General features: G+C 39.4%; 13 protein-coding genes and 2 pseudogenes across 18 annotated transcripts; 11 read left to right on the top strand and 4 right to left on the bottom strand.

Annotated features, from left to right (window-relative positions):
* Positions 1-22928: 22928 nt before the first annotated feature.
* Positions 22929-25422, top strand: LOC131316279 (probable aldo-keto reductase 3; annotated as a pseudogene).
* On the top strand, positions 22974-63261 carry LOC131316274 (probable aldo-keto reductase 3; annotated as a pseudogene).
* On the bottom strand, positions 25749-29568 carry LOC131316262 (putative late blight resistance protein homolog R1B-8). Of its 2 annotated transcripts, none has more exons than XM_058345573.1 (3): positions 29002-29568; positions 27749-28329; positions 25749-27563 (listed from the first exon to the last, which is right to left on the bottom strand). In XM_058345573.1, exons 1-3 carry the CDS (start codon positions 29441-29443, stop codon positions 25860-25862), a joined length of 2727 nt encoding a protein of 908 aa, XP_058201556.1. In that variant the 5' UTR covers positions 29444-29568; the 3' UTR covers positions 25749-25859. The 2 variants fall into 2 exon arrangements, with proteins under 2 accessions (XP_058201556.1, XP_058201557.1); XM_058345574.1 differs by having other exon boundaries at positions 29090-29207.
* On the top strand, positions 32139-42052 carry LOC131316269 (probable aldo-keto reductase 2). Its single transcript, XM_058345583.1, has 5 exons — positions 32139-32394; positions 39102-39299; positions 40263-40435; positions 40522-40624; positions 41444-42052. The coding sequence occupies exons 1-5, from the start codon at positions 32182-32184 to the stop codon at positions 41780-41782; spliced, it is 1026 nt and encodes a 341-aa protein (XP_058201566.1). The 5' UTR covers positions 32139-32181; the 3' UTR covers positions 41783-42052.
* On the bottom strand, positions 43691-47880 carry LOC131317127 (putative late blight resistance protein homolog R1B-17). The gene is made up of 4 exons (XM_058346698.1): positions 47785-47880; positions 45700-46003; positions 44393-45357; positions 43691-44275 (listed from the first exon to the last, which is right to left on the bottom strand). The coding sequence occupies exons 1-4, from the start codon at positions 47878-47880 to the stop codon at positions 43691-43693; spliced, it is 1950 nt and encodes a 649-aa protein (XP_058202681.1).
* On the top strand, positions 59509-60176 carry LOC131317126 (auxin-induced protein PCNT115-like). Its single transcript, XM_058346696.1, has 2 exons — positions 59509-59572; positions 59863-60176. Exons 1-2 carry the CDS (start codon positions 59509-59511, stop codon positions 60174-60176), a joined length of 378 nt encoding a protein of 125 aa, XP_058202679.1.
* A 2699-nt stretch (positions 63262-65960) lies between the features above and the next one.
* On the top strand, positions 65961-68305 carry LOC131315935 (probable aldo-keto reductase 3). Its single transcript, XM_058345184.1, has 5 exons — positions 65961-66299; positions 66758-66958; positions 67113-67285; positions 67547-67649; positions 67761-68305. The coding sequence occupies exons 1-5, from the start codon at positions 66087-66089 to the stop codon at positions 68091-68093; spliced, it is 1023 nt and encodes a 340-aa protein (XP_058201167.1). The 5' UTR covers positions 65961-66086; the 3' UTR covers positions 68094-68305.
* A 355-nt stretch (positions 68306-68660) lies between these two features.
* LOC131315934 (protein TRIGALACTOSYLDIACYLGLYCEROL 1, chloroplastic) lies at positions 68661-74547 on the bottom strand. Of its 3 annotated transcripts, none has more exons than XM_058345182.1 (4): positions 74364-74533; positions 73847-74220; positions 69970-70215; positions 68661-69883 (listed from the first exon to the last, which is right to left on the bottom strand). In XM_058345182.1, the coding sequence occupies exons 3-4, from the start codon at positions 70014-70016 to the stop codon at positions 68797-68799; spliced, it is 1134 nt and encodes a 377-aa protein (XP_058201165.1). In that variant the 5' UTR covers positions 70017-70215; positions 73847-74220; positions 74364-74533; the 3' UTR covers positions 68661-68796. The 3 variants fall into 3 exon arrangements, with proteins under 3 accessions (XP_058201165.1, XP_058201164.1, XP_058201166.1); XM_058345181.1 differs by having other exon boundaries at positions 73847-73960; XM_058345183.1 differs by lacking the exon at positions 73847-74220 and having other exon boundaries at positions 74364-74547.
* Positions 74548-77571: 3024 nt separating this feature from the next.
* LOC131316343 (oil body-associated protein 1A-like) lies at positions 77572-80228 on the top strand. Its single transcript, XM_058345671.1, has 3 exons — positions 77572-77948; positions 78792-79195; positions 79979-80228. The coding sequence occupies exons 1-3, from the start codon at positions 77812-77814 to the stop codon at positions 80155-80157; spliced, it is 720 nt and encodes a 239-aa protein (XP_058201654.1). The 5' UTR covers positions 77572-77811; the 3' UTR covers positions 80158-80228.
* Positions 80229-86028: 5800 nt separating this feature from the next.
* LOC131316152 (ras-related protein RABA5e-like) lies at positions 86029-91462 on the top strand. Its single transcript, XM_058345430.1, has 2 exons — positions 86029-86519; positions 90813-91462. The coding sequence occupies exons 1-2, from the start codon at positions 86189-86191 to the stop codon at positions 91124-91126; spliced, it is 645 nt and encodes a 214-aa protein (XP_058201413.1). The 5' UTR covers positions 86029-86188; the 3' UTR covers positions 91127-91462.
* Positions 91463-93563: 2101 nt separating this feature from the next.
* LOC131316439 (kinesin-like protein KIN-12B) lies at positions 93564-102824 on the bottom strand. Of its 2 annotated transcripts, XM_058345798.1 has the most exons (16): positions 102344-102824; positions 101083-101220; positions 100897-100980; positions 100654-100779; positions 100493-100552; positions 100349-100402; positions 100171-100263; positions 99732-99827; positions 99334-99479; positions 98343-98492; positions 98136-98265; positions 96985-98028; positions 96794-96892; positions 96523-96675; positions 95605-96408; positions 93564-94053 (listed from the first exon to the last, which is right to left on the bottom strand). In XM_058345798.1, exons 1-16 carry the CDS (start codon positions 102686-102688, stop codon positions 93757-93759), a joined length of 3819 nt encoding a protein of 1272 aa, XP_058201781.1. In that variant the 5' UTR covers positions 102689-102824; the 3' UTR covers positions 93564-93756. The 2 variants fall into 2 exon arrangements, with proteins under 2 accessions (XP_058201781.1, XP_058201783.1); XM_058345800.1 differs by lacking the exon at positions 100171-100263 and having other exon boundaries at positions 102344-102815.
* A 2128-nt stretch (positions 102825-104952) lies between these two features.
* Positions 104953-106127, top strand: LOC131316280 (NAC domain-containing protein 96-like). Its single transcript, XM_058345600.1, has 3 exons — positions 104953-105189; positions 105266-105543; positions 105977-106127. Exons 1-3 carry the CDS (start codon positions 105027-105029, stop codon positions 106088-106090), a joined length of 555 nt encoding a protein of 184 aa, XP_058201583.1. The 5' UTR covers positions 104953-105026; the 3' UTR covers positions 106091-106127.
* Positions 106128-113813: 7686 nt separating this feature from the next.
* On the top strand, positions 113814-115660 carry LOC131316476 (NAC domain-containing protein 54-like). Its single transcript, XM_058345858.1, has 3 exons — positions 113814-113973; positions 114475-114758; positions 115278-115660. Exons 1-3 carry the CDS (start codon positions 113814-113816, stop codon positions 115383-115385), a joined length of 552 nt encoding a protein of 183 aa, XP_058201841.1. The 3' UTR covers positions 115386-115660.
* A 3788-nt stretch (positions 115661-119448) lies between these two features.
* Positions 119449-121377, top strand: LOC131316475 (NAC domain-containing protein 96-like). Of its 2 annotated transcripts, none has more exons than XM_058345856.1 (4): positions 119449-119512; positions 119716-119884; positions 120380-120660; positions 121015-121377. In XM_058345856.1, exons 1-4 carry the CDS (start codon positions 119459-119461, stop codon positions 121105-121107), a joined length of 597 nt encoding a protein of 198 aa, XP_058201839.1. In that variant the 5' UTR covers positions 119449-119458; the 3' UTR covers positions 121108-121377. The 2 variants fall into 2 exon arrangements, with proteins under 2 accessions (XP_058201839.1, XP_058201840.1); XM_058345857.1 differs by having other exon boundaries at positions 119507-119626.
* Positions 121378-129637: 8260 nt separating this feature from the next.
* Positions 129638-140284, top strand: LOC131315570 (protein transport protein SEC23 E-like). The gene is made up of 12 exons (XM_058344709.1): positions 129638-130508; positions 131233-131406; positions 132854-133015; positions 133669-133811; positions 135478-135553; positions 135697-135869; positions 136464-136545; positions 137663-137740; positions 138017-138178; positions 138287-138550; positions 138739-138843; positions 139639-140284. The coding sequence occupies exons 1-12, from the start codon at positions 129753-129755 to the stop codon at positions 139786-139788; spliced, it is 2325 nt and encodes a 774-aa protein (XP_058200692.1). The 5' UTR covers positions 129638-129752; the 3' UTR covers positions 139789-140284.
* Positions 140285-141242: the final 958 nt, after the last annotated feature.

Genomic DNA, 141242 nt, shown 5'->3' with positions numbered 1-141242 from the left:
TTGGCCATTAGGAAAGGTAACTCTACCTATTCGGGCTGGGACAGTGGTACTACGAACTGACTTCCTGGTGGTGGATGTACCATCCTCCTATAACGTGATTATAGGGAGAACATGGTTAACGCCCACCATGTCAATACAGTGGAAATCCAGATCAGCCGACCATTGAGGATATCGGAAAGGACCCAACCGAGAGGGTAGTCGAGGGTTTAAAGAAAACACAGATCAACGAGATTGATCCAGAAAGGTATTTTTTAATTGGGGAATCGCTGCCAGCAGAGGAAGAGATTGAATTGATAAGTTTCTTAAAGACTTACGTCGACGTATATGCCTGGACACCAGAAAAAATGCCTGGGGTGAGTGCAGACGTTATTTGCCATCATTTGAATGTAGATCCACAACATAAGCCGACCATTCAAAAGAAACGAAGGGCAGCCATACAGCATGTTGACGCAGTAATTGAAGAAGTAGACCGTTTGTTGGAAGCCAGGGCAATAAGGGAAGTTTACTATCCAGAATGGCTATCCAATACTGTTGTCGTCAAAAAGAAGAATGGAAAATGACGTGTTTGTGTAGACTTCACAGATTTAAACAAATCATGCCCAAAGGACAGTTTCCCTCTTCTGAGGATAGACCAACTAGTTGATGCAACTGCAGGATATGAACGAATGAGTTTTCTCGATGCATATCGAGGATATCATCAAATTGCCATGTTCGGCCCAGATCAAGAAAAGACTTCTTTTATTACACCACGAGGGTTGTACTGTTACAATGTCATGCCCTTTCGATTGAAGAATGCAGGGGCAACATATCAGAGATTGGCAACCATCATGTTCAGAAAATTACTCGGCAAAACTATGGAGGTTTACATAGACGACATGGTGGTGAAAAGTAAAACTGGGCAAGGCCATATAGCAGATTTGAAAGAGGCTTTTGAAATCTTGAGGAAATACAAACTGAAACTCAACGCCTCGAAGTGTGCGTTTGGAGTCGATTCTGGAAAATTTTTGGGCCACCTTGTAACCATAAGAGGGATTGAGGCGAACCCCGACCAGATAAAGGCCCTACAGAATCTGCAGAGTCCTCGGACAGACGTCCAACGGTTGACTGGGATGGCAGCAGCTCTTAATCGATTTATTAGCCGGTCAAGTGACAAATGCAGACCTTTCTTTCAGCTGTTAAAGAAAAGGGAAGAATTCAAATGGGTAGCAGAGTGCGAACAAGCCTTCCAGGATCGAAAGGGATATTTAGCTTCTCCTCCCCTTCTTTCGACTCCGGAACCAGGTGAGTCCCTAGTTTTGTACTTAGCCGTTTCTGAGCATGCTGTGAGTGCAGTTCTCTTAAGAAGTAAGGGACCGGAGCAAATCCCTGTTTATTATGTGAGCAAAACGTTATTGGATGCTGAAACAAGGAATTTGCCCCTCGAGAAATTAATCCTGGCATTGAGGACAGCAACCAGAAAATTGCCACATTATTTCCAGAGCCATGAAGTTATTGTTTATACTGACTTTCCATTGAAGTCGCTGCTACGAAAGGCAAACTTCTCGGGAAGGATCTCAACTTGGTCCGTTGAGCTTAGCCAATATGATATTAAGTATCAGCCGCGCACAGCAATCAAAGGCCAAGTGTTGGCTGATTTTGTGGCAGAATTCTCACCCACAGTAGCACCTATGCCTCCTACGAGAAAGGAGCAGGAAGCACAAACACCTGTAACAAAGAAACAGGCATCAGTCGAACAAGATCCCCTGGAATGGAAGCTGTTCGTTGATGGGTCAGCTTGCAACACTGGATCAGGAATCGGGGTTGTGCTTTTACCCCCTGAAGGGTCAATGTTGGAACTATCTGTTCGGCTAGGGTTCAATGCGTCAAATAACATGGCAGAGTACGAGGCACTCTTAGCTGGCTTGAGAAGTGCAAGAACCCTAAAAGCAGAATGGGTTAGGGTATATTGTGATTCACAACTTGTAGTCCATCAACTGTTCGGGCAATATGAAACCCGGAGCGAGAAGATGGCGGCCTATGCACAGGCAACCAGAGATCTGCTTGATACCTTCGAAAGGGTGTATATTGAGCAGATAAGTTCTGGAAAGAATGCTCACGCGGATTCTTTAGCATGGTTACCTACAGCTGTGCCAACTGAGTTTAAAAGAAAGATAGCTGTAGAGTATCTGACTGAGCCGAGCATTGGGAGAAGCGTGGAGATGGTCTTGGACGTGAACCAGGGACCAAGTTGGATGGACCCAATTGTGGAGTTTTTACGAGATGAAACACTCCCTTCAGACAAAAAAGAGGCTCATAAAATAAGGGCCAAATCTGCTCGGTTCTGGTTATCCCCAGAGGGAAAATTGTATAGGAAGTCTTTTACAGGACCCTATTTGCTTTGCGTACATCCTGAATTGGTGCAGAAGTTCCTCCATGAAATTCACGAAGGAACATGTGGAAGCCATGCTGGGGGCAGGTCCATAGCCCATCGAGCAATCACCCAAGGTTATTGGTGGCCGTACATGCAAGAAGATGCTAAGGCATACGTTAAAATTTGTGAGAAGTGTCAGAAGTTTTCACCAATGATTCAAATACCAGCTGAGGAGCTGATGCCTCTGACAAGTCCCTGGCCGGTTGCTCAATGGGGAATGGACATAGTGGGTCCACTACACAAAGCAATTGGGAATCGAAAATTCCTGCTAGTTGCAACAGACTATTTCACTAAGTGGATTGAGGCGGAACCATTGGCCAAAATCACTGAACCTATGATAGAAAGGTTCGTGTGGAAGAGCATCATCACTCGCTTTAGGGTCCCTTATTCATTGATTACAGACAATGGATCCCAGTTTCAGAAGAAGTTCAAAGCTTTCTGTGCCCAGTATGGGATAAGGAATTACTACTCGACTCCAGCTTACCCTCAAAGTAATGGACAAGCAGAAGCTTTTAACAAAACAATTCTTGATGGGATTAAGAAGAGGTTGGATAAAGCAAAAGGGAAATGGCCTGATGAATTGCCATTGGTGCTATGGGCATACCGAACAACGCCTAGGAGGTCTACGGGAGAGACCCCCTATTCATTAGCATATGGAACGGAGGCTGTTATTCCATTGGAAATAGGTCTGCCGACCAACAGGACGACTTTGGTTGAAAGTGGAAGAAATGATAGAGCTCTAGAGGTTGAATTAGATCTTGCCGAGGAACGACGAGAGCAGGCCCTGGTGCATTTGGCTTCATACCAAGAGCAGCTAATCAAAAGCTACAACAAACATGTACATCCACGAGAGTTTGGTGTTGGAGACCTTGTGTTACGAAAGGTGCTCGGCAACACTAAAGTGGCCAATGAGGGAAAGTTAGGGGCCAATTGGGAAGGCCCATATCGAGTTACTGAGATCGTGAGCATTGGGGCTTATCGATTGGCAGACCTGGACGGGAACCCGGTACCAAGGCCTTGGAATGTCCACAACTTGAGAAAGTTCTTTATATGAATATGTTTGAGCATATTTTTTCTTTATGCACATCGTGATTGTGTGAGAGTTACGAATAAAACCCTCTTATGTTTTATTAGTTGCAAGGGGTACGAGTAACGCCCCCTTGAGTTTTGAATTTTTCAAACTCCAATGACATGTTCTTCTTTCAATTTTTATTCTGGGTTCTATAATATGAAGTCTGCCACTTCTTTTTCAAACATCCTTCATATTGGGGAGCAGGCAATGGTCCCATACGATTCCATACGATTCTACGTTTTCTTTGCTTTCTTTACATACGAGAAATGTAGCTTGCGTAAAGTACGAATAAACTTAAAACTAAGCACCAGTTTATACGAAATATATAACTGAAATGCTTTAAGTACGAGTACACTTAGGCATATATCCAGGCATACGAGAATATGCACAACAACTGTTCAAGTACGAAAACACTTGAAAGCATACGAATACATGCATAAGTACGAGAAACTTAAACACTTGGAAGCATACGAATACATGCATAAAGTACGAGAAACTTAAATAAGTACGAAATACTCAAAGTATCAAAATAGTATTCAAAGGCCACATATGGCCAAAAACACCTATGTTAAAACCAAATTTGGAACTTATACCATGAAGGGAACAACCAGGTTGACTGTCAAACAAAAGGAGATTGAATTCATTCGTCTTCAGTGAGATCTTGAACAGTTGCAGGAGCTGCTGGTGCAGTCGAGTCTTCTGTGGCATTTTCACCTCCAGGTTGACCACCACTGACTTCCTTTTGGCCAGGGTTGGTCATATCATTACCTGGTTCAACATCAGTAACAGGTTATTCAGATGTGTGCACATCTTGCTCTTCATCTCCCTCCTCAGTAATGCCTTCCTCACGACCAGTAGCTGAGTTTGGTAGTTCAATGTTGGTCCAGAGGGGAGACGACTCAGATATCTCAGCTTTTGCAAGGCAATCTGTCCAGGAGGCCACCCAAATTTGATCTTGTATCCCAGGCATCTGGTTCGTGTAGCTTTCCGTAGCTACTTTGATTCCTTCATTATATCCCCGTTCGAAAGCAGCTTTGGCTTCATTCTGGCACGCCTCTAGTTCTTTCAGGGATTGGTTCAGACTGTCTTCAGCCCCCTTCAGCTGTCCCTTTAGCCCATCAGCTACCCCCAGGGCTTGGTTCCTCTCTCTCTCTCTCGCCTAATAATAGTACGTTGTAGCTTGGTGTTCTCACTGACAAGCTTGGCACGTTGGGGCTCGGACTGGCTGAGCTTCTGAGCCATAGCCACCATCTTTTGCATCACCTGAAACATTCAAACAGATAAACACAGATACCAAAAGATATGGTTTACAAAGGGAAACTTTACCTTGGCATTATGGGACATGAATGAGCTTAGAAGATTGTCAGGAGAGCTCGCCACCTCTTTCTGCATGTCTCCAGGCAGCAGAAAAGCTTGGGACAGAGCAAGAGTAGTGCCTTCAGACTTAACATTGTCCCGAGCAGTAATAGCTCGGTTCCCATGAGTGAAAGAAGGAGCCCATGTAGGAGCTGGAGATGAAGAGACTTGTGGGGGTCTTTCTTGAGATTCCTCCACTCGTTGACGTTTCTCTCGGTGGAGGGCCTCCATTTCTTCTGGAGAAAATCCTGGGGGAGCATCAATTTGAATCTGGGCACGGCGCCCATGACCTTGAGGACCACCCTAGCCCCGAGCAACGTTACGACCCCGACCAGGAATGGTAAAAAGGCTCCCTAGGTCAATTGGTCGGTTCATCTCTGGAGATTCTGGAGGTGAAGGAGTGTAACCACTAGATGAGGAGTTGAATGTAGAACCGGAAGCCTCTTCAGCGAGAAAAATTGGCTCATCAGGAACTGGAGGTGTTTGAGAGCGTCTCTCTCTTTGCTCGGGGAATGGTTTTGAAGGACCAGCTATAACAGGGTTGTCGGCTGCACGGGTACGCCGATCAATGAAACCGCCGTATGAAGCTTTGTAACTAAGTAGTACCTGAGCTGCCCTTGCTCGGCCTGAGAGGTATGTTCCTTCACTGTTGAAAGCAAGTGCACGTCTGATATCTGCTACGTGAACTTAAGGGGTTACGATATTATGGCCTTGATTGATGTTTGAAGCTGAAACATAACACAAAGCACAAATAATTAGAAGCATGAGAAAGCTTTTCTTTTGAAAAGAATGAACATATGAATTAGGAGGAGAGCACTAACGTGGGCTCCCGAATACGTGAGGAGCATGAAAACCAATCACTTGGCTGTCCTCATCTCTGGGTTCGAAGTTGCCCGTAACAATCAGAAAGTCATCGTCATCCCCTCGAGCAGAGTCAGGGAGTTCAAGGACAAGTTTCTTTCGAGAATCCTTACTTTTTAAATAATATGTGAGGGCATCCCCGGTTCTGGAGATACTGTATAAATGGTGAATGTCGTACAAACCTAAAGAGGTCCCTAAAATCTGATTTAGAGCATTTATACCCATAACCACTCGAAAGAAATTGGCTGAAACCTGCATTGGGGAAAACCTATAGTATGATAGGACCTGACGAAGCAGGGGAACTAAGGAAAACCTAACCCCGCCCTCAACGACGGCTACTACTGGAATGTGAAGGGTGTCAAAATCAAAACTTTCACGAATGGCATCCTCAGGAGCCAAAACAGTAGCTACGTTGTCAGTAATCTCATAACGAGATCTGAAACTTGACATGGTCTGAGGAGTATTACAATGCCTCCGAAATCTCCCCATAACCAGATAAGTTTTTCTTTGGTTCTTTGAAATATAGAGAAAGGGGGACGGTGAAACCCTAAAATGATTGTAAGCAATCCACGAGAGAAATGGAGCAAAAGAAGAATGGTGACTTACAAATTGGTAGATGGAATCCCTAAAGCAGAAGGGAGGAGGCCTTGAGATGGTGAACAGAGCTTCAATGGCGGGTAAAAGCTTGAACCTTCTTTTTTGCAGAGGGAGTCTAAAAGAGAGAATGGGGTTTTGAAAATGGGACGAAAACCCAAAAATACCCTAAAAAGTGGGGTGGCGTATGTGAAACGTCACCCCAGACGCCGTTTGAATGTTCCGTTCCTTAAAACACGCCTGTCTGCATTTAATGAAGGCAATACAATGATCGACATGTGTAAAGATTAGGACTAAAAGCCTGTCCCGGCCAAAACGAAGAGATATTTTCGCCTTGGCAAAATGATGAAAATTGCACCAAATTATGAAATAAGGTGCAGGAACAGAATAAATTTGCTCGGTAAAAGAGCTTTACTCGTCATCTAAGTAAAACATAACGAGTAAAGCTGGGGAGCAATTGTAGGGAGGTACCCCCGAACAGGTCCAAGAAGGGTCCGAACACGCTATGAAGGTAAAGTCATCGCACTCTGGACTAGTGACAAGAGAAGTCATTGGTCCAGAAAAGTTGTACGATTCTCGGTTCAGTAAAACATGAGAAGTTATTGGACCAAATAAAAGGAAAATGACATGTGAAGCTACTACTCAAGTAACTTGTTCGGCAATGAGAAAAGCCGAACAGGAGGAGAGCTCCTAAGAAAGAAATGGTCCAAATAATTGATAAAGGACCAGTTACATGTGAAGTGACTGGTCCAGACGTTGAAGCGGTTATGCCATGTGCCGAGCAAGGAGAGAAGTTCTATTAGACGTTGAAGAAGAGGGGTCACTCTGGAAGAGTCCAGAAACAGTGGTATTCCGTTAAAGAGTGAGATCCCGAGAATGTAGGATCTGTAAAAGATACCTAACGGGAATGGAATGTTCGGCTTGTTATGGAAAAGAGTCCTACAAGAATTAAGGTAATGAACTAATAAGGGAACGAGAATCCAAGATATCCTGGTTTTCCTATACGAGGTAGGAAACCTAGGGCAATATGGATACTTGGGCAGCAAGTATCCATGAATCTATAAATATAAGGTAAACCTAGAGGTGAAAGGTACGTAATACATTGCATTCATACGTGACTTCCTATCAATATAGAGGATTTATTTATCAGTATGAGATACTAACAAAGGCATCGTAGGGCCTTTGCCACGAGAGGCAAAGGTGCGCTCACTCCTTGTCTGTTTTGCAGATCAAAGGGTTCTAACGACAAATTAGGGTTCCGGTCAAGAGGTACGAGAGGCCGTAACAATCTAGTGCTGTTCAAAGCACTAATTGAATTTGTCCACCTACAGTAAACTTCCATAGTCTTTCCAAGGAGCTTCTTGAACATGATAGTTGCAAGTCTTTGGTATGTTGCCCCAGCATTCTTTAGCCCAAACGGCACAACACTATAGCAGTACAACCCTCGTGGTGTGATAAATGAAGTCTTCTCTTGATCAGGCCCGTACATAGCAATCTGATGATATCCTCGATATGCATCAAGAAAACTCATTCGCTCGTAACCAACGGTTGCGTCAACCAACTGGTCAATCCTTGGAAGAGGAAAACTATCTTTTGGACACGGCTTGTTTAGGTCCGTGAAGTCTACGCAGACACGCCACTTCCCATTCTTTTTCTTCACCACAACGGTGTTGGATAACCACTCTGGGTAGTAGACTTCACGTATTGCTTTAGCCTCCAGTAAACGATCAACTTCTTCAATTACTGCATCCACATGCTGTATAGTTGCCCTCCGTTTTTTCTGAATGATCGGCTTATGCTGAGGATCAACGTTTAAATGGTGACAGATCACACCTGCATCCACTCCAGGCATTTCCTCTGGTACCCATGCAAATACATCAACATATTCTTTCAAAAATCTTATTGATTCAGCCTTTTCCTCCGCTGGTAATGATTCTCCGATTAAGAAATATCTTTCAGGATCAGTCTCGTTGATCTGAATTTTCTCCAAGCCTTCAACCACCTTTTCAGCCGGACTTCTTCCAACATCCTCGATAATTGGTTGATCTGGTATTTCTAATGTATGAACGTGGTGGGCCTTTGGGGCTCTTTTAATGATGGAGATTAAATATTGTTGGGCCACTTTCTGATTGCCTCTAAGTACCTCAACCCCATTCGATCCTGGGAATTTTACCATCTGGTGATAAGTTGAGGAAACTGCTCTCATCTTATGTAGCCATGTCCTCCCTATAATCGCGTTATAGGAAGAAGGGATATCGACAACTAAGAAATCTGTCCTCAACACCATTGATCCAGCCCGAACAGGTAGTGTTACCTTTCCAAGAGGCCAGACTGCTCCTACACCGAACCCAATCAGAGGTGTTGTAGATTGCTCTAAGTCTGTTTGGGCCAGCCCCAGCTTCTTGAACGCATCGTAGTACAACACCTCTATACAACTCCCTGAGTCCACTAGAATCCTCTCACTGTCATATTACCCTACTCGTAGGGTTATGACCAAAGCATCATTGTGGGGTATTTGGACTTCTTCCAAGTCATCATCTGTGAATGCTATGCTTTCATTGCACACATCATTCTCTCGCCCTCTCTTGTTTCCCAGTCGCATCACATGCTGATCATGCTTGACTTGCCTTTGTAACAGCCTAACCTCATTTCTCGTATAAGGTGTGGCCAACCCATGTATCATATGGATTACTCCTTTAGGATTTTGCTCGTAACCCAGTTCCATAGCTTTCCCTTTCTCCTTTGGATCCTCCTGGATAAATTCCTTGAGATAGCCCCGAGAGACCAGATCATCAAGGTGTCTTTTGTACATCTCGCAATCCTCAGTCATATGGCCCCAATCTTTATAGTAACTGCAGTGCTGATTCGTAGCACGTTTTGCATCCTTGTCTCCACCTAGACTCGGGGGCCATTTAAAATATGGCTTATTCTTTATTCGATAAAGAATCCTATAAATTGGTTCCTTCCAAACCATAGTGATAGAAAAGAAAGATTTGGGGTCAGGAGCTTGCTTATCCTTGTACGGCTCTTTCTTAGCCAGCCCATACTTCCTTCTCTCTCTATAAGTTTTGGGCTCTGGCTTATCCACCTTTTTGACAGGTGCCTTCGGCTGCTCGGCAACAGTCTTGCCATCTTCACGGAGTATGTCATCCTCCATTCTGGCATGTTGCTCTATCCGCTCCATCAATTTAGCCAGTGTGGCTACCGAATGTTTATTCAATGAGTGACGCAGCTTTCCCCGAATAGGCAAAGCAGTCTTGAAGGTGGCAATTGCATACTCCTCACTGCAGCTTGCAATCTCGTTGAAAGTTTCCCAGTACTTTTTTGCATAATCCCTGATCTGCTCGTTTTCCTCTTATTTCATGGTGGAAAGACTTTCAAAAGTCTTTGGGGCTTTTCTGCTTGTCAAGAACCGAGCAGTGAATTCCTCGGCCAACTGCCTCCATCCTCGTATGGATCGTGGGGCCAGTTTATGAAACCAGGCTAAAGCCACCTTGCCAAGACTGGAGGGGAACATCTTGCATAAGATGGCATCATCCCCCTCATGCATAAACATAGCTTGTTGATAATGCTGTATGTGAGCCACGAGATTCGTATTTGTTTCGTAAAGTACGAACGTACCGTGCTTCACTCTGCTCGGCAACCTAGCCTCTTGAAGCCTCTTTGTAAAGGGGGAGGCTGCAATATTACTTAGGGCCTTGCGTGCTGCTTCTCGTGCAGTCACTGTCTCATCCTCGATCTCCTTAGATTTGTGAGCCGTAGCTTTGGCCCAATCAGCATCTGGTCTTTCGTACCTATCTCGATGATGTTTCCTTGTCTCCTCCTCCTCTGGGGTGGAACTTCGGTCTCTGCTCCTCCTTTTTTGTGAAGAAGCCCTTCTCTTCGGTGTTCGGCTTTTACTTCTGCTTCTCCTTTTTCGTGGAGAAGCTTCGTATCGCCCTTTATTAGGACTCCTGCTCCTTCTACCATGTGAATGAGCCTGCTTATGGACTACCAGAGTCTGTCTGTCCTTCTGGGAATTCCTTCGAGAAAGTCCAGAATCTTCTGGGTGCTCTCGTACCCACTGCAATTCCTGTATCTCGTACTCTCATTTTCTAATCAAACGAGCATAATCCTCGATTTCCCTTCTCTTTTTATCGAGGACATCGTTATCATTGTGTATACTTCTTGAATGGGTGACTGACTCTTCTCTTCGATGAGACTTACTCCTTCTCGTGGAGCGAGTAGCAGTTTTGTCTCCTTTTTCTCTGGAGTTATCTTTGTTATGTCTATCAGTAGGCTTTCTCGGAGCACCTGGTGGGGATTTATCTCTTCCCCCACCCAACTGGTCCTTCGGACTAAACGGAGTAACTGGATCTTCTTCCATCATGATTATTTTTCTGAAAAATTGTTCGTTTCCCACAGACGGCGCCAATTGTAGGAGGATGAAAACAATTGATGCTTCGGATCACCTTGGATTGCAACGGCTAATTCGTGCCTTTTCACCGGAACCCTAATTCATCGTCGGAACCCTAGTCTGCAAAATAGATAGGGGGTGAGTGCACCTTTGCCTCTCGTGGCAAAGGCCCTTCGATGGCAAAGTTAGTATCACGTACTAGAGAAACCCTAATTATCAATAGGAAATATCGAATAATGCAATATATTACGTACCTTTTGCCTTTAGGTTTACCTCATATTTATAGATTTGCATATGCTTGTTACCCAAGCATATCCCTGTTGCCATAGGATTCTCATCTCGTATAGGAAACCCAGGATATCAAGGATTCTCGTTTCTTTTATCAGTTTAATAGAAAAGAGTCCTACTCGGATTCTTTTCCATAAAGAGCCGAACATCCCATTCTCGTTGGGTATCTATTCTAGATCCTATATACTCGGGATCTCATTCCTTTACTGAATATCACTGTTTCGGAACCTTCTAGAACATTACTGCCGTCTCACGTATTAGAGTATCCTCATTTCCTGTTCGGCTATCTTACTGCTGAACAGTCCACATGGACTAATGACCTTACATGCATCTGGTCCTTATCATTGTATTTGGACAAATGGCCTCTCATGCCTTTTATCTTTATCAGCCGAGCGGACTGCATGGATCAATGACTTCCCATATCATTGGTCCATATCGCTGTTCACCATACTGCCCGGCGATAAGTCTTGTCATACTTTCCACGTGCTCCCAAACATCACGTGTTCAGCAACTAAATGTATCTGTTCGGGAATACCTCCCTACAAAAAATAAAAGCAAAATTGTTTGTCACAATTTGCTCTAAGTATGCAATCCAAATATTCTTCTTCACAATAGATTCAGTATATTCCCAAAAAGAATCTTCAAATTGATTACCCCAACCAATCTCACCACCTTTAAGGAGCTAATATGGACATCAATCAAGGAGCTAAAATGGACATAAATCAAGGATTTCATAATTGATTCCATATGCAGATTTTACCTTGTTTCCTTAAGTGTAGATTCCACAATGTATATAATTGTTGTATCTGTGTTTCATTTCCAATTAATGTGAATTCATTCATATTTTCTCAATACCAATTTCTAACATGGTATCAGAGCCCAGGGCTTGATTTTTTTTTCCTATTGTCATGGAGAGTCCATCCTTTAAATCATCCTCTAAATCTACGGATTCTGCTCAAGCTCACCAATTGACAGATCTGTATGAAAATCCTTATTTTCTTCATCATTCTGACAGTCCTACGGCTGTTCTTGTTTCTCCACCCCTGAATGGAGACAACTACAATTAATGGTTTCATGCCATGAGAATGGCACTTCAAGCCAAGAATAAAATGGGTTTTGTTGATGGCACAATTCCAAAGCCAGATCCTTCTTTTGACATTTATTTCCAATGGGAACGGGTGAATGATATGATCTGCTCATGGATTTTGCATTCTATTATGCCCGAGCTCTCGTCAAGCATTATCTACTCCGAGTCGGCACTCGATATTTGGAATGATCTTAAAGAACGTTTCTCCCAGCCTAATGGTACCAAGATCTACCAACTCAAAAGATCGCTATATGAATGTAAGCAAGCCTATCTTTTTGTCATAGCCTACTTCACACTTTTGAAATCTATTTGGGATGAGTTAGCATCTTATGACTCACCACCACCATGTACTTGTGGTGCATCTAAAGCTATTTCTTCTTATTACCAACGTGAGCAAGTGATGCAGTTTCTATATGGTTTAGATGAGTCTTATGCTCCTCTACGCGGCCAGTTGCTTCTATATGAACCACTGCCATCCGTTACCAAAACGGACTCGTTTGCATTACAAGAAGAAAAACAACGTGAGTTATCTCACACAACATTCATCAAACCAAAAGCTTCCGCTTTAGCTGCCAATTCCAATAATGTGTCTCGCAACTTCACTAGTTCTCGAGCGTATTCACAGCAGCCATCTCATTCTGCTCCTAAGGGACGACCAAGACCTCATTGTGACCATTGCAACAATGACGGACATACTATTGCCACATGTTATAAGATTCATGGCTATCCTCCTAAGAAGCAAGGGGTCAACAAAAATTTCAATGGTTCGTCGGCACCTCGGGGCATGACTGCTACTACGAACCAAGGATTCACATCTGGAATCACTCCTACAAATGCACCACCGCCCATTTCACAAGATCAATACAACCATCTTTTCTCTCTCATTCAAGGTAGCAACCAAAATCAAGTTCATTTGGCAGGTATGGCCTTCACATCTATTGCGTCAAACTCTTGGATTATCGATACCGGTGCAACCAATCATATGTGCTCCTCTCTTGATCTTTTTACATCTTTGTCTGATCATACATCATCCTCTCATGTTCAGCTTCCAAATGGTGCTTATGCACCAGTCACCCACACGGGTAGTGTCTCATTTAGTCCTTCCTTTTATTTGGACAATGTTTTATATGTTCCTAGTTTCAAGTTCAATTTGTTGTCTGTGTCTCAACTAACAAGGTCCTTGAACTGCATTGTCACCTTTTTCTCTGATCGTTGTGTTTTCCAGGACCTGTCCTCGAGGAAAATGATTGGAGTGGGTAATTGTTATGATGGTCTATACTACCTTCAAGTACCAACTACCGCTCTTGCCGCTTCTCAACCTTCTTTTGACTTGTGGCACTAGCGACTTGGCCATCCATCTATGCCACGCTTATCTTCTATTGCTAGTTTGGATTCTTCTGTTTTTATTTCCAAAGAACATGTGTGTGATGTTTGCCCATTGGCTAAACATACTCGGCCTAGTTTCCCACTTCGGTCAAGTGTTAGTCGATCTCCATTTGAATTAATACACTGTGATATTTGGGGATATTTTTCTGTTCCTAGTAATTCGGGTGCTCGCTATTTTTGACCATAGTTGATGATTTCACTCGTTGCACTTGGCTATATTTGATGAAACATAAGTCTGAGACAAAATCCCACCTTACTTCTTTCTTTGCCTTGATTGCAACTCAGTATCAAAGGTGTATTACAACTGTCCAAACTCATAGCAATAATTCTGTAATTCTTGAGGAATTGCACTCCGTTTTTCCAGTAAAAAATATTTGGAGTGATAATGGTTCTGAGTTTTTGTCAAATGAGTTACAATTATTTTTTCAAACTCATGGTATTATACATCAACGGAGTTGTGTCTCAACCCCCCAACAAAATGGTGTTGTAGAACGCAAGCATCAACATCTTCTTGAAGTTGCGCTTTCAAAGTAATCTTCCATTATCTTTTTGGGGAGAATGTGTTCTTACAGCAACATACCTTATTAACAAAATGCCATCTCCTGTACTTTCTGGGAAATCACCCCATGAAGTTCTTCTCTTCACCCCACCTTCTTATTCTCATCTACGTGTCTTCGGTTGTCTTTGTTTTGCTCATAATCACTCTCCGTCTCGACACAAGTTTGACCGGCGATCTACGCCGGGCATTTTTGTTGGATATCCATATGGGCAAAAAGGCTATCATGTTTACGATATTTAAACCAAAATTATTTTTACTTCACAAGATGTCATTTTCTATGAAACCATTTTTCCATTCCGTGATGCTTCTCTCCATCCTTCCGACCAACCCGTTTTACCGCTTCCTATTTTCGACACTACACTTCCATCTCCATTAACCAATTCCCCTTCTTCACTTGACATTTCCCATGTTCCACATTCTACTTCCTCTCTACCATCCCCAAGCCATCAAGAGTTGGCCCCATCTCCTGGAAATCCCCCACTGGAGACAAGCACCGCTTGTCCTACACGGACTCGTCGAGCTCCTGCATATCTCCAAGACTATCACTGTAGTAGTGCCATCACTACTAGTTACCCAGCTCCATTTTTACCTTGATCATCAGGTACATCTCATCCTTTATCTCATTTTCTTTCCTATCATAAGCTTTCTTCGGCTCATCGTGTTTTCCTAGCTGCCCTTGATTCCTCCATAGAGCCAACTTCTTTTTCTCAAGCTGCCAAATTTCCAGAATGGAGAGATGCTATGGCCTCAGAAATCACAGCCCTTGAACAAAATAACACTTGGACTGTTACTTCTTTGCCGCCTCACAAGAAACCTATTGGATGTAAATGGGTTTACAAAATTAAGTATTGAGCTGATGGCAATGTCGAACGCTACAAGACCTGACTTGTAGCGCAAGGTTTTACCCAAACCGAAGGTCTTGACTACCATGAAACTTTTGCACCCGTGGCAAAACTTGTCACTGTTCGGTGCCTCCTTGCTGTTGCTTCCATCAAACATTGGTATATTCATCAGCTTGACGTCCATAATGCTTTTCTCCATGGTGATCTTGACGAAGAAGTTTATATGACTATCCCACCTGGTTATTGTCGCAAGGGGGAGAATCGTGTTTGCTGCTTGAACAAATCTCTTTATGGTCTCAAGCAAGCAAGTCGAAACTGGTTTGCTAAATTCTCTAGTGCTTCATCTGAATATGGCTTCTCTCAATCCAAGGCTGACTATTCATTATTTTTCAAGACATCTAGTCGCGGCTCCATTTTTGTTCTTGTCTACATTGATTACATCTTAATTACTGGTGATGATTCTCCTGGTATTGAACAATTGAAAAGCTTCCTTGCTCAACGGTTTCACATAAAGGATCTTGGTCCTCTTCGATATTTCCTTGGTATTGAAATTGCTTGTTCTACTCGAGGAATTTTTCTCTGCCAGCGCAAGTATGTGCTTGATATTTTAAATGACATGGGTATGATGGATTGTCGAGCAGCCAATTTTCCGATGGAACAACATTTAAAGCTTAATGATACGGATGGTGATCCTCTTTCTGATCCTTCTCAATATCGTCGTCTTATTGGTCGTCTCATCTACTTGACGATCACAAGGCCTGATATCATCTTTGCCATGCACATCCTAAGCTAGTTCATGCAATCGCCTCGTTCTCCGCATCTTGAGGCTGCCATTCGGCTTCTTCGTTACCTCAAAGGTAGTCCCGGCAAAGGCATTTTGCTATCTTCCACAAGCTCTCTTCAACTTCGCGTCTTCGCCGATTCTGATTGGGCGAGTTGTCCAATGACACGGCGTTCCACAAGTGGTTATTGTGCTCTCCTTGGTTCTAGCCCTATCTCTTGGAAAACAAAGAAACAAAGTACAGTTTCTCGATCCTCTGCCGAGGCAGAGTACCATGCCATGGCTCAAGCGGCTTACGAAATTCAATGGCTTCTCACTTTGTTGCATGATCTTGGTATTCCCCATTCCAAGCCAACAATTTTATATTGTGATAATCAAGCAGCCCTCCACATCTCCGCCAATCCTATTTTTCATGAACGAACGAAGCACATCGAAATTGATTGTCACTTTGTTCGAGAGAAAATTCAATGAGGCCTGATTCGCACAACCTATCTTCCCTCATCAAATTAGCTAGCAGATATCTTCACCAAGCCTTTCGGTTGCGAATCGTTTCACAACCTATTATGCAAGTTGGGCTTAATTGACATTCATGCTCCAACTTGAGGGGGAGTATTGGAGTGTATCTTAGCAGATATCAAGGAGCTAATATGGACATCAATCAAGGAGCTAAAATGGACACAAATCAAGGATTTCATAATTGATTCCATATGCAGATTTTACCTTATTTCCTTAAGTGTAGATTCCACAATGTATATAATTGTTGTATCGGTGTTTCATTTTCAATTAATGTGAATTCATTCATATTTTCTCAATACCATTTTCTAACACTTATCTTAGCATTTATTTAGATATCCACTCGCAAGATCATATCTAATCTTGAGATAACATCATTTAATTGGGTGTTTAGATATCTAAGAGCAAATCTAGATAAAATCAAGACCATATCTATCCATATCTAGCAAAACTAGATAAAATCAGGAGCATATCTATCCATATAGCAAATCTATCCATATCCAAGTGGATTTAGTCAATAATGAAAAGATATGATTTGGATTCTTTCTTGCCTATATATAGCTTGCATAAGTGGTTTTGTAAGCATATAGTAATACTAAGACTTCACCGACTTCACCAAAACACTTAGCCTTTTCATACTCAGTTATCCCTTCAATCTTTGTTCTCTAAAAAACTAGTCGGTGAGTTTTTAATATGTACGTGAGAGTCTTGGGCAAAGTGTAAGGGTGTTCTTTTGTGGAGCTTTGGGTTCTCCTATTTATGCAGAGTAGGTCCAAAACATACGATAAATTATCGAGCTGTTTATATCTTAGAGTGGATAAGTCAGAGATTTTCTACTGCACTGGTTTGTTACCGTAGAGGGCTTGAATCTCCTTAAAGAGAGCGAAATTTCCGTGACTCAACCTGTTAATTTGTCCATTGTAATATTTATTTTTGGCGTGAACCTTTGTAATATCACCAACAATTTTAAGGAGATTCAAGAATGGACCAAATAGCTGAGAAGCCCAATGAAAATATCAGAGATCTCAACAAGCCCTTCAAGTTCAAGGGAGCTCACTTCAAGCGATGAAAAGGCAAGGTGCTCTTTGATCTCAGTCTCCTCAAGGTGGCCTATATCCTAACTGAGAAGGATCCCAACAAAGTCTCCACCGATGAGATGATAGATGATGAAAAATATGCTCATCTTGAACAAGTTGAGCAGTACAATTCAGATGAGTAAAAATGTCGGTATTATCTTTTAAATTGCCATGCAGATCAATTTTATGATTATTATGATGCTACTTACTCCACTGCAAAGAAAATTTGGAAAGCCTTGCAGAGCAAATATGATACTGAGGAGGCAGGTGCAAAGAAATATGCAGCTAGCTATTTTTTCCGCTATCAGATGATAGATGGTAAATCTGTTGTGGAGCAAGTGCAAGATTTTCAAATGATTGTGGCGAAGGTTCGGTCTGAAGGTATCAAAATTGGTGACAATCTTGTGGTGGCAGACATCATTGACAAATTACCACCTTTGTGGAGGGAGTTCCAGAAATCAATGCGCCAGAAGCAAAAGGAGACGTCCCTGGAGACTTTGATTACCCGCATCCAAGTGGAGGAGGAGGCTAAAAGCCAAGATGCACTTATGACTCACGAGGGTCACGGACATTCCACCACTAAGGTAAATTTAGTTTCCGCAAAAAATAACTTACCAGAGGTCAGTTTCCAAAGAATACTTATTTAAAGCCAAATAAGAAAAACTTTAAAAATAAGGGTAAATCTTGCGGTGAAATGCAAATGAGAAAAAATAATTGGAACCTAGGACCCCCTTCACAAGCACAACAAACTGGTGGCTGCTTTGTCTGTGGCAAGAGTGGGCATGTTGCTTGATTTTGCAAGTTTCGAAAAACGCAGAATGGTCCACAGGCTAATGTTGTCGAGGAGCCTTTTGTGGCTATGGTTACAGACATATATATGGTTCAAGGTGTGGAAGGGTGGTGGGTAGACTCAGGTGCCAACAGGCATGTCTGCTATGATAAAAATTGGTTCAAAACTTGTACTCCCTTTACAGAAGAAAATATTGTGATGCTTGGTGACTCTAGTATTACCAAGGTGCTTGGGAGTGGCGAGGTTGATTTGAAATTTACCTCTGGACGTGTGCTGACTCTAAGAGATGTGCTTTACACACTATCCATGAGAAAGAATTTGATGTTCAATTATCTACTCAATAAATCTGGCTTTAAGCAGACTATGGAATCTGATCAGTTTGTAATTACTAAAAAAGGAGTGTTTGTGGGTAAGGGATATGCATGTGATGGAATGTTCAAACTAAACGTTGAGAATAATAAACCAACTACTATTTCTGTTTACATGTTGTCTTTTTTAAATTTCTGGCATGCTAGACTATGTCATATAAACAGTAAATATGTAAGAATCATGAGTAGCTTAGGATTAATTCCCAGACTGAAAAAAGATTTTGAGAAATGTGAAACATGCAGTAAAGCAAAAATCTTAAGGAGGCCTCATAAATGTGTTCAAAGAAATACTGAATTGTTAGAACTAATCCATACGGATTTATGTGAGTTTGAAGGAATTTTAACTCGTGGAGGAAATAGATATTTTATCACTTTTATTGATGACTATTCAAAATATACTTATGTATATTGTGTGAAACATAAAAATGATGCATTTGACAAATTTAAAGAATTCCTCCAAGAAGTTGAAAATCAATTAGGTAGAAAGATTAAAAGAATTAGAAGTGATAGAGGTCATGAGTATGAATCTTTTGGATTTAACTCTTTTGCTCAGTCTTTGAGAATTATCCATGAAATTTCTCCATAGTATTCGCCTGAGTCTAATGGTGTGGCTGAAAGAAAAAATAGAACATTAATTGACTTGACCAATGCCATACTTATTGAAGCAGGTGCTCCCTTAAATCTATGGGGAGAAGCAATTTTAACTGCTTGTCATGTGATAAATAGAGTGCCACACAAAAAGACTAAAATTACACCTTTTGAGTTGTGGAAAGGTCATAAGCCAAATTTGGGATAGTTGAAAGTTTGGGGTTGTTTGGCCTTTATGAGGTTTTCAGACCCTAAAAGATCCAAACTGGGTGTTAGAGCTACCATTTGTACTTTTCTTGGATATGCATAAATAGTACAACCTACAAATTTTTTGATATGGAAAATAAAATTATCTTTGAATTAGGTGATGCAATTTTTCATGAAGAAAACTTCCCTTTTAAACTTAAAAACGGTGGGGGTCAAGAATCTAGAGAATTGGTTTTACTTGAGTCTAGTTCTTTAACTCCTAGTTTACAAAATCAAGAAAATTTTGAATTTGAACCTAGAAGGAGTAAAAGAGCTAGAGTTGAAAAAGATTTTGGCCTGACTATCTTGTTTTTAATGTGGAGTATACTCCACTTAATTTACAAGAGGCTTTGACATCACCTGATGCTGTTTTTTGAAAAGAGGCTGTTAATGATGAGATGGAATCACTAATATCCAATAAAACTTGGAAATTAGTCGATTTACCACCAGGTTGTAAAACTATTGGGTGTAAATGGGTCCTACGTAAAAAGCTTAAGCCAAATGGTTCTATTGATAAATATATATAAATCAAACTTGCTTCAAAAGGTTTTAAGCAACAAGCTGATCTTGATTTTTTTAATACATTTTCTCCGGTTACTAGAGTAGCATCCATTAGATTGTTAATTGCAGTCACTACAATTCATGATTTAAAAATTTATCAAATGGATGTAAAACCAGCTTTTTAAAATGGGGACCTAGATGAGGAAATTTACATGGATCAACCCCAGGACTTTGCAGAGCCCGGCCAAGAACGCAAAGTGTGTAAGTTGACTAAATCCCTATATGGCTTAAAGCAGGCGCCTAAACAGTTGTATGAGAAAATTGATTCCTGCATGATTGAAAATGGTTAGAAGATACATAAGTGTGATAAGTGCATCTATTATAAATCTTGTGAAAATTCATATATTATTGTTAGCCTATATGTGGATGATTTACTGATCTTTGGCTCTAATGTGCATATTATTAATGAGACTAAAAATATGCTTAGTAGCCATTTTGATATGAAAGAACTTGGTGAGGCTAACGAAATTTTGGGGATGAAAATTACAAAAACATGTGATGATATTTTTCTCGATCAGTCACATTATATTGAGAAAATTTTGAAAAAATACCATTTTGATAACTGCAAGCTTGTTCTTACTCCTTTTGATCCTCATGTGCATTTATTTCTGGATAAAAATGACAAGGATATTGTTGATCAAAAAAGATATGCTAGCATAATGGGGAGTTTATGTTATGCTACTGACTATACTCGACCTGACATTGCTTATCAGTAGGAGTACTAAGCAGGTTTACTAGCAAGCCGAATAGAGAACACTGGCTAGCCATTAAGCGAATAATGAGATATTCATCTGGTACCAAAAATTTTGGTTTGTTTTACAAAAAGTATCCTGCAGTACTTGAAGCTTATAGTGATGCTGATTGGAATACTTTGTCAGGTGATTCACTCTCTACCACAGGATATATTTTTAATTTGGGTGGTGGTGCTATATGCTTGAAATCAAAAAAGGAATCTATTATTGCTAATTCTACTATGGAGGCTGAGCTAATAGCATTAGCATCAACGAGTGATGAGACTAATTGGTTGAGAGATTTATTAAATGAAATCCCGTTTTGGGAAAAACCAATTCCTCCTGTGTTAATTCATTGTGATGGCACCGCTGCGATTGGTAGAGTACAAAACCGTTATTACAACGGTAAATTCAGACCTATTAAAAGAAAACACAGTACTGTGAGATCTTATTTGAGTAATGGCATCATAAATGTGACTTATGTGAGGTCATGTGATAATCTTGCAAATCCATTAACCAAGGTCTTGGCAAGAGAAAGAGTCTGGAATACATCGAGGGGGATGGGGTTAAAGCCATTAAATTCATGAGCCACGTACGAGGATACCCAACCCAGGGACCAGAGATCCTGTAACTGGGTTCAATGGGAAGAACGAATCATATGGTGGTCGTTTGGAAATGCATTGAAATTTTTGATCAAGTCCATCCCTATGGTGTGAATGCATTCATCCTGTAATGTTGTGGAGGTTGAGTTTTTTTTTTAAAGAAACTCTTAATGAAATTCTGTAGCTCTTATGAGTGGGGTCTTAGAATTACAGGAGCACCCTTGACAGATTTCACCTATGTGAGCGTGGAGGTGAGGCCGCTTCCTATGAGAATTAGGCTTTGTTCTAAAAAAACGCTCAAAAAAACTGGGATTAGCACAAGGCCATAATGTGCTGGCTATTAAAGCTCATGTCAATACCTGGACTATTATGTGTGGGTAGTATTTTTTATTTCCCCTAAGCAGTCATAGTTTAAGTTGGAGATCACTATTGACTCTAGAGTAGAGATTACTGTTTCACTAAGTGAAGGTTCAATGCAGAGCACACCTTCATGATGTATAATATCCCTCTTTGCCCAGGAGTCTCATTTAATATTAAAATAGGCGGGAGAATGTTGGAAGTTTATTATTGTAATATTAAATTTATGTACATCTTTTGGTGCTGGACTTTTACATGTCACGTGTATATTTGCGTGAGAGGCTCTTATCTTAGCATTTATTGGATATCCACTCGCAAGATCATATCTAATCTTGAGATCACATCATTTAATTGGGTGTTTGGATATCTAAGAGCAAATCTAGATAAAATTAGGAGCATATCTATCCATATCTAGCAAATCCAGATAAATCAAGAGCATATCTATCCATATCCAAGTGGATTTAGTCATTAATGAAAAGATATGATTTGAATTCTTTCTTGCCTATATATAGCTTGCATTAGTGGTTTTGTAAGCATATAATAATACTAAGACTTCTCCAAAATACTTAACCTTTCCATACTCAATTCTCCTTTCCATCTTTGTTCTCTAAAAAACTAGTCGGTGAGTTTCTAATATGTACGTGACAGTCTTGGGCAAAGTGTAAGGGTGTTCTTTTGTGGAGCTTTGGGTTCTCCTACTTGTGCAGAGTAGGTCCGAACCATATGATAAAATATCGGGCTATTTATATCCTGGAGGGGACAAGTCAAAGATTTTCTACTGCACCGGTTTGTTACCGTAGAGGGCTTAAATCTCCTTAAAGAGAGCGAGATTTCCGCAACTCAATCTGTTAATTTGTCCATTGTAATATTTATTTTTGGTGTGAACCTTTGTAATATCACCAAAAGTAAGTACTATAATTTTAGAACATGGTCCCAAAGAACCAATTCTGGCTTTGTTCCTCCTATACATACCTCTCCACCTAAAGCAACATGCATCCCTTTCTGTTGATTGTCTCTCCACTTTTCTAACCAAATTTGATACAATTGAGGGTGCAGGCTTTGAAGGGAGGGAGGGTAGAATTGGCAACAAAGTTTGGGATAATACTCCTAGATGGAAATGGAAGAGCGGATCAGGTGAGTGGTGATCCAGCCTATGTACGCACCGCTTGTGAGGCCAGCTTGAAAGCGACTCAACACCAATTGCATTGATCTATACTACCAACATCGCATCGACACTCGTGTTCCCGTCGAAAGCATGCACCTACCTTTGGCGGCTTGTGGTTGGGCAATGAACACTTACCAACTACTTTGTCATGCCCTTACTTTTCAACACACAGGCTGCCTTGATGTGGGGATGACCAAATGAGCAATCCAATCCATAAATATGGTCCATTTGCTTTGCAATAATCTCTAATTTTGTAAAATTAAACATCAAGTAAAAGTATCAGGACATTTGTTGTAGAAATGGCAACGGTTAGGAGGATAAAGTTGGGCTCGCAAGGCCTGGAAGTATAGGTGCAGGGCCTGGGCTGTTTCGGCATGACCGGCAGGTATGGCCCGCCCAAGCCCGAACCCGACCTGATTGGATTGATTCACGGCGCCGTCGAGAGTGGCATCACTTTGTTTGATACAGCGGATTTTTATGGCCACTAAGCCAATGAAGTTCTCCTTGGCAAGGTAACTAGCCTCACTTGTCAGAATATAATCTTGATTATTGGTGCAAATGTGAATCCCTTTGGGGTTTTTGCCCCACCAGTGTGTTTTTTTCGACGAACAAGATCATCCCGTATATTATAGATAAGAAAAAAACACAATACAAAAAAGAGTGTTTTGTATGTAATTTGTATTTATTTCAGTTAAAGATGGAAAAAGAGTAGAGTTCGTTTGTGAGTGAATCCCTCTATCCAACCATCAGTGGTATCAGAGCGTTTGGTGAGATATCCAAGACCTGTGGCGTTGTGTGCGTGCTTCCGCTGTGAGAGATGCTGGGCATGTAAGGCCGGTTGTGAAAGGATGTCGGAGGATGGCTCACGCGCCTCCAGAAGAAGGCTCACGCGTCATCTCAATTATTCATCCGAGATTTTCAGAGGATCTCGCGAGTTATCGCGTCTAATTGCGATACATTGGAGCTAAGCGTGAGCCGAGAGGTGCCGAGAGATGACCAGATGGGAGAACTGAAGAAACTGGTTGAAGAGGGGAAATAAAGTACGTTGGTCTATCTGAGGCTCTCCTGCAACAATCAGAAGGGCTCATGCTGTTCACCCGATCACAGCAGTACAATTGGAATGGTCCTTGTGGTCAAGAGATATGGAGGAAGAAATAGTTCCTACTTGTCGGTGAGGCATCTATTCTGCTAAATATAATTTTATGGAGTCATAAGAACAGTATTTCTAATGTTGTCTCCCGTTGTGACTATTCAGAGAACTTGGCATTGGGATTGTCGTGTACAGTCCGTTGGGAAGAGGATTCTTTTCATCAGGTCCGAAGATAGTTGACAGTATTCCAAATGATGACTTCCGGAAGGTGTGTGCATAGTACACTTACTTTTTCACATTGAGATTGACATACAGGGCTAGGCAGTCCATAATGTCATCATAATGTTATTGCGACCGCCCAGAACTTCGTCGCTTTGCAAACTTTAGCTTATAAATGACCTTATGAGCTGATAATTGTCCCATCATTTTGTCCAGGGATTGCAATTTTTTTTCTTTTTTCTCCCTTGTCCTTTTGAACACTTATTAAGTAAATGTCATTTTTTTTTCCTTTTTGTATTGAACTACATTCTGGTTAAAATATTTACCATGAGCTTTCTCAGCAGAGTTTCTACTCGAAGCCGAAAAGAGATGCTGAAGCGGACGGATCAGGACTTACCTAGTTACCTCTTTGTGATATATATCCCGAATCCTTCGAAACCGATTGAACAATGATGGGTATCACTTTAGAATCCAGAGTAGAAAGGCTTACCCTTCATTCTTTCCTTGCTAGAGAGATTGAGAGAGGAGACAAGGGAAGAGAGAATACCGTTGTATATCTGATGGGAGATTACAGCATATATAGACTCCTGAAGATATAACTTTCTTTGTACGAATCAGACTCTTTTCCTTACAATCGGATGGCTCTATTTGCAACTTTGTCAGTTTACATCATGCATATCATTAAAACGTGTTTGACAACAAAAGCATATTTGGATAATTGCCTTTTCATCCCCCGAAAGTCTCTAGTTCCCTTAGAAAAATGACATTCTGATTGATCCTTCATCGCTCCATATCATGCATATAATGTATTATGTTATTGATCCTTTTCGACGTTGGATTTACTGTTCCGATGCTGAACCATGTATGCCGTTGCTTACAGTATCTACCGAGGTTCCAACCTGAGAATCTAGAGCATAACAAGACCATGTTTGAACGGGTTAATGAATTGGCAGCGAAGAAAGGGTGTACCCCCGGCCAACTAGCTCTAGCATGGGTTCATCACCAAGGGAACGACATGTGTCCCATCCCCGGCACCACCAAGATGGAAAACTTCAATCAGAACATCAGAGCGTTGTCAGTGAAACTAAGCCCTGAAGAAATGGCTGAGCTCGAGTCCATTGCCTCCGCCGATGCAGTTAAGGGTGATCGATATGGGGGCATGGTCTCTACTTGGACGGATTCAGACACCCCACCCTTATCCTCATGGAAATCCGAATAAATACGCAATAGCTGCATCATAAATCTCAACGGCGTGGACCACACGAAATACATGTTATTGGAATGTTGGAGATTGTTTTGATCCAACAGTTACGTTTCGTTTTCGTCCTTCTGAATAAATGTTTACGAGGTAGTTGTTTCATCTGAAGTTGTAAGAACCTTGTTTTGTTTATGTCCTTCTGCAATGTTAGTTTGGAATTTGTGCTTGTTTTATATGGAAAAACTGTTGTTTTTGGGGTGTTCTGAAGATAAATAGGAATCGCAATTTTCGTTAGAAACTTTGTTTATCATGATGCAGATAGTCAACAATGATACGCTCTTATCTTTAGCAGTGCCGATACAAGTTCACCCTGTTCTTCGCGAAAACTTTCCAAGTGTTCAAAACAATGGTGGAAACTCACCAAGGGATGTGAGACTGGCCGACCGACACTCGAGCAAGTGTTAGCCATTCATTTTAACCTGAACTAAAAAAAAAAAATTTGTGGGATGAAAGACACTTTTTCTATGTTTACCTAAATTACTCTCGAACTCGACCTTTAAAACAAAAAAATCAACAGGTGTGCAATTATTCAAATAGTCAAAACAATCGAAGTGGAAAAAATAAACAGATGGTGTTGTTGAATTATCAAAAAAGTCAAAAGCAATCTAGAATACAAGTCCTAGGGTGAATTGTTCCTGCACCCTTCTTTGGCCACTGGACCGCTTAAAAGATATTAGACGAGGCCAAGAGATTTATGCAATCATCATCTCCTCTTGTATTCCTTCGCTCTTCCTGAATCTTCCTGGCCGATTCCTCCACGGAGCGACAGCTCCTCCTCACCTCGATTTCGCGAAGTTCGTTTAGATTAGCGAACTCAATCGGGATCCGCTCCAGATAAAAGCATTGTTTAACCACTAAGACTTCAAGTCTCGGAAATTGATCTTCGGAAGCATTCCATTCTTGGATTTCCAGCTCTTGTAACCTCAAGTACTTGAGTTGAGAGAACCCCTCAAGTTCACTAGTGTTCCAAATTTGTCCCTTGCAGGCCCAGTTTGATAATTTGAGAACCTCAAGGCTCGGCATGGTTTGGAGGATTGATAGCTCTTCCCACTTTAAGCATGTCTTATTCAAAGTTAGACGCGTAATAGTCGGAGGAAACTTCAGCACTGGCAGAACACTAGTTGCCGTGATCCAACTGCAGTGTTTAAAACTGAGTGTCTCAAGGCATTTCAAGAACTCTAGGTCGGGGAGCATCAAAACAAAATCATCGGATATTAGTTGTCCATAAAATCCTAGCTTCCTAAGATTGGGAGTCCTTACCAAGAAATATCGGCACTCCTCACAAGGACATATTGAATGCAAGGTCTGTAGGCTATCCAACTTGGACGAACTGTCAAAAGACTCAAAACGAATTGCAGCTGCTACATCAGGATAAAGGCAGCTAAGATGATAATTGAATACCCCTCTTTTAGCATACAGATGCCTCAACTTAACCATCTTAAATATATCTCGAGGCAACGGAATGATTTGCCCATCCTTTTTATCCGACCGAGCTTTGAGGTAAAGGGTTTCTAGGTTGAAGAGGTAGGAAAATGGCGATACAAAGTCCGATTTGTCATTTGGTAACTGGAGTGCTAAGTATCTCAAAAGAACTAGATGTCCTCTTCCTATTTTTCCTCGGCATTCAGCGGGGATAAAACACAACACCCTGAGAAGTTCAAAGTTTTTAACAAAGAATGACAGATTTGATTCAAACGATAAATGAGTGGTGTTTTGCAAGCTGAGGCACAGAAAAGAACGAAGGTTTTGAGTACAAGGCCTTAAGGAAAACTCATGACAGAACTGGCTGCCAATGAAGAGGCGACGATGCTTATTTGTAGTAGAAGGTGGAAAAGTATCATCCCCGTAAATTTGCACAAGGAAATTATCCTCCTCCGCTTTTTTCAAGCATAATTCACGCAAAAGATCATGGATACGGCATACTTTAATTCCTCCAAAGGACCTTTTCCTAGCTACCATTACAAGACTTCTGTCAATAAGACTGCTTAAATAATCTTTTGCTACGGCCTCCAAGCTTTTATCCCCTTCACTTTTCTGAATAAACCCCTCTGCGATCCATAACCATATCAACTCGCGTACAAGGATTTCAGAATCTTCGGGGAATCCTCCAATATAAACGAAACACGCTTTCAAATGAAGAGGCAGGTGATTGTAACTAAGTTCTAGTATCTCCATGCAGCCGTCCTGGTTTTTGGCAATGATCGAACTTAAATGTTTGGAAACTTCCTCCCACACGTCGAGTGTCTTGTCTTCCACTGCCAGAATGCCAGCTATTGCGACAATCGCGAGTGGTAGTCCTTCACATTTTTCTGCTATTTGCTCACCAACGCCAACCAACTCCGGTGGGCAACATTTCTTCCTGAATACCTGTTCAATATATATGTGCAATATTAGATGTCTATAATTGTAACAGTTCATATGACAAGAATAAAAAATGTTAAAATAGAAATTTTCAATAATAAATTAGAAATAGGAAACATATGACAAAAGTACAAGGAAGCATATGTTCAAATCACTATATTTAGTTCTTTCTTTTTTTCTGAATTAAATACCTTCTTTTGTAACAACTTCCAACTGCAACTTTTTGGTAAGAGAGCCAAATAATGAGGGATGCAGTGGATGCTATTAGGTTCAACAAGTAGTCGACTAGTGAACAACACTTTACTGCCATTGCATTCTTTAGGGAGTGATCTTTGGATATCATTCCAGGCTTCAATGCCCCATATGTCATCCATGACAATGAGATATTTCTTACCCTTCAAGCATTTGTGCGTCTCTTCTCCCAATTTATCCTCACTACTCTTCTCGTAATCTCCATGTTTTTTTGAGGAAGCTGATTCCAAAATACGAATCAACAAATTCCTCTTCATAGTCTTATCGTAATCTTGAGAAACATTGACCCATGCACGAATTTCAAAGGTATGTGACATCAAAGGATGATCATACACTTCTCTGGCCAAAGTGGTTTTGCCGCCTCCAGCTGCACCGACGATTGATATTATCTCCAGCCGTCCACCCTCTCCAATGTCGTGAAGCTTTCCCATTAATGTCTCTACCTCCTCCTTGAAACCAACCACCACCTTCTCTTCTACCTTTTTCGAGGTGTTGCTCCCTCCTGAAGAACTTGAACCTCCTGTTGGGAAATAAAAAAGAAGGGTTATGAGCAAAGACAAAGCCAAAAGTTATGTGAGTGGCTTGTTGTTTTAATTTAACATTTTAATTACATATATATTTTATTGATTTGTCATTGACGAATTTTAATCACTTACTTGGATGATAGTTGGTCTCTTAAAAGAGTATTTCCCAAGTAAAAATTAATAACGTGGGACTAGTTGAAAACTTGGTCTCCTATTGTTTAGAGCGTAGGAAACTACATTGTTCGTGAGTTGAATTCGCTGCATCGAAGGTCGTTATATCTTAGGGAAAGAGCACCATCCAACCCCATGTAGAAGGGGGTGCATCCTTCCAAAGCAACAAGCTTTTCTATTCCTTTCTCTATCTATTTAATTTCGTAAATTTGATTGATTAGTATATTTTAGAATTATGATTTTAGCATAAATTCCTATCACATTCGTTTTCTCCAATAGGGCCATGGTAAGGGTAATAAAAATTTAAATATGTGTTTTGAAATAGAACAATTTCTCCTATATCATTTTCCTGAGCTTGTCGCTAAAGAAATTTGCTTTGCTTATATCATATTTATGACATGATATTATCCTCATAAGAGCCCGACATAGCTGAAACTGAAAACATAGAACATTAACTAGTTTTTGAATATTAAAATTCTAAAAAAATGTACCAATACCTTCACTTTTGGAAAAAGAGTGCTCGAGTTTTTTGCCTGCTACTCCATTAATGTCATACATATTCTCATTGTCGTAAATCTGCTTTACCTCAGCCGTAAGAGTCTTGATCTCCTTTTTTACACTTTCAAGGTCAAGGGAAAGATGATCCTGATGTCGACGAAGAAAATGAGGGGCATGATTAGCCTTGAAAGCTTGAACTACGAAACGTTCTATGATATTCTCTGCCTCAGATACCACGTCTTTGATCCGCCTCACCAGATTCATCACTGTTGAATGCTCGTTGCGTTTCGTCTCCGTAACCTTGAGGAATCCTCTCATGTACTCTGTCTCCTCCTCAAGAGATTCGAGCTGATGCTTCTCTTTTATGATTGATTCGACCTCGGAGCTCATTATAAGCTGCTTCAACGTCTCCAGGAAAAAATCAACAGCAGTGTCCCCCATCGATCACGCTCTCTCTCTCTCTCCAACAAGAGATTGATCAGGTAAAAAGGAGTTAGAGATATCAGAGAGATGGAACTGGTCTGGAATTGTGATCTCTCCTTCTTTCTTTTTTTTTGTAGATTTGTGATCCAGTAGAGGCTAAAAATAAAAGAACGACTTTCTTGTGATTGCACCAAGTTTGAGATGAGATTTTAAAAAAAACTTTGGCACGCCATCGGAATTTTTTCAGTACCGGGTGGGCAAGGGCCACGTGGTACTGAGCATGCATCTCGGCCGTCCAAACGTGTTTTGGACGGTCCAAATTTGCTTGGGCTTGAGTGCGTGTTTTGATAATTTTACATTTAAAAATTACCTAAACGAATCTTGGCCATTCAAAAGTGTTTTGGACGGCTGAAATCGTGCTTTGCATCACGTGACCGTGCCCATCCCGGCACTGAAAAACTTCTCGAATTTTTCTATCTTATCTTTGTCTCCACTGGATTGAATTTGTATATATTTTATACTCATTTGCTTTAGAAATTCAACTTTCAGAATAATTAATGCTTCATTTACGGCATATTTGATGAAGCCCACATGGGCTAAGGCTCAGAACCCACCGACTAATATATAATAACAGCTCCACTAGCTATGATATATAAAATTGTCATTAGAATGATTATAATAAGTTGTGCTCCCAATTTATATCATTTGTTTTTTTATAACAATAAATTTTATTTATTAATCTTTGAAGATGAATTCAAAGATTAAGTGGACACACGACACAAGGGCATCACAATAATTAAGGAGCATATATACAACCTAACAGTTTGAGCCCATTATTAGTAAACTGTTAGCTGATCGGATGGAAGCCTTCTCAATAAGTTCTATATAGTTAACGATTCCAATCATTTTTTTGATCCAACAGACCAACAAAGGCTTAAAATTAAGGGGGACTGAACTCGCATTTGTTTGAATTTGTCGATACTCACTGACGAGATGCATATCGATGGTAAACCGACGGCCTGCAAAGCCCACTTAGCTTAATCCGATTGTAATTGCTCAGCTTAGTCTTCCAATTTTTTCATTTAGATTTTCCTGCAGGTCCGTCGATTTACCGTCGGTATGCATCTTCTTCGGGGTTGTATAAAAGGAAATACGTAAGAAAATAACCACGCAATTCATAAGCACAATAAATTTTCCTCCTCACTTTCCTCATAAGTTTCCTCTCTTTTTTTTCCAGTTCCAAACATGCCGTTAGCAAACTGAAGTGGGACGGTAGTTCAAAAACAGTGGTGCCTACTCACACAGCAAGATTACACAGATTTTGTATGTGGTTTACTACGGATCTCACACAAATGATCTTAATCGTTCATTAAATGTAAAATATTTTTTCAAGGAATCTCGCGAAATATCAGCTCAATTCGATACTCATATATACTCAATTCAATCATCTAATTTTTCATTCAGATTTAAGGTATACGAGAAATTAGATAATTAGATTGAGCACTTATAAATATCGGATTGAGTTTATTTTTTCGCAGAATCCTTGAAAAAATATTTTATATTTAATGGACGGCTAGAATTATTTGTATGAGTCCCACACAAAATTTGTGTATAAAATCCGTGTAGGTTATCATTACTGGTTCAAAAAAGTGGGACGAAACGGGCTGTGCTACGTGCACAGCATGTTGTGCACAGGCCATTTTTCTCCCGTCTCGGGTCGCACAAAGATGATCGGAGCCGCTCATTTTGTTCAAAATATGTCGTTTAAGGTCTCTGTAAAAAATGAGTTTCGTTCGATATCGTTAGAGGCGTTAACAAAATGAGCGACAACGATATCGAACGAAACTCATTTTTTACAGAGACCTTAAACGATATATTTTGAACAAAATGAACGGCTCTGATCATCTTTGTGCGATCCGAAAAGGAAGAAAAAAAGGTCTGTGCACAGTTGCTGTGCACAGCATGCTGTGCACGTAACTTTTCTGGACGAAACGTAGGCGATGAGGTAGCACTGCCTCCTTTGACCAAACACACATACGTGGGCGATGAGGTAGCACTCCCGCCCAATTTTTTTTTTTGCCCTTTTGATTAATATAGAATATAATTATTGGTGGATCTCAACTGAAGTCTCAACCAACTTAAATATAATAATACTCTTTTTGTCCCGATTTATTGTCCTTTTGTTGATTTTTAAATGTCTCAAAATATTTGTCTATTTGACTTCTAATTGAATTAATTTTTTCTTTTTATTCTTTCTTAAGTGGAATAAAAGTAACTTTTTTAAAAAGTTGAGAGTAAATGTGACAAGTTGTATCTTTTTAGGCGTAATTATTGTGTTTTTCTAAAAGAGTTGAATTTTTAAGGTTGGATACAGAAATTGAGGCAGAGAGAGTATTTACTAAAGTAATTTTTAAATTTTTTTGTATTGTTCAAAAAAACTCATTGAGATCCATCAAATATCAAACATGATCTATAATGCACAAAAAATTATTTCTATAAGTACATTATTTTTAAATTTGAAAATTGCACTTAATTTTATAGGATTGTAGCAATATTTTTAAAAAAAATTTTGCAATGTTATATTGCTTTTTAAATGGACTAGGAATGCACAAATCTCAAAAACTTTGCACAAAAGTATTTTTTTATGTACTCTCTCCCCTTCCACAAAACCTATTTATATTTCAGTTGGCTCCTCACTCTCTCTCTCCACTAACACAAAGACAGAGAGAGAGAGAGAGAGAGAGAGAGAGAGAGAGATGGCTAAAGTTGGAAGAATCACGCTTGGATCACAAGGTCTAAAGGTTTCGGCTCAGGGACTGGGCTGCATGGGCATGTCGGCCCACTACGGCCCTCCGAAGCCCGACGAAGAAATGATCAAACTCATCCACCACGCCGTCTACTCCGGCGTCACTCTCTTCGACACCTCCGACATCTACGGCCCGCACACCAACGAAATCCTCCTCGGCAAGGTTTGGTTTCTTTGTTTTTTTATTTTTTCCTTTTTTTTTAAAAAATTTAGTCGAACAGAAAAATAGGCCGTTAAGAGTTCAACTCTTCTTTTCGAATGTGCTAATTACTTTCGCTGATTTAAAAAAAAATGGTCAAATTTAGCATCCGTTTGGATAACGAATGTTGGTAATCCGGTCTTCAATAAGATGAAAGTGATGGCGTCGTCTCTTCAAACTTAGAACGGTAGAAGCATTCGAGTCACGTTGAAGAACGCTTTCCTAAAGACAGTATTTGCCCCCACAGAAGGTATGCACCAGGTTACAGCAAATCCGCCTTCAAGATAAATCGAATCCGAACTCTAGGTTCTTTCTGTCTGTGTTTGCACAAACGAAGACAGACAGAATATCTGCTAAGCTAATGTAAAAGAATCAAGAACTGATATTCTATTCCTATGAAATAATAGAATTTCAGTTTGTCATTTTAGAAAGAGAATGTGTAGAGAGAAATAGATCAATTCAGCATGGAATTTTTTCGATATTTAAATGACTTTACAAATGACCTATTTATAGACTTATAAGCACCCTTGTATGAAAGGTTGTGTGTTTTGGAAGAAACACACATTAGAATAGTCATGTCTTTTAAAGACACTAGTTAGAAAAGGTCATGTCTATTGAAGACATTTAATTAGAAGAAAACATGCCTCTTGGTAGGCACCCTTTCATGAAACATTTAATTAGAAGGGTCATGCCTCTTGGAGGCACCCCCATGTTTCATATTATTTCCCAAACGAACACACCCTAATTTAATGGGTGTTACAACCATATACATAAAGTCACAACCTATGTAAAAAAGTGTAGCAACCTTTCACAAAAATCTCACTCAGCACCTTTCCAAAAATTCCAAACTAAAATCCAATTTATTTTGAAAATCTCCAACAATCCCCCACCATTTTCGAAATAAGGAAAAAGAGTTCTTGGTTCTTTCAGAAGGCTTGTGCATATATGAATAGTATCTCACGACTTCAACCATTCACTTAGTAAACCATGTCAAAGCTAGTCAGGCAGCATAGTAGACGTATCTTTGAACTAGTTGTCCTATAGTGACTAACCGGACATGTCTCACACACAACTCTCCAAATAATGCAGATATCCCAATCGGTTGACCCGTGAACTGGCCTTGGGTCTTTATCTTGATTTCATGAGCGCTTTAAGGTCTAGCCCCCTTGACCTATAGAAAGTGGCACCACTTCCACACTCACATAGGTAGATTCTTACCGGTGTCCCTGTAAGGCTGTAACAACGGCACCTAAAATCTATTAAGAGCTAAGTAGCTCATCCTCCTTTATTTACACATTACAATTTCCAAGCACTCTACCTTGGGATGAATAAAACAATATTTTGAGTGCTTACAATCACGACATATGATGTAGTTTCTCATTGAACTCAAGAGATTGAGAGCATCAACCAGTTGAGTTGAGTTTCCACCAGGAGTGATCAAATTAAGTGGGCAAAAGTCTCATCCCCTTTGATGTCTTCCACACCAAATCTCTTGCAAGAATAAATAAACCCATTGCTGTGAAAGCAATATTTTCCATAGCTATATCAACATAGTTTATGACGTGATTAACTTGTCCGGACTACCACCACAGTCATAACTATTAACCCTCTTTCTTAAGTGACTTACTGAGAAGGAGAAACATATCCATGACAAAATACCATGTCACTCCATCTCATTGTAAAATCCTCACTTTAATCCAAGAGAGAACCCCCCACACGTACAAAATAGACTTACTATTTATCTATGGTTTCCATACTTAAATTATATCAGGCACCTTTGTATCCATCATAACTGACGAATACCAATTACAAGCATATAAACCAACTCCACCAAATAAACTAATTTGGATTTTATTAACTTGTGGGCCATAATTGTTTGGAACAACTATGCAACCAAGATAATAGGAATTTGTCATTCCACTCCATATCTTTGTTTAACCTCCAATATACATAGGAGAACATCTGACCGAAAGGCCACATAATCAACATTCCTTCCAATGAAAACCATATTTCATACTTTTTGGAATAAATATGACTCTTCATTTTAATCCAAACACCACATCCCTTGGTTATCCTCCAATGGTCACACCATTTAGTCTAAGACCAAGAGCCACACTTTTTGGGTTACACCTCCTGGTTAAATCCTTAACCTCCACATATATACATATATACATGTATCTATCAAAGTGTATTTTGGTAAAGGGCAACAGAAGAGTCCCGTCCGTTTTTATTTTCTCAAAAAACAAATTCATTCATATAAAAAATTCACAACACCCACCATTTTGATTACCTTATGCAAATAACATGCATATAAATTATGATGGTATGTTCAGTTTTGGAAATGGCTTCCAAAACTAGGATTTCAGAATACTCTATATCTAGCAATTTGCATAAAGCAAAACATTCGAGATAATTTAAATAGCCCCCGATTCGGTTAACCACCGACCACGTGTTCAACAGTACTGTAACCTTGTACTTTTCCAAACACGATTCTATCAAGGCCGTCAAACACCGCTCATCAAGAGCCACATAACAAATTCCCGTGTTACCGAAACACTACCATGAGACAAATACCATGTCAGGCATCACCTTCAACAGGCCACATAAACCTTGGCTATAAAAATCTATCCAAAACTTTCATGAATAAAACCTTATACCCATGCATATAAACGAAACATTTTAAATAAAACCGTTGCATATGCACGGTCAGTTTACTCCTCCACAATGGTCCAAAATTGAAACCATTCAAACGGTGGAACAATTTAAATATTAGTAAAATATCAATCGAAGCCACCGATTCACATGAATTGAAATAACCGGAAAAGTACACTATTCCATCAAATCTCATCAAAGATCTGATACAAGCATTGCAACAATATCTCCATAGATATTAAAGGAGTAATGCAACAATTAGATAAATTCTAATTAATAATTCACGAATAATCAGTCCCGAAACTATCAAAGTTCTGAACCACAATGAACTCAAACAGTTAATTACCGATTGATAACTACATAAAAAGTAGCAATAGCCGTGATTGTTCAGACAATCACACAGTTTCTGACTGTTAACAAATATGTTTTGAAACGGAGACAAAACCATTTGTCTACCCATGTGTCATCCTCACATTCACAACAACATTAACAATACTAACAAGCCAATAAGAGCATCCCTACTGCATGCCAATTCAAACGTCAAACATGATTCGGCGCGGTGGGAAAGAGCCAACTGAATCGTGTTAAGAGACAATGCAGTAAATTAACCACCAAGTGTCCATAATTATGAAATTACTATTCTAGTCATACCCAAATCAAAAATATAATCAACTCCATAATTGTGGACTCAAAATTATGCATATACCAACTAACGAATTATAATTGCCCACTTAACATCCTTTATTTAAGCACAAGAGTACACAACATACATCTCCAAATAAAAGAAATGTGGATCAAACCTATTTAGCATGTGGATACATAAACTATCACACATATTTCAACACCCTAATCAACCAAAAATTTGATCTTCTTTAAAGATCCAGGACAAGGAACGCTCTTGCATGCTGTCCGCCTAAGTATCGGCCCTTTATGACCAAAAACATCATTATGTTTATTTCTTGCCATTTCCATTGTTTGCAATCCACACAAAGGAGTCAGAGCAAAAACACACTCGTTCACTCCTTCAAAACCTAGCGGAGGGAACAATTTACTGTTGACACCGTCAGGCAAACCTCCCATCGCTGCGATAGACTCATCGGAATCCTCCATATTTTCCAATGGAGCCATCTCCTTTGGACTATGAAAATCATCATACGCGGATGAATCCTTTCCAATTTCCTGAGACGCGGATGAATTCTTTCCAATTTCCTGAGACCCATGTTCCGATATTTCCTTAACTAGATTAGCCGCAATGTTTTGGACTGAATGTTCTACCAGAAAAGAGTCCTCTTCATCAGAAGAGATATCAATCATCACCGGTTGACTCTCATTCAAGAGGCCTCGCCTTGCAAAGACCTCTTTCCATTCTTTAAACCAAAAAATATCCTCGGGACTTGGAGGTGTTGAAGAGTCTCCCAAAACGATGTTAAACGATGGAAGAAAATGAGCCGAAAGGCATATGATGTTCAAGGAAATTTCGGAAGGCATTATTGTCGGTAAAATTCTATCCACTCAAATGGGTTTGTCGGTAACTCACACAAACAAGGGACAATTAGTGCACTCGAAAGAATACTAATGAACATAACAGAGAGTATGTGAACACTTTTGAAAAAGATACTTTACATATTGAAAAAGCAACTGTTCCTAACCGATTAAGAATTCGAATTTTAGTAATACCGGCTGCTTCTAACGGTTCAAGTGCCGTTTGCCCAAGAAGATGCCAATACCATGACCAAGAGGTGCCAAATGGTTGCTTTTTAATCCCAAGCAGTGCCAATTCAACTTCCCACCAAAGGGGCCATAAGACCTATGGGTCCAATTACTTATAATCCAAACGGTGCAACCGCACAGAAGATAAGCAACTGCTAATAACGATTTGTAACCAATATAAAACACATATCCTAGTAAAACCACATGTCCCTTTAACACATATCTCCAGCATACAAGTCATGCATAAAAATAAATACCAATCTCGCACCATATACTCAAATTGCAATTAACTGAAGAACTATAATATGCATATTGCATTTTACTAATTCAAACCAATGTCGTAATTGTCCACACCCACTCATTTCACCCAAACGAATACATGGACCAACACCAATACCGTGGATTGTCCGATCATGATCGACGACAACGATCGAATCATTCTAACCGGCGCACCAACCTGTATGACTTCCCCGTCACACGTACGCCCCGTGGTTTCTTCATCAGTGACACGTCACTGCCAAGTCATTGGATTATTAGTTGAACCATAATCACAATGCCAAAATTGTCTTTTGTTTTGACAATTCTCCCACGTATTGATGAAACTATGAGTTTGCATTTCGAAAACTATTGTCTATAGGCATGACAAAAAGAGATTATAGTGTACCTTGCACCTTGAGGAAAAATAGTAAGAGTTTGCGGCTCACTAGAAAACGCAGCCCCAAAAGTTAATTATTATTATTAACCCCTTTTGCCTTTAAGACTCCAATCACATTTATCCGTTTTCGTCGTAAGGACCCATACCATAATCAATCCACTTTCATCTTTGCAAAAATATTGTCTTTAGATTTTTGGTAATCCGGTCTTCAATAAGATGAAAGTGATGGTGTCGTCTCTTCAAACTTGGAACGGTAGAAGCATTCGAGTCACGTTGGAGAACGCTTTCCTAAAGACAGTATTTGCCCCCACAGAAGGTGTGCATTGGGTTACAGCAAATCCGCCTTCAAGATAAATCAAATCCGAACTCTAGGTTCTTTCTGTCTGCGTTTGCACAAACGAAGACAGACAGAATATCTGCTAAGCTAATGTAAAAGAACCAAGAACTGATATTCTATTCCTATGAAATAATAGAATTTCAGTTTGTCATTTTAGGAAGAGAATGTGTAGAGAGAAATAGATCAATTCAGCATGGAATTTTTCCGATATTTAAATGACTTTACAAATGGCCTATTTATAGACTTATAAGCACCCTTGTATGAAAGGTTGTGTGTTTTGGAAGAAACACACATTAGAATAGTCATGTCTTTTAAAGACACTAGTTAGGAAAGGTCATGTCTATTGAAGACATTTAATTAGAAGGAAACATGCCTCTTGGTAGGCACCCTTTCATGAAACATTTAATTAGAAGGGTCATGCCTCTTGGAGGCACCCCCATGTTTCATATCCTTTCCCATATGAACACACCCTAATTTAATGGGTGTTACAACCATATACATAAAGTCACAACCTATGTAAAAAAGTGTAGCAACCTTTCACAAAAATCTCACTCAGCACCTTTCCAAAAATTCCAAACTAAAATCCAATTTATTTTGAAAATCTCCAACAACGAATTAACGGTGGAGTTCAAAATCAAGGGGATTGATATTGTGTTATGCAATGAGAACAGCTCAAAAACTAGGGTTTGTAGCTTTATAGGGATTTCTTTTGATGAGCCCACAAACAGAAATGGAATGCAATAGAACTCACACAAATGCTGGGTTGTATTAATGGTGATTTGGTTACGATGGTGTACAGTATACAACTTAGAAGAACCCCAGGTAATTGCACCTAAGGCCCCTCTAAGATACCCCATTTGCACTGGCCACCTCCCACTCTTATTATCTTTGTTTTTGATAACTCAGCTTACTCGCAACTTAGTCAACTCATGGAGGCCAATCACACAGTTCACTAGCATGCAGGGCCCAGTTAAGCTCGGGAGAATACTCGTAAGGATTGACCCTGCAAGAATTTATAGTGACTATGAGGTTTTAAGACTGATGCTTAGCAAGGAGCAAACCTCAAAGTGACCGGTTGGGATTGTTTAATAGGTATTTTGACATCGATCGGGTTGGGATGTCTATTGCGTTTGATTAGAAATTACTGTTTAATAGGAGTTACTTGAAATACTTGAGGCTAAAAGTTTTGGTGATCTATATTTGTAATGATTCAATGAGTTACTTATGCTCTATTTCCAATCCACTCTTTTTTGGAAATCAAATTTCTTGGTTTCAGATTCATGGCTATCTAAATGGTCCTTTATTGATGTTGTGCAGGCGTTGCAGGGTGAGATTAGAGAGAAAGTTGAACTGGCGACCAAGTTTGGGGTCACTGCCGATGAAAAGATGGAGGTGCGTGGCGATCCGGCCTTCGTAAGGGCTGCTTGTGAAGCTAGTCTGAAGCGGCTTGACATTGATTGCATTGATCTTTATTATCAGCATCGGATTGACACTCGTGTCCCCATTGAAATCATGGTATGACCACTAAAAGCCTTTCTCTAACCTGTATAAATTGAGTAACACTGTGTGTTCATGCTTGTTGCGTAATGTAATGGTGTTCTGTTTCCATTTCAAGTTGGGATGAAAGATAAAGGCAACATTTCTTTAATGGCCAGACCGATCAAAGGGGTCTTAGCTAGTGTGTTTTTCCATTACAGACTTGTTTTGAGTTCTGAATGTTTATTTTGGGACGCAAATTTCGATTTCGGATTCTTTCAGACATTCAAGTGGGCATCTGATCAGACATCTTTTAGGACTTCAACAAGCTTTCTTGACTTGCCTTGATGCAACCATCACCAATCGAAAAATAGTTGTTTCTGTCATGAACCTTTCCAATTCAAACTGTTCATGTTTGATCTGTTCTCTGCTTTCAACTTTGTAAGAAACCTCCTCATACGAAAGATTGTTCGATTAAGATTTAGCTTGCAAGGTTGTTACTTTTGCTCATTCAAAGGATGGTCCTAAGGTGGAATTGAAATTAACAGTTCCTCTTGTATTTTTTGTGAACTCTAATTAGAAGAGAGGACGTTGATCCATATATTAGGCCATCTGTTGTGAGTTCATATGCTTGTCATTGGATTAAGTTGATCGATATTCTTGTATATTTAAGAAGATGTATCTGGATTGATGCTGGTTGTTGAGTTGATATGCTTGAAGTTTTGTGCCTGTCATGCCTGTTTAGGTGGCTTTCTTCGGCACCATAGCCTCTTGACTTAATGAACGTTTAGACTGCTGACGCTTTTACACCCGAGAACCATATGTACTGCAATTAATGATGTGCTCGATATTCTTTGATCGTACTGACATTAGGTTGCGGTCAAGTTGCATGAGTACAACAGTTTTTTAGCAGATTCCACAATAGTTTCATTGGTTTTCTGTTATTTATTTCTGAACAAGCTGTTTGCAAGCGTACCTGATTTGTTTCTCGTCATTCGCAAGATGGGAGAACTGAAGAAACTGGTTGAAGAGGGGAAAATTAAGTACGTTGGTCTATGTGAGGCCTCTCCTGCAACAATCAGAAGGGCTCATGCTGTTCACCCCATTACAGCAGTACAGTTGGAATGGTCCTTGTGGTCAAGAGATGTGGAGGAAGAAATAGTTCCCACTTGCCGGTGAGGCATCTATTCTGCAAAATAAAATCTTAGGGAGTCGTAAGAAATCGGTATTTCTAATGTTGTCTCCCATTGTGACTATTCAGAGAACTTGGCATTGGGATTGTTGCGTACAGTCCGTTGGGAAGAGGATTCTTTTCATCAGGTCTGAAGATCGTTGACAGTATTTCAAATGATGACTTCCGGAAGGTGTGTGCATAGTATACTTGTTCACTTTGAGATTGACATACAGGGTTAGGCAGTTTATAATGTCGTCATAATGTTATTGCGATTGCCCAGAACTTTGTCGCTTTGCAGACTTTAGCTTATAAATGACCTTACGAGCTGATAATTGACCCGTCATTTTGTCCAGGGATTGCAATTTTTTTCTTTTCTCTCCCTTATCCTTTTGAACACTTATCAAGTAAATGCCAAATTTTTTTTTTTTTTTCTCTTTTTGTATTGAACTACATTCTGGTTAAAATATTTACCACGAGCTTTCTCAGCAGTGTTTCTACTCGAAGCCAAAAAGAGATGCTGAAACGGATGGATCAGGACTTACCTCTTTGTGATATATATCCTGAGTCCTTCAAAACCGATTGAACAATGATGGGTATCACTTTAGAATCCAGAGTAGAAAGGCTTACCCTTCATTCTTTCCTTGCTGGAGAGATCGAGAGAGGAGACAAGGGAAGGGAGAATACCATTGTATATCTGATGGGAGATTACAACATTATATAGACTCCTGAAGAGATAACTTTTCTTCGTACGAATGAGACTCTTTTCCTTACAATCGGAATGGCTATTTGCAACTTCGTCGCTTCATATCATGCATATCATTAACAACAAAAGCATATTTGGATAATTGCCTTTTCATCCCCCGAAAGTCTCTAGTTCCCTCAGAAAAGATGACATTCTGATTGATCCTTCATCGCTCCATATCATGCATATAGTGTGTTAATGAAATTGATCCTTTTCGATGTTAGATTTACTGTTCTGATGCTGAACCATGTATGCCGTTGCTTACAGTATCTACCGCGGTTCCAACCTGAGAATCTAGAGCATAACAAGACCATGTTTGAACGGGTTAATGAAATGGCAGTGAAGAAGGGGTGCACCCCTGGCCAACTAGCGCTAGCATGGGTTCATCACCAAGGAAACGACGTGTGTCCCATCCCCGGCACCACCAAGATTGAAAACTTCAATCAGAACATCGGAGCGTTGTCAGTGAAACTAAGCCCCGAAGAAATGGCTGAGCTCGAGTCCATTGCCTCAGCCGATGCAGTCAAGGGTGATCGATATGGGGGCTCGGTCCCTACTTGGATGGATTCAGATACTCCACCGTTATCCTCATGGAAAGCCGAATAAACACGCGATAGGCTGCATCATAAATCTCAACGGGGTGATAAGCTGCATCATGAATCTCAACGGGGTGGACCACGCGAAAGACATGTTATTGGAATGTTGGAGATTGTTTTGATCCAACAGTTATGTTTTGTTTTCGTCTTCCTGAATAAACGTTTGTGGTTGTTTCATTTGAAGTTGTAAGAACCTTGTTTTGTTTTTGTACTTCTGTAATGTTCGTTTGGAATTTGTGTTTGGTTTTATATGGAAACTCTTGTTTTTGTGGTGTTTCTTATGATGTAGATAGTCAACAATGATACGCACTTGTCTTTAGCAATGCCGATACAAGTTCACACTGTTCTTCGCGAAAACTTTCCAAGTATTCAAAACAATTTTGGAAACTCACCAAGCGATGTGAGACCAACCGACCGACACTCGAGCGAGTGTTGGCCATTAATTTTAACTTGTAACAAAAATTTATGGGATGAAAGACTTTTTTTTTCTTCCCTATCTTTAGCCGAATAACTCTCGAACTCAACCTTCAAAACAAAAATTCAGGGGTACGGTTATTCAAATAGTCAAAACAATCCAAGAGGAAAAAAAAAGAAAGTAAATGGTGGTGTTGAATTATCAAAAAAGTCAAAAGCAATCTAGAATACTAAAGTCAAGTCCAGGGGTGAATAGTTCCCCTCCTATCTTGTCTCTTACCTCACAAAATTATTTTTATTTTTCTTTCAGTTGTTTCCCGTGTATTCACACTCTTAGGCTTCCAGATCTTCGCATATCGTCAGCGCCTTTTATCTTAGGCGATAAGTGATCGAGAACAATGATTATAAAAGAAGAAAAACCAATAAGGACGCGTTAGGCGATCGAGAACGATGATTATAAAAGATCAATTTCGAGCAGAAATAAGCAGAAGGTAGTAGCAAGCACATGTTTGTTTTTTTTTTGATCCGCGTAGCAAGCACATGTTATTGTTGATAAATAAAAAAAGCACATGTTATTCTTTATATATGCTAATATCCTTTTTCTTTTCTTTTCTTTTTTTTGGAATAAGAAAAAGAGAGAAAGAAACACATGCAGTAAATGGAAAATCGTTCTTCCTCCACTATACGTGGTTCCATTTCCACAAATGACAATTATTTACTGAAAAAGAAAAACCCCAAATGAAAATCCCCTCCAATCCGGAGTAATCATTCAGTGGGCCATTGTCAGGGGTGCCCTATCCCTTGCTCCCTTACAAATTTGGAAAAAGGATTGGGATATCACGTGACGATGTCCCAGCACCACCTAATACTTTTTCTCTACCTCCGAGGCAGCGACGCCCCACTTTCTGACCCGACTCATCCCCCTACACCACTGCAAAATCTTACTAGATGGGATTTTATGAATAACGCGACTCTGCTCAAAAAGTTCATAAATCGATCAACAAGTTTCACAAAAGGAAAAAAGAAAAACCAAAAACTCCACTGAATAGTGGATAGCAAATTATTGAATACTCCCGGAGTGGATTGCCACATGTGGTACTCCTTACGAATAAAAGATCGCCAACACATAATGTGGATCATTATTTTTGTCTCTTGACCATCTAACAAAAATGAATGATAGTCGTTTTTGTCTTGGTTCCGATTAAAAAGTACTCCCTCCGTCCCTTTTTAAATGTCCTACTTCGTAACTCCAACTTATTAAAAAAACATCATCATTATACCTTTCACATTAACTTTTTCCTCCACTTTTCCTACTTACCCATCATCATTACACTTTTTACTCACTAACTTTTCAAAATGGAATCTACTTTTAGGGACAAAATAGACAATGTACCAACTTTTACCCACTAACTTTACCAAATGGACACTTATTAAGGGACAGCCCAAAATGAAATACTGGACTATAATAAAGGGACGGAGGGAGTATTAGATATAGCCAAGAGATTTATGCAATCTCATCTCCTCTTGTATTTCTTTGCTCTTCCTGAATCTCTCTAGCCGATTCCTCCGTAGTGCGACTGCTCCACTTTACCTCAATTTCGCGAAGTTCGTTTAGATTAGCAAAATCAATTGGGATCCGCTCCAGATAAAAGCATTGTTTAACCACTAAGACCTCAAGTCTCGGAAATTGATCTTCAGAAGCATTCCATTCTCGGATGTCCAGATCTTGTAACCTCAAGTACTTGAGTTGAGAGAACCCCTCAAGTTCGCTTGTGTTCCAAATTTGTCCCTTACAGGCCCCGTCTGATAATTTGAGAACCTCAAGGCTCGGCAAGGTTTGGAGGATTGATAGCTCCTTCCAATTTAAGCGTATATTCTTCAAAGTTAGATGCGTAATAGTCGGAGGAAACTTCGTCACTGGCGGAACACTAGTTGCCTCGATCCAATTGCGGCAGTTGTTAAAACTGAGCTTCTCAAGGCATTTCAAGAACTCTAGGTCAGGGAGCATCAAAACTAAATCATTGGATATTAGTTCTCCATAAAATCCAAGTTTCTTAAGATTGAGAGTCCTTACCAAGAAATTTCGGCACTCCTCACAAGGACATATTGAATGCAAGGTCTAGAGGCTATCCAACTTGGACGAAGGGTCAAAAACACTTCCAACAGCTACGTCATGATAAAATCAGCTAAGATGATATTTGAATACCCCTTTTTTAGCATATAGATGCCTCAACTTAACCATCTTAAATATATCGAGAGGCAACGGAATGGTTTTCTCAAACAAGGAATCCGACTGAAAGGTAAGGGTTTCTAGGTTCAAGAGGCAGCTGGTAAAAGGCGATAAACAGTCCCATGTGTCAGCTGGTACCTGAAATGCCAAGTATCTCAAATGATGCATTCTTTCTATTTTTCCATGGAAAGCAGCGGAGGGAAAACACAGCACCCTAAGAGTGAGAAGTTTAAAGTCTTCATCTTCAACAAAGAATGACAGATTTTTTCGAAATACTGAAGAGGAGTTTTGCAAGCAGAGGCACAGAAGAGAACGAAGGTTTCGAGAAAAAGGCCTTAAGAAAGACTCACAAAAGATCTGGCTGCTAATGAAGAGGCGCCGACGCTTACTTGCAGCAGAAGGTGAAAAAGTATCATCCTCGTAAATTCGCACAAGGAAATCATTCTCTTCGGCTTTTTTCAAGCATAATTCACGCAGAAGATCATGAATACGGCATACTTTAAGTTCTCCAAAGGACCTTTTCCTAGCTACCATTACGAGACTTCTATCAATAAGACTGCTTAAGTAATCTTTTGCTATGTCCTCCAAGCTTTTATCCCCTTCCCTTTGTTGAATGAATCCCTCCGCAATCCATAACCATATCAACTTGCGTACGAGGATTTCATAATCTTCAGGGAATCCTCCAATGTAAACAAAACACGCTTTCAAATGAAGAGGCAGGTGATTGTAACTAAGTTCTAGTATCTCCATGCAGCCGTTTTGGTTTTTGGCAATGATAGAACTTAAATGTCTGGAAACTTCCTCCCACATGTCAAGTGTCTTCTCTTCCACTGTCAGAATGCCAGCTATTGCGACAATCGCTAGTGGTAGTCCTTCACATTTTTCTGCTATATGCTCACTGATGCCAACCAACTCCAGTGGGCAACATTTCTTCCCAAATACTGTTCAATTCATATGTGCAATATTAGATATCTATAATTGTTACATAAAACAACCAAGTAATAGGAGTTTAACAATTCATATGACAATAATACGAAATATTTAAAATAGAAACTCTTAATAAAAAGAAATTAGAACTAGAAAACATATGACAAAAATACAATTATGTTCAAATCATTGTGTCTAGATATACTACGCATACTAATTTTCTTTTTCTTTTTTTGAAACAAATACCTTCTTTTGTAACAACTCCCAACTACAACTTTTTGGTAAGGGAGCCAAGCAATGAGAGACACAGTTGCTATTAGGTTCAACAAGTAGTCGACTAGTGAACAACACTTTACTGCCATTGCATTCCTTAGGGAGTGATCTTTGGATATCATTCCATGCTTTAATGCCCCATATGTCATCCATGACAATGAGATATTTCTTACCCTTCAAGCATTTGAGCGTGTCTTCTCCCAATGTATCCTCACTACTCTTCTCGTAATCTCCACGTTTTTTTTGGGAAGCTACTTCCAAAATACGAATCAACAAATTCCTCTTCATGGTCTTATCATAATCTTGAGAAACATTAACCCATGCACGAATTTCAAAGGTATGTGACGTCAAAGGATGATCATAAACTTCTCTTGCCAAAGTAGTCTCCTATTTTTACATGAGGGGCCCGTAGTTTTAATTTAGTATTTTGCATATAAAATTTGTTTGATTTGTCATTGATGAGTTGAAAACATATATAGTAGTCTCCTACTTTTACTCCAACAAATCAAACCGCTATCCTACTAGTATATACTCCTATAACAGTTGCAAAATATCAACATCAATGTCGCCCATCTCTCTCTCTCTCTCTCTCCAACAAGAGATTGATCAGGTAAATGGGAGTTAAAAGATCAGATAGAGGACGAGCAAATTGATATGGAACAGGGTCTATATAGAATTGTGATCTCTCCTTTTTGTAACTTGTGATCCAGTACAGGCTAAAAATAAAAAAAATGACTTCCATGTGATTGCACAAAGTTCGATCAGATTAAAAAAAAACCTTCGGTACGCCATATGATCTGAATTTCTATGTAACGTCCTTTGTCTCTACTCGTTCAATATGTGTGTATTTTATATTTGCTCTAGAAATTCAACTCAGAATAATGCTTCAATAGCTATGATATACAGCTCAGCACCCCCACCGACCAATGTATAATAACAGCTCCAATAGCTATGATACATAAAATTGTCGTTAGAATTCTATATTATAAAACAGAGCGGTTTCTGTCTACATATACAATTATGAGCACCTCTACAACTGTCGGTCATCTTCAAGCTAAGATCGTAGCCGTCCGATTAAGAGAATGTTCTCTTAAGTTATACTTTAACCTGCTGTTGTGGTAATATTATACTCCCTCCGTCCCATTTTTATTGTTCATTTTTGTTTTTCGTGTTGTCTTTTCAACGCTTATATCTTTCAATATGAATCTCTAAAAATATACAATATGAATCTTGTTTGATAGTTCTCGATTAGATCTATAATACAAAGTTTTCAAAATTATGAAAAATATTGTAAATTGGAAGATATAAGCGTGGAAAGAACGGCACGAAAAACGAAAATGAACAATAAAAATGGGATGGAGGGAGTATATAATTTCTTTCCAATTTATTACCTTTTGATTTTTTCCATTTTACGCTGATATTATTTCAATAAGAAGGTTGATAATTAATCTGTAAATTATTGTCTTTTTATTTATTTATTCTCTCTACACCTAGGCATGAGCCTTTTAAAGTGAGGCAGGTGTGAGTAGGTTATAATATTGAACAGAGTGTGAGTAGGTTATAATATTGAACAGGTATAACAGATGGGTAGAGCAAACTACTTATATTTGAGTTGGATTGTATTTCGTTTGGACATGTCTTTAGGCACGACCGGGCATCCGCTAGTGATTATAAAATCAAGCTGCTCCTCCTTGCTTGGTGACTGTATGGGAGTTCATATTGTTTTTTTTTTTTTAACAATAATTTTTTTTATTAATCTTTGAAGATGATCAAAAGATTAAAAGGACACACGACACAAGGGCATCACGATAAGGAGCATACTATCTAACATTTGAGTCCATTATTAGTAAACTATTAGCTGACCAAATGGAAGTACTTTTTTTTTTTTTTGGAAGTACCTAACATCGGGAGAAATGCATTCACCTATACAAACACTACCCTTGGTTTACTTATACTCCCTCCGTTCCATATTGAGAGTCCCACTTCACTCTCTTGTCATTTTTCAAATCAAAAAATCAACTATTTCCGTGTATAATTTCTTGAATTTTTTCACACCGTATTAAAGATCTTGATTAGTACTTTAATTTTGTGTGAACAAATTCAAAAAATTATATATACACGGAAGTAGTTGATTTAAAAAATGACACGACTTTTCGTGGTGGACTCACAGTATGAAACGGATGGAATACTAAATACCAAGAAATCGACAAATTCACGAAAACTCTCTCACCACCTGCTTTTCTCTTTTCTCGCATCACCACCATTCCAATCGAATGATAGTCTTCAACACCAACCCACCCAACTTTTGTGTGATTAGTTGATTACCACACCCCACGGATTTGAGGAAGGCACCCTAACTTAGGCTCCATTTGGACTTTTTTTTTTTCAGATTGTTAGTTTTGTGTCAATTTCTATTTTTAGTTAATCATTTGTAACAAGGAGAGAAATTTAAAAAGAAAATAATTTGATCTAAAGTTAAAATTTTCACTAAAGACAAAACTGATTCAAACCCAACAACATTTTTGCAGTATAATGTCATTTCTGAATTTCTTTTAAGTTGTACTCATATTCTTTTATATTTCTAGCTCAAAATACAAAAATAAATCAAGTTAGTTCAAACCTGAGTTTAGGAAAATGAATTTTTTACCTCACTTTTCATAAGTGCTCAAGGCCTGGAAGTATCGGCTCAGGTCCTGGGCTGTTTCGGCATGACCGGCAGGTATGGCCCGCCCAAAGAAATTTTCGCTATTCAAAAAAAAAAAATTGGTGGTTTATAGGCCGGTCCAAAAACGGCAATTATACGGGAAAATGACGTTTTGATAATTTGGGGGTGGATTTGGGTGGGCCGGTTTAGGGTTGGGCCGGGATTTCGGTGTTTGGGTTGTATTGTATTATTTGGGTGTTGGGTTGGGCTCTAATGTTTATATTTTGTAATCTCCTGTAGACCCTTAGGTATTTGGGCTTTTGTCTGTTTCACGTGTACGTGTGCTCCAACTCTTTGTTGGATCTCTTTTTCTTTTCCCATTTTTAATAAAATTTCATATTTGCCGATAAAAAAAAAAGGGTAAACTACAGTTAACCCCCTTTAACTATGGCTCAAAGACACTTTACCTCCTCTAACTACTATTTTTGGCACTTAACCCCCCTAACTAATGGAAACCCTTATTCCGTTTATATTCTGTTAGGAATTGGATGGAAATGTCATGTGCAAGTCACAAGCCATCCCAAATAAAAATTATGGACGTTAATGCCCTCCTCTTGTTGTCTCCTCCCCAAATTCAAATCAAACTACACAACAAAGCCCAACCAAGCCTTACCATCCCTGCACATCCACATAACCTCACCTCCCCTGCACCACCATCGACCAAATCGGAGCTTACTCAGTTGGAAATTGAAAGCCCTATCCTTTCTCTCTCCACAAGCCCAGCTACTCTCTCTCTCATGGAAATCAAAATGCCTTGCAATGGCAACTCTGCCGGATCTAAGAACATATCCCCGCACCGGTACAGGAATCTCGTCAACCCTACCCTCGTTCAGCAACCGGAAAGTGAAAGGAAAGGAGGGACCAACTTTTACAGGTTTTGTCTGTATTCCGGAGGAGACGCGAATGTTGGTAGCATAGGAAGCAATACCCAAACCCCAATTTTGACTAAAAATGGCAGCACCATAAAATCCCCATTCCGAATAAGACAACCCTTCAATATTATACTACTCCTACCGGATAGAAACTAAAAATTCATAGTACACTCAAAGATAAATTTGGGATTTATGTGTTGTGCTTGTTTGTTTTTAAAGCATCTGATTTTCTTATGAATTGTTGAAACTTGAAAGCAGCACTTGCTGATGTTATGAAGATGGGGTGTTCTCGTGGATGGTACTGAGAAAGCAGCATCAAAACAGTGTGATGTTGGGTTGGATTTAAGGATGTAAAGCACGAACCAAGCCTACCTTCGTCCAGCAACTGGAGCTCCGATCATCTTCCTCTTCTTCTTCGTCGACGTCCGTCAGATCCTGCGCCATCGGGATCTGGAGGGTCTCGACCGGACTGGACCACTTCGGGGAACATGATGAGATAGTGGCGGCGGCGAAACAATTCTTGCTGCGAGGTCAGCGGAGGAGGAGATAGTGGTTGGAAATACGAGGGGAATTAGCAGTGGTGGTGGACTGGAAGGAGGTCAATCGGCGGTTGGTGCAGTGTGAAGCATGGTGACTTGTTTTTTTTTTTAGCTTTCAAAAGTCATTTTGGTGGCAGTGTGAAGTACGGTGACTGGTTTTTTTTTTGGGCTTCCAAAAGTCATTTTGGTGGTTGTGTTGTAGGAGGAAAAGTGAAGATTCTTTTTTTTTTTTAATCCGGAAAAGATATGATTGGATGGGTTTTTTTTTTTTTTTTAAACTGCTTTTTTCTTTACAATGGTGTATTGATAATTGAGGGCAATATGGGAATTGAACCTTTTTCGTTAACGGCGTCTCATGCACTTAGGATTTACATAGTTAGAGGAGGTTAAGTGTTGAGTTTTATAGTCAGAGGGGGTAAATTGCTAACGGGTGTTAGTTAGGGGGGGGGGGGGGGGGGGGGGGGGGGGGGGAAATTGACTCATAAGTATAGCAAGTATTATTAGAACGAAATTACCCCGCCCTCAAATATCAGTGAAACCCACTTTGCCACCAACACTGGCCGTCGTACAAAGAGCGATGATGTCTCGAACAAATCACAAACTCGCCAGCGATTAGCTCCGTCGTGTCGGCTAGACTTCCTCTTCGATCTCTGATCTTCGTACCCTCCCCCCGTTACTCCTTTCTTCTCGGCCTAACTCTAACCGACTTCAAAAGAGGAGTGAGTGCGTCGCCGCTGCAGCGAGCCAGCGATTGACTAGAGCTTGGGAGGTCCTCACGGGAAGTCCGAGTTCCAGAAGTAATCCAAGATTTCGTTCCCATTCCTTCCACCTTTCGCCTCCGTATGAGGTATTAGAAAATTTTAGAATCGATGGAGTATTGGCTTATTATTGTTGTTTAGAGAGGAAAAGTGTGTAGGGTGTTAAATAAACCCTCACACATAATCATTTATTTATATAAAGAGATAGTTCGTTACACAGTGTAATAAAGCAATGTGGGACTAAACATAATATACTAGTATACTAGTATTCCAACACTCCCCCTCAAGCTGGGAAATAGATATCACACAAACCTAACTTGTCATATAACATCTCCAACCGGGACTTAAATAATGACTTGGTGAATATGTCAGCCAATTGAGCACTCGTAGACACGAAGGGAGTTGCTATAACACCATCAGTCAACTTCTCTTGCACTAGATGACAATCAACTTCGATATGCTTAGTCCGCTCATGAAATACGGGGTTGGATGCAATGTGAATTGCAGCTTGGTTATCACAATACAAATTCATAGGCAATTGCACATTGAATCCTATCTCCTTAAGAAAAGATTGCACCCACACAATCTCACATGTGGTGTGAGCCATGGCTCTATATTCTGCCTCGGCACTAGATCGTCGTGCAACCACGGTCTGTTTCTTACTCTTCCAATTAACAAGATTGCCACTAAGAAAAACACAATATCCAGTGGTTGACCTCCTGTCAGTTGGGCCTCCTGCTCAATCAGAATCAGTGAAGGCCTCATTACGCAAATGACCATTAGCTCTATAAAATAGACCACGTCCAGGATGAGACTTAAGATACTTGACAATTCTAAGAACGGCCTCTCAATGTGGTAGACGAGGAGCATACATAAACTGACTCACAATACTCAATGCAAATTAAATATCAGGACGTGTAATAGTGAGATAATTCAATTTACCAACCAAACGGCGATATTGATCAGGACTAGATAGTGCCTCCCCTTGATCAATGCATAGTTTGACATTGGGATCCATAGGGGTATCGACAGGTTTTGCCCCCAACAAACCAGTCTCATCTAAGATATCCAGCACATATTTCCTCTGCGATAAACTAATATCATCTCTAGATCGTGCCACCTCGATACCTAAAAAGTATCGCAATCTACCCAAGTCTTTAGTATGAAATTGACTCTGTAGAAAGGCCTTCAACGCATCAATACCTTTCTGGTCGTCACCCGTAATAATAATATCATCGACGTACACAATCAATAACATTTTGCCTTGAGTAGATGTGAGAGAAAAAACAGAATGATCAGACTGACATTGACTCATACCAAATTTCAAAACTACATCACTGAACTTGCCAAACCAGGCCCTGTGAGACTATTTAAGCCCATAAAGAGCTTTACGAAGACGGCATACCTGAGAATGCTCCCCCTGAGCAACAAACCCAGGTGGTTGCTCCATATAAACCTCCTCAAGAAGATCGTCATGTAAGAAAGCATTCTTGACATCCAATTGGAATAAAGGCCAGCCAAAATTGGCCGCAAGAGAAATAAGAAGACGGACAGAACCAAGTTTCGCAACCGAGGAAAAAGTCTCAGCATAGTCAACACCATAAGTCTGGGTGTAGCCTTTCGCAACAAGGCGAGCTTTATAACGCTCAACAGACCCATCAGGATGATATTTCACAATGAATACCCAGCGGCACCCCATAGTTGACTTCCCAAAGGGTAGAGGAACCAACTCGCAAGTCCCATTATCATGGAGCGCAGAGATCTCCTCCTCCATAGCTGTCCGCCACTCAAAAATAGACAAGGCCTCCTAAACAGTTTTAGCAACAAAGACAAAGGAAATAGAGGCAGTAAAAGCACGAAGAGTGGGGAACAGATGATCATAAGACACAAATTTAGCAATAGGATGAGAGATAGTGCAAGTCCGAATACCTTTACGAAGAACAATGGGAGGAGAATGTGGAGTAAGAGGGGCCAAAGGAGGTGGACTCGGATCTCACAATGGAGGAGAAGACTCAGCAGCCGGCGGAGGTGGTGGTGGGGCAACCGGCGGAGGTGATGGTGGGAGGAGAAGGTGGTGGTGAGGTCACCCGGAAGGAACCAAAATATGCATATACTCAGACTGATCCCCATGGGAGGAAGTCGAAAAATAGGGTAACGACTCATGAAACGTAACATTGTAGAGACCCGAAAAATCATTAATTATTGGAATGTTTATTAAATGTCTAATTGGAAAAAAAAAAGTGGTTTATTTGATGGCTAATTAGATTGGGGATTGAAGTAATAGAATGGAAACATGAGGGAGTGTGTGTGTGATAAAAAGATATGGGAGTATATATATGGGGTGTGTGTGTAGGAGATAAAAATATCTCCCAATCTCCCTCTCTCATCCGTTCTCTCTCTCTCTCTACCGGATTCTCTCTCTCTCTTTCTCTCACTCCAGACTCCACTCAATCTCTCAAGAACTTCAAGAATCAACAACCCTCCGGCCTTCCATTCGCGTTCTTAAGTTTGGAAATCCGTGGGTCAAGCTTGGAGAAGGGTTTTCTTTGATTTCGAAGTTCAAAAAGGCTAGGGCTTGCTCAAATCTCGTAGATCTTGGTGTTCGTCGCGAGGTAGGGACTTCTTTACCTCTTTTATGTGTTTATATGTTGATATGATGTGAGAATCGAGCCTTGATCGTCTCCTTTCGTTCGTTTAGAAAGCTGTCAAAATCTGCAGAAATCGCCCGAAATCGCGTAGGGATCGATCCCTAAACTTGGGGGATCGATCCCCCATTTCATTTCTGGTCCAGCAAGCCCAGGGATCGATCCCTGGTGATGGGGGGATCGATCCCTCCCCTCTCTGGAATTTTCTGCTCGTCTTCCGGGTTTCAGCCCAACTTCAACCGGCCATAACTTTCTCGTCCGATGTCGGATTCATGCAAATTTTATATTGATTCGAAGATCTTGAAGTTAGCTTTTCATCGCCACCAAAATCATCTAAAGATTCTACGTACATGAAAAGTTATGACTGTTAGAGTGAGGGTGTGTCGGTCTCCCAACGTCCATTGGCTACTCCTATGATCCTTGTTTTGTCATTATGACTTTCTATGATTAGTAGATGTTATTTTTGACTTGTTGGCCTTCCGTTAGTAAGGAATGAATAATAGATTACTTGGTTAAAATGCCAATAACATGCAACTTGCGAATGAATGATTGGTTGTGAACGTTTGTGGTATATTGTGATATTGTTGGCATGTCGTGACATACTTTATGAATGGATATGGATTCGAAAAGCCTTAACTTGTATGTTGAGTGAGGAAATAGTTGTTTGGGTCGGTGGTCGATTTAGGAAGTCTCGTAACGCATGGGGTGGTAATACGAAGACTTAGATGGTCTCGTAACGCATGGGGTGGTAATACGGAGATCCTAGATGTTGGTGCATACCGTAACGCCAGGGGTGGTAATACGGTGACTCTTGTAGTGCTATACGGTAACGCGAGGGGTGGAAATACCGATGGTGGAGATTAGTGATAAAGAGTTGTGTCGAACCGTGGAGTTGCTCGAGTCTTATGAACAGTGTGGTTGATTGGTGATAGTGGCAAGTCTTAAAATGGTTGTTCTGAATGATTGGCATCCCTTTGAAATGATTCCTATCTATCGATTGAGTTATACCTTTATGTTTTTCATCTTTCTGCACATGTCTTCATGTTTGCACATAGAACTGGTAAAGATTTTCCTACTGGGCTTGTAGCTCAACCTAATCTTTCTTTTCAGGTTCAAATACTGGTTAATAGCTCGCATGCATTGTTTTCTTGGAAGTAAAGGACCTTTTGGAAGCTATTCGTATTGAGTTACTTAATCATCTTTGTAATTGAATTTCTTTTGATAAAGAGGGATTTGTAACTATTCATTCAAGTATTTCCTTTTGACTAAATTGTTTGTAACTTAACAACTTGTTCGTACTTGTTTTAAGTTTATTTGGGCCGGAGTGCCAATGTTGTATTTTCCTCAAATTTGGGGATTTGTTTGTAAAATTAAACAGGTGGGGACTCTTTTGGGATATTATTAATGATATGCGAGGACCCATTTATTAAAAGCGAAATATTTATTGATGTTGAAAATTCAAGGCGTGACAAATATCATCACAGACAAACTCGCGATGCAGAGTGAAAGAATAACACTTATAACCTTTTTGAGTTCAAGAGTACCCCAGGAAGACACACTTGATAGAACGTGGATCAAGTTTATCGCGGCCGGGATCAAGGGTATGAACATAACACGTGCACCCAAAATTTTTAAGAGGTAACGAATATGAAGAACAACCAGGGTGCAAAATACTATAGGGAATCTGGCCCCCAAAAACGCGAGAGGGCATACGATTCACGAGATATCCTGCAGTAAGAACAGCGTCGCCCCAAAAGTATTTGGGAACCATCATCTGGATTAAAAGTGCCCGAGCAACCTCTGTCAAATGGCGTATCTTGCATTCGGCAACCCCATTCTGTTGGGGAGTGCGAGAACACAAAGATTGATGAAGAATACCATGCTCATCAAAAAAAGCAGGCAAAACATTATAGAAATATTCACCAGCATTATCAGAATGAAAGATACGAAGAGAAACATCAAATTGAGTCTTGATTTCCATATAAAAAGATTTGAAAATGGAGTACAAGTCTGACCGATTTTTCATAAGATAAACATAAGTAAGCCGAGAATAGTCATCCACAAAAATAACAAAATACTGAAAACCACCACGTGAGGAAACACGCACATGACCCCAAATATCTGAGTGAACTAAATGAAAAGGACGAGACACCCGACTCTCGACTTGAGGTGGAAAAGAAACATGACAATGTTTACTGAACTCACAGACCTCACATGGCAAAGACTGAAGACGACGACACGACAGAACTAACTGTTTGAGAGTCTGAAGAGAGGGATGGCCAAGACGGCAGTGATGCTCATATGGAGATATGAAAGACTGAAGAGCAACTGAGGCAGAAGGTTTGCCGGTGTCAAAGTAGTATAGACCACCACGCTCAACACCGCCACCAATCTTCTTCCCCGTTTAGAGATCCTGAAAAACACAATAACCAGGAAAGAATGTAATTGAACAATTTAAGGATTGGGTAAGTTTACTAACAGACAGAAGACTATGGGGAAAACGATAAACATGTAAAACAGAGTCTAAGGTAAGAGAAGAATGTAAAATAACAGAACCCAAACCAACAATGTCAGAAGAGGAACCGTCAGCCAAGGCGACACGAGGAGGCTTCACAAGAGGACGAGAACCAGAGAGGTGGATGGAATGGCCAGTCATATGATCGGTAGCACCAGAATCAATAATCCATGAATTATTAGAGGCCAGGCCAGCAAAGGTGGAGCCTTTCTGAGCAAATGTAGCAGTGGAGGAGGAGGGCACATGAAAAGGCGGCTGGAAAATCAGGCAATGATACTCATCCTCTGGAATAGTAACAACACGTGGAACGGGGCTGGGCATAAAGATAGACAACACGGAGCCATCATCCTCAGAAACGGTAACCTGATGAGCAGATGGGTGGCCATGAAGGATCCAATAATACTCAATAGTATGATTAGTACCATGGCAATAGGTGCAGTAACGAGGCCCACGACCACGGGCACGACTATTATTACCAGAATCACGACCACGGGCACTACTACCAGAATCACGGTTACCAATAGACTGCACCGGACCACTGCTATCAGAATCATGACTAAATCCACGGCCAGGAGGACCACGACTGCCTCCCCCTGATTCTCGACCACCACGGTCAAAACCACGAGAAGAAGTACCACCACGAGGAACCGTGTTAACCAAAGCCAAGCGGGTAGCAAGGGTCAAATCAACAGCACTGGGATCAGAAACAGAGGCGTAGCGGACACGACTGAACACCTCACTGAGAGAAGGTAAATCTCTATCACCCAAAAGATTAGACCGGATAGAATCATAGGCCGACAAAGGTAACCCAAATAGAAAATGGGCCACCTGTAATCGCTCACGCTGACGCTCCATAACCTGAATATCTGAAGAAATGGGCTCACAAGTGTTGAGCTCCTCACAAACGCCGCAGAACTTGGCATAATACTTCTTCAAGGATAAGCTGCCAAGGTCAAGAGAAAAGAATTGTTGATGAAGAGCATAAGTCCGCCGGAGATTTTCAGCCCCAGAAAACATCTCCTTAACCTTCATCCACACCTTTTTAGCGGTAGATAAGAAAACCAGAGTATTCTTAATATTTTTCTCCATACTATTCCACAATTCAACCCGAATCTTAGCATCGGCAGGAACCCAAGCACCATATGAAGCGGCAGTCGCCGCGGGAGGGTCATCGGTAAGGTAATGGTATTCTGACTCCCCCACATAATAGACCTCAACAGCCTTAGCCCAAGCAGCATAATTTCGACCATTCAACAAGGTGGAGGTAATAGACAACCTCTCACGAGATTGAAAAGAACGACTAACAGCGGAAGTCACAGTACTACCTGTAGATAGAGAACTAGTAACAGATTCGGTGCCGGAGCCCATTGCAAATATACCAAGGAGGCAAAAGATGGAGCAAATAACAAGAAACTAGACCAATAACATAGAGACAGCCATAAACATCAACAACCCACGATCACCAGCGAACAAGAACAGTAAAAATTACAAGACCGAGAATAGACCAGGAGTCCGAAAGAGCCAGACATAAAGCAGGGCAGTCGAATAATCCCACAAACAAGAATACAGTAGAATACCAACAGCAAACTCATACCAGAGTGTCAAAAGTAAGCGGCAGAAGCATCACGAGAAGGAGAACAGCAGCTGGAGGAGTCACCAGAGGCAAGCGAGGGGCCGGCGAGGGTCGCCGGTGGCTGGACAAGGGACGGCGAGGGTCGCCGAGGACTGGGTAGGTCTGGAAAGGTCTCTGAAAACCAGCAAGAGAACGGCGATGGTGGGCGAGGATGGTGGGTGGCTCGCCGGAGGTCGATGGAGACGAAGGAAAGGCTAACGGTGATCGACGAAGGGTGGGTGTGGCCGACGAGGGCTGGGTGAGGGCTGTCGGGGTTGGGAAGGTGGTGGATGAGGGTTTCGGTACTGATTTAGAACTGAAGGGTGGGTTCGAAGGTGGTAGGTTAGGGTTTCGGGATTAGAAGACTGATTTTAGGGCTGTCGAAGTTTGAAGGTGGTGGGTTAGGGTTGCCAAAGGTGGTGGGTGGCTGCCGGCTATAGTGGGTTTAGGGTTTCAAGAGCGGTTTAAGATTGGGGTTAAGAACCCGCTCTGATACCATGTTGTTTAGAGACGAAAAATGTGTAGGGTGTTAAATAAACCCTCACACATAATCATTTATTTATATAAAGAGATAGTTTGTTACACAGTGTAATAAAGCAATGTCGGACTAAACACAATATACTAGTATACTAGTATTCCAACAATTATTAAAGTCAAAATATCATTCTTTATGGGAGAATTTTCATGTTTGTTGCACAGTAGTGTGGAGGTTGTAAGATCGGGGTAAGGAGGTGTTGTAGTTGTGATGAATGTTCGATCACTTTGTTTATGCATATGAAGTGTTCGATAAAATGTGTGAGTAAAACTTTAGTTATTCAAAACTAGTGAATTTCACTGGTTGTTCACAATTATTTTGAAAGAGTTGTTTTCTTGTGTTTTGAAACCTAGTGAAGATTCACGAGCAAAAAGCATGTGAAATTCACTAGTGAAGATCGGAATGTTGGATCTTCAAACTCCCTGAGCTCTGATTTCAAGTCCATACCCAAAATTTAAGCCTTCATTTCTAGGAGTAAACCTGCAGCTCCTGTTATCGTGCCCAAACCGGCCGCAAGCAAAACAAAGGTCCGAGAGTTTCTCATATTTGTATGAGATCCAGAGGTCTTTTTAAGAACAGATTTCAATCTGAGCCAGAACCCTTTAGGAATGGGTAGTCCAAGATTAATCTTGACCCTGACCCGAAGGAAGCTTCTATCCAGTATAATCCCATTAGCGTTAGTCTCAATAGCAGGGAGCTTTTGAAAATGCTTACCGATAATTTATGCATTAGCTCTGTTCATCTTTTCGACTGGCAGCCTATGAATCTGAACCTAAAAGGGAGATATAGAGAAATCATGGTCAGGGTGGCTACCCCTGGCTCCGCAGGCTTTAGAACCAGCAGACTATTCATGATCGACCAAGGTCTCAGGGATGGCTACCCCTGGCTCCACGGGCCTTAAAACCAACAGATTATTCATGATCGACCAAGGTCTCAGGGATGGCTACCCCTGGCTCCACGGGCCTTAGAACCAGCAAACTATTCATGATCGACCAAGCTCTCTCCATGAGAACCAGCTCTCTATCTTTTGCTTCCTCGAATCGAAACAAAAACACGTTGTTCCAAGGGGTCACAGAGAATGGAGATCTGGTTTTCCAAGCTGTTGTACAGACATTGGTGATGGCAATATTGTTTATGATCTTGGGACTGAGAACTTTCCCAACAAGACATAGATTACTCACTTCTCCTATCTCGCCTGACCTTTCCTCGAGATCCAAAATCTCAAGATCATCCATATTCGTCGGAGAGAGAGCAAAACAGGAGGAAAGATAGAGGCTTTAGAGTAGGGGTGGAGAGTTTGAAAAGGGGAAAATACGGGAATGAAGAGAGGAAGTGTAGAGGTTGAGTGAGAAGAACAGGGTAGGAGGAAGAAGAATAGGGTGAATATAATCTGGATTATTGGTGCAGGCCAATTGTGCGTGCTTGTGAGAGACAGAGAGAGATGGGGGAATTGATCGAGAGTGGACCAATTCAGTAAAGAAATGGATCCAATAGGAGAGTGTGAGATGAGTGTGTTTTGTACTCGTATGTAATTTGTGTTTCAGTTAAAGATGAATAAAAGTAGAAGTTTGGTTGTGAAAGGATGTTGGAGGATGGCTCACGCACCTCCAGAAGACGGCAATAACAGCCGTCACCGCAGACTAGATGACACGCGCAAGTCGTCTCAATTATTCATCTGAGATTTTCAGAGGATCTCGCAAGTTGAAGCTAAGATGAAGGAAGCGAAGCCGAGAGGAGAGGGAAGAAGCCGAGATGGAGGGTTACCGCGCGTTCGCGGTACGAGTCGAGATGTGGGAAAATCTTTGCGGGAAATCGTTTTTTTTTATTTCGTGATATATTGACTGATGAGGAGAGATATTGCCGGAGTTATGGATTTAGTCGCGATAAATTCATTTTTTCGGGCGATATATTCATGGAGTGAGCGAGACGTTGACAATGTGAGAGAGGAGCCCAGTGTGCCAGTGTGGCTTTGTTCCTATAATTTTAGCACATGGTCGCAAAGTACTATTTCTGGCTTTGTTCCTATACATGCATCTCCACCTAAAGCAACATGATTCTTTTTGCAGATTGTCTCTCCACTTCTCTAACAAAATTTGATACAACTGAGGTGCAGGCAGTGAAGGGAGGGTGGAGAGAGAGGGTAGAATTGGCAACAAAGTTTGGGATAATATACGAGAATCGAAGAGCGGAGGTGCACGGTGATCCAGAGGTGCGTGGTGATCCAACCTACGTACGCGCCACTTGTGAGGCTAGCTTGAAGCGACTCGACACCCATTGCATTGACCTTTACTACCAACCTTGCATTGACACTTGTGTCCCCGTCGAAATCACGGTTTGCATTTATATCCCTCTTTTCTTTCCTCTCTTTTTCTTGATGTAATTTAATAGTACTTCCATCCCAAAAGAATTGTCTTATACACAAAAATGAGAACTTAAAAATTAATACAATTTAGTTAGCGAATACTGAAAAGTTCTTTTACTTCGTAAAAAAAAAAAAAAAAACTTTTTTGAATTTTTCTCGACAAAGATGGGTTTTTTTAAGTTTTCGTTTTGCTGAGCAGACAATCTTTTTAGGACGGGAAAGTATTTAGGTTAATTATTTTTTGTTTACTCTTGTTCACTCTTTCAAGGATTTGAGGTGTTCCAGTTTGAATTGAATGACTCCATTTCACATTCGTATTGCTTCTAAGTAGTACAGAAATTTGTCGTCTCGAAATAGGCACCGAGTTCCCTCTATGTTGCATTTGCTTTTTTTTTTGGAAGGAGTTGATTTTCAAACTCCATTTTTTACTATCGGCGCTCCTTGTTCTTTCTTTTTCTTTTTTTTTTTGAACCGCGCTCCTTTTTCTTTCTTTGTTCATGTGAATTTGCCATACTATCCTTTCATGTGTAAAAAATTGAGTTAGTGAAAGAGTAAAAATGTTAATTCACATGAATACGGACAAAAAAGGAAGTGCGAGAATCACTACCTTGATCTTTTGGAAAGAGATATAATTGTTTGATGAACCGGAAACACCATAAATCTAGAAATTAGGGGAAAAAACAGACAGCCACAAACCCGAATAGATGCTTCCTTCGATAACGTCAACAAATAGACGCGGAAAAGTGTTCCACACACACAAAAAATAAGCAATGTTCGAAAAAGGAATAGAATCCTCCCCGGTCCACTTTTGCCTTTTTCGCACACTCAGTCGGCATCCATAACCGGGTTCGCTCCCTTATTTTTTTCGTCGGTTTAAGAAATTCTTGCAAGAAAATGAACATATGCTTGTGTGTGTTTAGTTCCCCAGAATCCAAGTAGTTCTTTTTTGGGTTATTCATCTCTCCTGATGGCAAACAAATTTTGTAAGTGTGCATTTGTTGCTAGATGGGAGAGCTGAAGAAACTAGTTGAAGAAGGGAAGATTAAGTACATAGGCCTATCTGAGGCCTCGGCTTCGACAATCAGCAGGGCACATGCTGTTCATCCCATATCTGCTGTTCAAATAGAGTGGTCCTTGCAGGCAGCCGATAATTCCAAAATTGTCACCGCTACATCATTCTAATTTTGGCCGTTCTTTTATGTGCTCAGGGAACTCGGAATTGGGATCGTTGCATACAGCCCACTCGGTCAGGGATTCTTCGGTTCAGGAGCCAAGATGGCTGAGAACTTGGTTCACGATGACTTGTGAAGGGTTTGTGCTTATAACACTTGCATTTCCTTTTCAGCATTGGATCAAGTTGACATTATGTGTATCAATTATGTCTCAACACGATCATTCTTTCACGGTGACTGCCCAGAATTTTACACTTTTCGTCACTTGTGGATCAAACTCAAGAAACCCATAACTCTTTGAAAGTGGGAGAGAAGCAACACCTCCTCTAGAAAATGTACGTAGGCCATGTTTGGTTGCCATGCATGACTGTATCAGGTTGAGGAAAATTGTGCGAACAAATCTGTGGTAAGTTGATCCCCTGAATAACCTTAAACCCCTTTTGTCATCTGGCGTCCAAACGTGTCCTTATATCGACGCTATTGCTGAGGTGACACAAACACCTTAATAAAAGGTTCGTTGCTAAAGCAGGAAGTATAGACAGTCCTATATATGTTGCTAAATCCTGTTTTACTACAATGAAAGCTCTGTTTTATTGATTTTACTAGATGTGTAGTTTACTAAAACTTGAACCCAGCAATATAATAAAGCATGCAGTGCCTCATCTACTAGGCCAATCTCTTGTTTTTAAAAGTAATCCAAGTTAGGGGTGCAAACAAGTCGAGATTCGTAGTGTTCGAGCTTGGCTCGTTTATTAAATGAGCCTACAACTCGAGCATTAACGAGTCGAGCCCCGTTCATTTACTAGTTCATTTACTAAACAAGCCTTTATAAACGAGCCAAGCCTATACAATGAGCCGAGATTTTTCGAGCCGAGCCAATATTTAGAGTGTTGGGCTCGGCTCGTTTACTACACAAGCCCAAAAAACTCACGTTCGAGCTCGGCTTGATAACTAACCGAGTTGAGTCGAGCCAAGCCTTGAGCGTGCTGCTCGTCAGGAGATCGGTTCATTTGCAGCCCACTCTAGGTCCATGATGAAAGCAAAATTTCTATGTTGTTAGGCCATGCTAGTTGGTACTTTTGTGAGGCCACATTCCTAAAATGTGCATGTTCTACCTGAATCAAAATACTCTCGTCTCATGTGATGATCTTTCATATAATCCTTCCTATGACGCAAAATAAAACCTACTGTAATTCCATTTGACTATCCAATCCTTTATGTTGATTGTTCTCAATGCCTACTTCATTCATTCAATTCGACATTGCGTACTTCATTCATTCAATTCAATCAAGCCTTTACTGATATACGTTTAACTCAATTTAATTTTGGAATAATTTAATTAAACATTGAGGTCTGCACTCAATGGCTCAGATTGTCAAATAGTATCAGGTGGGTCATATTTTGCTTTACATGAGAGCTCACATGTGTGATTGTCACAGGAAAAGATCCTTTCTCCTTCTACCTAACCAGGAAAAACAAACAGCAAGCATAAGCCATAACCTACCATCACAAATGGTGATTTTTGTACTCAATGCGTTTGTTTTATTCTTTTGACTTCTAAGCGATTGGTGCTGAATGCGGACTGTATCTTTGCAGCGTCTACCGAGGTTTCAACCAGAGAACATTGAGCACAAGAAGACCATATTCGAATGGGTCAATGAAATGGCCGCAAGGAAGGGATGCACCCCGGCGCAGCTTGCTCTCGCATGGGTCCATCACCAGGGAAACGATGTGTGTCCAATACCAGGCACCACAAAGATTGAAAATCTGAAACAGAACGTTGGAGCCTTGTGTGTGAAACTGACACCAGAAGAAATGGCTGAACTCGAACGCTTTGCGGATGTGGTTAAAGGTGACAGATACCGGCTCAAGCGCCTACTTGGAAGAGTTCGGATACTCCACCCTTGTCCTCGTGGAAATCTGATCAGTAGGAACACTTGCTATGTTTGTGTTGAAAAATAAGAGGTCCTGCTTAATTATCTACCAGATCGAGGTGATCGTAATTGCGTTGTACAATATTTGTAGATTCTGCAACATTATAAGTTTCGATATAATTGACATAAATAACAAAAATAAGATGAAGACATTAAAATAAACACGCCATAAAGGTTTTATATTACATAATCGCTAGCCACAACTAGTTTCAAGCTCATAGCTTTTAAGTCATACATAATTTTGCTAATACAACTTCAATGCCAAAATGAATGGCATGGAGGTACCGGAGGATCTACATATTCCTCATTAAATTGATCATCACCATGACTATTTTGCCCAACAGCTCCAAATAGATATCCATAGAAGTTGTTGGTGAAATTACAGTGCTCAAAATTATTGGTGGTGCCGCTACTATCGGTTTATTGTTGTGAATATCCATGTGTTGATGGTTCTCTGACCGTAGGATTACTACCATATGAAGAGCTCCCACTATATGAATGCTGGTGAGATCCAAAATTTTAGGGAAAAAGCTGTGAAAAGTGGAAGGAGTTGAGGAGCTTTGTTTTTTTTTTTTGGCCGAACCGGCCGAACCGGTCCACAAATCGGTTACATACCGATACGTATCGGGAATCGGCCGGTTCACCTGCCTGCGAATTTCAGTCTCCCCATTGTACCGGCCTATATCCGAACCGGAACTCTCAAATATCGGTACGAACCGTATCGACCGATATTTAAAACTATGGACAATACCATCGAAAGTGACTTCGTTTTAATGGACTTCGCAGGTTGAAGATACGAAGTCGAATACCAACTCCGCGCATTGTGCCAAAATATCCAGCTATGAGACAGCGTTTTCGTACATTCTTGAACTCGTATGTTGTAGACGCGATTTTCTTGTCCAACGCTTCCTTCCTTGCCCTTTTTCTTCCCAAATGAAGGGAACGATCAGAGATTGAATCTCTCTCTCTCTCTCTCTCTCTCTCTCTCTCTCTATATATATATATATATATATATATATATATACACACACACACACACACCTGTACGTGTATATATCCGTATGCTGGGGCGATCCAAGGGGGACCCGGGCCTCTGCACAATTCCAAATACGCTCGTGTGTTATTCTAATTTTTACGTTAATTAAGAAAAATTCTATGAGTTAATGTAGCACTTGCCTATGTTACTGGTATCGGTACATACCGTGTAAATAGAAAACTATGTACTCCAATCGGTACCGTATTCTTCACCTTGATTTACATAAAGCTAAAATCTCTTTCACCTATCTTTTGATTTGGATCTGTATTTTTGCACTGACAAGATTTAAGTGGTTGTTAGCACCTTCTTCCTTTTTCTTTTTCTTTTTTAACTGATCAACGTTGCATTAAAAAACTAAATAGCATTTACAAGCCGGGAGTATAGAACCTCTTTCAAATTCGCATAAAGTAGATTAACAATACAATTAGGAATACGAGGGTAGATATAAAAATCTTTCACCAAAATAGGTGTGTTATTTTCCAACGCATCTGCACAATGGTTCGCTTCCCGATAGATCTTGATCGACACCGCTTCAAGCTCCATTAGCACCTTCTTTGAAAGTAAAAAAACGAGCTTTAATATAACATTGGACGCACCAAGATCCTAGAACCATGGAATCAACCCGTCGAAATTACTATTTGTAGTTGGTCATAACTCACAAGATTAGAAAAAGAGGAGTAGCTGTCAAAGTTAAGAAAAAATAGAAAGGGATGCACCCAATCACAGCTAGCACTAGCATGGGTCCACCACCAGTGTAGCAACAGGAAACGGATCCTCCCCGGTCCAACTTTTGAACCGCAGAAAACAGTCCAAATCTGAATCGTACATCGCGAAATTCAATGGTTCAGATTTGCTCAGAGACTTTTCGCGTGAAGAATTCAATTTTTTCAGTAAAGAGTCTCTGAGCAGATCCGAACCAATAGTTACGGTTCAGATTGCGACCATCTCTTCGAATCCAAAACATGGATCGGAGAGGATCCGCTTCCGTAGCATATGTGTCTAATACCGAATCAGCTCCTTCACATCCATTCAAAATTTCCATTGTGTAGGCTTAAGTTGGGCCTATAGTCATGATTCATATTCCCCCATCCCATTTTGTTTGCGTCTGCTATTTTGATTTCTAAAAATAAAGTTGTACATAAAGCTATAGGACCAGATTTTTTTGGGGGTGAAAAAACCGGAAAACCTACAATCTTTATGATGCAGATAGTCAACAATGACACACACTTCTCTTTAACATTGCCGATATAATCTCACACTGTTCTTCGAGAAAACTTTCCAAGTATTCAAAACAACAATGGTGGAAATTCACCGAGGAATGCGAGACCGACACTCAGGCCCCGGCCTTGAGTGTCGGGCCATTAAATTTGACTCGTAAAAAGAAAGTTATGGGATGAAAGACCTTATTTCTATGTTTAGCCAAATTACTCTAAAACTCAACCTTTATAACAAAATTCAACCGGCGTACGATTTTTCAAACAGTCAATACAATCCAAGAGGGAAAAATAGATAATGATGTTGAATTGAAGCTCAAAAAGTCATAAATAATAAAAATAATAGTAAATTTCATTCTAGAATGCTAAAGACAAGTCCTAGGGTGAATAGTTCCTGCACCCTTCTTTGACCAATGGACCAAATAAAGGTCATAGGCTGCCTTGATGATGTGGGGATGACCAAATGAAAGAAATCCAGTCTATAAATATGGTGCATTTACTTGGCAACAATCTCTGATCCTGCAAGACAACACACAGAGGAAAGGAAAAGCAGGACATTTTGGTGCAGAAATATGGCAACGGTTAGGAGGATCAAGTTGGGCTCGCAAGGGCTGGAAGTATCGGCCCAGGGCCTGGGCTGCTTCGGCATGACCGGCGGGTACGGCCCAGCCAAGCCAGAAGCCGACATGATTGGTTTGATACACGGCGCCGTCGAGAGTGGCATCACCTTGTTTGACACTTCGGATGTTTATGGCCACTATGCCAATGAAGTTCTCCTTGGCAAGGTAACTATAGCCTCACTTCTCAGAATCTCAATCACTTTGGCTAAATATCGATGTGCGCATAAGAAGACTTGAATACCTGAGTTATTGAAAAACAAAACTGTTAAAAGACACAAAACAACCTTTCAAGATTTGGGTAAAGATGTCAGTGGTAAAGAATTCTTGTGCTACAAAATTTGGAGTCTCGATAAAGAAGAAAAGGATCCTCTCCGGTCTCAAAAAAACGACTAGATGGTCCTGTTGAGGCTATTGCGAGCCCTTCTCCAATCTGCTCATATGACCAGAAACGGTACACTTTTTGACATGGGTTAAAAACATTACCCGTTCCGAAACTCAGATTGATCGAATTTTAATAATTTTGTTCCTATACATGTCTCTCAACCTAATGCTAGATGATTCTTTCAGTTGATTGTCTCTTCAGTCTTCACAGTTCCAACTAAATTTGACACAAATGAGTGCAGGCTCTGAAGGGAGGGTGGAGACAGAGGGTAGAATTGGCAACAAAGTTTGGAATAATATACGGGAATGGAAGGGCGGAGGTGCGTGGTGATCCAGCCTATGTACGTTCCGCTTGTGAGGCCAGCTTGAAGCGGCTCGACATCCCTTGCATTGACCTTTACTACCAGCATCGCATTGACACTCGCGTCCCCATCGAAATCACGGTTTGCACTCATACCCCCACTTTGCTTTCCTCTTTTTTCCTGACAAAAATTTAGGTTCGGTTCACTACCGGTCAATTTTTCTTGATAATAAAGGAAGGGCCCCGGGATTATTTGAGGTGCGTGCCTGAGCCTTTCTTTGACATGCTTTTGCTAGATGGGAGAGCTGAAGAAACTGGTTGAAGAGGGAAAGATTAAGTACATAGGCCTATCTGAGGCTTCTGCTTCAACAATCAGAAGAGCACATGCTGTTCATCCCGTATCTGCTGTTGAGATAGAGTGGTCCCTGTGGAGTAGGGATGTCGAAGCCGAAATTGTTCCCACTTGCAGGTGAGTTCGTGCCTACTTTTCTAACTCAAAATGTCCGAGCCAACTTACGCGCACTTCGATTATTCCATAGGGACCAATAAGCGCTAGCAACATGGGCGACGCTATGAACACAGAAACATCATATGAATTCCCTTGCGGTAGATTCATGTGGAAGTTTTGTGCTTCCTTCACCTAGAAGTAAAGCACCGAAAATTATCTCCGAAAATGTCGAAATTGCTACTGCTACATCATTCTAATTTCCTCATGCGGCTATTTACCCAGGGAACTCGGCATTGGGATCGTTGCATACGGCCCGCTCGGACAGGGATTCTTAGGTTCAGGAGCCAAGATGGCTGAGAATTTGGCTAACGATGACTTCCGAAAGGTCTGTGTTTAAGATGCTTGCACTTCTTTTACCCCAAGTTGGAGTAACTAGCCAATCATTATTGCCTTGACTTTCAGAATTTAATGGCGCTTACACACTTTATCTTTGCAGCGTCTCCCGAGGTTTCAACCAGAGAACATAGAGCACAACAAGACCGCATTTGAGCGGGTCAATGAGATGGCCGCAAGGAAAGGATGCACCCCAGCACAGCTTGCGCTGGCATGGGTTCATCACCAGGGAAACGATGTGTGTCCGATACCAGGCACCACAAGGATTGAAAACCTGAAGCAGAACATCGGAGCCTTGGCTGTGAAACTGACACCAGACGAAATGGCCGAACTTGAACGCTTTGCAGATGCGGTTAAAGGTGACCGATATGGGGCTCAAGCGCCTACTTGGAAGAATTCGGATACTCCACCCCTTTCCTCATGGAAACCTGAGTAGAAACACTTGCTATGTGTGTGTTTTTCTAGCATATATAGCTTGTTTAGAGAGTTTAGTTTTTTTCTGTTGAAAAATAAGAGGTCCTGCTGAATTATTGAGTATTAGAGATGATTGTAATCGTTTTGTACTATGTTGAGTTATATTATTTACAGATTCACGCATGAATAAACGAGGTAATCCACAATTACGAAAATTGATTTTATATTGAGTTGGCGTACTTTTTATGACTTTTCTTTTTTCCTCATCTTTTCGTGCCCCGAGTCCAAGCAGGGCCCTTGAGTCCATAAAATGGGATGGAGGGAGTAATGGAATGCAGATGGCACACCTTTCCGGTAGATAATTTAGCATGAAAATTCAATTTTACCTTAATGGTGCCGTTGTTCACTTTTATTTAACATTACTGAGAAAACAAGTTTTTTCCTTTATTACCAGCACTATAAGAACCTAAAGCGACGTTAAAACACGAAAGCTTCGCATCATTTTAAGGTGTCACAAGTAGATCGCAACTGTTCAAATCATTTGCCGCCAAATATCCACAACTAATAATAAGACCTGGGCAATTTCATCTTAAGAGAAGAACAGGAGATACATAAATCAATAAGATCAATTGCACTCACAGGTTTGGAACACTCAGTAAGGATCTCTAACAACAACGGACTTTAAACAGAGAAATCTAACTGACAGGAAATTTGGAAGATCATATTCACATCTTCAGCGAATCTCCAGCTCCCTGAAAGAAGCAATAAGAAAGGGCAAAATCGGCAATGAAAATACCAACAAGAGAGAGAACTACAGCCGAAGTCGTTGATTCACCAACACCCTTGGCACCTCCCAAGGTGGTGACTCCCCAAGCACAGCTCACAACGGATATGATTGCACCAAAAACCTGTGACTTGATCATCGCACTAACTATATCCCACGGTTTGAGAGCCCTCTGAGCAGAATCCAAGATAATGTTAATGCTTATCCCATAAACACTATCAGCAAGGAGAGCGCTTGACGCCATCCCTAAAATGAAACACATCAGGGTCAAAAAGGGTAAAGCGATGCAAGAAGCAATGACCCTTGGTGTCACCAGATAATCCACTGGGTCTGACCCAAGGACTCTTAAAGTATCTGTTTGTTCAGAAACTTGCATTGTTCCCAACTCAGCAGCAAATGCACTCCCTATTCGGCCTGCAACAACTATTGATGTCACTACAGGACTCAGCTCCCTTGAGAAGGCTAGGCCTAATACCCCACCCACAGCTCTGTTTAAGCCTAACCTGGTGAATTCTCTAACAAACTGAATTGTGAAGGCCATTCCTACAAAAGCTGAAGTTAATAGACACACCCCAAGTGATTTTGGACCGACCCTCTCTAGTTGTTGAAGAGTGTTCCTCCAGTGGACTTTTCCCTTTAATATCCTAATAATAACCTGTCCTGCTAGAATAAAAACCGATAAGCCCCTCCATAGGTACCTGGGAGGAGACCATTTGCCCAAAAGTGTAATTAATTCAAGGATCAGAGTATTGTTTGTGCTTCTACTTTCCTCAGACAGAGATACGGACGGGTGGCCATCATCGGTATTAAGAAAGGCATGGTTTGTGTTCATGTTTGTGTTTGCTTCAGTCGCAGATAAAGATGGGTGACCCTCATTGGTATTAGGCACCACGCACAATCTGGTTTCTGGGGTACGTACAAGAAATTTGAGATTCTCAGCTCTTCCAGTGAACTCAAGTCTTCTAGCAAGATGAGAAGAATATGGGATTTTCGATTTTCTCAAGCCAATGTGTGTAATAGTGCTTTTCCTGCAATTTGGTTAGAACTTCTAATATTGAACCAAGAAGCGAATAAATGTGCGGACGAACATATCTATATAGAAAGAGAGAGGGACCTGTCAGAGAAGTAGCAGATTGGATGAAAATGCGAAGCAGTTAGCATGATAAGTCTTGGATGTTTATTAATGGCTTCAGCGCTGGAGTGTAACAGCAACCACAACAGATTGTCTCAATCAATAAAGCAATATTGAAGAACTAGAAACTGATGACCCGGTGAAGGTACATGGCTAATAATTCCCAAAATGACTGCTGATATGAAGCGTCCAAGCCAAGAAATAGCTGTCTTCTGGTGAAGGTGAAATCTGCAACATAAAATATGACCTGTATTACTACTAGAAAAAATATATAGAGGATGAGGAGCAATTTGCATCATCAATGAAAGGAAAATAACAAATTGTCCGCCAATTTAAAGAGAGGATTCTAAGGATTTGCCAGTTGCCACTGGAACAGCTAATTCTGTTAGATCTTACAGCAAAGGCAACAGACTTGGTACATAAAATCCAGAAGCATGCAATTTAACTAATAGAAGAATGTTGATGCATTGCAGGTTCTCGTATCATTCTAAGACGGATATTCTAAGTATTCAGGGCTTATACTGTACTTGAAGGAGCATGGTCATCATCTGGAATTCTGGATAGCACCACCAAAAAACATCAAAACCACTGCCAAAACTAATTGTAGAGCCTTGCTTAAGTCAGACGCTATCTTTTCCATTGCCACTTATACTAGCTTCTGGAGGAATATGAATGGCTTCAGAATATTTATCTGAATTCTGATGCAACTACCACCCCATCAGGAATCATCATGGTAGCCCAGCAGTTCAAGGTTGTCACTGAACTCTACTGTAAACCCAGATGTCCTGTGTTCAACTCCCACTGGCAATGCTTCACCTTACCCGATACTTGTGGCTTGTGGTTGGTTGCAGGCATCCAGTGTATTTATCTGCAGCAGTGGGTCCAAATTGACCTTGCCTTGAACAGGTTCCTCGCCAAAACACACAGAAATAAAACTCCAACGTCTGGGAGCTCCACCTAGTCACCAAAAAAACATCCAACCACTGCCAAAATGTTTTGATGTTTTAGTCCAAAAACATTCTACTGATTTTGATGGCTGCTCTGTACCGACACTCCTGGTGGTTGTGGTATCTATGTCCGACACGCCAGAGACATGGCAAAAAATGTACGGACACGCCATGTGACAAGTCCAGAATTTTTTTTAGGGGGACATGGTGGGACACAACAGGTACACAGGAGGGACACGTATGGGGGCATGGCAAGAGTTAAACATGCATAGTTAAAAAAAAAATCTGGGGGAGGGGAATGTGTATTACTTCAAATATTATGGGTTAAAAGTGTAATATGATGCTTGTTTTTACATATTGATGCTTCATGCTTCTTAGAGGTGTTCCAGTAAACCGCCCTAATCGCTAAACCGATCCGACCAAACTGCCCTATTTGGTTTGGTTCTGCAGTTCATTGGTCTGGTTATGGGCTGAAAAAATAAGAACCATTAATTCCGTTATTGGTTATCAATTTAAGAACCATGGTTAGAACCGAACCGGACCGTTTGGTATACATACATACATACATACATACATGTATGTGTGTGTATATATTTATTTATTTATTAAGAGGAGAAATATCATTTGGTAGGAAAGTCTTTAATATACTACTGAAGTTATAGGAACCCAAACTCGTTAAGAAATTATGGGTTCATGTGTTGTGAAAAAATGTTTGGATACTTATTGGACAAAACCGGAACTGAACCAAAACTAGATTGGTTTGGTTCTGGTAAGCTTTCACAAATATAATGGTTAGGTTTTGGTTCTCAATTTCTTGGAACCTTTTGGAATGATTCGGTTACTGGTTTTCTAGAGAACCAGACCAATCCAGACGGTGTGCACCCCTAATGCTTCTACATATACCCATGATTCCACTGGTTAAAAATAAATATTATTTGTTTATTTATATATGTCGTGTCAGTGTCCATTATTTTTTAGAAATCATGTGTCGCATGTCGCGTGTCTGTGCTACATAGGATATTCCATGTGAAACATTAAAATCTTACTTACAGTAACATACATGATGTCACTAATACAAAGTCTAATTATGTATCACCTTTGAACACACCAATGGCCCACAAGAAAGGAGTTAATATAGTGAAAGCTTTTAAAAGATACAAACCATAGACGAAGGAAGGGTAGGGCCAGTGGCGACTATGGCACCCAGAAGACAAAACCATTTCATATTAGGGTTAAAAGTATTGCATAGAGCCTTCAACAGCAAAATATTGGTGCCTGATTGACCAAATAAGGGTAAGCAACTTCAACGGAGCTAGATATCTTCCTCCCCAAAACTCTGGCAAATTTTGTTTGACCGTCTAGTGTCTAATCACTGGGATGCATAAATACTCGACCATTTAATGAATTTGTTGCGTATGATATACCAGTCGGTTCATATAACCAGCTGAGAGGGGAGACATGGAAAGTCCGCGTTTTATACATACATGAGTATGGAATAGGCCTGCAGGCTTTCCTTTGGATATGTTTTTGGCCCCTCTCAAATGACATCCTGTCGTCGTCCCTAATACAATCATCAAAATGATGAAAAGAAATGCTAGGTACCTTTCCCATCTTAAACCTATACAAGCTAATTTTCTAACTTCGTAAAAGGTCATCTAACGTCACACCTCAGAAAACTAACATTACCAATACCGTGATGTTATTGAAGAAATAATAAGAAAGAAAGAAATTGAGAAAGAATATTTTAACTTTCATTGTTACTAGCTAACAAAAACGAACAGCTTGATCAACATCAAAAGTGTTAAGAAGCCACCAAGTCAACAAAAGCTTCTTCTGTCATAGATTTCTGACCAGCATGCAAGAGGGGAGCATAGAACAGCATGCAAGAGGGGAGCATAGACTGCTTCCGGAACAGGATAATCAAAACCTCTTTTGTGAATCAAACACCATGTCAGTTATCTTAGATTTTGTAGCCCAAGAAACACCTTTAGTCCATTGTAGGTTTTCACATTCTGCATCTACCAAATCAGACCGAAATTCTTAGAGGTTGTACAGTTTCAGTTAAGTATCACGACAAAAAACTTGTATCAACCTCTTCAACTGAAGCCAATTGGCTCCACGTTGAATGCTTTACCTTGGTCTCAAATGAGGATTTTAGTTGGTTTGTTTCCCTATCATTTGTGCAAAAACTACACCTCGTTTCGAATGTGATCCCAAGGATATGGCCTCTTTGTCTACCTCCCTACATGCGAGACGACAATCAACGTGTGGCTAATTATCAGACCTTTGTCACACGTCGATTAATCATAACCTCCAATTATTGACAGTAGATGATGGTTTTGCTAAGGATGCTTCCACAAACAAAAAAATAAATCCTCTCCATAACCAGATGTCCGGGACTCCGGGTAGGTCGACTAATTCTGGGGCCTGCAGTTAACAACCGGGCCTCCAGTGGCCCCAAGGTTTACTTGACCGAACCCCTTGGGGTTTACTACCACAAAAAATAATCAAGCAGAGAAAACATTCTTTCCCATAACTAAAATCTCCAAATCCCAGAATTAAGCATAAAAAGTTAGAACTGAGGGTAGTGGAGGTCGTGGACCTAGGATTTGATCGCACTGGGGTCAAGCCGTCAAGCATATACAACACATATAATTTTGCACTTGTACACAATGACCCGAAAGAAAGATAACAAAACATTCACTATATAAAATGCTTTCCTTTCCCTGGGGCCTCGCCCATGTTCCATAACCATAAACAGTGAGTTCCAAAAAAACAGCCACAAACACTGATTTCCATCCCCATATCCATTATCCATGTAGAGAGAAAAAGTATTTAGAGAGATTTGAGTATTTGTGGTTGAAATCCACTTTGTACAAAAGAAAAATGGGATCTAAGACTAAGCTACTCGCCTGTAAACGGGTCTGATGACTCTGATCCAAGTACAATTCCAGCTCGTCGGCTGTGGTGATTGAGATTCGAGGGTTTCCTAGATTTTTCCTTCAAAGGGTGAGTTCTCCTCCATTCTGCAATTTTTTTCGGAGAGAGAGAGAGAGAGAGAGAGAGAGAGGAAAAAGTGACTGGAAAGGGGAAAGTGGAAAGAGCAACACTTGTAATTTGGTTGGGGTATAAGGGCAAAATGTTTGGAGGAAATATCCTATGGGGCAAATTTACAGAAACAAACTCTCTTTTTTTCATAACTCTCAGGTTACTCAAGTATCCCGGCTCAACTCGACTAATCCTTGATAACTCAGGGTGAGAATCAATCTTGTTCCAATTCATATACCTTGATGGATATACCAGCTCAAAATCAGAGCTTTTAACAAGTATTCTAGGTTAAATCCGAATCAAAGATTCCCATCGACCAACAGAGAGTGAAGAAATGAGGGAGAAAAGAAGAGAGGAGAGAGAAAACAGTAAGAAGCTCACCTAGGGGAAATCGTCGCCGGACGGCGGAGACGCGAGAGGGAGAGAGGTGGGACGCGTCGCCCGCCCAGACGGCGGAAATCGTTGCTGGGTTGTCGATTTTGAGGGAAGGTAAAGAAAGACTGGTCGAGGGCCTCTGAACTCTGAAGTCTGAAAATGAGGAGAATGAATCATACACGGAGGGTCCGTGTACAAGGAAATGTCCGCCCACCCAATAAAAAAAGATAACTCAGCGTGTGAGACAATCGGAAAAAGAGTACAATGTTGAAAATGATTTTTTGGAATCTTATAAAGTATAAATTTGATTATTAGAGCTATAAAAATAAATTTTAATATAATCAGAATAATAAAATCTTCGCATTGATTTAAATGGGTTGAAAATTGGAGCGCTTAATATTTTTGAACCGTGTATATATTAAAAAATATGGTTAAAAAATTAAGTACTTCAATTTTTAATTTGTTTGAACCAGTACCAAGATCTTATTATTTTAATCATATTATTTGAAAGAATCATAATTAAATTTTGTATCTAAGGCTTTTATAATCAAATTTTTGCTTCACAAAATCCCAAAAAATCAATTTCAACATTGTTCCATTTTTGCCGATTGTCCCACATGCTTAGTTGTCTTCTTTTTATTGGGTGGGAAGACACTTCCTTATACACGGAGGGTCTTTTTATAATTTATTCTCAAAAAGGAGATGCGAAAAGTGAAAACATGCAGAAGAAGGCGGCTTGCTTTTTGTTTTTATTTAGTAAATTTTTTAGGCTCAATAAGTTAAAATACTTTATTTTTTTGTTTTTATTTATTTAATTTTTCTTGACAAAAGTAATCAGAAAAGTAAAAAATTATGATTAAAACTCATAAATTTTTGAATAAAAACAAAAATAAGCACACACAAAAAACAGAATTTTTTTTATTTCTCTTAACGAAGAAAATCAATAAGTCACAAAAATTTGACGTAAAATTAACAAATTCAAAATAAATTAAATAAAAACAAAAACAAAATCATTTTAACTTATTGAGCCAAAACAATTGGACATAGGAGTGAGAAAGTCTACCCAACACTTTACATGACACATTTACGTGGGCAGTATATTATTGCCAGGTGAAAACCTGAGGTGCACCTCGATTCTTCTAGCTACGTAAACACTTACACAAAGAACATTCACATGTAAACCTATTGGCACCACACATCCAGTGTGTAGTGTATAGTCTTGGATTTGATCTAAAAAGTGTGTTTAGTGAGAGCTTTGATTTTTCTAAAAAAATTAAATTATAATTCATCTCGAGAAGAGCAAATAAAAGAATATTGTACTAATCATATATTGAAAAAGTTCAAAATGAACCAATAAGAAAAGAGCATAGTATAATCTTTTCCAAAAAAAAAAGTCTTTGTTGAACTTTTTTCACCTTTTGATCAAATTTTTTCACTTTTTGAATTCTTTTCATCAAGATGAGTAAATAATCCACGAAATTTGATGACCAATTAATAGAAATTTGACAAAAATTTAGGGAAACGCTGCCTAACTATGGTGAGCCAAATTAGCCAAGCCAGTAATTGTTTTTGGTAGATTTGATAATTTAACAAGTTTCATAAATATTTTAAAGATAATTTTGTTTTTATGAGGTGAACTAATCTTGGGAGACTTAATCGAGTAGATACAAACATCATGAGTCAAACTAGGTGAAACTAGTCGGGTAATAACTTATTCAAGTTTTATTTAATTATGTACTAAAGTGATGTCAAATTAACTTTTAACAAATGAACACGAACAATTTAATTGGTCCATAATCATATATCAACCATTACATCTAACCACTTCTTATTGGTGTTGTGTTTTGCTAACCCATTCAAAAAGTGAGTTGAGTATCAGTTTCTCCCAATAGATTACTAAGTTTGTCTTCGAGATGATCAAATTTGTTCCTAGCGATAGTAGCAGGATGGGGGCGGATTTTGCGATACTCCGATCGACCTTGATCATACCATCCGTCCATGACCTTGTCTCGACTTCTGGCCGGTTAATGCATGGGTAGACCCATTTCGTCTCAATCCGCATTTATCCAACCCCTACAAAATTAAGGAAAAATTGTGAAAAATGTTTAAACCTATAAAAAAATTGTTAGTATACAAGGTAATATTTTAGTAATAAGGGTGAAAGACTATGAGGGTTTCAGGGCGGGGCCAGTAATATCACCCCAAACCCAATCCAGTTTCTCAAAAATTTATTAAGAACCCGTTCGGATCGGGTCGAGGTCAACGGGGCCGGCGGGACAAGGCAATTGCGCAGCCTATCAATCCGTTCCCCCGATAGACCTTAGCTTTTTAACTAGTGTTTTAAGAAAATTAAGTCAATTGCATATCGATAAGTGTTTGATGTAAGCATTCAATTATTGGTCGAAATTTCAAATGAATCTTTAGGTTAAAATAACTGCTATTTGAAATATATATATATATATATAATAAGATTGAGCTCGTTCTTTTAGAATAGGCAACAAAATAATTGCTATTTGAAAGTTTTGTTCTTATTTGAATTTTTTTCGTATTTGTTAATTTTGCGCTAAACTTTTATGGATTATTAATTCGTCTAGATAAGAGGAATCGAAAAAGTAAAAAAAATTACTTTTACCCAAATATTTTGAGAAATAACTACTTTTTTTAAAAAAATACTAAAACTCGCAGATTTTAGTTAAGTTGCCAAGCAAAAAAAAAGGTTTAGATTAAGTTCAAAAAAATGTAGCCTAAAACAAGACTCAATATGGAACTCACTCACGTAGGAGTGCTTATTCAATTCTCTTAGAGTACCGTCATGGCTCACATAGTGCTCTAGAGCTAGGGTTGCGTATTATGTTGTGTCTTGTCTTTTCGTGTTTGTAATAGAATTTTTTCAATTCTAACCGGACCTGTTTAGTTTTTCGTATTATCATGTTGTTTCAAGTTCCGTGTTAGAAATAATTGACCTTTACCTGCTAATTTTGTATCGAATTCGTATCGTGTTCTTGTGTTGTGTCAGAAAATCTCCAACCCCATCTAGTCTCTAGAGCTACAACCACGCACTTTACGGTAAAACCTGAACAAAGTCGTTCAAACATCACGTGACGTTACTACAAAAGCTTTGGTGTTAACCCATGTCTTAAGCGGGTCGAAGAAAATTGCGGAAAAGGTCCGAAATGCATCCCGCAGAGAAGGCCCAAAACCCAACTCGGGTGAGATGACTGCCACGTGACAGACCCACCAGCTGCCACGTCTAGTCGTCTACTACCTTCCCAACCACGTGTAACACTGCATGCACATGCACTGTAATTTACTTTGCTATATGTAAGTTTGCCCCATCACAGAATCAACCCTGGATCGGTCACTTGATCGTGAGCTAATTGCATCTCAAGAGAGAGAAATTTATAGAGAGAGAGAGAGAGAGAGAGAGAGAGAGAGAGAGAGAGAGAGAGAGAGAATGGAGGGAAGCAGAGCAACACCACACCCGGAGGTACCAGGCGAGCCGAAGAAGACGACGGCGGCGCTCCGCGAGAAGGCCACGGCCGCCATTCAAGGGTTCGGTCCCATTAACAAAATCCACCAGCATCTCTCCGCGTAAGACCACACCTTTCCTTTTTTCCAATCCAAAAGTTGTATGACCCGGACCACTGCCACATGGTGCTCTGGACTATTTCATAATCACACGTTGCCGTGGAGTTCTTGTGAGGTCGATCGACATATTTAAATATGTGTTTTTGAAATGATCCGGAGCACAGGCAGGAGTACTCTTGCGTACTACTAAATGATTACTACCAGATATGGGTACATACCCACAAATGTGCACAAATGGTAGCGTGGAGACACAAATGATAGGAACTGTACAATAATTAGAATAGGTTTTCTGTGTTCAGTACTCCGTTTGTAATAAGCCCAATCGGGTAACTATAAGTTTTTTTTTTTTATCAAATTGTCTAATTTCATCGACAATTCTTTTGATCTAATTGTTTAACTTTTTTTTAGAATTCAAGATCGTGTATTCTAAACGAAAATTGAAAGATTTGATAAAAATATAAAGTCTCTTTTTTATTTCTATTTTTATGGATAGCAGATATAATTTGAGCTAAGTTTTTAACCAATTTCATAGAGATAATAATGTTCTAAAAATTGAACAAATCAAACCTGTAATGTAGGGTGGGTCCCACAGACCCATTTGTACCTGGTCGGTACTCTATGGATCGGTTGCCATAGCAGAGCTCCCAATCGAAATTCCGAAATTTAGTGACACTTTTATGCATTTCAAAATTCCGATTGGAAAAAAAATAATTGTTTTAAGAGTTAGAAAATCACTTATGTAAAATCATTTTTGATTTGGAAATGAGATGTCCACAAGTTAATCTATTACTCCAGTATGAACTAGCATCTATCAAAAAGTTTCTTTCTGGTGATTGATTTTCACAGGTTTCACTTTTATGCTCACGACATGACTCGACAACTTGAGGCGCACCACTTTTGCAGCCACCAAAATGAGGAAATGAGGCAGTGTCTAATCTACGATAGCCCCGAATCCGATGCCCGTCTCATCGGGATCGAGTACATCGTATCCGAAGAGCTCTTCCTGACACTGCCCGACGAGGAGAAGCCCATGTGGCACTCCCACGAGTTCGAGGTGAAAGGCGGCTACCTGTTCATGCCCGGCGTGCCCGGGCCAATCCAAAGGAAGGACCTTGAAAAAGTGTGCAAGACTTATGGGAAGACAATTCACTTCTGGCAAGTCGATAGGGGTGATAATCTTCCTCTCGGAATTCCTCAAGTGATGATGGCACTTACTAGGGATGGCCAGCTCTATGATCACCTTGCTCAAGGTATCTCCATTTTTTTAAGAAAACATAATCATTGCATTTCTAATCACCACATTTTTTCATTCCACCCTTCAATGATTGCTTTCTAAAATTTTATTTAGTAATTTTGATTTCAAAGTAGACGGGTAAAATAGAACTTTCGTTAAATCTAACCATTTTGGTTTGGGGGTGGGACAATATTTTTTGAACAGCAAAAAGTGCTAACTGAAACTAAAATTTGGGGACACAGTTCGTAGTCTTGTTTTGGTTTTGGATTTGCGGGGTTTTTTCCATTGACATGGGTATGCTTACATTACCTGAGTAGATCATAAGTTGTGCTCATGGTATCAAAATATAATTTCGCGAATTTTATCTACGCACCGTATTCCTGTAGGCATGCCCACGTCGCACCAAGGCATGCCCTCAAGCCTTGCAGTTGGCGACGACACCTGGGACAACGTGTTCATTTACTTGTCAAACAAGAACCTACCGTGAATTGCATCAAGAATTTCTTTTGGCTCCGTTCCTGGTTATGGACCTTGTTAACCTCTTGACAAGGTGCTTATTTTATGCTCGTAAGTTACACGAACTCAGGCCAAATCAAAGAAAGTGGGGCCCTAACTTCTTGTTTCAAAATCAAAAGTGGGCCCTATAACTTCGATTGGGTTTGTTATAAGTAAGCATATGAGAAATTAACGTTTTGTGGGTATGTTATATTCCATTCCACGCTTGCTTGTTTGTTTTATTCCCTTTCAAATTGGTCCTTACGATTTTTCATTTCGGTTCGAATTTCGCTAACCGGTGTAGATGTGGAGAAGCGTTACGGGGTGGACTTCATGGAAGAGAGGAAGAACAGGGCGTACATGGAGGGTCTCAAACACGGGATTCATCCGCTTGCAAATGCAGCTGGGAAAGGGCTCAGGACTGTGCTGAGGGAGACCGATTGCAAGCCGCCTCCCGAGTCTGTTCCGAGGGTCTTCGTTTAAGGTTGCATGTATAGATGTACTGTAGATAGAAAATCCAGAGGTGTGAGTGCGTGTGTTATGTACAGAAGGGGAGGATATTATCTATGTTTCCGTAAAGTATCGTTTTGATATTGCTGTGTTTTGAGTACTCTGTTTCTGGCCCGTTACCAAGCCGTTCCAGTCGTATGTTTGCGCGAGGGAAAGAGTAATGTTGCGCATGACTTTAGAACCTAATTGATCCACATGCGAATGGTTTCCGACTCAGTTTTCTGTGTGTCCCGATTGTGTTCGATCTGTAGCAACATGCAACGGCTTAGATTTCAAGTTGAACCCCAATATTGATATGGTGGTTTAAGGTATGAGAATTAGAAGGGTTTTTTTTTTTTTTTTTTAAGGTTTTAGGTTTGAATATTTCATATACTATTAATTTTTTGCCTATATAGTATTGGATTTCTTTAGTGGACGTATAGTGGTATTTTAATTTCATTTTTGGCGATAGTTTAGAATTTTTTTTTTAGTTGGATCTTTTTAGTGGATTTTTTTTTTACTGGAATTGAATTTTTGGGACAAATTCATATCTTATAGAGATTTTGTTTTTAAAAAAAAAAAAAAAATCTATCAGTTTGGATCTCATTGGCGTTCATTAGAAGACCATAAGAGAGAGGATCAAACTTTGTCTTTTGAAAAAGAAAAAATTTAGGGCAATACTCAATTGTTTGAGAACCGTATGTTACCTAAGTGTTCACGCTAGTGATTAATTTATGTAATACAATTTTTTGTTTTGTCCTTATTCAATTTTTTTTTTTTGCGTTGGTTAGTTTTACACCAAATTTTTATGGAAAATGGATGAAAAAAGATGAGAGAAATTGAAGAAGTTAAATAATTATGACTTTTACACAAATATTTTGAAAAATATCCACTGAAAAGTCCAAAAACTGATAAGAGTACTCTTATTAAACACGTACTCTCACGTACTCTTATTAAACACGTACTCTCACTCCCGGATTTAGATCCTTAATCTGCCAAGTTGAGAAATTAATCAATGAGGTGCACTTAAGTAAGTTTGAATATGTCAAAAAATGTGTGTCTTCAATTTTATTGTTGAAATGGGCCTGGACATGTGAAGTAATTTGGCATTGTGTCACGTAAGACTTTTGGGGGAAAATTGCTATTCCCCCCCCCTGACACACCCCCCCCCGGCCCCACCTCCCTTTTCCCATTCTACCCCCCTCTCTTCTCTCTCTCTCTCTCTCTCTCTTTTCTTTCTTTCTTTCTTTTTTTCTTTACCGTTTGGTTTTTTTTTTTCTTTTTCTTTTCAGTTTCAGTTTCGTTTTTTTTTTTCATTTTATTTTCAGTTTCGTTTTTTTTTTCATTTTATTTCCTTTTCGTTCTTTCCAGTTTGAATTTTTTTCTCTCTTTAATAATAGGTTCAAGTCTAATTCTAGGCTTTGTAAAGTAATTGAGAGAAAAAAAAAGTGTTTTAATTGATCATGTTTATCCGACTGTTTTATTTTTATTTTTTTGACCTTTATAGATTAAAAAATATAGTTACTAAAATAAGTGTTTCAATTTTCAATCCGTTTGAACCGGTGCAAAGTTGTTATTTTTCTGATCATTTCATCCTAAATGGATCTAGTAAATTTTTGGCTCCAAGGCCTTTCAATGGACACCCTAAGAGAGTTTTGAAACTAAATAATGAGTCTTAGGGTATTTGTTGAAAGGCCTTAAACCAAAAAATTCATTATGACCATTTAAAATAAAATAATAATAAAAACGATCTTTGCTCTGATTTAACTGAATTGAAAATTAAAACACTTAATTCTTGAATTATATTTTTAAATATACAAATGGTGTATTTATAGAAATTAAATAAATAAGGTATAAGTAATTAAATAAAAAAATAAATGAAAAAATAGGTGGGACCCGGGGGGCTCAACTGCCCTCATTGGCACAGTAGCCCCTACGAAGCCCCTAAAACGTTTCTGTTTTAGTTATAAAAAAAATAGAAACCAGCCATTTGCAATCCTATGGAGTAGAGACGTGATTTGAAGCAACATACTACTGAATCAGTTAAGAGGATTTATGCTAAATAATAGTTAACAAATTTATTAAATTGTACTATAGTTAAAAAAAAGTAATCCTAAATATAACATTTGTATTTTGGATTAGTATGTCGTTTGCAAAATACATTTCGTAATTAGTTCCCGAACACTAATTGTAATCTTAATTGAAAATAGAATTTGAGTTAACCAAAAAAAAAAAAGAAGGGAGGTAAATGGGAAAAGAAACAAATAAAGAAAATAATTGAAAAAAAAAAGATTCAAAGTGGAAGGAATAAAAGGAAATAAAGAGAAAAAAAACGACAAAAAAAAATCCAGCCGAAAAGAAACAAAAAGAAAATAAAGAGGGAAAAAGAAAAAGAAAAGTAAATGGACGGAGGGGGGAAGCAGGAGAAGAAGAGAGAAAAAAAAAAGTAAATGGGAGGAGGGAGGGGCAGGAGAAGTAAAATGGGGGGAGGGGAGGGGGTAATATGGGAAATGGGGTGTGGGGCCGGGGGGGGGGTGGGGTGTCAGGGGGGGGGGGGAAAAGCAGCCCTCCTTTTGGGGCCAGTCAATATGCTCCGGCTTTAAAGAGCAAATTTAATACTGTAGTGGTTTTGCCGAAATGGGTTTAGACATTCCAAAACATGCTTGTGAATAGTGACATTTGGCAATCAATGGAAATGTTGTGCAATGGTTCAAAGCCATTTACAATGTCATTTTTTTTCAATAATTTCTTTTGTATCCATTTTCAATTAACTTATGAGTTGCTGGTTTTACGTGCCTACAACTTATATCAACTATCATTCTCCATCTACCATCTATTTATGCTCCGTTCGGCTAAATAAGCCCACTAGCTTAGTTTTTTTATTCTTATTCATATTTTTTTTCTTATTTGCTAGTTTTTCGTCAATTTTTTCGGGATTATTGCATCGTCATGACAAAAAGAATCGAAAAAGTAAAAAATTACTATAGTAAACCTAATTTTTTTGAATAAAGACAAAAATAAGCCAATAAGCCAATTTTTTTGTATTCAACAAAAATTGGATTTCGATAATAATTTTTTACTTTTTAGATTCTTCTCGTCATGACAATGCAATAATCTCCCAAAAATTGACGAAAAACTAACAAATACGAAAAAAAATTTGAATAAGGACAAAAAAAAAAAGCCAATTAGCCGAACGAAAAATTAATTAATGAAATGTAATGCTTGGTGCTAGAATGTAATGCTGTGTGTAAAGTTTTTTCTATGTATCTTATTCTCAACTAACTAACCGGGGGGAATCCCAATCAGTTGCCTCTTCCAACCAGTTTGGTCCAGTTATGAACTGTTCGGTGGTTGATTGGCTTGTGGTGCTCTGCTCTAACCATGCTGTGGAGTTGAACCATAGTTTTCCCTTACCTTTCGTGGTGAAATTCCACTTCCCTTTTTCACAGCAATTATGGAGGAACCGCTGCCCTCACTCAATTCGAATCTCGAAATCCCGATCTGGAAATGCTTATTATGGCATCACTGGTCTTATGAGATCCACAATGCCATGATTGTATGGCCGAAGGAATAGAGTACGATTCGACCTTCGTTCTAGTCTTGAAAGTGGTTCCTTTGTGAGCCTTTTTCGGATTCACAATAATAATCAGAACTGTTTACTTTTTAGAGCTTATTGAGGGCATCGACCACGCCAAAAATCACTTTGATCGGATATTGTTTGATATGATATCAAAACGCATTGATCTGCATATAATTGTGTCAAATGGGTTGCAATAAAGTGTTGTACACTTTTTCCTTTTCAAACTTACTGCATTTTGATATCATATCAAACAGTATCCGATCAAAGTGATTTTTGGCGTAGTTAATGTTCTTGACGAGCTCTAAAAGATGAATGATTCCAATCATTGGGCTTGAAAAAACCCACAAATGATCCATAACTGGACTGAACTGGCTGGAAGGTAATTGGGATCCAACCCCCTTGTGGGTCACTTACATGGGACTTCGAGGTAAAGTCCAAAATGATGGTTTCCCCGTCGGTACCCTTTCCCGTAGTGTTTTGGAAGTGCATCTGAACTTCGGATTATACATACATAGAGAAAAATGAGATCAAACATGGGGAGATTACTAAATTTAGAAAGTAGAGAAAAGATGGAGCAATTAAACAGATTTTTTTTGGCACGGGGTGCTGTATTGCACCTCCCGGTAATGGACGGTTCGGATTTTTATCCGAACAATATACGGTAGGATTTGTAGAAATTCGGATTAAATTTGAGCTGTCCATGCTAAGATGGACGGTCGGATCGGCCGCACTATACAGTTTAGTGCGGCGGATGCATTACAGCTCCTCCTATTTCTTGATTATTATTAACCATCAAGTCTACACTCACACGAGTTCATCATACGCCGGCGTGAGGCCCACTCCGGACCTCACAAAAATACAGAAAAATATTTATAAATTTTAAATTTTGCTTATGGGACAATACCAAATATCGATAAATATGTTCTCCGAATTCATACGAATTATGGCCTTAGGCGTGCGATTGACGTAGCATCTCTGTATAACACGGGGCCGACACAGTTCGTGGTAGTTAAATTTTTAGTACTCTAGTAAGAGGGGTGATCGTTTTCCTTGGGACGAAGTATAATGCCCTGCCGTGACATGAGTACTAGTACTACAGTACTATATTGTATTAGGTGGTCCACCTCTCTATGCACATGTATTGTAGTATACTCACATTGGCACCACCATCACGCGCCGCATCATTTCCTCCTCCCACGCTCTCTACTCCCCACCAGAACCTCTTAAATACTCCACTCGTATAGTATCATCTTATTGTTCATCAAAAAGTGAATAAATAAAAGAAACTCTCTTAAAAATGTCTTTAGAAAATGTCACTATACAAATCATCGGTGGAGACTCTGTCTGCAGTCTCTAAGTCAAATAAACATATCTAGCAATACCCGTTTCGGATTAGTTTCAGGAATAACAGACAAGTCGTTTTCCAATGAGCGTTTTGAGAGCAATTATTTTATAGACTTTAGATTGTAAATTATACATTATGTACCTTTGAAATGTAACGAAAATTTGTAAAAGTAATTAGATACTATGTCTAGAATAGGTTTTGCGGAAGGAGTATTTTTTGGTGAAAGTATCGTCCGTTTTTAAAAGGCTCAAGCAACGGTGATTTTTAGATTTTGCATTTTTTAATACATTTGTCAAACTATATTTTTAACAAAATATATTTCAAAATCTGCGGCCAAATATATCTAGCATATGCAGTGATTATGTCCAGGATGGTAGTTCTCCATGATACATAATGCAAGCATTTGTTGGCATTATGTAAAGTTCTTCAAAATGATATTTATTCCCGCTCTCAATTCTCGTAGTCACGAATTTCGTAGTTTGAGAAGGTTTTTGAAAGACATTTTAATGCTTGCGCACCTGCACCTAGAGGTGTCAAATGGGCTGTGCCGACCCAGTCCGGCCCATTTAGCATTGTTACAATTATGCTTTGTGTCGGTCCGTTTACTTAATCGTGTCGTACTATTTCATTTTTCAATCGTGCAGTGCCAGTCCCATCTCCAATCTAGTTTCGTCAAAAAAAATTTTTTTTGCAACAACTAACAATGTAGTATTTATTTTGTTGTGCCCCTTTTTGAGCCAACCTGTCTAAAACTATGTCCGTGCTGTAGACGCATTTAAATGTGTCATGTCATATCGTGCTTGTGTCTGCCCGATCCCTTCCCCACCTCTACTATCACCCGCCCGCGCATGATGTCACTTCTCCAGTAATCCTATTGAAGTGGAGCGCGTGACTGTAAAATTTACAACCCCCAATAGGCTCCACTTACAGCGCACTCTGTCTCTTAGAAAAAAGAAAAAACAAAGAAAACAACGGCACTCTCTCGCTCGTCACCCCATTTCCCTCATTTCGTCAACGTCCGTTTCTCCCCCTTTCCCATCTCCAGTCTCCACTCCCCAAATTCACACACTCACACACACACACTCTCTCTCTCTCCAAAAATGGACTCCGACGAGGAAGGCGAGGAGTACCTCTTCAAGGTGGTCATAATCGGCGACTCAGCCGTGGGAAAATCCAACCTCTTATCACGATACGCTCGGAACGAGTTCAACTTGCACTCTAAAGCCACAATCGGGGTGGAGTTCCAGACCCAGAGCATGGAGATCGACGGCAAGGAAGTCAAGGCCCAGATTTGGGACACCGCCGGCCAGGAGAGGTTCCGGGCCGTCACGTCCGCCTACTACCGCGGCGCCGTCGGAGCCCTGATCGTGTACGACATCAGCCGGAGGACTACGTTCGAGAGCGTCGAGCGGTGGCTCGAGGAGCTCAAAAGTAAGTGGTTTTTGTTTTAGTGGGTTTGCTTAAAGTTCGCTTTTTTCTTTGTGAGAGAGTGTAGGGATAAGGAAGATTTGGGATTTGGAAAACATTGTTTTGTTAGTGGGTTTGTTAGAGTTGGGGAAAAAAGAAAAAAACCCACTTGATGGTTAGTGGGTTTGTGTTAGAGTTTACGGAATGATTCAGGGTTTCTAAATCTAAGTGAACAGGTAGCTTGGACAGAGCTCAATGGAACAATGGAAAAATAGGATTCATGTAGACGACCCCAAGGAATGGGGTCCCAAGGCTCGGTTTGGTTTTGTTTGGGTTTGTTAGAGTTTTGGTGGGTGAGAAAATGTAGGGAAAAAGAAGATTAGGGATTTGATAAAAATGGGAAAAGAATTGGCATTTTAAAATGTGGTTGGGTGTTTTTTGGTTGATTTGATATGTGTGGTTTCATTAAGTGAGGGATTTCAGATTTGGGATTTGTGAGTAGACTTTGTTCTTTTGGGCTGGTGAGCAAATGTAGGGGAAAGAAGGAATTGGGATTTGAACAAACAGAAAGGATTTCGTTATTGCTGAGAAAATGTTGGGAAAAGAAGGAATTGAATTTGAACAAAGAGAAAGAATACAGATTTTGAAATGTGGGGTTGGGTGTTTATGTTGATGGTATATGTGATTTCAGAAAGTGATTTTGTTGGTGGGTTTGATCGGGTTCGGGTTCTATAGATTTGTGCTTTGTCGGTCAGTGAGAAAATGTAGGGAGAAGAGGAAGAATTGGGCATTGAAAATTGGGGTTTGGTGTTTCATATAGATTTGGTACCTATGATTTCGGAATTATGTCTGAATTAGCTGAGTGTTTTTGAATTTCTACAGATGTTATTCTTTTTTGGGCAGTGAGAAAATGTAGGGAAAAGAAAAGAAAGTTGGCGGGCTGTAAATTTAGGTTTGTTGTATTATGTAGATTTGGTTCAATAAATTTCTAGTTCTACTTAATAGAAAAGAAAGTAGATTTGGTATCTATGATTTTTAAGTCTGAATTAGATCAGTTGGTTGGGACTTCTTTTTTTTTTTTTTTAACTAATAGTATGAAACCCACACGATGCAAGGCTCGATTTTGCATATTGTAGTTAATAGCGGTGTCATATATCCATCATAAGTGTGTATATAAATTATACAAGATGAGGAGTTTAATATAGAAACAAAACAATTCTCCACAAGCGCTTTGGTTGTTGGTCCACCATGACGTAGTACTAAGAAATTATATCATTAGTGTGGATCTTATTAGAAAAGGCCATGGCTAAGCTGAGAACCGTTCAGCTTTCAATATCACCAATTAATTAAAAAACACAATACATGTTTTGATGTTAAGCATTTATTTCGAAAGCGAAAGTCTGTATGTACAAGACTTGAATAACTTTTCATATGTAGAAATAGCATTATTTCAAAAAGCTTGTGATGGAGCGAAAGTCTGCATGTACTAGAGTTGAATAACTTCACATTTTAACTTCCGCTTGACCCAAAAAAAGAAAGAAAGAATAACTTCACATATTCAGAAATATTTGATTGTGTTCAACATTTTTTCTGACAAAAAAAAATGATGAAACAGATATACATCAGGCCAACAACCTAAGAAATAAGTCTGGGAAAGAAATAAATGATGTGAAACTCTGCAATAACTAAATTAAGCTCAGTAAAAATAACCTAATAGATAAACAAAGAATTGGGATTTAAGAATGTGGGTTGGGTGTTTTGTGTTGATTTGGTATCTGTGATCTTACAAAGTAAGTGATTTTGTTGGTGGGTGGTTAGAGTTCGAGACTTCGAGTTGAATACATGTAGGGTAAAGAAAGATATGAGATTTGGAAAAATGAAAATTGGGATTTGAAAATGTGGACTGGGTATTTTATGTTGATTTGGTAGCTATGATTTCAGAAAGTGATTTCTGGTTTCCTGCATATCCCTTACTTTTTGTCTAGAATATATTTTGTCAACCATACTGGAGAGAAGCTATAAAAGTTTGGGATGAGCTGACAGATCTTCCAGTATTGTCTTCATAGGACTCCTCTAGGTTGGATGGGTTGTCTATGTGGAATTTGAATTGTCCCGGTTGATGGGTTTTACGATAATAGATTGAAATCTTGCTGCATAAGTGCATAGCATTAGCATATCTTCGATTGCAGCAATTTTGTGATCGGATTGTTTTAGTTTTTCATCATGAGCTGTCTTCTTCCAATCTTTTGCTGAAGTTGTGAGTTTCTTCCTTCTTGAGTATGTTTGGGTCATTTTTCGTGTCTCATATTATGAATGTATAGTTGATTGCATTGCTTTTGGTATAATGCCGTTTGACTTAATGTGAAAGATTTCCTTATTTGATACTTCTAAAAATTCTAGCAGAAATGACTTGTGTTCTGCGGTTGACTTATACATGCTGTGCATTTGTTAGTTACTATTTGGTAAGTGATGAAAGTTTAACATGGTATGTGAAGCCTTTCCGATATTCCCTAACCTCAGCCACTGCAAATTGCACCATTGCTGATGGGAGTAAACCCATCTGACCATTTTTCAAAGCTCCACTATGGAGTTTATTGGTTGAACAGTCATACGGATGAAGCAAGGCTGATATGAAATTACATACGGTTTTTAACATTTTACCCCAATACAGATGTGATCTACGGGATATGGGCCAATAAGCCTTTTCATGATTCTTATACTGGTCTTTTAATTTGATCAACATATCGCTCTGGGAATGGATAGAATATTTACATGCAATTGGAACACCTGTTTATGGACCCAATGAAGTTTACCGGGATTGAACAGTTTGCAGATTAGACACTAGTGTTTAGATCTTCCACCTATCAAGCGGGGTGAAGTCGCCCACAGATAAGCTGAGCTTGAGCTAGTCATGAGCAGCGAGGTATATTTGTAGCCTTAATACCATTCCTGAGTTTTATGTTTTTATTGCATATAATATGTATATAGTAGATAAGTTTCTAGCATCTTTGACCTTCAGTTCATGATCCATAGGCATCCAACTCATGCACTCATAATCTAGACCTCGATGTTGGATCCTAGGTATCAAGGCCCTTGCTTTGGGGTTTTGTCCCCACTTTGTACGACAGCTTTAGGGCACTTGGAATAACCAGCCTACAATTGGGTTTGTGGTGGATTTTGGCTATAGCCTATAGGAAGTCTCTAGTTGTAGGGTTATAATACATATTACATACAGAAAGAGTTTTAGGGTTTGCAAGAGGGAAGAGGCTGACCTTGGGGTTTTCCTTCCTGTTTTCGAAGTCGTAGGTGGAGGATTTGCGGAGAAAAGCGACTGGAATTAGTTTAACAATAACTATCTGAAGTAGGATTTCAAGTGTAATTTAATAGCTCCTTTAGTATGGAAAACTAAGACTACCTATAGCCAATTAAAAACTTTGAGATATCAATTTACAGGTTGCTAGACTTCTCTTGGATTTATTACTGGTATAGCTCTCTCATATAGGAAACTAAGAAAGTTTGATCAATTGAACAATTTGAACATGGTAAATTTGAACAATGTATAACAGGAAAAAAAATAAAATGGAAATGTATATATTATGGAGTATGTTACAACCTGATAACATAAGTTGATCCAGGATGCGACCGTTAAAGTGCAGCATTGATTGGCTACTAAAACAATACCTACTAATGTCTTATATGCCAAAATACTCATGTATGCATCTGCACGTAGCATTGTATAATTTCAGATTTAAGAATGTACATAGGTGTTTCTGAAGGAATTAGGCGCTTCTAGTTGTCCAGAAACTAATCCTTGAGAGTTTCTCGTTTCTCTTGTTCTACCGTCCATGGTAGCACTTGTCAAGTAGCAGAGGGTGATCCATGCTATATTTTCTATGGATCTTATGTGACCAAAGTGGTTCCTCTCACAAACTTTGGCTTGCTATAAATAGGGGAACTTAGAAGAAACATAGCAGAGTTCCCAAATGAGGAAGTGAGCCTTTTAAGGCTAGTAATAGCTGGCATTCAGTTCCCGTTTGGGAGCCAAAGCGTGACTAATAAGGATTACCCGCTTGAGTCAGGCAGAATCCTTGAATCTTAGTAGAACTGGTTGTTATCGCGGCAGCTCATGTGTAGGAAACAAATGCCGCATCAAAACGTTGTCCATTATATTGGCTTACCATCAAAACGTCAAAAACGTTGTCCTTTTTTTTATCTGTTTCTCTTACATCTTCGACCCATATCAATTTCCAATCTTTGTTTCATATTGCTTTGTGATTTGGTGATCTTATGATTGGAAGTATGATGCTCATATTGCAGCTCATTCTGATACGACGGTTGCAAGGATGTTAGTGGGGAACAAATGCGATCTAGAAAACATCAGGGATATAAGTGTAGATGAAGGCAAAAGCCTTGCAGAAGCCGAAGGATTGTTCTTTATGGAGACATCCGCCCTGGATTCCACCAACGTTCAGAAGGCTTTTGAGATCGTTATAAAGGAGATCTATAACAATGTCAGCCGAAAAGTTTTGAATTCCGATTCGTACAAAGCTGAGTTATCTGTAAACAGGGTAAGCCTTGTGAAAGATGACTCCCATGGATCAAAACAAGCGTCGTCGTGTTGTTCAATATGAGACCTCATCTGCCAAGGAATTCATCGATGTGGCTGATTTGCTCTCCACCCTTTTGTTTTGTGACTGGTTCTTTATTCACCAGACAAAACAATAGAGATTTTCTACTTTACGAATTCATTTTTTTTGGTGGTTTGATCTGTAATAAACCTATATTTATGTACCTTATAGACATAGTGAAGCTTACAAGTATTTCTTTCTTTTTTTTCTTTTTTTGTCCATTTTCTTGCAAAGGATCATGTGATCCAGTGCGTGGAAAAATTTGTGAAACCTTCTCATGTACCATTACTGTTCAATGCTTGCTTTTATATATTTGTCCAATTTGTTTTGACTTTTTCATACCCGCATCATAATTGATACTCTTGGATTGTAAATTTCTATTTTCCTTTTTTGGTTAGAGGGATGTCCAGGCTGCTAAAAGCGAACCTTGACTATTATTCTCTCCGGTCCGGTCAAAGACAGGTCATTAAGGCACTTTAGAATTTGGTGCTATATTTGGCAATGTCAAGAGTCAAATTTCGGCATGCTTTGCGAGAACATGCTAGGCAATAATACTCCACGAGGCTTTCCTGTTTCTTGATGATTTTTACTGGGAGAAGCCACCAGCAAGTATATGGTTCAGTGGTTGTGTATTTGGATTTCTTTGTTCAATGCTAAAGTTCAAGTCTCAGTAGCTGCTTAGAGCAAGTTGGTGGTAAAATGGCTTGAGCCATTCCCCAAAATGGCAAAATTTGCCAAAACCCCTTACCCCAATGGTTAACCATTTTCACTCAATCACCAAATCCTTCCCTCCCCCTTGCTCCCGGGAAAATCTGTGTGTGTCCAAGAGAGAGTGAAAGAAAAGTGCGAATACTAGTTGCTCGAGCCAGATCTGGTCATGTTGGTCGTTGCCGTAAAAGGCCTGCTTGTTTCAATTCGTGATACTACTAGTATCATCATTTGGGTCATCGTCGTCTCATCTTCATTTGACGAAGATGAAGATTTCGAAATCTCTTCTGCGAGAATAGTTTTTTTGAACTTGTTCATTGTAGAGAATAATGATAGTCTATTGATAAGAAACTTCTTTTTGAGATTTTGTCATAGAGATGAATGGAGAAGATGATACTCCGTAGTGTTGAATGATGGATGAAAAATAGTAGATAGTAGATGGAGAATGGTAGTTGATGAAAGTTAGTTGAAAATGAGATACAAAGAAAATTATTAGAAACAGTAGCATTACAAATGGCAATGCATCAACATTGTTTTTTGGCCCAACGACACTATTCATGACCGTTTTTTGAGAATGACTCAAGCTACTAGACAAAAAAGTTAGGAAGAAAGGAGCTTAAGTTTCAACCCTGACTTAGTTTATGTGGGATGCATGCCATACATACTGCAACGTCGGCTCCATGCGCATGGATCTTAGGTATGGAGCCTCAAAGCAAAGGCAAGAAGATTACATTTTGGGGATATCTATTTGTTTTGTTAAATTTTGTTTTTCACTAAAAAATAGAAATTACTTATATAAACCGACAAGGCAGCACACTCATGTGGGTCAAAAGGAGAAAAGACCAAAATTCATCTCTAGCGACAAGTATTTTCATGTTGTGACTTGTGAGTGCTCTTGCGAATGGTTATTATTCTAGAGCCTTGAAAAAAAAAATTTTGAAAATGAAGTCCCTTGAGACAAGGAGAACTCTTCTTTTAGGAGTTTAGGTTTAGGTTTAGGTTTGGGAGTATGGATGAAGCTTTTTTTTTTTTTTTGGTCAAAAATGTGAAGCTTGAAGGGCTCTTTTGTGTTCTATTGATTCAATACTTCGCCCAGGCCTTTGTAGTTGAATTGGCATAGTCCAAACTTCTCCTTATGGAGGTCGAAAAGAATGAGTACATACCGTGTACATTGGTATTTTGGGTCCGTCTCGGGTTCCATAAAAATTATCCGAGCCACTCATTTTGTTTGAAATAATTGGTTTAGGGTCCCCCTTTAAAAAATCAGTTTTTTCGGGTAACGGTAAGAGAGTCTACAAAAACATCCAACTTTGTTTCAGAATATAGGCCTGGATTCTAAAGCAAAATTGTATGTTTCCGTAAACATTGTTACCGATATTAGAGAAAGCTGATTTTTTTACAGATACCCAAAGCAAAATGAATGGCTCGGATCATTTTTGTAGGACCCAAGACCAGCCGAAAATGCATATGTACTCAAGGTATGGACATATAGAACAGCTTGATGGAGGTTGCGCATTCGGAGGTGATTCCGGTTTTCTGTCCCTTGGAATTAGCTAGAGTAGGTTCTTCCAATGAAAAATATTAGTACTATGCTCCAAATTTGTAGTTATTGCAAATATTGCTCGCATTTGATTGTCTCAATCAATTACTTATGGCACCAATCAGTACTCCAAAAAGAAGGTTGAGATTCATTTAGGTGAAAAACCCCAATCACCAGTATTGCTGAGAAATATAAAAGAATATAATTGATTCATTCAACTTTTATGTTCCAAAATGAATTACAAGAGCACACAGAGAACCATTGCATTGGTCCTCACATTTGGTGAGAACTACTAAAACACCAGTAAAATCTGCAACAAGTTCACAGCTATGTAACAAAGTATTAGTACATACACACTAACTATGCCAATTGCATGTCCTGACTGCTATATATTGCACCGATCGTACCCGGAGAACCAAGAGGAGGGTTCGGCAAGTTTTGATAATTCACCATCTTCGGTATTATGGAATGGCTCAAACTCCTTCCTCCATTGCTGATCAGGGGACTCCCCGGCATCATATTTCACAGCGTCATCATAAGCTGGTCTTATTGCTTCTTTAGGAAAACGAGACTCTGAATGTAACTGATTCAAAGAAGTGATCTCGTTCTCGTATTTTTTCTTCAATTTATCGATCTGTTTGTAAGCCTTCACGGTCTCTTGCTCAGCCTCCACAGCTCGATTCTACAAATACTCAAAATTACAGAATTACTACTAAGATAACCAACAAAGATTCGTATGGACACATAGCATTGGAGTCGCCCCAAGTGCTGGGAACTACATCATTAGGTAATATATATTAAAATATCCAATGCGGAATTACGAAGTCTTGCACTATAGTTAGCTAAGATAGGTAGGACTAAAAACTGCACTGAGTTTAGATTTCACAGAAGAGGAACACTAAAAGAACACTAGTGCTTTCGATTCAATCTAGATGACTAGAAGAGTAAAGAGTAGGGAAACGAGACTTGTTATTTGCTACTGCCTCGTAGAATTGCGGGTATATTTGCACAGAAAATTCTGAAACAAATTAGTCATTACCATCTGCATGCTGTTTTTGGTCAACCAATCAGTACATATAAACAGCCAATGAGGACCTAATCTTTATATCTGTTTACCCAATATCAACCAGTCCAATTAACCTGCTATGAGGACTTCATCCTTATTTACAAAAGGTCAACTCATCCAATTTGAATCACGGATAGGTTAATGCATTTTCATAGTAGATCAAAACAATCTGTCAGGATAGCTTGTAATATAAGTGCTTTTGTCCAATTCGTGAGAGTTTACATCTAGTGATGAGCCCCAGACCATAAAAGCTGTAGTAAATTGATATTCATTATTTGACCTGGTCAGTGATAGCAAAGCTATGAGCCTACAATCAGGGCCGGCCTGGGGGTAAGCCCGTGGGCTTGGGCAACCCCCGGGGATAGGGCAACCCAAAAAAAAATCCATGTTAATGTATATATTTTGACAAAGATATAGCACGAAGGGTGTAGCTAGTTTGTTAGTCAACATGCATCTAAGATCCCATATGGAAGGTCATGAGTTCAATACTCGTTCCCGCCATCCAAAGTCTCCTATTTTTTGTACTTTTTTAAGTTGCCACTAAAGCTAACAAGAGAGTAAGAAGACACATTCGTGAAAATTGTCACTTTTTTTAATGACATCTTTGTGAATTTTTTTTTTTTTTGTCACTAATGTACTTTAGTGCCAATTTTTGCATGCAATGAGAATGTGTTTTTCTTTGAATCGGATCGTGCTAATCATAAAGCACTATAACCGAGGTTACATTTTAATTTGGTTTTTTTAATGCAATTCAAACTAAAAGCACAATGTAACATTGAGTTTGTATTTTTGACTTGTATGTATTTTTATTTGTTATAAAACTTAATAATAATAAGCGGGCAATCAAGCTTGGAGTCGGGCTTGGGCAACCCAAATGTCAAGGCTGGCCCTGCCTACAATTCTAACCAGTGTCCTAGCAACAGGATAAGTAGACAACTCACAATGAAGAGAAACTAAGTTTTACCAGAACTTCAAATGGTAAAGGAATATATGGGAAAGAAATGAGGGATGAACACAAAAGTACAAGAAAACACGAGACTACGCAAAAACCACAAGACTATGATGGATGACAAAAGAAAACTGCAAGGTGATGACCGAAGAATAAGGAAGTAGTAATAGCCAAGCATAGGTTTCTATTTCAAGAAGTATCAATAAAAAAAAACTCACCTCGGCAATGGCAACAGCTTCTTCTGCTTCTTTAAGCCGCACAAGCAACTCACCAGCCGCCTGCACAGCCTCTGCGGTATCCCTCAGTTGGGCCTGCAAACCTTTGTTCTCGTCCCTAAAATACCGCCTCTCTTTTTCCCTTTCCACTTTTATTGCCGAGATTTCCGCAGCAAGGGCATTTATGAATTTAGACTCAGCACCCCTCACTCCAGCTTTGGAAGCCGCTTTCTTGACATCCTCTATTCCCTCTTGAAACTTCCTATTCCTCGCGAGCATATGCATGTGCCTCTCCTCAAGGTCAGCATACTGTTCGAGCATGCGCGCATGGCCTTCCATTGCCATCCGCATTGCTTCCTTCAGCTCTTCTGAACATTTCTTCTCCGAATCTAGTTCGTGTTTCTGCTTCTCAGCTAAATAACGGCTTTCTTCAAGTTCAATCTTTAGTTCTTCAGCAAGAGAAATCCACTTGCTCTCTGCTTCCGTCCAACGAATTCTCTCCTGTTCCAGTTTCTGTTCTAAACTTTCTGTAGTTGACTCTGGAATTGTGCACAGAGGTGTTGGAGCCGCACTGTGGTCGCCTGAATAGGTTAACTGAAGGAGATTACTTCTTTTTCGAGCCAGATTAGGTGAAGAGTCTACGTAATACTGTAGCTGGGTTCTTAGATCTTGTATCTCTTCCAACAACACATCCCTCTCCCCCATATCAAAGAAGTTCCTGTACTTTTCCAGCTCATCTTGAACTCTTTTTAGCTCGATTTTTGTCCTCAAAACTTCTGGATGATTGTCATATTTTTGCTTCAGAAGCTGTTCAAACAAAAACGAAAACGAACGAATTCACCAGGTGACAAAATAGAGGACTACGCCAGAAAAACACAAAAATATTGGCTGTCAAACTGGAAACCAAAAACATATCTGTACCTCATGCTCATGTTTTAGTGATACTAATTCGTCCTCTGTGAACTCTTCAGTCGTTAAAATGCCATCCATTAGGCTTTCAAGGCGAGCAATTTTATCTTCCCGTGTTTGCCCAATAATTGAATTGCATTCCCTCTCATGCTTGTACTGTTGAACCTGTAATGATAATAACAGGTAAAATGCAAAGAAACCAATGTGTCACTTGAATGAAATCTAAAAAATGATCCAGATGCATGATTACAGAATTTTGCTTCCTAACTTGAAAGAAACCTACCAAGCGATTCAGATGCACAATTTCAGTATTTTGCTTGGCACTGTACTCTTCTAATGCCATCTCTCTGCGAATAGCTCCCGCCAAGACTTTTTCAACTGCCTGCAAGACAATAACAATGTCCATAATTCCAGACAACAACAGAGAAGAGCAGAGGCAAGTACAACTATTCTAATTGATGCCTCCAGACATACTTTGGGAACTAGCTTCTTAGATTTGTCCACCGACTGTGACCCATCCACAGGTACTAACTGCAAATTTGAAGCATCATTTGCATCTTCGATCTCTTGCTGAGTGTTTCCACTCTTGCATTTACTACACAAGAATGCTAGTGATTCCTTTTCTTGTGACTCGTTTTGAGGACAAGTTTGTATGCCCACATCAACTTTTTCAATTGGCAAAGTTGGCATACTATCAGATCTATATGAAAACCTGAAAGAAGACCGCCTCAGAGCAGAACTCTGGCGATTGCTAGTGAGAATTTCAAGACCACGGTGAAGACTAGCAGCCAAATGTTCAGTTGGTGCAAAACAGCTTCTACTTGTCTGAGTAGACTGAGAATTCAGACAGCTGTTTTTTGAGGCCTTTGCAAAAGATAACCGTATAGTGTCTGATCCTAACTCATCATCATCCCTCAGACCTTTCTCGATGTGAGCTAATATCGATGAAGTCCTAAGACTTTTTCTGCTGTTGTTATTAACTCTTGGTGAAACACTGGGTGTGGGTGATTTAAGTATTGGGGATATTTCACTTGGAATTAGGCTGAGGTCAGCAGGAGGAATGTGTACAGAAGCTTCCCCAGAAGACTCGGAAAATTGGTGCGTTGGAGTTTCCCTGACTTGGTCACTTGGTGATTCTTCATTCAGTAAAATATCAACAGAGGATTTGAGACACTGGTCATTGTCACATTGCTCACATGTTTCTTCTTCCATGATGACATCTGTATCCCTAAAGCCTTTATTTTCAAAAGGTGCACTTTCAGATCTATTTGTCTGAGGCTCCCCAACAGTTGCTTCACCAGAAGCTTCCCTGCCTGCTACTGATTGAACGTCGGTTTGATCAGATTCCTCAACAATTTCCATTTCCTCATCACCGTCTTCATCTACACAAGGTAACATCATCGGACGATTAAGGCTAAATTTCAGGAGATTCAAGCTCCTACGGGCATTCCACCCTGTTGAATAAGCTCCATTAGGATCAGTTTGGTTGCCATTTTCCTTCATTCGTTGCATTTCCTCCTGTCAAGAAAAACAAAAAGTTTAGCAAGTTTGTATAAGCTTGATGCAACTGGCAAACATGTAATTTTACCACTAATTATTTCAACAGAAAAAAATACCGACTCTACCTTTAGTTGGCGTATCACTTCACGCAAGAAATTCACATCATCCTGCATTACTTCATTGACTACTGCCTTATTCTTGATAGCCTTCGCACGCTGAGCAAATCTCAGTGTGCTTAAAGTCTCACTCTTACAACTGCATCATTACTTGGTGTCAATTTTCACAGCAACAAGTACAAAGAAAGCACAGTGAGAAAGTGGGAAACGTCTCACCTTTGAGCCGGAGAAATAGCACAGACCATTGCTAGTTTTGCATTTCCACCAAGAGATTCCTGAAGTAAGAAAGTCAACCTGGAATCTCTGTATGGAATGTGCCTCTGTTTCCCTGTTTGGGAAACTTCGGCAAGAATGTTTATCAAGTTTCTGCAAATTCATGGGTAACAGCAATCAGCAGGAGACCAGTAATTTTGTTGCTCCCTCCATCCCATTTTCATTGTCCATTACTCTGTTTCTCTTTTATGTCTTTTGCTTATATCTTTTAGTGTGGATCTTGAAAAATATGCAATATGGATCTTGTTTGATAGATCTCAATTAGTCCTATATACAAAGTTTTCAAAATTATGAAAAATATTATAAATTGAAAGATATAAACAATTCAAAAATGGCATGCAATTCAAAAATTGACAATGAAAATGGGACGGAGGGAGTATTACAGAAGTTCCAAGCAGAAGTTCGATATATCAACTTTAACATGGCAGTCATCACCATTTATAGGAACATTAACAGATGACATCAGAAGAAAGATTACAATGACCATCACTACAAGTTTATAACCAATAGATTTTCTCATATTGTAATCTAAGAAAGCCTGTAAGTTCTTAAATTGGTGTAGCAAAATGCTAGATTGTAATCTAAACAATATGATGCTGCAATGTAATGAATCTTCAGTATCATCCTTTATTTATGACCCCTGCATTTTTAACAGGAACGCTTTATGCACAAGGTAAATTTCGGGCGTGAAGAAACCTAAATGAGGCAGAAGAACTATAGCATTCATCCTCTCCAGCATACTCTTTAATTTTAGCACATCAGTCATGCCACACAGACACAGCAGAGCATCCATTTATTTTAACTAACTGAATCCACTTAAATTGGTAGCACAGCAGTCTACCTAAATAAGTAGAAGAGGCTAAAGAATTGAAATAGTGAAAGCTCATTAACACAAAAATCAATTTTAATAGTTCGAAAGCATGCGAAACCATACCCAAGCTGTGAAAGTGATCGATTTATATTTCCTGCTTCCTTCAAACGATCTCCTGCAGCACCTGTTAGTTTCTGTCTTTCTGAACCAGCAAGATCAACAAGGTTTATCCTACTTGTTTTGAAGCTGCTTAAACCATCTGCTGCACTCTACATACATTTGAAATGTAGATTTGAAGACATTTAGCAAATATCGATATAGAAACAGAAAAGCAAGCAGAAGGCCCACAAAAGTTCCATCAAATTTAGTATGGAAGCCTTAGATTTTAATATTACATTTGTACCCTCGAAGAAACCTCAATAACACACAAACACTCCGTTTAAGAATACAAAATCTTCTTTTGAATCTGACAACAGGGATAAAAAGTTCTAATTATGTTTCCCTTGAAACCCTTCTATTACCTTGCATCGGGATTCAACAACGCAAGTAAATACACTGTGTGAACGGGAACTCTCAGCATTAATACTTGTTGAACCAGTCCTCCTGTTTGACAATCCCTGCAGTATTTTTCAGCATTAACATTATTAATTCCAAAACATGCAAACTTCAATATGCAAAAGCATAAATCAGTAAGTTAAACAATGAAATTTTCATATATGAATCTAAATGACAACGGCTGAATCAGCCAAATCAAATCAGAGCAGCTACAAATATTAGCCAAAAGGCCCAAAACTGTAGGGTACTTCACAGTTTCGCTTTTCAAGAGATCTATTCATGCCCACAAACCAGGGTTTAGCTGATGGTAAAAGCAACAATCATGACACTACTTTGATAGATGATTCTCCTCAGAAGATTCTATAAGCTATGTGGCATGCCATAAGCAGAAAAAAATTACACTACCTTTATTAGAAGTTGTATGACATCCTTCATTGTGGATACACACTCCTCTGTCAAATTATCAACATACACACCAGACTTGACATCCTCTCTTATCTAAAAGAGAAACACAACACAAACTTAGCTAAAACATATAACCACGACACCAAATCAATCAACATAATTGATATCACAAATTCACCTGGAGGTTTCTTTGGCTTGGATCCAGTAAATCAGTGATTTGTTCATTGTAAATCTGTCAATACAAAATATGAAGGATTAATTGGATCACTTCATTTATCTAACTTTGTTCATTTCTTGTAAAGAACTAAATCAAATTACTAACCTCAAGAAAGGAACAGCGACATTGATATATGAGCTGCTTGTCAGCGTGCTTACTTTGCTCCTATGAGGGCAAAAGAAGTGAGACCACAAAAATGTGAAAATTGTATATAAATTCTCCACCAATGAGTAATGAGTTAGATGGGGAAGAGAATGGACTCACACCTCTTTTATCCGAGCAAAAAGTTGCTCAAAAACACGGGGTGTCAATCCCTGTTGATCACTTGATAGGTTATCTTCCAACAAGGCATTGGCAGGTCCCCACATTGTATAAGTCTTCCCGCTCCCAGTCTGAATAAATATAAGATGACCTTTTGTCAGTCAAAACAATATATTATACTAGGGTTCTGCATGTGTTCGATACATATTTTACTTGCATACAAGCAACAGAATCAAAACAGAAGATACCTGTCCATATGCAAAAACTGAACTGTTGAATCCAGCTAGGCAATTTTCCACAAGAGGAGCTCCAACAAGCTGGAATATATCCAGCTGAAAGTACATAATTACAGGAAACATTCAGGTACGCTGCTTACATAACCGTACAGGAATTTCACCAACTGAGAGAAAAGCACCAATGCATAAAATCTTTACCTGTGTTGACTCGGGATCAGCAACTGAGTCAAATGTAAATGTCTGTCCAAGAATTGTCAAAGAATCAACACCAATTTTCTGAACTATCAAGTCTCCTTCTTCCTCATCCTTGGTTGGCGGCCGCATTCGAACTACAACCTAATTCATATAACAGTTGCCACAACAACCAGCAACGATAGCTAAATTACAATTCCAAGGCACAAAATTATGGATGAAACAATTTTAATCATCAGGAACCACATATTAAAAACAATTGCCGCAGATGTTACGGGGAACATAAAGATTCCAAACTTCGCTATCTTTTGTATTTTCCAGTGTATTCTCTGGAAACAAAAGTTCAAACGTAATAGAAATAAAGATAAAAGGCACAGAATTACACATATGATACAAACAATGATGGATCAAGGGGGTTAACCGAACTGCCAAAACATTCGAAAACCCTTTGTACCCATTTTAAACCTAAACAATTATCCGCACTCCAAAGTTGGAATCCGGGTATAGAAATTTTAAATTGAGTTCTCATTCCCCAATTTTGACCAAACTCTAAGCAAAATTCAAGTCAAAGGAAAGTGGGGTAAGGGTTTCACATTTATAAAATGGTATAAATTGGAAACAAACAAAGTAAAACAAAAACCCAAACATAATGAAAATTAAAATCTGCTGCTTGAATAGAGGTTATTTGTTCCCTTAATGAGCTGTAAGTTGGGCTTAGTATGATTGCTGCTTATATTCCATTTGATGTAATTCAAGTACGGATCCTTCTACTCCAACCAAATCAAAAGATAGATTAATTAAGAGAGAGAAAAAATAACGAAAAGGGAATATAAAGAGCCTAAACTATAATATCTGTTTGTTTTTTTTGGGTTTGATAGTCAGGGATGTCTAGACCAGTCAGGGGTTCGACTAATCTCCTCCCCGGTCTGGTCAAAGGCATGACATCCATGCCGGGACTAGGGGATTCACAAGAAATTACTTTCTCGCGGCCTGACCCCAAGAATCGAACCCTATTGAATTGTGTGGGAAGCAAACTCACCAACCAGACTAACCCTAGATAAAAATGATAAAAAAAAAAAACTAACTATATAAGAGACGCACATCTATTTATGGACGCAAGAACACTCGTAAGCTTAAATGACACAAAAGCCGCCCAATTTTACTGCATCACACTGCTTGTAATAGTTTCAATGGTATAGGACATACGATGCAAAAGCTTTAATGTCAACCAAGCTGTCAATTAGGGCTTCCAAGGTCAAATCTTTACCTGCACTCCGGAATCGGAAGATCCCGCAGGCCCCGTCTCCGGAACAGTCTCCATGTTCAGCTTCCTTTTGAGAGGGTTCGAGGGCGGCGGCCGCGGAGGCAGCGGACTCCTCATCTTCCCCGCCGCGGCCGGCGAGGGTTTCCCGGTGACTATGGGGGACTCCAGCATTGCGTTGAGATCCATCGGCGGGGCGTTCTCCTTCGAGCATTTCTGCTTCCGAGAACCGCTAGGGTTCGGGGAAGACTTCTGCTTTATCATGGAACTAGGGTTTGGCGACGGGGAGAATTCGGAGTAGGGCTGGGCTTCTCTCAAGATCGCGGTTCTTGGTTGCGTCAAATGCTTCATAGAGAGAGAGAGAGAGAGAGAGAGAGAGAGAGTATGGTTGGTCAGACAAGGTACGGAGGAGGGGAGGAAGAGGAGAGAGAGAGAGTGGAGAGAGAAAGTGCCGTTGGAATGGAGAGAGAGAGAGAGAGAGAGAGAGAGAGAGAGGGAGAGGCTGAATTTGAAATGGGAGTGTTCGATTTGGATCTAGAATTATGGTTTTTTTTTTTTTTTTGGGTTTGTTTCTGTTATTAAGTTACTGGGCCGGGTTTGAGGTAGTGGATGAAGGTGGAACCATTGGGCTGCTCATAGTTTGTTTGGGCCTGGCTGCATCTATATCAAAGTACTACTATGAAGTATACATGGCCCGTTAACTATGTATACCCTCCTCCTCGGTTCCCACACTGTTTGTTGTATTTTTGTTTCGTATTTTATTTGTTGTTTTAGTTGTATTTTATAGTTGTAATTTTTTCGGACTGATGATCTTTTTCACTCAAAACAAGAAACTATGGATCCAGAGAGAGAGAGAGAGAGAGAGAGAGTTTTCCGGTAAAATATTTTATCTATTTTTTTGTATTTGGTTTGTGTAAAAAATTAAGAATATCAATTGGGTGAAAATGACTTATCTTTAAATCTTTCGTAAGTTATTTACCGAAATGAACCTACTGCCTTTTACTGTAATTTCACTACTCAGGAGGTTTCCTCGATCGTCAGTCCTGATCCACATTCAATTCCAATATTCTCAAATCTCTTCACCGTTTAAGTCCCCTTTCCTCTCTCTACACTATTTTGTTGTTTTCTAAAAATATTTTCAAGTGTCAACCAAACACCGAAAAATAAAAGTTTGAAGTTTGTTTTCTGAAAAAACATTTTACATCGAAATAAATGGAGCCGTATGTAAAATATTTTTCTAATTTTTTTACACAACCAAACAACGAAAAATAGGTAAAATATTTTACCGAAAAATATTTTACGCGCAAACAAACGGAGCGTTGAAGCTTTAATGGTTCCATTAATGATTAAATCCCCTAGATAGATATGCTTAGGGCTGCAAACGAATCAGCTCTGCTCATTAGTGGCTCGTTCAAGCTCGGCTCAGAAGTTAAACAAACAAGCTCGAGCCAATTTTTTCAACTCGTTTTGTAAACAAGCCAAACTCGAGCTAGGATAAGCTCGGCTTGAGTCGGCTCGCGAGTCAGGGTATATATACTTCAATTTAGGATTTTTATTATTATTTCATAATTTGTTCTTTCCGTTTTCACTTTCCAGTCAACCAAGGGAGGCGAGAGTACACGCACACCGGTACAGCCCCGCTCCATAGGAAAATGAAAGATATATACCTTCACAATCAAAATATTTTTGGTTGTATTAGGCCTATGTGAGGATATATATACATTTTTCGTTGGTCTGTTGAGGCTCGTGAACAAGCTCGAGCTCGAATCTAGCCAAGGCCCGCTCGGCTCGAGCTCAACTCGTTAAGTTTTCACTAAGCTCAAGCTTGAGTTCGTTAAAAACTTAATAAACAAGCTTGAACACTGTAAAGCTCTGCTCGGCTCGTTTGCAGTCCTAGATATGCTAGATTCGCTCCTTGATTTTTCCAGATTTGCTAGATTTGTTCCTTGATATCCAAACACGCAATTAAATGTTGCGATCTCAAGATCAAATTTGATCTTGCAAGTGGATACCCAATTAAATGCTATGTCATGTGTCAGCGACAAAAAAAAAAAGCAAAAGATAATAGCTTGCCGCATAGACATACACGTGACTTATAAAAAGTCTAGCACGAAAAAATGTAAAGAAATTTAATATTAAAATATCCAACACATAGTTTCAATTGGTATCTGAGCGACAAATTTAAAAAGTTATATTGAAATAGTTTAGGGACCAAAGGTATAATAAACCCAAATTGTCATAGATGACTCATAAGATTCGGAAAAAGGATATTCCTTCCTTAATTGTGTCGAAAAGAAATATATCCTTCCTTAATTGTGTCGAAAAGAAATATATCCTTCCTTAATCCTGTCGAAAAAAAGATTTTCCTACCATTTTCTAGTAGTTGCCTAACATGTTCCAATGACAATTTCTAGTGCCCAATAGGATTCTAATTCTTGTGCCTCAAACTCATGTTTATAAGTAGATCAAGTTTTCTGAATCAATCTATTCAACGAGTTCAAGTCCTCTCTCTCTCTCTCTCTCTCTCTCTCTCTCTCTCTCTCTCTCTCTCTCTCTCTCTCTCTCTCTCTCTGTAAACACATACGTACGTTAGTATCTTTACACATGATGATTCCCTTAAGCTTTCTTGTTTACTAGTCAGTGAATCTAACTTATTGTACTCGCTGTTTGCATTGACAGAGATATATACATGGGAAATCCTAATGTCCCAATCGGGTATAGATTTTCGCCTTCGGTCGAAGAATCTCTGAAGGTGTATTTGAAGAGGAAGATTTTGAATCAGGAGCTGCCTGTGGATGTTATTCCTAACGTCGACGTTTATTCCTGTGGCAACCCACGGCAAATTCCTTTCGGTGAGTTCGGTTTTCGCGTAGGTTTTGCTCTTTCCTCAAACAGATTTCATTCATGTTCTTTAATTTTTATGTGCAGGTGAGTTTAAACACGGGCCGGATAATGAATGGCAATTTTTCACGAACAAACGGAACGAGAATCCCATACAAACAACTTCTGGGCGATGGGAAGAAATTGGAGATGAGGAAATACAAGACGGCGACGATGGAAGCATTGGCTTCATGAGAGAACTCGTTTTCAAGTATTCGCACCCGGAAGGTAAAGAGAAGGAGAAGGAGTGGTACATACATGAGTATAGAGTCACCCCTGCAAATTTTACAGCTGATGAACTTGTTGGTGACAATGTACAAGAGAAGGTGATTTTCATTGATTGCTAATTTAGACTGTTCAAAGATTTCCCATGGAACTATAGAATTTTTCTTGATAGTGAAGTTTTGGGTCATCTTTTATATTTGTGTCCATGATCCATAGATCTATTTTCTAATAACTAGGTGTTCGGGGCCAGTTTTTGCGAACTTTTTTCCTCCTCTCTATTCCATTGCAGTTCTTATATACTTGGTCCTTTCCTGGTTTTGGTACTCACTTAATTTTCGAGTCGGGTTTCCTTTAATACTTGTTTTTTCTCAAGTTAGCATTTTTTTTTTTTTTTAAGTATGTTTTCCTTCTTTCCTCCAAATCTGTTTGTTCCAATTTTTTTTTGGCTCAGCACAGTTTTGTCCAATTTTCCATGAAGCTGAAGGTATGTCTAGCAGTTTCCTAATTAACGATGTATTCAATGTCTTATTTCAGATATCAAATTTGGTACTCTGTAAGGTTTTTTGCGAAGAAGAAATTCCTCCCAGCAAGCCACCAACAAATAGCAGCTCAGATGAAGAAGACATAGTTGATGGGGCAAATCCATGATCCTCGCTAACACAACCTAGATAATGTCGAGATGTGCGTAAGCTGGTTTGGACGCCTGAGTTCTTGAAAAAAAGAAAATAATAATAATAAGGAGAAGAAGAAGAAACACAACCTAGTTATAGTCATTGGTTAATTATAGGAGGGAGGTAGAGTTTAGATACGTTTTATGTTCTAACTGCAAACAGTATGGCGTCTTGGTGATCGACATGTTCCAAGTGATTACAACCATTGGTCAGTCCAAGTGATTACAATCATCGGTTATCGTTTTCAATGGTCCAAATTTTTTGAATCCTCTACCTGTAATAATATATTTTTACCGGTAAAAGATTCAACAAATCTTAACTATTAATTGTCAATAATAACGATCTGCAGAGGAGCCGGATCCATTTTTTTACAGTAGTTTCCTTGTTTTAGTTTTTCAGCAAGTACTATTTTTTTTTTTTTTGTTCTGCAGTTTTTCTGTTTTTCAGCATGTATTGAGAGATGAAGTGAAGTATCAAGGTTTTGAAATTCATACTAGCATTTATTCTGTTATTCAGATGGCATCTATTCTTCGTTTCGTTACCGCTATTCTCGCATCTTCTTGAATGCGTTTGAGCAACTGCCGAAGACTCCATCTCTTTTGGTTAAACACTTCGTTATTCTTTCAAGACATGCCCAATGAGCTGTAAAAAAGAACCCACATAGCTGGTTCACTTCACTTTCACTGCTGTTACGGTAGTCGGGCGGCCGGGCACCGCCTTGCGTCTTGGCCGATTAATCGGCGCCTAGACGTCAGGCGGATTTTTTATTTTTTCATTTTTTAAAATATTCTCCTACCCCCTCCCTAAGTTTTGAGAGCAAATATAACAACATAAGTAAAACAAAACATTAAATATGGCACTCCAATGAAAAATTATACCGCCGAGCCACCAAATCGTCCGCCTAGCCCCGCCTAATCCACCTAGCGCCTAGTTTTTAATTTAAAAACTTACATCGCAGAGTTGCCTAATCGTCTGTCTAGTTGTCTAGCCCTGCCTAGCCGATTAATCGCGCCTAGCGGCTGATCAGCGCCTAGACAAACACCTAGGACCATAGGCATGGCGGCGGGGTACCGCCTAGGCTGTCTTTTAGAACACTGATTGATACCCCTAACAACAGCAGTTTTGGTTCAATTCTTTTATTAGGCAATGAATTATCGGATTCTGACCTATGGGTGTAGCCCAGTTGGTCGTGTAGCTCCCTTTGGGAGTGAGAGGTCGTGGGTTGGATTCCTATGGATAGGAGATCAACCCCTTATGGTAATACTAACTTCTAACACCCCACAAACCCCCGCTGATATATATAATGTTGACAAAAAAAAAAAACGGATTCTAGCTCAAGCATACAGGGTGCATTCATACCAGTATATACTATAAGTAGCGTTGGGTATATAGAGTGGTATATAGAGTTCTGTTTGTTTTTACAGGTGACGATTACAGGATACAGCTCTGTCCTCTGATATGGTTTCTTACGACTGCAGACCTATTTTTTATACGAAAAATAAAAGTGTATTACACCCGCATATTGTTATGTCTGGTACTCTACTATCAAAGCTTGATTGATTTGTCTCCCTGAATTTCTATCTTGATTTTTTACAAGTCGTGACCAGTCAACCTCTACGCAGGGAACGATTCCGATCACATTTTTGTGCTCAAGAAGATTGCCATTTGATAGAGATAGAATAACCTCCCAAGGTCAACTCAGCACAAGGAGCTCAGCACAGGCCGAAGGGCTCAAGCTAGAAGGCCCAATAAACATGAAATCTAGCCCACAGGGATTAGACCCAACTAACTGGCCCAAGGGAGAGATAAGCTCATGAGCGCAGCTCATAAGAACATCGAGCTCAGCCCATGAGATGAGCTCAGCAAATGTGACAACCAGCTCAGCCTAGGAGCTGGATCACCAAGGGAATGACAAACTAACTACCTGAAACCAATTACTATGAAGTACTCTACGGAGGAAACTCATGCAGTCAAAAGGACTCCCAAAACAACCAATGCCTTATCCCACATGAAGAGATAAGGCCTACATATCCCAAGGGATAATCTTGAAGAACCCATATGTCACAAGGACTCTTGGACTAGATAAGAATCAAAGAGTTCTAAGCTAGAGAGGACACTCCAAAGCTCATCCAAGTCCGTCATAAACGGATTAGACCTAAAGGTTCCAGTCCCAATGGGACTATAACGCCCCAATTTTTCGGAAGCAATAAAAAAATATTTCTTTAAGAAAATTTTGCTAAATAAATATATAAAATAACTTTTTAAGAAAATTTTTGCTAATCAAGTACAATTTACTCAAAATAGGGGTTTAATCATTTTAACCCCAAGATAGATTTACTAAGTCAAAATACATTGACTTCAGAGCCTACTCTAGGCTTGATATAGATTCCAAGCATACTCGATCTCCACTCCCGGTTTTCCTCCTGTCTCAAAGCCACTCCACCATTGAATCCTGCAGCCGCTGGCAAATTGATCGCCGAAACAAACGATTTGCCAGTATATAGACGTATCCGTGAGTGATAAATTACCCAGTAGGATAATCCAACCCAACTACCCCTCCTACTTTACAGCTAGCAAGCAAACAATATAATAATGATACGAAGAAAAGATTTTTCACATAAACCGGTTTATTACTATCCATTAACCCTACGTGAAATCTAAGATCACATCCACGAGATCTTTTTCTCCTATAACCACTAACTATGACCGTGTCATGAAAAATCCCCCCTTACTTAACTTGCGCACGGGGTCCTAAATGAATTCACCTAAGTTATGTACCTCGCATGAATTCATTTAAGATCATAGCAGGGGCCACGATTACTCTTTGGAACCTTTCCATGGCATACCATACGTTAGGGTTGCCACCATACTTAAGCCACTAACTATGACCGTGTCATGGGACAATCCTCATTGCTGGCCTTGCAAGGCACGATTACCCTTTGGAACTTCCCATGGCGTACCATACGTTAGGGTCACCACAATAACATCACCGGGCCCCGCAGGTCTCCCTTAGCCATGGTCAAATCATAATCCACAATCTCATAACTTCAACACTTTACCATTTTTCCATTAACTTAGCATTGTCTAGATGAATTCTATTCGTATATCACCCCATGTCTCTAGGGTCCAATCTAGCATTCAAATCAAGTATTGAAATAATATACAATTAATCAAATAGTAATTAAAACAATAACAAGCAATGCAATTGCATAACTTTTTATGAATGGATCGTTGCCCTTAGTCTTATATGGCCACGATGTCAATAACAAGGTAAGAACTTAAAAAAAATATTTTAGGCACTTATTAATTATTTCTAAGAAATTATATTGTTAAAACAACTAATTAAATACATCAATTAGGAAAAAAAATATTAGTATAATGATCATGACCTTAATAAGTGTCCTAAAGGTCCTATGTAACATGTTTGGGTGTCAAAAGTTCGGTTCGGAAGGTTGTAGGATTATTTTAGTATAAAGATATTAAGAAATGCTGCTGAAAGTAAAATAAATAGGTAATAAATAATTTAATCACTAAAATATGTTGAGATTAACAAAGCTTCATCTTCGGAATGTAAGGAGTCTAGAAAAATTTACTCGAGCATTAATAACAAGGTTTATAAGGTCGTAAAGTAATTTTGATTGGAAACACTTTTAAAATAATAATAAATAGTAAATTTAATAAAAAAATATGAATTTAGCAAGATATCATCTTTGAGATGCGAGAAGTCTAGGAAAAATAGTTTGGGTGGTAAAAACATTTTTGGGAGAGTCGCAAAGATTTTTCGTTTGTAAACTTTGAATGAAAACAAGTAAAAATATAATAAATAGAGAATAAAATAAAAAAATATGATATTAACAAGTTATGATCTTTGAGGTGTGAAAAGTCTAGGAAAAATAGTCCGGGTATCAAAAATGGTATTCAGAAGGTCGAAAAATCAATTCGAAATCATTTTTAAACATAACCGAACAGACCTTGCGGCTGTGGTTTTTGCCGCAAGGTTGGACCAGGTCAACATAGCGTTAAAGCAGTACACTGCAATCTTGAAACTGGATCTTGCGGCCGCAAACTCGCTGACAGATTCGAATTTTTTTGTTGTTTTGGTTCGGTTTCGATGCATGGGTCCATTTGGGCTATGGGTTAGGCCTAAAAACACATGAATATATTTAGAGAGGAGGTTGGAATGGATTATACTACCTCAGGTTGATCGAATTGGATTGAAATCGAAATTTTCGAATTTGAGGAAGGTGACTTCCGGGTTTGGCTATGGGGGGACCTTGGGACCGAATTGAATGTTGTTTGGTGATGCTTGGAGTTGTAGGAAGTGATTGGAACAGGGGAATTGGGTTTCGGTTGAACGTAGCTATGAAACCCACTTTTCTCACTCTTACTTTCTCTCTCTAATACTCCATGGATTGAAGCTTGATTTTCTTATGTTTTTCTCTTCTTTTTTGGTCGGTGGAGTGTGAGAAATATCGTGGTGTGCTCGTGGGTCAATGGGGTGAGGTATTTATAGGTGAATTTTGGTGGAGTAGGATATGATCGAATTTAATAGAGTTGGGTTCATGCAACTTGGTATGGACGAATTAGAACTGATTTTGGGGCTAGAGAGGAAATAAGGAATGGATATGAATGAATTAAATTTCGGATTTTGCTTGATGATGAAGAATTTTCGGTTTTGGAAAAAGGGGAATGAACTTGGTTTTTCTTAGAGGAAAAGAAATGGAGGGAGTAATGGCTGGACAGAGATGGAGCTATTGGAGGGAGAGGTATTGCAAGAGAGTGAGGTGAGGGAGGGAGAGTGCATGCATGCTGCATAGAAAAAAAAAAGTGCGTGCATGTAGAAAAAAAATAATGCATGTATGAAAAAAAATAAATGCATGCATTCAAAAAAAATTAATTGCATTAAGAAAATACTCCTAATAATATTATTAAAAAAAATTAGGTCAAAAATCCGGATCGTTACAGGGACTCTTCCTAAAAATGCCTATATAAAGACACCACCTCCATAAGAGAAAGGTACGCAATCAATTCTATCTAGCTAAAGCAATTTAACTGACTTAAGCATTGGAAGGGCGATGGCGACAGCCACGCTGCTGCCCATAGTTTATTATTTCTATTTCGCAGGTCGCAGATCGAGCACACCGGAAGTCATATCATCCACTGGAGGATCAGATGGACGGTTGAGGAACCCCTCCTCCAGAGGTGACCCAAAACCGCTTCATCACCGTTCTTTTGGGCACAACCACCCTGCTGTGCATTAGGCACAGTAAACCCACCAGGTCCGTCTTTGCGCAGAAGCAGCCCCACATGTCCGTCTTTGCGCACAAGCAGCACCCCCATGTCCGTCTTTAGATGCCTTGATAAATTCAGCAGTCCCTTTCTCGGCAAACGAAATATACCATAGCAGCCTAAGCAATTCTCCCTATTATACTGCATAAAGATTACCTTTGGAATTTGCCTATTAGCTTGAAGCATGACAAGTCCTGGAGGGAGGAAAGTAGCCTCAGGATTAGGTAACATCGAAGCAAATGAGAACCAACTCTTCCATATTTTCAGCAAGTTTATTATGTCAACCAATTCTAAAGACCAAGTGGGGCCAAGGGTGGAGTTACCTTTAGGCCAGTGGGACCACTTGATTCCATTGACTCTCACATTTATATATTTAACCTAAAAGAAATTTCGCTTTTCCCGACATTTCAAAAATGCCGTTAAAAGTTCAAAAAATGCCGGTAAAAACGAACCTGGTGGGCGATCGATCACTAATTTTCTAGAAGTAATACATATACATACGTACAATCTTAGATTAGCTATAGTTAACATTAAAGACAACCTTGTTTGTTTCTAAGTTTAGAAAAGTTTTAGTTTTGTTTTGTAAGCATTACCCTATTTTTCTCTCAAATCATTACCATCTTTTTCCAATTATTATTTTCATTTCTCTCTTTATCTCTCCTCACTCATTATTCCTCTCTCCAATCATTACCATATTTTTCTCTCCACCTACTACTAAAACTAAAATTACCAAAACGGACAAAGACAACAAATATGGGAGTAAAGTGAAAAAGAGTTATCAATGCAATGGAAGAATTCAATGGCAGAATCAATGCATCAAATTTTAACCGTTCACATGACGAACCTTTCCGAATCGATAGTGCAGCCATGGGACGAAACCTTGAAGCCATAACCATAACTCTCCCAATCCTCCTTCGTTGAATGTCAAATCCCAATTTTTTAATAAAAAGATTTGAATATATCCTGTTTATTTTTATTTTTTAGTGGAGAAGTGTATATGTGTATATTGTTTATAATTTGACATGCATAAGCAATCCAGTTATATATTCTCTATCATATTATGCCAAGTTGAAATCATAGGGAAATTTTTACAACGAGCTTTTGTTTATTGATTCAATCACAAGGCAAAGCGACGACGTCCTCTAACACAAATAAAATAAAATAAAATAAAATTACTGGGCTAAATATGTTGTTTCAAGGTAAATGTTAGTAGAACAGAAAAACAAAAACACAAAACAAAACTAGAAGAAAAAAAAACTAAAAAATCCGAAACCTTCCATTGCAATGATAACTTTCTCTCTCTCTTTTTTTTTTTTTAAGATGTCAATGATAACTTTCCAAATCTCAATAGATTGTTCTCCCGCAATTTTTTCAGGTTTGCATGGCAGGGGATAATTTCCCAAATTCGAATTAAGTAGATCCCAATTATTTTCATATTTGGTAGGCTTTTAATGCTAACAATGGTTACATTTGGTGGGACCCAAATGTTAAAAAGAGCCAATCAAAATAAGAGTAATGTTCACTTTCATTTGGTGAGGGTGAACAAAATCGGACTTAAGTATGTTCCTAAATATTAACTCTACCGCTAATGATTCATGACTCTACCCTGAGCGGAGGCCCAATTAAAACTGGAACAACGAAATTAAGTGAAGAAATTCTGTCCGGCTGACATAGAAAATCCATCTTTTCCGCCCCACTAATCAACAGACAACAACTAACATTTTTCTTTAGTTGCTACGAAGAAACACGTGCATAACTATCAGTAATATTAAGAAAATAATATTGGCACTCTAAAAATTGATTGAAACACTTTAAAAAGTTAAAGAAAGTTGCTTTGAAATTATATTAATTTTGAAATGTCTGTATCAATTTTTAGAGTGCCAATATCATTTTTACAGTGGGTTAGTTTTCTATTCCATTACTTCACCATAGTCCTAGAGAAGCACATTATTCTATTGAGAAAGAGAAGCCAAGAATCAGCTTTCTCTCCAAGGAAGAAGAAACGGAGACGATCTTCTTGTCTTCTTCGACGGCGGCACGGTAAGTTTACTCTATCGATTTCTTTTGTCTCTCAATATTAATGCACGAGACATTGTGGAAGCTCTATTGTTTTTGAAATTGGGAATTTAGGGATTACATTTCTAGATTTTTTTTGATGGGCATTTGAATTTTTCTAGCTTTGGTTCAAGATGCTTTATTCGCCTGTATGAGAGTAATTGAAGGCAAACAAGTTTTGACTATATATATACACCTTTCTTTATCTGTTACCCTCTCTCTCTCTCTCTCTCTCTCTCTCTCTCTCAACAATATATACACGTACGCATCCACGATCAATGCAGTAGTTCTCTGTCCTGTTTGTTAATCAATGAGTTCAACTTACTACTTGCTGTTTGAATTGGCAGGTCCACGCTATGGCAAACCCTGGTTTACCAATTGGGTACGTATTTTCCCCTTCGGCAGAAGCTTCTATGGTGTATTTGAAGAGGAAGATACTGAATCAAAAGCTGCCTTCGGATGTTATTCCTACAGTGGATGTTTATTCCTGCGCTGACCCTCGTCAGATTCCTCTCAGTTAAGTTCTGTTTCGCGTTTTGGAGCAAAATTATTTTGATTTCAGTCATTCGTTTACCGATTTCAGCTACCATGTTTTTGTTTCGATGTTGGAATTGTTTTAATTACCTAACCGAGCCTTGTGTTCCAATCAATTGGGGCCGGCTACATGAATCCTATTTTTCCATTGAGCTACCTCTTCACTGAGATGTAGTAAACTCAAATCCTTCTGTATCGCAGGATTATTTTCATAATAAGTAGAATATTTGGAGTATTGTTTATATTTCATCTCGTACTCTGTTGTGGGGAATTTGAAGATTGGGTAGTAAGGCAACTGTTTGGGTAATGAGCCTTTTTAGGCAATTGTTGAAAGTTAGGTTTAGGTGGATTTAGTTCTAGCATAACATTCTCTCACCAAGCCCACTCCAAGCAAATAAAGTTCCTTGGGCACTTATCCGATTGCACTCATATTCTTTAATTTTGTGCTTCTGAATTTGATTATTGAATGATGATGATGTGCAGATGAATTTAAACATGGGCCGGAGAATGAATGGCACTTTTTCACAAACAAACGCGAGGGAAATCTCATAAAAACAACTAATGGGTGTTGGGAAGAACTAGAAGATGGAGAGGACGAAATAAAAGACAGCGATGGTGGAATCATTGGCTTCATGAGAAGACTTGATTTCCACTATTCAAACCCGAAAGATACAGAGAAGGGGGAGGAGTGGTACATACAGGAATATAGAGCCAACCCTGCTTATTTTACAGCTGATGAGCTTGTTGATGACAATGTCAAAGAGAAGGTGATCTTCATTCATTGCTAATTTAGACTGTTCAAAGATGTCCAATGGAATTGAAGACTTTTTCGTGATAGTGGAGTTTTGGGTCTGGTATATTTGTCTCCATAATCATCCTATTTGCCTATGTTCTAATAAGTGGGTGTCGGGCGAGCTTATGCACACCTTGAATACCATTACCTATAAAAATAGCTTGTCGAACTTTTTTTCTCCTTGAAAGCTCTTCCATTGCAGTTCTAACTAATATACTAGATCTTTTCCTGGATTTGGGTCTTTACTGCATTTTTTAATCGGTTTTCTTTCTTTTATGTTGGTTTTTCTCAATTTAGCTTTCTGCTAAAAGATAGTAAGGAAAAACTCCATTAGTTGACAATAAAAATGCCTTCATCATTAACCAACCAAAGTTAATTTGGGAAAAGTTATAGTCCTTCTTTCCTCCCTTTTTCCAGTCAGTTTGTTCCAATTTAGCATGAAAATAAGCTTGTTTCCTGACCAAGTGACTATGTTTTCAATGTCATATTTCAGATATCAAATTTTGTACTCTGTAAGGTTGTTTGCGAAGAACAAATTCCTCCCCCCAAGCCACCAACTAATAGCAGCTCAGATGATGATATGGCGGATGATGAAGAATAAGACAATGAAGTAGTTGATGGGGGGAATCCATGATCCTTTCATAACCTAGTTATAGTTGAGATGCGCGTAACCTAGTTATAGTCAAGATAAAAGAGAGGGAGGTAGAGTTTAGATAAGTCTTTTGTTCTAACTGCAAACTGTACAAGCCTCTTGCTGACAGGCATTCTTTATACTTGTTTCTTTGTTCTAGTTTTTCAGCATGTTTAGAGAGAGAAAATATCAAGGTTTTGAACTTCAAAGCATTTATTCAGTTGGAATCTATTCTTCATTTTGTTTGTGATGCTCTCACATCTGCCCGGGGGACTGATCTGAAAGACCTGGTGGGAGGAAAGTAGCCTCAGAATTAGGTAGAGATTGCAACCAGGGCCCATTTAGCGACACTATGTCAAGCTTACTGAATATCAGACCACCCTCATGCTTATTACTCAAATGTATAATAGCAACCTTTAGAGATAATCAAGTCTGTCCAAACAGTTGTTGCTTTTCCCCCCCTTTCCGCCTGACTCTGTGGTCTTAAGAATGCTGGTTTTAAGAATGAGTGATGCCCTTCTCCAACCCTTACTGTCCAACCTGAGAGCGGACAACTAATGCATTCCACTTATTGAGCAGGGTTCTTTGGTCGGTCCGTGACCCCTGAAATCCTGAACAGCTCCTCTGTCAATACCATTACCTCTGTTCTTTTGATTTTCGTTTTTTACACTATTGAAGTCACCAAAGAGAAACCAAGGTTCATTGTCAGCACTGGAGGAAGAAATAGAGTTCAGTTCAGACCAGAGCTGCCCCCTCTGATCTCTTGCATTAGAACAATATCCAACAGTGGCAGTAAGTTAATTCTGAGCTGCTTATGGGACCCTTTTGCAGACTTGCAGTAACAGCTTGCTCCTTGGAGCAACAATTTGCAGATCCGAGACATAGTCATTCCAAAGCAGAATGATTCTAGCTTCCATCAGCAAGATGATTCCCAGAAGACCTCATAGAGTCAAAGATGCTATGGAGAACATTTTGAAATTTAACCTGTCGAATTTTAGCCTCCAATAGTCCAATAAAATCTGCTTTATTTTTGGTTAAGAATTTGGTGACATCTTGCTTAGAAGGGCGATTTAGCCCCCCTAATGTACCAAGATGCAATATTCATCAAAACCTTTTGGGGGGTTTTTTCCTAGTATTGGCTGGAACATCCATACCTTTGCCTTTGGCATTTAAAGGCCTAGCACAGAGAGATCCTTAGAATGATCATTAGTGGTCTGGCCATCGTTCCCTTTCTTTTTTACTTTCCTTTTGCTTTTTCTTGCCTTGTGTAGCATGAGGAGAAGGGTGCGGTTCCTCCACCTCTTCTTCTTGACTGATAGTGACTTCATCAGAATCATAAGCTTCCTTGGTGTACAAGAATTAACGAACTGGGCCAATGTGGAGAATCAATTTGGTGTGATGATAGATGGAGCGATTGCATTGTGTTGGTGCAGAGTACTAGATGCACGTTTAGGCAGACCTTTATCCATGGAAGAGGGCTAGCAGAAGGGGGAATAGCCAGCTTTGACGAAGGGTTGGCAGGAGATGGCAGAGTAACCGACGCAGTGGGAGCAGGTAAGCGATGTACAAGAGGCCCTTTCTCAGTAGCTAGGATATTGACCTCAACTGGGGCCAAGGGGGCAGCTTTGGGTCTCCATTATTGTCCAGTAGCTTTTATGCAGCTAGCTCCTAGCATTTTTATGACCAAAGTAGTTGCTAAGGGTGCACACAAGCTGGAGTGGTACTTACTCTAATTTTCTGTTGGTTGTTAAACATCAGGCCCTACGATTTTTGAGAAATTTTCAATTTGACAGTTGTTTGTTACGCCTCTCTCACGTGGCGTGGGACCAACACATACATGAGGCTCACATCGTATAAGAGGGCGTTACAAATAACCGTTGCAGTAAAAAAAATTCCTACAACTTTCTCAGACGTAGGAAAAGAGGAGGAAGGAGTTACAACTACACATATACGAGCATAAGCAAGCCTCTTCTTTTCTCCTGTCAAACAAAGGAGTCCAAAATCAATGTTATTGATTAGCTGAGTGCTTAGTTAGTGAATGTACTCTTATCTCTGCCTATGTGGTAGCCTTGATCTGTGTAAACTCTGTAATCCTTCAATTAATGAAAATTCTGTTTCATATTCCACCACGAAGTTACTAATAATTTGTCCACTCCGGGTCCCGCACGGACGATCCGATCTGTTCAATAATTTTTAACAAGAACCGTGTGGCTTTTTGGTAAATAAATACTTCATGGAGTCGTATTTCTTGCATGCCAAACTAGGGTGTAACCTGTCTTGGGGTTGAAGGATTCACCAATTTTGAGAGGATGAAAGTTCTTGAGGACCTCACTCACTTAGTTCGAGTATAGTTCTGTTTGTTTTTCTTCTCAAGACACAGTAGAGGGAGGTCTTTGGATGCCTTAAAAAATTCAGCAGTCCCTCTCTTGCCAAACGTAATGTACCATAGCAGCCTGAGCAATTTCCCTTATTAGTTATAAAAAATTAGTCTTAGGTTCATTATGTGAACATCATAAGTCCACAAGTTCATCTATTAATGTTGTAAGGTCTCAAGTCCATTTTAGGGTACCCAAGAGTAGAGTAAGGTATCTTAGGGTTTAGGCATTTTCATAAGATTTTAGGGTGCAGTTTTTTTATTATAAGATAGGGTACTCTAGGGTAGGGTAGACTACCCTAGCGTAGGGTACCCTAGGGTTTAGGAACTTTTTTAGGGTTTTGGGTGCATGGTTGCCCCCTCCTCCACCCTTTAACATAGCAAAAAAAAAAAGAAGACCAATTCTTCGAGGTGTTCGGCAAATTTACGCGCGTTTTGACTAATTCCAAAGGCCAATTCCACCCGGGATGCACAAGGTCTAGATTGGCTCGGTTCTTTAGAGATCAATTAATAGGATCATTCTGAATTATTCTAGAAATTGGAGAACCAAAATCTTAACATATGTGTATAACCTGACCATGCCCAAACCGCAACACCGAAGAACGTGTTAAAATTCCTGTAAGGTTGCAAGAGATCAAGAGAGGTATTCCCAGAAGGTAATGGAATTGGAAAGGAAGCAAAGAATTGAAAGTATGTAAATATAAAGTTTTGAATGTGGGGGGAAAGGAAATCATAAAGTTTGGAATAGAAAGAGAATGAAAATTGGTATTGGGTAGGTTGAATAGTGAATATTCTAAGAATAATCCTTATAGTAATTGGGTCCAATAATTATACGGAGTAGTTTGAGTAAAGAATCCTTAACAAAAAGAGATTTTTACTTTTAATAGACGTACTAATTTAAGATACCATGTAAAAAGATTAACTTATTATATCAAAATACATTACTACTATAAATGAAACTGATTTTGGCACTCTAAAAATTGATGGAGGTACTCCAAAATCAGTGTAATTCAAAAGTCACTTTCTTTTGTTTTTTGGAGTGCCTCTATCAATTTTTGGAATGCCAAAATTATTTTCCTGCTGTAAACATATATCTATATACGTATACATAATGATATTATATTGTCCGTTTCTATTCTAACCGTGGTATTTCAATTGATAACTAGTAGCCGAACAAAAACTATCGGGTCTTAGTTTTTCAAAATTATAATTAAACCAATGAACCGCATTGCCAGACTAAATAGACATGACCGACCGGTCCTGATCGGATTTGTTTAGACTCCATCAATGTTGTCAATTCCCTCCGTATTGGCCCGTACCAGACATAAGATGGTACACATAAGTAGGTGTTTCGTACTGTCCTAAATATCGGCCTGTACCGGTCGATACCAAGCATACCGATCGGCACAAAAAAAATTGTGTATTTTTTCTTTTATTTAAAAAATGCTTGAATTTTTTTTAAGATAATTCAACAAAACTTGGAGTCTATATTATGTTAATCATGTTAATTTGTGACTAGGACTAATTTTAAAGCATATCAAAGTATTAGAATTTATTTTATACCACTGCTTACAATTTTCTTGATTTTTTGTACATATATTAAAATTTATAAAATACTAATATATTACGGTTAATTCAGAACAATATCGAGATATACACTGTACCAGTTATGCACTGTCGCAGCAGAGGAAACGGTACCTTGCCATTTTCCGCCATTTTCGGGGTAACGTGTTTTCCATTTTTTTGGCCCAACTCCTTGTGGGCATCAATACTCCGAATTCTGTTACCTTCTCTCTCTCTGTCTCTCTCTCTCTCTCTCTCTCAACAATACATATACGTACGTATTACATGATTTATTCAGTAGTTCTCCGTCTTGTTCATCAATCAGTGAATTCAACTTTTTATACTTGCTGTTTGAATTGGCAGGTCCACGCTATGGCAAACCCTGGTTTACCAATTGGGTACGTGTTTTCCCCTTCGGGAGAAGATTCTATGGAGTATTTGAAGAGGAAGATACTGAATCAAGTGCTGCCTTCAGATGTTATTCCTACAGCGGATGTTTACTCCTGCGCCGACCCTCGTCAAATCCCTCTCAGTTAAGTTCTGTTTCGCGTTTTGGAGCAAAATTGCTTTGATTTCAGTCATTCGTTTACCGATTTCAGCTACCATGTTTCTGTTTGATGTTGGAATTATTTTAATAACCAAGCCAAACGAAACCTAACCAAGCCTTGTGCCCAATCAATTTGGTCGACTACATGAATCCTATTTTTCCGTTTTTCGTTGAGCAGTATCAAGGGCTGTCTGTTCACCTAGATTTAGTAAGCCTAAAATACTTCCGTATCATGAAATTATTTTGACAAAAAGTAAAATATTGTTGGTCACACTTCATCTTCATACTCGTTGTAGTGAATTTGAAGATTAGGTAGTAAAGCAACAGTTTGGGTAATGAGCCTTTTTTAAGCAGTTGTTGAAACTTAGGTTTTGGTTGATTTCGTTCCAACATAATATTAGTACAAATAATCCTCCTCGGGGGCTTATCTATTCTTCAATTTTGTGCTTCTGGATTTGATCATTGAATGATGATGTGCAGGTGAATTTAAACATGGGCCGAATAATGAATGGCAGTTTTTCTCGACCAAACGGGAGGGAAATCTCATAAAAACAACTAATGGGCATTGGGAAGAAAATGGAGAGGAGGACGAAATAGAAGACGGCAATGGTGGGAGCATTGGCTTCGTGAGAATACTCGATTTCCACTATTCGAACCCGAAAGATGCAGAGAAGGGGGAGGAGTGGCACATACAGGAATATAGGGTCAGCCCCGCTTATTTTACAGCTGATGAGCTTGTTGATGACAATGTCAAAGAAAAGGTGATCTTCATTCATTGCTAATTTAGACTGTTCAAAGATTTCCAATGAATTGAAATTTTTTCCTTCATAGTGGAGTTTTGGGTATGGTATATTTGTGTCCATGATCATCTTAGTTACCTACGTTCTAATAAGTGGGTGTCTGGGCCAACTTATGCGCACATCTTGTACTGTTACTTACCTATAAAAATAGCTTGTCAAACTTTTATTCTCCTTGAAAGCTCTTTCCATTGCCGTTTTAATATATCAGCAAAATTTATAGTCCTTCCTTCCTCCTTTTTTAAGTCAGTTTGTTCCTATTTAGCACGAAGATAAGTTTAGCAGTTTCCTAACTATGTGTTCAATGTCTTATTTCAGATATCAAATTTCGTTCTCTGTAAGATTGTTTGCGAAGAACAAATTCCTACCCCCAAGCCACCAACTAATAGCAGCTCAGATGATGAAGAATAAGACAATGAAGTAGTTGATGGGGGGAATCCATGATCCTTTCATAACCTAGTTATAGTTGAGATGCGTGTAACCTGGTTATAGTCAAGATAAAAGAGAGGGAGGTAGAGTTTAGATAAGTCTTTTGTTCTAACTGCAAACTGTACAGCCTCTTGCTGACAGGCGTTCTTTATAGTTGTTTCTTTGTTCTAGTTTTTCAGCATGTTTAGAGAGATAAAATATCAAGGTTTTGAACTTCAAAGCATTAATTCAGTTGGAATCTATTCTTTGTTTTGTTTGTGATGCTCTCACATCTTCTTCGTTGTGTTTGAGCAAGTGCTGGAGACTCTCTCCTTAGATTAAACACATTGTTTGTCATGCCTGATACTGTCAGTGTCATTGATCGATAGAATTTTGTTCCTAGCCCTGTGAATAGGTACTTTTGGTGGAAGTAAGCTGTGTTTTGATCACCAAGATCGATCCATTTCTCTCTAGTTTTTGGTTTGTAGCAAGATTCTTCTGCCATAAGGAGATTGGTGTACTTGGTAAGACCTTCCATCTCAGCAGACAGAAGGGAAGAAGGATCCAAGCTGGCCAGACCTTCAAGCTGAAATTGCTCAAGATACGCCTTTGCTGCAACAACTCTAGCAGAGATATTACTACAATACGAGGTATTGAGTGCCTTACTGCCTTGAGCTCAGATTTCATAGTTTTCAGCTTAGAACAGAGCTGATGCTTAGGGTGACCTCTAACAGTTTCTTGCCAAGCATTAGAGACAATCGCTTCAAACTTTGGATGCTTAGTCCAAAAGTTAAAAAATCTGAAGGGTCTGCAACCCGTGACAGTTTTAGCTTGGATAACAACCAGTCCAGGAGAGTAATCTCAGATACCTGGAGGGAGGAAAGCTGCCTCAGAGTTAGGTAGGGATTGCAGCCTGGACCCATTTACCAAAACTCTGTCAAGCTTACTGAATATCAGACCACCCTCGTGCTTATTACTACATGTATAATAGCAACCTTAAGAGGTAAGATCAAGAACGTCGTCTGTCCAAACAGTTGTTGAAATCCAGAACAGCTCCTCAGTCAATACTGTTAAAGCATCCAACTCAACACGAATTGACAATGAGTGGAGAGGCCGCCCAGGCTCGTATACTAGGTTTGGAGGTTATATTTAAGCAATGTGGGATAAGCTCCAACACTCCCCTGTAGGTGCGACCCCTGACTCGCTCTTGGTGAGGTAAACAATGATTCAACACATACGACAACAATCAACTATTAACGACAACAAAGGGGGAACCAACCATCAACCACAGAGAGTCTTGTCCAAAAGCCTCCGAAAACCTAGCTCGAATACCATGTTAAAGCATGCAACTCAAAACCAATTGGCAATGAGTGGAGAGGCCGCCTAGTCTCATATACTAGGTTTGGTGGTTATATTTACGCAATTTTGGACAAGCTCCAACAAATACCATTACCTCCCTTCTTTTGATTTTCTTTTTTGACAATATTGAAGTCACCAAAGAGAAACAAAGGTTTATTATCAGCAGTGGAGGAAGAAATAGACTTCAGTCCAGACCAAAGCTGCCCTCTCTGATCTCTTGCATTAGAACAATAGACAACAGTAGCAGTAAAGTTAATTCTGAGCTGCTTATGGGACACTTTTGCAGACTTGCAGTAACAACTTGCACATCCGAAACATCGTCATTCCAAAGCAGAATGATTCTAGCTATTCTATCAGCAAGATGATTACCAGAAGACCTCATAGGGTCAGAGATGCTACGGAGAACATTTTGAAAATTAACCTGTCGAATTTTAGCCTCCAATAGACCAATAAAATCTGCTTTATTTTGGGTTGATTAGGTGACACTTTGCTACTTAGAAGGGTTATTTAGCCCCCTAATATTCCAAGATGCAATATTCATCAAAACCTTTTGCAGGGTTTCCTAGTCTTGGCTGGTACGTCCATACCTTTGCCTTTGGCATTTGAAGGCCTAGCATAGAGATCCTTAGAATGATCATTAGTGGTCTGGCTATTGTTCCCTTTCTTTCACTTTTTCTTGCCTTGTGTAGCATGAGGAGAAGGGTGCGGCTCCTACTCTTCCTCATAGTCCTCTTCTCGACTAATAGTGATTTCATCAGAATCATCAGCTGCCTTGGTATAAGAATTAACAAACTGGGCCAAGCGAAGAATTGATTTGGTGTGGTGATAGATGGAGCATTGCATCGTGTTGATGCAGAGTATTAGATGCAGGTTTAGGCAGACTTATATCCACGGAAGAGGGTCTAGTAGAAGAGGGAGTAGCCAGCTTTGATGGAGGGGCAGCAGGAGATGGCGGGGTAACCAACTCAGTGAGAGCAGGTAAGCGATGTTCAAGAGGCCCCCTCAGTCATTTGTGCAGTAGCTAGAATATTGACCTCAACAGGTGCCAAGGGGGCATCTTTAGGTCTCCATTCTTGTCTAGGAGCTTTCATGCAGCTAGCACCAAGCATTTTTATGACCAAAAGAGTTGCATAATTTTCACACATGCGGCCATGCGGGAGCCATTTGTACTCAAGTTTTTCTGATGGTTCTTAAACCCATCAGGCCCTACAATTTCCACAGACGTAGGAAAAGAGGAAGGAGGAGTTACCTCTACATTTAGGAGTACGAGCATAAGCAAGCCTCTTCTTTTCTGCTGTCATGTTATCTGGAAACAAAAGAGTGCCAATCAATGTTAGTTGATTAATCAAACTGGTTAGTGAATGTATATCTCTGCCTATATATAGCCATGATCTGTGTAATCCTTCAATCAATGGAAATTCTGTTTCATATTCCATCACTTAGATACTAATAATTTGGACATGTGGCTGGGTGGTCGAGCCAGTGGAAAGGGGAGAAGGCAATGTGAGTCTGTGACCCTTCGTAATTAATGGATGCCTTGCGAAACAAGGGACGTACTTTGTCCTAATGTACTGTTTTTTCTGTCCAATTTTTGCTATCGCTTGGCCAAAAAGAGAGGGAAAGGAGTTGCAGCTGGGTGGCTTTGGGGCAACACTGAGGGATCTCTTGCAAGTTGCTTTCTGGTAAATACTTCATGGAGTCGTATTAAAAGCATGCCAAACTAGGGTGTAACCTGTCTTGGGGTTGGAGGATTCACTGATTGAGAGGACGAAAGTTCTTGAGGACCTCACTCACTCGAAGTGAGTATAGTTCTGGTTGTTTTTCTTTCTCAAAGAAATAGTGCTGTTTGTTTCTCCCCTTCACACCGGAAGATTACAGCTAGTTCCTCTTATATTCTTCTGCAGACACAGTGTTGATACGAACTACAAAGGTATCACACCAACATATTCTGATGTCTAGTACTAAATTATCAAAGCTTGGTATTTTGATTTGTTTGTCTTCATTTCCTCTTGCCCGTGGCAATTATCACGCTTGGAGTTGAATACCGTTTACAGTGCCGTCTTGTGGATCATGCTGATGGTAAGTCATCTCATTCCTTGGATGTATGCATTATTGTCAGTGATTACACTTGTTTTGCAAATAATTCAGAAAGATGGAGGTCGAATAAAGCTGCACGCAATCTCCACTTTTTTGTGATAATACTTTTCTTCGTGTGGGTTGTTGATATTTGAGTTGTTGGATGTCCTTTTATGAAGTGTTGTGAGTTCAATTTCCAAATGCAGTTATGAAGCATTTGAGTCCTATGGATGGTATGGACCTTTGGTCTCTGATCATTATCCAATTTCGTGATTTTGATCTTACTGCAACCAGATTTAAGAACCAAATACTTCAAAGAGTCCTCCTTGCATGCCAAACTAGGATATAGTCTGTCTTTGGGTTGGACAAGTCCGAATAAGGGGAGGGAAGCTCGTGAGGCTGGCCTTTGCTGGAGGACAGGTGATGGTATGTGGTTGGTGCATTTTCAGCTCCATATCTTGGCTGATTTGGAGATGCTAATGGGAATTCTCAATCACTGGTAACAGATCCTATTATACAATTCTTGGTAAGGAGAGGAGTTGAGGGCTAGATTTGATGATAACAATGCTTCTTAATTTGGATAATTACCTTTCCCCCTCTCTGGGGTTCCGAATAACTCAATAATAAGGCATTATATTGCATCAAGGCACTGCGTTGTTTTTCGTGTTCAATGAAATGGATCCAGAGGGGATGTGGAAGTAACGCACGCGGGTATATGAAGGGATTTTGAAAGCAGCTATGGGAGAACCCTATTTTGGGCAAGATAAAGCACATGCTTTGGATGTCATAATGTCCTTCCTGTAAATAATGTAATATGTAGTGAAGGATAGCACAAAACTTCTGTGGTGCTCCCAAGTGGTAAGGGAGCATCATACTCCCAATGAATTATAGCCTTTGGATTGAAAATATATAAATCACTGCCGTTGGATGAAAACCAAAAACTAAAAGTAGAGTGGTTTTGGTAAAAACGAGGTGGTTTTGACCAAAAAAACGGAAGATAACTTACCACAAAAACAGGAAATACTTACTATTGATAAGAGAACACTTACCATTCTATAAGGTAAAACTTACCATACAAACAGGCATACTTACTACAACCGGTTGGACAGGTAACAAGTTACCAATGAAGTTAAAAAAAAAAAGGAGTAACTTTTTTTTTTGGCGGGAAAATTTGGAGATTTTAGGGATTTATATATTAGAAGAATTATCTAAAAATATGTGTTCATTTATAAATCTAGTTTAAAATTTTAATTGGTTATAAAAATACAATTAGAAGAATTATCTAAAATAAATTTAAAAAATATTTTTCATAATTTCCGAAGGACATTATAAATGTATTTAATTAATTAATTTTCAAATAGTCATTTATTGTAGATATATTTAAGTAACTTAGTTTTAAATATTATGGAAAAAATAATATATTTATTTAATAATTTGATAGCTTACAAATTTAATGAATATATATTATAAAATAATGCTACAAGTTGATTGTTACAACAAAATTGAACAATAAATATATTTTGTTTAATAGCTATTGAATAATTTTGTAGGATTCTTAATTAAATTTATGGTAGTATTTAATGAAATTAGGCTATTCAATTTCATTAATATAGTTTATAGTGATCAATAAGATATATTTTGCAAATCTAACAACTAATAATATTGATACTAATATACTTGGCAGTAATCAATCAACGAATATTGATTTATTTGTAATTGATTGATCTGGTTATATGTTCAACCAATTGATCAAACGATTTGAATCGATTAAGATTATAATTGGCAGATATGGTAGTTAACAATGATGTTGATTAATAGTGATTAGTGAAAATTAATATAATTGGCTAAAGTAAGCTGACTAATTTGTTTAATTGCTCAACGACAGACTTATCTATTTCAATCCTTCAAGTTACACAATTAGTAAATTTCAAAAATGGTTATTGATGGTTAACATTGACCACTTAGCAAATGAATGAGTAACAGTCTTTGAGGTTAACATTGATCACTTAGCTAATGTAGGAGTAACCACAAGTGAACCAGTAAATTGAAATATCTCATTTATTTGATCCTTTTTTAAAAGTAATTTTATTTATATAAATGCTTTTATTTCATTTATCATAAAAGTAATAAAATAGATCCAAATAAAATTTAATGTAGTAGGTAATATGACATTAATGATGATGTACATAAATGTATACCTACACGTCATTAATGCCATACTCACTATAGAATAAAAACTTACTTACCAAAGTACAAGGCCAGAGATACCACAAAAATTGAATTTTTACGATGGACTGATATTCATTGATAATACTTACTGCATGGTTGGCAATACTTACCACGAAATAAGAAAAAAATGACTATATGCTTAAACCATTTTTACCACACAAACTGATCACGTTTTGCCAATTGCCTTGTTTACCTACCACCAATTATGACATTAATTTGGTAAGCCTCTTATTATCTAGTTAGTTGATAGACTATTATTTATTTGTCCATTTACTAATTTTCAAACTTGAATTTTGTAGACTGCTAACTGGTCAAGAAATTCCGAGAGTGTGCAAGCTCAGTTCCATGGCAGCAACGTTGGAGGATGGGAAGATGATTTCGGACAAGATTTGTGAAGGATAAATGTAACGTTTATTTGTAGTAAGTCATTGAGTAGGGACAAGAACTTATTTGTAGTTATGTAAGGGAGTGAGTACGATTATTTAAATAGTAACAATGCCCAGATTTTAGCAAGCATACCCAGCCTATATGGTAAGTATTGCTTTGACAATGAGAAAAATGTCCAGATTTCTGAAAGTTATTGAGTTGGTAAGAATCCACAGATTTTAGAAAGCGCACCCTGTATAAATGGTAAATAATGCCCAGATTTTTGTAAGTACGGTTATTGAAATTGAAATGGTAAGAATTTCCAGATTTCAGTAAGCACACCCTGTATAAATGGTATAAGTAGTGCTCTGAAAATAAGAAGCATGCCCAGATTTTTGTAAGTATGGTTATTGAAATTGAAATGGTAAGAATTTCCAGATTATAGTAAGCTCACCCTGTATAAATGGTAAGTAATGCACTGAAAATGAGAAGCACGCCCAGATTTTTGTAAGTACGGTTATTGAAATTGAAATGGTAAGAATTTTCAGCTTTTAGTATGAACACCCTGTATAAATGGTAAGTAATGCTCTGAAAATGAGAAGCACGCCCAGATTTTTGTAAGTACGGTTATTGAAATTGAAATGGTAAGAATTTTCAGATTTTAGTAAGCACACCCTGTATAAAATGGTAAGTAATGCAGTGAAAATGATAAGCACGCCCAGATTTTTGTAAGTTCGATTTTTAAGAGCTTAACAATCTGTTCATGACACACAAAACAATCTGGTACAAAAATGACGTGGGTACCAGACATAATCGAATACATAGCTTAAACCAAAACTTATACAAAGCAGCCAGCAGCAGTTCAATAGCAAACAACAGTCATAACAGAACAGAAGGCAGCCTTAGGAGCATAGCAACCAGCAGCACAACACCTGGACAGCAGCAGAGGGGAGAGAGATAGAGGCGTTTAGAGCTGCGGAGGTGGAGGCGTCCGGCTGTGGAGGTGGAGGATGATTGACGAGAGGAGGAGGCGAGGAGAGAGCGGCGACTGTGAATTAGGGCTCAAAATTTTTACCTGTGATGTAATTTTTTTTTTCTTTTACCCGGTCGTGATGCAACTGGAACAGGAGGTAGTGAGAGAATGAGAGGAGAGAGAAAAATTACATTCAGGGGATTTGATGAATGGCCAGGAGTAAAAGAATCACATCCTACGGTTCAGATTTGATGGGAGTACCATGCTCCCAAAACCAGCGGTTTTTGATGGGAGCATCATAGCCGGACGCAGGATAGCAAGTGTTTTATCGCCGTGTTGCTTTGAGCTCATTTTTATATGCGCAATGGCCGTTGGGTCAACGGTAAATCAGGTTTCCTCCACCATGTGGCTGCTGTCCTTGGAGTTCATTTTGCCATTGGTGGTGGGAGATTTGCTCTCTTCGGAAACAGATTCAACAGGCTAGATACCAAGCTCTAGCTGCCTCTAATGTGTGCGTATCTGGAAGGCTCGGTACGAATCAAATTGCCATGGTTTGATCAGAGATCCTCAAATGGTAATAGACATTGCGATGGCCCGAGCTCAAGAAAATCCGGCAGCCAAGTTTCCGGTTTAACGGGTGGTCGAGCCAGTGGAAGAGGGAGAAGACAACATGGTTCCTCAGAGGTTTGCAAGAAGGAAGTCTCCCTTGTATCTGAATGCCTAGTGAAATAAGGGGTGTCCTTTGTCCTACGGTACTTGTTTGATTTTTGTTGTAAGATTCTTTGATCTTTTGTTTTGTATAAAGGTCAACTTGTGATACTTTTTCCGCAAACTTTTTTTAGTTTTTGGCCGACGGTATGATGTTAGAATGTTACTAGTAGAGTTAGATTACTACAACGACAACATCGTTCCATCAACTCGAACTTTACAGCTCTCACACCAAATAAGAACAAATTCCATTCCGCGGCATACAACGTGAGTGGAGTTTGGACTGTGTCAATTTATTTTCTTAGGTGACCACTTATATTAAATGCTAATAATTTTTTAAAAATCTTGGTACAAATTTTATTTAGTTATATCGTACAACAACAAAAAATATTGACAAACTTTAAAAAAAAAAATGAAAAAGCGAAATGTAATAGTGTAGTATTTCCTCAACTTGGGTGTTGTAGTATTTTTTTTATCATAATTTTGAATTTCCTAAATGTTTTTCTCCAGACGAATAATAAATTATCAAAAAAACTAGTCCTCATTCCACTAAGATTATTAGTGTATCTGTATTTATTTTTCGTTTTACTATCAGAAAAGTTATTCTCTTATAATACATCACATTTAATTCAAAAAATGAATATTTATTTTAGTTAGCGGAACGAAGCCAACACAAAACTACTCTAATTTTTTTCTTAAAAACGACAAATAATAGTGCAACTAGCTTCTCCAAATTCTATTTTCTTTGTTTATTTTGTTTTTGTTTTTTTTGGGTATACAGCTTGTCCAAGTTCTAACTTACGTTCACAGATACGCACAGTTTACATACATCCATCCGCTCTCTCTCTCGACTCCTCAGAGATCAGCCCCTTCTTCACACCCTTCTCTCTCTCTCTCTCTCTCTCAAAATCTCAACGCTACAGGTACAAACGCCGCCATGTCGGAGATGGCCCAGCCCGATCCGGAAGGCATCGACGGCGTCCGCATGACCTGGAACGCCTGGCCGCGCACCAAGGTGGAGTCCTCCAAGTGCGTCATCCCCTTGGCCGCCTCGATCTCCCCGATCCGCTACCACCCCGACGTCCCCCACCTCCCTTACCCCCCTCTCCGCTGCAAGACCTGCTCCTCCATCCTCAACCCCTACGCCCGCGTCGACTTCCCCGCCCTCCTCTGGATCTGCCCCTTCTGCCACCAGCGCAACCACTTCCCCCACCACTACTCCTCCGTCTCCGAAACCAACGTCCCCGCCGAGCTCTACCCCCAATTCTCCACCGTCAATTACGCCCTCCCCGCTCACCCTGACCCCGCCATGTCGAATCACCCCCCCGTCTTTGTCTTTTTGCTGGATACGTGTTTGATCGAGGAGGAATTAGGGTTTGCGAAGTCGGCGCTGAAGCAGGCGATCGGTTTGCTGCCGGATAACGCGCTGGTGGGGTTCGTGTCCTTCGGGACGCAGGTCCAGGTGCACGAGCTAGGGTTTTCCGACATGTCCAAGGTTTACGTGTTTAGGGGGGAGAAGGAGTTGGGGAAAGATCAGGTTTTGGAGCAGTTGGGGCTTGGGAGGAGGGCCGGGCCTGGGGCGGGGTTTCAGAAGGGTGGGGTTGGAGGTGGCGGTGGTGGTGGCGGTGGGCCGGTTTCGGGGCTCTCGAGGTTTTTGTTGCCGGCTTCGGAGTGTGAATACACCCTTAACTCGGTAAAGATTTCTTAGTTTGATCATTTGTGCCTGTTCAATTTTCCAATTTGGACTTGATATATGCTATGTGTACTAGGATCGTTTTATCACTGTTTGTGCCAACCCTAGTGATTGGTTATATATTTTTGGAATGATTTACGTCAAGAATTAGGATTCGAAAGATCAGGTCTTTTAAGTATGATCATTTGTGCTTATTCAGTTTTCCAATTTGGAATTGGGTTTTTGTAATCGTTGTTTGTGTCGCCGCTAGTGATTGGTTCTTTATTTTTGTGGAAAACGTTGAGGAATGCAGATTTAGGGTAATGAATGTGAAGTATATCCTACCAAGCATGTAGTGAAATTAAACGGTAGCGAATGCTGTATAGCAGTTATCTGGGGATGGTTAAGTTCTGAGATTTAGATTTTGCGCGAATCTTAAGAGGTTTTTGTTGCCTGCTTCAGAATGTCAATACACCCTTAACTCGGTAAAGATTTCATACTGCGATGATGTGCTCTTATTCAATTTTCCAATTTGGATAAGACAAATGCTATATGTAATTGGACTTTTTCATCACTCTTTGCGTCACCGTTAGTGATTGGTTCTATATTTGGGTAACATTAACGTGAATGGAGAATGATTGTGAATTGTATCCTGCCAATCATGGTGACTAATATCAGTGATACATAGAAGCCATCTGTGGATAAATGGTTTAATTTCGAGATTTTGACTTTTTGTGACTTTAAGGTATTGGATGAGTTGGGCACAGATCAGTGGCCTGTGGCACCGGGAAATCGAGCATTGAGGTGCACAGGGGTTGCATTGAGTATTGCAGGTGGCTTGCTTGGGGCTTGTTCAGCTGGCACTGCTGCTAGGATTATAGCTTTGGTGGGTGGTCCATGCACTGAAGGGCCGGGTACGGTAAGTCCTCTATGTTTTTTGTTATGTCTTGGAAATTGCGTTGATGTCTTTTCTAAGTGGGTTTAGTGTTAGAGCTAGTTGGTTGATAAAGTTCATTTTGAGTTTTGTATGTAAGAACATGTTGTCATCACTGGCTTGAGTTTTGCTTTCCATGATAGGCTATAATGCATTCATCCTGATGGATCCTGGATTTTGCATCTGTGCCACGTCTAACAATTGTGACAGAACACATCTTTATATTTTGATTGTCCAACCGGATTACGTCCAAGTTGCAGCGCATATATGTAATGACATTGGTAATTAAAGTTTCCTTGAAAAAGATCTGACAATTCATGCCAAAGTGTGAAAGAAGTCAATGAATGTTAGACCCACTTAGAGGTAACTCACTGAGTGACTTATAATATATAAAAGAGAACCTATATGATGCATTTAAACAGTCCAGTGAATTGTTAAACATTTTATTACAAATTATAAAAAGTAGTGGTTTTATTGGAGTTGAAAAGTGAACCAACCAGAAAAGGAGTGTTGAGGTGGGAGGGACTTCATCTGGCAAGGTGATTGTTTTCATTTCCGTAAACCTATGGTGGAGGGTTCATATTTTGGTGTAGGTGAGTTGGGCGCGTAGTTCTTAAAAACCTACGATATGGGATACGTATCCTAGAAGTTGTATCTTCTCCTTCCAAAAATGATACGTTGCCCATCCCGTATCCTTTTTGTATAGAAATTCTACGTACGATGACGTGTCGTACTATTAAAGCACGGCTTTTAGATGTGTCGTATGCACGTTTTTTTGGCAATATTGTTGGAAAGGAATGAAAGTGTGTGAGGATAAATTGGAAGACAGGAGATTTATGGGACAAATGTTTTTAGTTGGCTTCTTTTTGGGTATCAATGATCACCATGACTTCTTGTTATTTCTCCTTCTTCCTAAATAATCATTTTTATTACTGGTGAAATTATAATAACAGATCTTTTTGAACATTCCTTCAAATGCTTGCCATCACTAGTGTCCGTCAAACTGTTTTGACTTTTAGGTGCCATGTGGCATGTTTTGTCAACAAGTCGGACTGGGGTTTCTGACTGGTCTAAATTGACAAGTATTTTGTTGGAGGATCTAATTGGGACCAATTTGAAGTTGAAGGACAAACAGAGAATTGGCGAATACTTTAAGGGTGCAAAGTGTACTTTACCCTAGAGAACGACCATACAGTTAATTTGGTTAAATTTTTTAGAATAACTGAAAATATATAGTCTCTTGATATTATTTTGTGTCGGACAATCTGGCATTTACTTTTGCCTTTTGTTCATCAATAATTGATGTACCTAGATAACCTGGTGGCTGAGATTGGATTCCCCTATGAAGAGATTCATATTTGATTCTCCTGAACTTGCAAATGACCAAATGAGAGTTGATTTCTTAGTTATTTGTTCTTCCTTTCCAACACAGATTATATCAAAGGATCTGTCAGATCCAGTGCGTTCCCATAAAGATCTCGACAAAGATGCAGCTCCATATTTTAAAAAAGCAGTTCAATTTTACGAGGAACTTGCAAAGCAGCTGGTCAGCCGGGGTCACGTCGTAGACCTTTTTGCTTCTGCACTTGATCAGGTTTGCATTTGTTCTTTATGTTTATTTTTGCATATTACTACTAGATAAATTCTACTGTACATCTTCAATTCGTTGATGATGCTTTTTAATTTTAATTTTGCTGTTTCTGTATGAAGTTTGGAATATGGAAAATGTTTCCTTGTCGTTTTCAGAATGAAAGTTGAAGATGGAAACAAATATTGAAAATGAAAACCGAAGATGGGTACCTGGCTTGAGTTTGATAGATTACTTGCATATCTTTTGTGGGTCTCAAATGTTTATGGTGATTCATATACCTTCCGAATTCATTCTCATTGGCATTGCTCTTGTTCTACTCTTGGTTTTGCCCAGGTTGCACATTTTTGTTCAAGTTAGCTTGACCTAAAGTTGACCAAATTTTTTATGCTGATGGAGTTTTGGCTCTGTTACTGAATGTGTGCATCTTATACCTTACCTGTGAGGCTATTGTGCTTCTAACCAAAAGTACCTTTGAAAAATGTAGTTGTTTCTATTCTTCCGACGGCCTTATTTGAGAATGTCATTTTTCCCCATTTTACTTTTGAACCGTTTTGTAAATGGAACTCTTTGTTCCTTTAAATATTTGTATTGTAACTTGCCTATCTTCATTTTACATGCATGTTGTCATGTCTGATCTAACCTTTGTAAGGTCTTAGGTTGGGGTTGCAGAGATGAAGGTTGTTATTGAAAGAACTGGTGGCCTTGTTGTTCTAGCTGAAAGTTTCGGTCATTCTGTTTTCAAAGATTCTTTCAAGCGTCTTTTTGAAGACGGGGAACAATCTCTCGGTCTCTCCTTCAAGTGAGTTGATCATTCATGAAACATTTGGTACTGTTATTACTGACCTATCATTTTCTTTTATTTATTTTTATTTGCACCTCCCAATGAGCTGTGGTTAGCATTTGTCCCTAAAACAAATCAAACTAAACCAAAAAACCAAAGCTTGTTTCCTAATCACTTGACCTTGGTTGCATGATTTAGCCTTTGCCGTTCCCCTCACTCAAGGGCTATATGCAACTGCCTATTCTGTTTTATCTAGGGGAGCAAAAATTTTTTTTTGAAAACAGAACTTATCTTTCTGCGCCTGTAAGCTAATTCTTATGAGCGTCTTAGGAATGGCTATCTGGTGCTGATTTGAAACTTAAGGGAATTTAAACCCCATATTACATGGCTGCATCTTGATCTTGTTGTGGGTTGTATTCGGATTTTTTTATTTTTTTGGAAAATGCTTTATTCGATTAGTGTATGTTTCCTGACCCCATCCGGTCACTTGGTGGACAATTTTTCTGCTATTCATTTTTAAATACACCTGAAAAGAAGATGCATGGCCTTGTGGGATTAGGGATGGCAATCGGGGTGGATATGGGGAATTCCGTACCCGATCCCCGAAACCGAACCTCTACCCATATCCGCCCCGTTACCCGAACGGGGAGAGCAAGAAGAAACTATAACCGAACCATTCGGGGTTCGGGTAATCCCCGAACCAATTGGGTACCCGAACCAAATGACAACTGCTATGGGTAGATCTGAAAATTTCGTCCGATTTCAAGTTCTTGGGGTGGGTTCTGATCGATGAGAGAAGAAAGAGGGAGTAACAGAGAGAGAGAGAGAGAAGTATGTACTGTATGTATGTTTGAATGTTGCCGGAGCGGCCGATCTCCGAAGCCTTCGATCTGTGTATTCGACCGAATATTTTGCTTGACGACATTGGAGAAGGTGGGTGGGGGTGTCTCATGTATGTGTGATTGAGAGAGAGAGAGAGAGGAGACGACGACGAGCGGCGGTGAGGCTGCGAACGGTTGTCTGCAACGCAGTAAGAGAGGAGGGGGTGGGTTTGACTGTTTGGTATGAATCTGTCAATTGTAACCCTAATTATAAATAAAGAAAAAGGTTATCACACTCCAGGCCCTTAAACCTTAACACATGCAACAATTTGGTCCCTAAATTTCTAGACATATGCACTTCGACCACTGGACTCCTATACATATATATATTTCGGTTCGGGGATCGGGTAAACCATACCCGAACCGATACCCGTTCGGGTATCCAAGGCCTCAACCGTACCCATACCCACGGGGAATTTTTCGGTTATGGTTCGGGGAAAATTTTCGGTTACGGTTCGGGTACCCATCGGTTCGGTTCACTTTGCCATCCCTATGTGGGTGTCAATCAAACATTTTTATTTGCATTTTTTTACTTTGTTTTGTCAAGGTCTTTTATATAAACCAGAAACACTGAGGTCAAACTATGCATGCACAAGGGTGCCAATGAGAGGGTATTCCTATATGTGGTAGCTTAAGTTCTGGTCTCTTTTTTTCATTCTGTGCCTGGCCCTGGTGTGGTGGATGCATATGTAAACGTAGACCATTAGTCCCTTTTACTTTTGGCTTGAAAATCCATTAACTCTGATGATGGATCAGGATTACACCTAGGCCTTTTAAACTCATTACCAAATTGTTTCTTTCAGTGGCACACTTGAGATCAACTGTTCAAAGGACATCAAAATTCAGGGTGTTATTGGACCTTGTACTTCTTTGGAGAAGGTTGGTGCATATAATATTTATGTGTATTCTGATCTTTTTTAGGATGAGGATTCTAATCAGACAGCTAGTCTCTACTTTATTGCTTAAAGTAAGCTGGATAACTATTATTTTATGGTTGATACTTATTACTGAGAGCCTTGCAGAAAGGACCTGCGGTTGCCAATACAGTCATTGGACAAGGGAACACTACAGTCTGGAAGATGTGTGGAGTCGACAAAAGTACTTGCTTCACTGTTTTCTTTGATGTTTCATCCAGTGAAAAGTCAGATTCTTCGGCAGATATAAATCAAATGTTATACATACAGTTCCTTACAAGGTATGCAAGTGTTATATAACATGGCTCCTTTCACAGAAGGTAGTCCAATAAGCTTCTGTACTTGATTCAGCTTGTTTGTTTAACTATCTTGCTTTATAGATCTGGGAGGCATATATGCATCTAGTAGGGTGTCGTGCTGATGCATACATGTACTGGACACTGACCGTTTTTGAGACATACCAGCGTATCACAAAGAAGTGACCAGATGTGTTCTATTTGGTTAGAAACTTGTCACTTTGGCCACTTGAGATACTTTTTTAGGATTAAAGAAAATAGAATGGAAGGCAATCATGAAAAGCCTTATTTTGTGTACTTCCAATTTGTGTGGAATAAAACTTCAGGCTTCTAAAGAAAGACGGTCGGACTTTCTACTTGTTCTTCTTTTGCGGGATGCTAAAGTGAATTATTTGCTATTATGTTGTAAATGGATAGAAAACGAGGCATTTTGTTTAAGTATTGGATTTTGTAGTTCTAAGTGCATAACTCCTGTACGTTCGACTTGTCACCGAACCTTATTGTGTCCTTATCTTACCTTTTTCTGAAATTCTCGTGTTCTGATATAATGGATTATGCTGGTGAAACATTGAAATACAGTTATCAACTTCCTGACGGGCAAACAAGGTTGCAAGTGACAACTATTACTAGAAGATGGATAGACAGTGCTGTTGGCACGGAGGTATGTCAGTCAACAGGATCATTTTCTAGTCTTAGTTATTGTCATGTGATAGCTATTTTTTAGTGGTTAGCTTGGGTTGATGAGCCGCTCTCTTCTGAAACTTTTCTGGGTTCAGCTTGTACTGTGCACTGCAGCTTTCCTTTCCTCCATTCACTCCTGCACAATCTATAACTGCTGAATTTACAGAAATTGTCTGGAAGTTTGCAAAATAAGATGTTTAATATGCAAAACTTTTCAGTTGGTGTTTGTCATGCAAATATTGTTATGGTGCTTTTTGTGTGTTATTAGGTTAGTATGTCGATGAAGCATTTGCTTCTCTCTTTGAGGCCTTTTTTGTTTGAAGCAAATTCATTGCCAGATAATAAAATATAAACTCACTTAAGGTGAAATTAATTGATTACAAGACATGCATTATCTTAGTATCTTTCTCCCTCCGTTCCTAATTTTTAGTTCCTTTGGGGATTCCTACTTTTTGAGGGTATGTGTAACGATTACACTTCTTAAGTCAAACTTCAAGTTGTTATTTCCTTAACTCAATTGAAGTACAATGATTGATATTTATGAGGATTGTTTTGGAAAATAACCAGTTTTAGATTCTTGACTTTCCAAGAGGGACGAACATTTTGGAACATCCCAAAATGTGGAACGGAGGGAATAGTATATTGGGAAAATTATCTCCCAATGTTTGAAGAATGATCAAGAGACGTCTGAAGTAGTTGGATTTTTGTACTGATTAAAGGGCATCTTTAGTGTCTTAGGCCTTTGTGTTTATCCCCATCCTAGATTCCAATACAAAGATTCCTGAATTGGATTTGTCTTCAGTTAATATTTTACCAAAAGTCAGGTTTAACTGACTCTGAATAGTGGAAGTCAGTATTCTCCTTTATTAATGAGTAGAGCAAGAAGTGTGGAGCTGAATTTATGTTTCTTTGAATGCAACTAATACCGATTAAAAAGGAAAAGAAAAAAAAAAGGGATGCAACTAATATATTATCAACTCCTTTCTCCGGCATTGGTTGGGATTCTTAGGAAGGATTGCTGCTTTTGCGATTTTATATTTCGTTGAATTGTACTGTTTGCAAAGGCATACTGAGATGAAATACTTTTGCCGTTACAGGAATTAGTTCAAGGGTTTGATCAGGAAACTGCTGCTGTAGTCATGGCAAGATTAACTTCTTATAAAATGGAGACGGAGGTACCTTAGAAATTTTTCAAAAATTGTCTTTGTATATTGGCACGCTCACCACTGGGGCATGAAAACAGAATGTGCATTGTTTTATTTGTGATAGCTTAATGCTGGAGTCTAGAGTCTATAAAATTACTTTCATTTTCTTTATTTGAATAACTAATGCCGTTTTGTTTTATAAATTGTCCTCTACTTCCTCTACAATTTCTAATTCATTGATTTCAGTGCTGTGATCGAGGCGGTTGTAATTTCCCCACCTAATGATTGGTTTTTTAAATTCATCAGGAAGGTTTTGATGCCACACGGTGGCTGGATAGAAACCTTATTCGTCTCTGTACCAAATTTGGTGACTACCGGAAGGATGATCCATCATCTTTTACGTTAAACCCATGTTTTTCATTGTTCCCTCAGTTTATGTTCAACCTACGGCGGTCTCAATTTGTACAGGTATTTTTTTATTCTATCCTTTTTTTTGTCTCATTTTTGAACTTCTCTTTATCTTCAATGCACATAATTATTTGTTTTCCTTCTTTGCCCATCATCTTATGTTGGCAGGTTTTTAACAATAGTCCAGATGAGACAGCCTATTTCCGCATGTTGCTATACCGGGAGAACATAACAAATGCTGCCGTCATGATTCAACCATCACTTATATCCTATTCATTCAATTCATTGCCCGCGCCAGCTTTGTTGGATGTGGCTTCCATAGCAGCTGATCGTATCCTCTTGCTTGACTCTTATTTTAGTGTAGTTATTTTCCATGGAATGACAATAGCTCAGTGGCGGAACATGGGTTACCAGAATCAGCCTGAACACCAGGTATATGCGCATTCCAACGAAAGCTCTTAAATCTTATTCAGTTTCGTTTCCAATGGAAGTTTTTGCTAGTTCCAGCCTCTTTAGATTTTTCTGTAGAAGAGAACTACGTTTTCAAGAAACCTTTGTATGTGTATCTACATGTGAATAGAGTCGTTTTCTAATGAATTATAATCTCTTTTCCCTTATAGGCATTTGCACAGCTATTGCAAGCTCCTCATGACGATGCCCAAATCATTGTCCGGGAACGTTTTCCGGTCCCAAGGCTGGTGATCTGTGATCAGCATGGTTCGCAGGTCATTGGTTTTTTCCCTTACATCAGGACAAGAAGCTTTCAATTTTCCTTATTTCCCTTTCTCCGTTGTCATTTTTAAAAATTTCCTCTAGTTTAGTTATGACCCGTTTGCCCACGCTATTTTGTCCCGTCACCCAATGCATAAAATAAGTTGACTTTGGTTCTCTTCTTTACGATAAGGAGGATATCATTCTGTTATTCATATTTTGTGCCATCACCCAATGCCCACGATATTGTCTTATCACCCACTGCATAAAATAAGTTGACTTTTGTTCCCTTCTTTGCGTTAAGGAGGATGCCATCCTGTTATTCATATTATAGGTGCATGAATGCATATAAATGTACATATGTATACACGCGCGCACCCTACAACACAAATTAATGTGATTTTTGGTTAACTAAGTCCACCTTGCTTCCATTTCCCTTGCCATTGGCATAATTTGGCATATTATTTGGCAAAATCTAAGTCCACCCATTGCCATTTATTCATTCCGAAAATGGCAATGCCATTTCTCGCACTTCATCCAAGCTGTTTGATTTGTTTTGAAATATGGATTAGTTTAATCCAATGGTTTGGATTTGATATTGTGCCAGTAGTGACATTGCTATTTTTTGGCTATTTGACATTGTAGCAAGCCAAAAAATGACTTTAGCAATGCCATTTTGGCACTACGGTGGACTTGCTCTATTACCTCCCATTTTAGCATCAAGGGCTTCATTGCGAAAACATTGTACTATAAACTGATTCCTCTTTGTGGTACTGAATTGTTTTTTGATTTCATGACCTTTTGAGCAGGCAAGATTCTTATTAGCTAAGTTGAACCCATCAGCTACGTATAGTAACGCTCATGAGATGGCTTCCGGGACAGAAATGATCTTCACTGACGATGTCAGTCTTCAAGTGTTCTTTGAGCATCTCCAGAGGCTGGCTGTACAATCATCATGAGACACCACAATAGAGTTGGCTAATTACGGGTTCTTTGTGTTTGTTACAATTATGGGGTCCAAGAACTCTATCCCGTCCAGTCCTCATTTTGTCTATTTTCTTGGTTCACGAGATGAGATGTCTGGACCCCAACATTATTTGAACAATAAGAAGAGAGCGTTGGGGAGGTGTTTGATTCCTTAAAGGAATACGGTACAAAAGGTGAGTTCTCGGTAGATTTTGAGTTGTACAAGCATGACAAAAGAAAGGGTGAGAATGTAAGTGACGGAAACTTTGCTCCAGCAGCAGGCTTGGTCTTCTTTCTTTGTGGTCCTTTATATGATTATATCTATTTTTTTCCAATGTCACCCAGGTCCGAAAGTTTTCTGGTCTATTGGCTGATTACTGATATTTACATGTAGTTTGTTGCCTCGGCTCTTTGGTTGAAAGTTTTGGATAATGATGTTTGAATTTTTGTTTTCATGGTATTGTGGAATATACTGCCTCTTCTGCCAAATTTGTCTACCCTTATGGCCTCGCGTCTGCCAAATTTGTGTACCCTCACTGTAAATTTTCTCATCAACTTCTGTTCGAATTGAAGTGGCAGGTAAGTGCAATGCGGTTATGAGGAGCCCTCACCACCATCACCAGAGGGCTAGCAGAAACACCTCGGCACCTTTCCCGTTTTAGCAATCAATAGCAAACATGTCATAATTGCAAGACTCTACTGGCTGCCGCCTTTGTATCCACACTTCTAGACTTACAGTGGAGATTGTAACGATAAAAAGGCTAGTAAGTCCATACTAGTTGTCCATGTACCTTTTGTACGTTATGAGGGACTCAGTAACTCTACAAGAACTAAACGCCTATGAGGCAGGACTTGGGCTCCCAGTAGCGCGGCGGCATCTGAGAGCCAGTGGCAAGAGATGGAGGAACACTAAGGGTATTTTAACAACAGTATAGGGGGCGTTTCCATTAAACTAAAGCTTTGTTTGGAACTTGTGGAAGAGTAGAAAATTAAAAACTTTAACTCCTCTCTTATTTGGATTCCTATAGAAAGAGGAGGCAAATTAACAAAATCACTTCAGTTTTCTTCCAGTTTTCTCTCCTTTTTTCCCTCTACTCTCTCTTAATTATTTTTCCTCCCTTTACCTTCTCTTTCACGATTTCATTTTCTCTATTAAAAAAAATGTGAGTTTGTTAGTTTTACACAACTTTAATGGAATACTGGTTTCTCGACGAGAAGATTCGAAAAACATACAATTATAACATTGTAGATGGTTTGAGGCACCACGCTCGGAATCTGTTCCATTCCACTGTATATATATGATCATTTGCCATCGCCAGTCCGTTACAAATTCTGCCGGTTATAAACGTGAACACCACGCCTAAATTTGATTCTCCTCTCTGAAAATTCTCACCTCTCCACACTCGCAGCCACACACACTTGACATTACCACACTGTCATTGCTTAC

Source organism: Rhododendron vialii, chromosome 2a, assembly GCF_030253575.1.
Source record: "Rhododendron vialii isolate Sample 1 chromosome 2a, ASM3025357v1".
NCBI lineage: Eukaryota > Viridiplantae > Streptophyta > Magnoliopsida > Ericales > Ericaceae > Rhododendron > Rhododendron vialii.
The sequence above is the reverse complement of the archived record's forward strand: the minus strand, read 5'-3'. Positions and strand labels throughout refer to the sequence as shown.

Coding starts and splice junctions, on each gene's coding strand:
- LOC131316439 (XM_058345798.1), bottom strand. CDS start 102,688: ATGAAGCATTTGACGCAACCAAGAACCGCGATCTTGAGAGAAGCCCAG. Junction 100,553..100,653: donor TTTTTGCTCGGATAAAAGAG/GTGTGAGTCCAT, acceptor TTGCCCTCATAG/GAGCAAAGTAAGCACGCTGA. Junction 99,828..100,170: donor TCATACAACTTCTAATAAAG/GTAGTGTAATTT, acceptor AAAATACTGCAG/GGATTGTCAAACAGGAGGAC.
- LOC131315934 (XM_058345183.1), bottom strand. CDS start 70,016: ATGCTAACTGCTTCGCATTTTCATCCAATCTGCTACTTCTCTGACAG. Junction 69,884..69,969: donor ATCTGCTACTTCTCTGACAG/GTCCCTCTCTCT, acceptor ACCAAATTGCAG/GAAAAGCACTATTACACACA.
- LOC131316269 (XM_058345583.1), top strand. CDS start 32,182: ATGGCTAAAGTTGGAAGAATCACGCTTGGATCACAAGGTCTAAAGGTT. Junction 32,395..39,101: donor ACGAAATCCTCCTCGGCAAG/GTTTGGTTTCTT, acceptor GATGTTGTGCAG/GCGTTGCAGGGTGAGATTAG. Junction 39,300..40,262: donor GTGTCCCCATTGAAATCATG/GTATGACCACTA, acceptor GTCATTCGCAAG/ATGGGAGAACTGAAGAAACT.
- LOC131315935 (XM_058345184.1), top strand. CDS start 66,087: ATGGCAACGGTTAGGAGGATCAAGTTGGGCTCGCAAGGGCTGGAAGTA. Junction 67,286..67,546: donor GAAATTGTTCCCACTTGCAG/GTGAGTTCGTGC, acceptor CTATTTACCCAG/GGAACTCGGCATTGGGATCG. Junction 67,650..67,760: donor CTAACGATGACTTCCGAAAG/GTCTGTGTTTAA, acceptor TTATCTTTGCAG/CGTCTCCCGAGGTTTCAACC.
- LOC131317126 (XM_058346696.1), top strand. CDS start 59,509: ATGAAGGAAGCGAAGCCGAGAGGAGAGGGAAGAAGCCGAGATGGAGGG. Junction 59,573..59,862: donor AGGGTTACCGCGCGTTCGCG/GTACGAGTCGAG, acceptor TTCTTTTTGCAG/ATTGTCTCTCCACTTCTCTA.
- LOC131316152 (XM_058345430.1), top strand. CDS start 86,189: ATGGACTCCGACGAGGAAGGCGAGGAGTACCTCTTCAAGGTGGTCATA. Junction 86,520..90,812: donor GTGGCTCGAGGAGCTCAAAA/GTAAGTGGTTTT, acceptor CTCATATTGCAG/CTCATTCTGATACGACGGTT.
- LOC131316475 (XM_058345856.1), top strand. CDS start 119,459: ATGCACTGTCGCAGCAGAGGAAACGGTACCTTGCCATTTTCCGCCATT. Junction 119,513..119,715: donor CATTTTCCGCCATTTTCGGG/GTAACGTGTTTT, acceptor TTGAATTGGCAG/GTCCACGCTATGGCAAACCC. Junction 120,661..121,014: donor ATGACAATGTCAAAGAAAAG/GTGATCTTCATT, acceptor GTCTTATTTCAG/ATATCAAATTTCGTTCTCTG.
- LOC131315570 (XM_058344709.1), top strand. CDS start 129,753: ATGTCGGAGATGGCCCAGCCCGATCCGGAAGGCATCGACGGCGTCCGC. Junction 136,546..137,662: donor ACAGTGCTGTTGGCACGGAG/GTATGTCAGTCA, acceptor TTGCCGTTACAG/GAATTAGTTCAAGGGTTTGA. Junction 138,844..139,638: donor GTGATCAGCATGGTTCGCAG/GTCATTGGTTTT, acceptor CCTTTTGAGCAG/GCAAGATTCTTATTAGCTAA.
- LOC131316262 (XM_058345573.1), bottom strand. CDS start 29,443: ATGGGGGACACTGCTGTTGATTTTTTCCTGGAGACGTTGAAGCAGCTT. Junction 28,330..29,001: donor CTCTTTTTCCAAAAGTGAAG/GTATTGGTACAT, acceptor ATTTCCCAACAG/GAGGTTCAAGTTCTTCAGGA. Junction 27,564..27,748: donor GGAAGTTGTTACAAAAGAAG/GTATTTAATTCA, acceptor TATATTGAACAG/GTATTCAGGAAGAAATGTTG.
- LOC131316280 (XM_058345600.1), top strand. CDS start 105,027: ATGGGAAATCCTAATGTCCCAATCGGGTATAGATTTTCGCCTTCGGTC. Junction 105,190..105,265: donor CCCACGGCAAATTCCTTTCG/GTGAGTTCGGTT, acceptor TTTTATGTGCAG/GTGAGTTTAAACACGGGCCG. Junction 105,544..105,976: donor GTGACAATGTACAAGAGAAG/GTGATTTTCATT, acceptor GTCTTATTTCAG/ATATCAAATTTGGTACTCTG.
- LOC131317127 (XM_058346698.1), bottom strand. CDS start 47,880: ATGGTGGTGATGCGAGAAAAGAGAAAAGCAGGTGGTGAGAGAGTTTTC. Junction 46,004..47,784: donor TATTCCATCCGTTTCATACT/GTGAGTCCACCA, acceptor ATGTAAAAATAG/GAGACTACTTTGGCAAGAGA. Junction 45,358..45,699: donor CCCTAAGGAATGCAATGGCA/GTAAAGTGTTGT, acceptor TGAATTGAACAG/TATTTGGGAAGAAATGTTGC.
- LOC131316476 (XM_058345858.1), top strand. CDS start 113,814: ATGGCAAACCCTGGTTTACCAATTGGGTACGTATTTTCCCCTTCGGCA. Junction 113,974..114,474: donor CCCTCGTCAGATTCCTCTCA/GTTAAGTTCTGT, acceptor GATGATGTGCAG/ATGAATTTAAACATGGGCCG. Junction 114,759..115,277: donor ATGACAATGTCAAAGAGAAG/GTGATCTTCATT, acceptor GTCATATTTCAG/ATATCAAATTTTGTACTCTG.
- LOC131316343 (XM_058345671.1), top strand. CDS start 77,812: ATGGAGGGAAGCAGAGCAACACCACACCCGGAGGTACCAGGCGAGCCG. Junction 77,949..78,791: donor ATCCACCAGCATCTCTCCGC/GTAAGACCACAC, acceptor TGATTTTCACAG/GTTTCACTTTTATGCTCACG. Junction 79,196..79,978: donor CTATGATCACCTTGCTCAAG/GTATCTCCATTT, acceptor TAACCGGTGTAG/ATGTGGAGAAGCGTTACGGG.